Genomic DNA, 121896 nt, shown 5'->3' on the forward strand with positions numbered 1-121896 from the left:
GAGGAGCGACCTGCTTGGGCACTGATTCTCATTGCCCATAGCAACAGGAACCTTACCGTCTTTGCTAATGTACAAATCTATGCTCTAAAAGCAGAACTGCAGTATGGATTTGTATTTGGGATAGTCACAAGTTGGATGAAAACCTCTCCGGATTTTAGAAATGTACTTGGACCCTGAACTCCAAGGGGTCAGCTCATGGCGTGGGGAGGCCATAGAAGGAGCAGTCACTGAGAGGGAATTAGACATGCCCAAGGCCTGCTGGGGACAAAGCCCATGAAGGATGTAAGGGGCAAGAGAGCAGGAAAACGCAGGAAGAGCCTTCACGCTATGATGCAGGGGTGATACGCGCGAAAGGAGAAAAGAGGAGGGAGAAGTGGGTAGAAGGAATGTCCGACAGCAACGCAAATCTCACAAGACTCATCCAGGCCAGTGGGACCCTCCAGAGCGAAGACTGCTCGGCAGAGAAGTCTGTGTTGGACAGAAGAGCCCAGCACCAGGACTCCGCACGTCAGTCACTGGCCGGGGAGACTGTGGCACCAGCGTGAACACTGGCGAGCATCCAAAACACAGTGGCTGGCGGCTGCGCTACACTCCTTGCTCTGGTTCTCCTCCCAGGAGATCTGAGCAGCCCCCTTCCTGGTCACCATAGCCGCCTGCGCCTCACAGACCTGCCTCTCCATACAAGGTCCAAGAGCAGCTCCTCCAGGGTGTCCACAGTCCTCTCTGAGGAACAACTTACAAGAGGAGGCGAGCGGGACACGCCACCCTCCCGACTCTCAGAGCCACAAATGGCAGCCATCCTCTCCCACCTGCGCTGCCTGCTCAAAACCTCTCTCAGCCCGGCCGTCGCTTGGGCAGGTGTTCCCGCCTCTCCTGGTGGTCGAGTCCAAACTCTAAGGGATATCCCCATTCTTCCTGCACCAGGGCTGCTCTAGGAGACTGTTCACAGTTACAGCTGGGTAACAGGTTACCAAGAAGTTCTCCACGTGCTCCTGCCTGAGTTTTACATGGGTTCCTGCCGGAGTTTGACATGTGTTCCTGCAGGCTCCCATTGCGTAAAAGCAACCCATTCCTCCTGCTGATCAGGGTCAATTAGTCCTGATGTTAATGTTTGTCAGTTGGTCTCTGGATACACGGGTTCCGAAGCGTCTAGGTGGGAGCCGTATCTTGTAATTCACTGGGACGCCTTCCTCTGCTCCCTGGCAAGAGGGCCCTGCCTTTGAGGACCAGAACTTCTAATCCCGCAGAGCCCAGAATTACTGGGATGAGTCATTGGAAATAATGGTGAGACCCGCCTGCATCTACTCTTTGTATTCTTGGTAGAGGGGACACAGTCTCATAAAGAGGCCTCTAAAAGCAGCTGCGTCCTGAAGATGGCACCCCATCCTGTAGGGTATTGCCACTAAGCTGGCACTGCAGCTGTACCCTCACAGCTTATTCTACTGCTCTAATGGGCAGTTGCTACAGGCCATTGCCAGGAATCTAGTGTGGAAAGCATTTTCTAAGACGGTTCCTGGTACTTTCTGCCTACGGCACTTAGGCCCTTACGTGATCCCTTTCCCTTGAGTGTGGGCAGGGACCTGCTACTTACTTTAAACAAACAGAACACAGCACAGGTAATGGGATATCACTTCTAAGATGAGTATCACAAACACGCACTTCCACCCTTCTTGCCTTGTCTTATTCTTACACGCTCACTCGTGGAAGCCAGCTGCTTCGTTGTGAGTTATCCTACAGGGAGGCCCATGTGGCAAGGGACGGGGGGAGTCTTCTTTCTGGCCAGCAGGCGACCAGGACCCGAAGCCCTCCATCTAATGTCCTGTGAGACGTGGCGCCTGTGAACAGCCACGTGCGTGAGCCTGGTTGCAGATGCTCCCTTGCCGTGCCTGGAGAGACTCCAGCTTGGCTTGAATATCGGTTGCAGCCTTGTGAGAGACCCTCAGCCAGAGGATCCAGCCACAAGCCACACCCGATTTCTAACCCACAGAAACGGCAAGATGTGTGTTGTTTTAAGCTGCTAAGTTTCGAGGTCATTTGTAATGTAGCAAAAGATAAAAAAGTCCATTCAGATCTTGGGCCACTTTTCCTTTCTCACAAAGCAGATGTCCAGCTGTGCTGCTTCCAGCTCTGGCTCCTGGGAAGATCTTCTTTCTTCATCCTCTCCCAGCTCCATCCCTGAAGGTGGCTGTAATGCAGCTGCTGTGCGGTTTTGGCTTGTTCCCATAAGCAAAGCCAACCTATGCATAATTCAAACTCAAGCTTTCCCCCTCTGTTTAAACTAGTCACGCAGGGACCCTCTTAGGGCAGAGGTAGGTGCAAGTTGAGGAGGAGATGCTGGTACAACTGGTGGGTGACACTGGGCTCGGGACTACCTGCCTGCGAAGCTTCTTTGTACCCTCTGGTACTGCTTGGCCTCAGTCCTGGATGTACCAGCTCCTTCTTTAATGGACTACTGCTGGATCTGTCTGACTTTATGACTTGGTGGGTCCAAAATAACCCAACTCATGGGTAGTTCTGGTACTTGGTGTCCCAGGGCCAGGCAGTCTATGTATACCAGGGCTCAGCGACACATCAAGAACTATTTTTCAAAAGGTGCATGACGTTGAAGCTGCAGGTGGCATGACCATCTCCAGACCTCCAGGGGCTTGCATGGTGATTCTCCCACTGGGACTTACCAGAAACTCCATTTCCCACCACTAACAATTTGACCACCATACATCTGCTGGAACTTAGGGCCCAAAGCAGCCCAGCTGCTTGTATCAGGCCTGCTGCAAAGCTCTTTTCTGCTCCAGTCAAAGCTGGCAGTCTTCTGGGACACTGGTATATGGCCTGGCGTAGAAATGCTGTTTCCAGAACCCAAGAGCCTTATCAGGCACAGTGCTTCCTTCTTTGTAGTAGAGAATGTAAGTTGCAGTGATGCGTCTGTTACTTTGGAGGCATATTCCAGCACATTCTTGCCCACTGGACCCTGAAACCTTTATTGACGTGGCAGATCTCTGAATCTTCAGAGGGTTTATTTCCCATCCTGTGGAGTGCCCGTTATCTTACCAAGGTCTCCAGCATGATAACTACCTCTTGTTTTTTTGCCTGATCAGAATGATGTTATCAAGGTAATTATGTTTTGAGGGAAGCCCAGCTCTCTTTTTCAGACTATATTATGATAAGCAGGATAGTTAACAAAGCCCCGGAGCAAAACTGTACCACTGCCATTCATCTCCTTGACTTTCTCCATCTCCAGCCTCTATGTTTGTTGATTGCAATTATACACTCAAGGACAAAAGAAATGACCCCCTTTGTATTCATCTGTGGGGCCAATGGACCTGCTGTAAACTGGGTTTCAGCTGGGACTCTAATTACAAGCACCTAATTATTATTTATTCATTTGTTTATTTTATGTCTCTGCTGTTTATTCCAAAAGAATATAAGTTCTTTGAGAGCCATGACTTTGCAGGCTTACTTTCTGCTGTATCTCTGGCACCTTCAACAGTACCTATCACATAACAGGTGCTCAATAATTGAAAAAAACCTATTGCATTATAATTTTAATTTGCATTGTTTGTTTTTTTGTTGTCTTTTTAGAGCTATACCTGAAGCTTATGGAAGTTCCCAGGCCAGCGGTCAAATCGAAGGTGTAGCTGCCAGCCTATACCATGCCACAGAAATGCCAGATCCAAGCCACATCTTGGCAACACCAGATCCTTAATCCACTGAGTGAGGCCAGGGATTGAACCCATATCTTCATGGCCATTAGTCAGGTTCTTTTTTTTTTTTTGTCTTTTCTAGGACCGCACCCGTGGCATATGGAAATTCCCAGGCTAGGGGTCTAATTGGAGCTGTAGCTGCCGGCCTTTGCCCGAGCCACAGCAATGCCAGATCAGAGCTGTGTCTACGACCTACACCACAGCTCACAGCAATGCCAGATCCTTAACCCACTGAGCAAGGCCAGGGATTGAACCCTAAACCTCACGCTTCCTAGTCGGATTCGTTAACCATGGAGCCACAATGGGAACTCCTAGTCAGGTTCTTAACTAGCTGAGCCACAATGGGAACTCCGGCATTGTTTTAATTATGAGTAAGATTGGATTTCTTGTTCTATAAACTCCCTTGTCCTTATGATCATCATTATTATTAAAAATGTAACCAGGAGTTCCCGTCGTGGCGCAGTGGTTAACGAATCCGACTAGGAACCATGAGGTTGCGGGTTCGGTCCCTGCCCTTGCTCAGTGGGTTAAGGATCCGGCGTTGCCGTGAGCTGTGGTGTAGGTTGCAGACGCGGCTCGGATCCCGCGTTGCTGTGGCTCTGGCGTAGGCCGGTGGCTGCAGCTCCGATTCGACCCCTAGCCTGGGAACCTCCATATGCCGCGGGAGCGGCCCAAGAAATAGCAAAAAAAGACAAAAAAAAAGTAACCATACTAGTAATGGTAATAATAATAATAATAATTTTTGCTCCCTCTATTCCTGGCCATAAACAATTGCTGTTTCAGAGCAGACAAAAGGGCTGATCTAATTTTGAAAATCTAAGGCTTGACTAAAGGTGAACTTGGCAGGGGTCTGGATTACTTAAAGCTTGTCAATTTATACCAACTTCTTATATTCCTTTCTGTTGTCAGCTGTAAAGAGGCACTTACCCTGGATGACAGCTGTCATTTTACCTCTATATTACTTCTCTTACGTGATATTTCTTAACAGAATGAACTCTGTCCTTTCGTCATGATACCATCATACATGACCAGGACCTAGTACGACGCCTGACAAAGAGCGGGAAGTGAATCAGTTAATTAAATGAATGTTCATGAATAAGTGAATCGAGTCAGTTAGCCAGGGCTGTGCAGAAAGAGACAACCTTATTTTAGATAAAAACAGCTTCCTCCTGAGCTCCACTCTAAAATGATACTCCATCTTCAAGCACCAACATGGTAAACATGATTCAGTTGTCTAACTGGATCTGGGCCCAAACTAGACTTGACTCTGGGAGTTTTGAAAAGGAACTTTTTCTGGACTTTCACCCCGGGGCATTCATTGCTCTGTGGGATATGTGAAGAAATGGCTAGGGCTTTAGAAATAAACATTGCCTCAAAATAGAAAACAAAACAAAACAATAACACTCTGCTGACAGACTTAAAATTACGGCAACAAAAGTCATTTTTTATATATGTGTATATATGGGCATTTACATGTGTATTACACATGCATATGTATGTGTATATGTATACACATGCACACATTCATATGTTAATAACGTCTAGTTTGGTTGAGCAGGAAAATACAAAAGACAAGGAGAAGTTAGTGGCTCAGGGATTTGTCTATATTTTTACTATAGAGGATAAATCATTTGGCCATTTAAGTGGACCTATTTAATTAAATACGCCGGTGTATTTATGTAACATTCAGCTGATATTTACTGTATTTACTGAACATCTATTACATCCCAGGCACTATTCTAAGCACTTGGACTATATTAATGGGAGAAGAGAGAAAGGAGAAAAAAACAGAGACCTTTGTCTATGTGAAAACATACAATAAACATAGGAAAATTACATGGTATGTTAGATGCTGATAATTGCTATGGAAAACAAAATTGAGCAAGATGAGGTGGCTCTGAGGTGCCAGTGTGTGTGTTGGTGGTGTGACGGCAGGAGGGAGGGAAGGTGAAAGCTTGCAGGATTAAATGGGATGATTAGAGTAAGCCCCATTAATAGGGTGACATTTGACCAAAGCCTTAAAGAAGTGGAGGGAATTAGTAAAGTGGACATCTTCAACATTACATTTCAAATATTGCTTATAGGTATTGTCATTTAATACAAATATTTTAATAAGAGTTTCAATGGTTATATTCAAATTGAATATTTGAATTGACAGACATAATTTTTTAAAAAATCAAAGTATTAAACAGAACTATAATTAGTGAAGTTAACTTACCATTCTTCTCTATTTGTTGGAAGAAGCTTGTTAATTTTTATTTTTTGTTTATTTTGCTTTTTTTTTGGCTATACCCAGCATGCAGAAGTTCCCAGGCCAGGGACTGAAACTGTACTACAGCTGTCACCAGAGCCTCAGCAGTGACAATGCTGGATCCTTAGCCCACTGAACCTCAAGGGAACTCCTCAAGAAGCCTACATTTAATGAAGCTTATACAGTATAAAAATAATTAAGAGAGCTAGAAAAAGAGAGACAAGGTAACAGAATAATTATTAGCATAGCCAATATGCCAAAGGAATGCAGTTCTTTCATCTAGCAGCTTGAGTATTCTGATTTTGTAGTGAAGAAGGAGGTTGTTTAAAGAAAAGTAATAATAACAAGTCATTATTTGAGGGGCATGTGCTATTGGCCACACCTAGGGCTAAGCCCTTTTCATGGATTATTTTTATAATTACTTCAAATAATACTCATTTTATAAATGAGAAAATCAGCCTCTGGAGAGGTTATGTAATTGACCTAAAGTCGCGCAACTGGCAAGTGGCCAGGTTAGGACATGAGCCCAGATCTGTTTGACATCAGAACCCACCAGCTCACTCTTTACGCTGTACTGCCTCTTCAGCACAGTTCACTATGTAAAGGCAAGTTTACAGGGTAAAGTGACTATATTTATTGTGGGAGATAAGATGTAAAGGTGACAGAGCAGAAACGTACATAGGATTTGATAATCACATCGTACTCTGACCTGATCCCAAAATGTAAGAAAGGGTTACTCAAGAATATTTCTAGCCAAAATCCACATTCAAGCTCTGTGACACTATAGCCTTTGGAAAGCAAGGCTGCGGAATGGCATTTTAAGTGAGAACACACCAACGAATACTTTCCAGATCTGGGATTATTAACACACCTGTTCAGGATCTAAGATAGTCCCATGATGCCCCAGTTCCATACTTTAGCAGCCTGTATTATTCGAAGGCTCCATTGCAGAAAGCCAGAATGAAAATACTAAACAGGCAGTTCGCCTATTTCTAAGCTATGAAAGTAATTTCCACTCACAAAAAGTGTTGCAAAAGCCAAAGATGAACAAAGCTCTGAGGAAGGCATGATAGGCTCATGGAAAGATTCCTGGACTGAAGACAGAAGATCTGAGTTCCTGTTCCACTCACGTGACCTTGGGTAGGTCACGTCACCTCTATGAGTCTTGGCTTCCTCATACACTTCATGCTTGCCACTGCAAAGCCTGAAGAATACCACTGGGCATACTTCCTCCAAGAGTTGATGATTGCTTGTCACAAATAATTTATTTGTAAACATGTCTCTGGAACCAGAAAGTTTGATTCAAAAAGCTCAAGTGGGAAATTCTGGAGCAGTAGAGGCTAGGAATACTATGAGATAAGTTGTTACAAATTGACTAAGTACTGGCTAATAGATATGCTACTGATTCTGAAGAGTACTCTTTGGAACCAGAGTTATTTTATGGGAATGAGTTGGTTCTTTCAGCCTCTCTCTGACTTCTGCACCCAGAATCCCACCATAATGCTGATGAAAAGAAGCAAAGGCCACATCCCTGAGGGGCCCAGTCCATGAAGTAGGGAGGAGAGGCAAGCCAAGGGGAAAAGAGAAGAGAGGCAAGGAGATACTGTTGGCACCTAGGTGGGCACAGCAAGCACAATATTCAGGGAAAGTTAGCCTCTCTCTATCAGAAAAGGGAGAGAGGTTCAGAATCCTATTCAAAGCTCTGATAATTCCCAGATGTAGGTTGGAGGTAAGAGAATATGGACTTGGTTGAGAGTGGTTTCTGGTCTTGGTATAGACAGGAGAGAGCCCAGGAATAAGCGTGCTGCAGAAGGAGAGGAATGACAGGAGGAGTCCATTTAGTGCCTGGCATTTGAGCCTGGTTGATGTGCTGCCCTGGACATGCCGGTCAATTTGCCTGTCACCCCACTTCCCATCTCGTTTTGCTTTAGAAGGGCCAGCCCCTCCTTTCATGCCATTTGCCTGAACTCTGAGTAGGTTTCAGTTTCTTTTAATCAAAAGCAGCTTGACCCGAAAGAATACCGTTGTCCGCCTTGACTCAGAAAACAGGCCAGAAACAGGACCAGTGATTCTCCCCAGTCTCCCTGCATCCACATTCCTGGCTCTGTGTTGAGTCTGTAACAGCTGCCGGACTGGATAGAGAGGACTGCACTCTCCTCCTGGGTTTGGACTTTGGCTTCAGAAACCAAGACACACCTCACCCTCATCCCGTTACTTTGGTGAAATTGCCCTGGCTCTGCTGCACACACACAGTGGCTGCCCTTGAAGCAGGGGCATTCAGTCAGTCAGCAGCAGGTCTAAGGAAAAAGTCCCAGGACTTGGGGAGCAGGCAGCAAGAGCAAGGAGAGCAGGTCCCAAGTGCGTGGGCGAAGCTCTGGGGTGGCTCCCAGTAACTGATGCTATGGACTTGGCTAAGAATATCCCATAGTGGGGTGACTGGGGCATTCTAAGCAACCAGTGATGGTTTGTTTCTTATATTACTTCAGATCTGAGTGGCGGCCCCTATTTTCTCCATTCCTTCCCAAGGCACATCCCTGGAAAGAGTTTGCTGGAAAGGGAGGTCTGAGCCTGAGCTGCCCATGTTCAAGTATTAGGCCTTAGCGTCTCAGGAGAAAACTGAACTTTGAGGGGTTAAAATGTCCTATCCACACAGCTTCTGGAGCAGGGCCAGAGCCAGGGAGGAGGAAGGGCTCTCAAGAATGCCAGGTCAGACCTGCCAGGGTAGCTTATAGATACAGCTCACAGGGGAGCCGACCAGCCAGCAATGCCAAGGCTGGAGGAGAGGGCCAGGTAGGAAACCAGAATATCGTATGGTGGTCCAGGGGCCAGAGGGAAGCTCAGCCAAGATGCTCATGCCAGAGAGGGACCTTAAACACCTGGGAGGCAGGAAGGACCAAACGCAAGTGGAGCAGGGAGGGGATGAGTCTAGGGAGCGAAACAGGGTTTGTTAAGATGAAACCGGTAAATGCCCCGGCCCTTCAATACACACTTAGTACACCCACACCCTCTTAATGTCCCGAAGCAGGGCCTTGAAGTGTCAGTTTCTCACTGGACTTGCAGTGCAAGGGCCAGGGCATGCTGGAAACAAAGAAGAGGCCCAGAGCCAAAGTGAGAGGAACTTGCCAGAGTCTGGGGCGAACCTAGGGCAGAGGGGGCAGCCCAGAGGAGAAGCTGACATTAAGAGACCAAGAAGGTGTAGAAAATACGGCCCCATTTCACAGATGGCAAAGTCCAAGGGACAGCTAACATAGAGGAGCCGCTTAAGGGAGTGGTCTCAGTGGCCTCTGGCCGAGACTAGGAGTTGGGGTGGGATGGAGGGTTGGTGGGATGGAGGGTTGGTGGGATGGAGGCCCGTGAGATGGAAAGCTAAATTACTAGGGACATCATCCAATAGGAGGTGGAGAAGAAAGAGAGTGGCCCAGGCCCAGGAAATGGGGCAGGCAAGGGTGATGCAGAGGAAGCAGGTTTCAGCCTAATGGTGGGGCGAAGGGCAAGACTCCCTGAGTGAGCTTAAAAGCCCAAGTGAAGCAAGAGGAAGAGAGCCACAGAGGGGCAGGCAGGGGCATTCAGGGAGAATCGTTGCTCCAAGACCCTGAAGCCCCTGGGTCTTATGTTTCTGGTAAACCAAAGACCACTCCAGACCTCCACGGATTAGCATAGCAAGGGCTGTTGATGTTCTTCCCAAATAGAGCCTTCTCAATCTTGACATAAGGGAGTAGCTTTGGATGTCCAGGTACCAATGACAAACAGTGGAGATGAGATCAGGGTTAGTATAGACCCAACAATGAAAGACTCAGAGAGGGGCCAGCAAGAACTCCCAAAGCTCAGTGGGACTAAAGCTGACATATGGGAGAAAGAAATCAAGGGCTGCTGTAGTGAGATGCTAATTCCGATGTGCTACTACGAAGGTTTATGAATGGGTATATTCTTTTGGAGACCAGTGTGGCAATATGTAGAAAGATCCATAAAAGCATGTCCACCCTTTGACCAAAAACTCCACTTCTAGGGATCTAATCTAAGGAGACAAGGATTGAGGTGGACTTGGCTTTATGTACAAGGATGCTCGCCGCTGTGTTATTTGTACACAAGGAAAACTGGAAGCAACACAAAACATTCAAAGGTATTGGCAAAAGTAAAAAACTTCAAAAAATGAACTAGTAAGAGGCCACACTAAATCATGCTTTCGAAGAATCCGAAAAGGCATGGGAAAACGTTTACATTGTAAAAAGCTAAGTGGAAAGAAGCAAAACCCAACCAAACAAGCAAACAGAAGTACAAAGTGGCATATATTTAGAATAATTTCAATTTTGCGAAAATATTGAAATACATTGACACGGGAAAAGAAAAGCTGAAAGAAGAGATACTAAGGGATTCATAATCACTACCTTGAGCAGCGATATTATAGATTATTTAAAAATCCTCGCCAATTTTCCAAAATGAGCTTGTACTGTTATAAACAGAAAACACAAACATATTGTATAACACCCAAGGGGAATTAGGGGATGGGGTGAAATTCACTACATTGAGGGGTTCTGCCTCCCCTACATGACACTTCATAATTGCACCCCAAGAATATACGTGTCCAAGTCCGCTAACACAGATGTTAGATCTTTAGAGCACTCTTATTTTGGATTGCAGATAAACCAGACACACAACACCACAAACCTTCACCTTCCATTACTGCAATTTTACAGTCTATTGAGGTGGAGGTCTAGCTGACCCAGGTGCATAACCCTGCAAAGCCAAATGAGACCCGACCTTGTTGAAACACACACGAGTGGTTATCACCTCATTATTAATTGGGATCAGTGCTGTCATAACCCATGTGCCTTGATTTATAAGGCCTGTCAGAGCTTTTGCACCAAGAGAACTGGGAAAGGAGAAGCAGCAGAGCTGGGGGTAAGAAGGACCAGCTAAGCTAGAATAATGCGCGGTCCATGCATCCGTGTCTAACACGGGACTGGATGCTCAGGATCACCGGGCTGGCATCAAGAATTCTAACCTGGTGGAGTTAGGCAGCGGCCGTTGGGGGTTTTGTGGCTGGTTTTTTCCCATTTCAAGATTAGAGACCCATTTACCTCAACTAATGGTGGGGGAGGGGGTAAAAAGACGGCGTCATAAGGATGTAGGATGTAAGAAAGTCAGGGAACACGCTCAACAGCTGCACAGTTGTGCTCCAAAGACCGTCGTTTAAAAACTAGAAGCTGCTTTAGACGACATTGCAGCCTGGGTCATCCTGGGGTCCCCAGGCACCCATCAGCCTGACGCCGACGCTCTGCGGTTTTTACAACGATGAAGTAAAATTCTTTGCTTTTATTGTTTCTGCCACTTAACTTCCAGCTTGTGTTCTTCTTTCCATCTCTTGGCTTCTGCTCACTGATAGCACCTGCCCCCTCATGTCTGTTTTTCTGTGTGTCTTTCAACTTCTGGCCATTCCACCAACAGCAGGGGCTCTCCAAAGGCCTCCCGTTTAAACTCTCCATCATAGGAGGCCCCCTTGGTGCGGATGCGTGTCTCCTCCATCACTGAGCAGCTCTGCTGGCCAGACTGCTTCGCAGGCCTCTGACAGGCCTACGGATGGGCTGGCCTTGGATGAGGCATGCAAATTTGGCTGAATCAGCTGAGGTGAGGATGCAGGAGCCGTGACTGGCTTTCCTCAGAAAAGGCAATGGGTATTTCAGGAGTTGAGAGTATAAGAGATTTCCACCCGATGCAGAGAGTCCACTCAATCTGCGGCTGTCCCCAGCCCGAGGTGAGAGTAAGCCAGGGATTTGCCCTTGGAGAATTAGAAGCTGATGAAGAAGAGAAAGAGAGTCAGACACCTGTCAGATAAACAGGGTACATGTGGTGGAGAATGGGAAAAGATCTCATGTGTTCTCCGGTACCAATGACTCACCCCAGCCATATCAGATTCCCAGCTTAGGACAGTATGACTAGCGGTGGTGGACTGGTGGAGGGATTCCCTCTCATTCCTTCTCTGGGTCAGGATTAGCTCAGAATGGAGCCCTATTGAATCAGCATGCTGGATGTCTCTGTAGAAATTCCACAGATGCTTTTGCATTACATAGGGAGGGAACTTTTCCTCCCTGGAGTGTTTGTTCTTTAACTAATAGTGGGTTAGGAAATACCTCTTGAACTTTTGACTTGTGAACTCAGAATTTAAATATTCAACACAGATTCCTTTGTTGCATCCTAAAAGGGCATTACGGTACTTAATTTTTTTTCTTTATGTGAGTGTATTAGCTTCCTGTGGCTGCTATAACAAATTACTATATACTTGGATGGCTGAAAACAACAGAAATTTACTCTCTCACAGTTCTGGAGGCAAAAGTTTAAAATCAAGGCATTGGTGGGACTATGCTCCCTCTGAAGTCTCTAGAGGATAAGCCTTCTTAGCCTCCTCCAGTTTCTCATGATTTTTGCCTGAAGCCCTTGCTGGTCCTTGGCTTATAGCTGCTTTGCTCTGATTTCTACTTATCTTTATGTGGCCACCTTCCCTCTGCGTAGGTCTCCATGGTTCTTTCTCTTCTTGTGAGGATTCCAGTCAGCAGACTAGATCCTCATCCAAACTATTTAGTATGACCTCATCTAAACTATTTACACCTGCAAAGACCTTATTTCCAAATAAGGTCACATTCTCAAGTTCCAGGCAGAAATGAATTTGCTGGGGGGAGGGGGAGGGACATTATTCAACCCAATACAACATGTTAAACATTCCCCCAATCTTTGGTCAAGTTAATAATGGAAAAAAAATCCTATGCTTTTCTTTGACCCCGTTAGATGAGGTCTATTTGTTACTTGTATCTCTAGAATGGATATGGGTTATAGAGATGTCTGGGGTTATGAAACCTTTAATCTCTGACCAGCTACCTAGCATCACTATAGCTTTGCAAAGGCTCTGAGTAGACAAGACACCTGGTAAATGAACACTACTTATGACTAAGTGGGACTTTGGCTCTAAATTCCCATGGGGTTCCCATTCCTAAAGATTTAGACCGAACCACTGGACCTCTGGCCTAGAGTCCCAAATAAAGGCAAGAAAATGTCTTCTTGCAGACACAGGGTCAAGACTATAATTTTCCATAGTGACAAGAGATCCAAAAGCACTTAGGCAAGTGAAAAATGGGAAGAGAAAGTTGATCTCTCCACCTTGGGAAGCAGTAGATAGAGCATAAATGCATGGGCTTTGGAGTTAAGTATGTCATGATTTCAGATCCTGGTTTTTGCCACTGACTAGCTGGGTGATCTTGTTCAAACTTATTAGTCACTTAAGTCCTAGATTCCTCATCAGAACCATGGAGATAGAAATATCTTCCTCACAGAGCTGTTGTGGGCAGTAAATGAGATCAGCTAGGTAATGCATGTAGCACATGGGAAGCGAGCACTAGCTCTAAATATTACTAAGGGCTAGAAGAACTGGTTTAAGAAGCTCATATCATATCTCCTGCCCCACACTCATTTCTGCTGGAACTTCCTAGAGCAAGAAGGCCCTCTCATGTGAGAGGCACCCTCAGACCCTCTGTCATCAGCTACAAGAGAGAAAATTTCTCCAAAAAGACAAATCAAAGAGCACTCTCATATCAGCTGGAAGTTTTGACCTAAAGGTTGAAAACCAGCAGCACCTAGACCAGATCCTGCTCCCTATGAGTTTTTCTTGGCCTGGACAAAATTTTTAAAAATTTGGAATTTGCTGGCTACATTAAAAAAAAAATCCAAAGATGTCCTTTAACCCCCAAATTTCTGGCTTGAAAAATCAAAAGACCAGCACTATAATACCTAAATTTTCCAATGGCTAGGGTGCCCATATATTGCATCGTACAAATGGGCACACTTTGAGAGTGAGAAGAGACTCTATTAATAATTATGCCTGAACAGCAGGCATTAACAGAATCTGCCTGAGGCAAATCAGGGTACGCAGTTGGTCACCTGCCCATGACCTCACTGATCTATGCCAAGTAAGAATAAATGCCTCCCGCACAGGGTCTGACTCTCTCAGTTTGCCCCTACCTCTAGGGTTTTGAGATTTCAACTTCTCTTTTAACATTTTTGTATATTACACCTAGTAATTAGTCCTCCATCACCAGCATCGTACACCTCTGATCTGGGCTTCTATCATCTTCCTTCTCCAAGAGGGAACGAGTGTGGGGTGAGTGAGTCATGGATCAGTGCATACACTGGATTTCATTCAGGTGCTATCACAGATTCTGACAGAATTGCCAATAGCATAGTGACACCTATGTAATGTCAGTAACACTTGATCACCATTCGGTGTCTTGTTAATTCATCCTTCTCTGCATCTATAGAGCATTTATCATTGGGCTATGCCACATGTGTCACAATAATTATCTGTAGACATTGCAAGATTCTTGAAATGCATTCTGAATCATACAAGGATTGATTTGAGAGGAATATTAAACAAATTCTCTGAAGATTCTTAATTTTCAAGGAGTTCCCATCGCACGAATAGACTGTATTTTAAAAGTTTGCTGGAAAGTCTAGCATAAAGAATCCAAAGGCACATTCCATAGAAATAATGTTGTTGCCTCCCTACCTTACACACATAAATACCCCCCAATAAAACATATGTATTATAAAATAAGTACATTATAGAATAACTAAAGATGAGTACTGGATCCGAACCTACTATCCTGGGTGTTCGTAGTTGGAACTCTTTATTCATGTAAGGAAAAGTATCTTCTAAAAATTCTTTTTTAAAAAGTACTCATTCTTTAGGAATTCTGAAGCAAGGCCAGTGGTGGAAGAAGTAACTTACTGAGATTTTGAGGCCAGTTTCCTCTTCTGCCCATTTGCATTGGCAAAATGTTTATTCATACAGCATTTGTGGGAGAGGTATAACCTGTATAGTAAATATTGAAGTGTTTTACAGAAGCAGACTCATGGACATAGAGGAGAGACTTGTGGTTGCCAAGGGGGAGGGGGAGGGAGTGGGATGGATGAGGAGTTTGAGGTTAGTAGATACAAACTATTACATTTAGAATGGAAAAGCAATGAGATCCTACTGTGTAGCAGAAACTGGCACAACATCATAGATCAACTATACTTTGATTAAAAATTTTTTTGGAATAAATATTGAAGTCTTTTATTACCTAGAATACTTGATGAATACAGAAAATGCTGCTTGTTGATCAAAGTGGATTATTTGAAAATGAGTGTGGGATAGGACTATTTAGAGCTGGTGGGTGTATTGGAAAGAGTCCTACTTGAGACAGGTGACCTCGCTTGAGTTCAATCTCTGTTGAATTTTGGGTAAATAGCTTACTCTCATTAAGATACAGCTTTCTTATCAGAAATCTGAATAAGAATGATGACAATAATTCATTTTTCACAGGCATTTTTGAAGATAAATTGAGATAATGTTGTTTTGTATACTATGAAATGCTAAAGAACCAAAAATAATAGAAAAGTAAATGAATGCTTATCAAGCTCTTATGAAGAACCAAGCACAGTGATGGAATTACTATTATTAGCTAGCCACCAATACTACTGGCAACTAGACTGACTTACTATTTTAAGAAGCAGTATCCTTAAAATTGCCACTCTCAAGCCTTTCTCTACTGGATACAAATGAAGAGGCCAGGGCATCCTTCCACTCTGGGCAGAAACCAGTCGGCCTCCTCCCGCTGAAAATACTCACATAACACCAGGCTTGTAAACATCCTGCCTTCTGATTTTAATGATAATATTACAATGGATGTGATGCTGCATCCTGGCCTACACCCCAGAGTAGGAGTGACATTGACTCACTGTAACTCGTGAGTATTATAAAGAAGAAATGGCCCACTTAAATGGGTAATGGCAACTTTCAGCCACACTGGGACTTAATATTTCTATGGGGTAGGGGAAGGCAGTGGTCTCAGGTCCAACTAGAACCCATTAAGGGTTCTAATAATAATGAATCCATTATTATTTGATTCCTAGGACCTAAATGGTATTGTTTTATGGGCTAGGTTGTTCTACAGACTGGGGGGGCCTAATAGAAATGTATTTTCTCACAATTCTGGAAGCTAAAAGTCTGAGATCATGGTTGGTTTCTTCTTTTTTTGTTTTGCTTTTTTGTTTTTTTGTCTTTTGTCCTTTTTAGGGCTGCACCCGTAGCATACGGAGGTTCCTAGGCTAGGGGTCTAATCAGAGCTATAGCTGCCGGCCTATATCACAGCCACAGCAACACCAGATCCAAGCCACATCTGCGACGTACACCACAACTCATGGCAACGCGGGATCCTGGACCCACTGAGCAAGGCCAGGGATCAAACCCAAAACCTCATGGTTCCAAGTCAGATTTGTTTCCACCGCGCCATGACGGACACTCCGGTTGGTTTCTTCTTAGGCATCATGTAGACGGCTGTATTTTCTGTGACTTTGCATGGTCTAGACCTGGTCTCCCTGTCTTCACATGGTCTGAGAGTGTCTATGTCCTAATCTTCTCTTCTTACAAGGATTCCGGTCATACTGGATTAGAGCCTACACGAACGGCCTCATTTGAACTTAAATACCTCTCGAAAGACCCTCTCTCCAAATACAGTCACATTCTGAGGTACTGGAGGTTAGGACTTCAACATATAAATTTTGAGGGCACAAAATTCAGCCCCCAACACTTTGATAAGTCAGTGATCTGCTTTGTTCTCAAGGAAATTTCCCCATAATCTCTATTTCCTTTACCTTTTCCTCCTCCCCACAGTCCTGCCCCACCCCACTACCAAAGCCACCTATTTACCTGCAGAACTACGAAAAGCCCCTTCCATTTTCCTTGCACTTAAATCACTGCTTCATAAATACAACACCGCCACTGGCATTGGCAGCTCCCTTACCCTGACTCGTTGATGTCCTCTGTGAAACATGTCTCTGTGGAAATACCAGTCCTCCTAAAATCCCCTGTCCCTTGACCCATGTGCTATTTTTCTAATGTTTTACTCCCTAAGGAACTCCAAGGTTTATATCAAGACTTCTTGTCTACTAGTCCATTCATTTCCTTAGATTCTGCTTTCTTGTAAGCTTATTTTGTCTTTTTTTTTTTTTTTGTCTTTTTGCCATTTCTTGGGCCGCTCCCATGGCATATGGAGGTTCTCAGGCTGGGGTCGAATCGGAGCTGTAGCCAGCGGCCTACGCCAGAGCCACAGCAATATGGGATCCGAGCCACGTCTGCAACCTACACCACAGCTCATGGCAACGCCGGATCCTTAACTCACTGAGCAAGGCCAGGGATCGAACCCTCAACCTCATGGTTCCTAGTCGGATTCGTTAACCACTGAGCCATGACAGGAACGCCTATTTTGTTTTTTAATAACTTTTCCAGAATGGAGCTGTTTTTCTTGGTTCTTAGTTATTACCCAGAAGGAAGACACTAGCAGTCAGCTTGATATTGTTCATTCTAAGAGGATTTTCTTTATCTATTCACAGGACAAATCTAAAGTGTGTTTCACCTTGCAGCCCAGTTCAGGCTAATTCCTAAGCAAGGCAACTGACTGTCTTGATACCTGTTTGCCATTCCACCTGTTCTCCACCCTGCATATACTAAGCTGATGGTTTCGGGGATGTTACATAACAGGTATTTCATCAGTTTTTTGGCTAGTAGGATATATGCTACGCTTGTGACCTATTATAGTCTAATACTATGTAGCTCCCAGGAAAATTTAATTATACCAATGAACATCCTAAACTAAGTCTGTCATCAAGCAGCATAAGTATGTCAAATCCATCAGGGGCAAAGGATGTCAATCCATCAATGATAATCATTCACTCTTTTCAAGGTCTTTGACATAAAAGTTTACAGACATTTTGAAACACAAATATTATAGGATTATTAAGTCATACAGTACTATTTTTTCCGGTATTTTATTCCTTCTAATTTAAGTCCTACATTTTTTTAATTTTTTTTTTAATTTTTTTTTTTTGTCTTTTTGCTATTTCTTGGGCCGCTCCTGCAGCATATGGAGGTTCCCAGGCTAGGGGTCCAATCGGAGCTGTGGCCGCCAGCCTACGCCAGAGCCACAGCAACGCAGGATCCGAGCCGCGTCTGCAACCTACACCACAGCTCATGGCAACGCCGGATCGTTAACCCACTGAGCAAGGGCAGCAACCGAACCCGCAACCTCATGGTTCCTAGTCAGATTCGTTAACCACTGCGCCACGACGGGAACTCCTTTTTTTTTTTTTTCTACATTTTTGACTATGGAGATAGTTTCAAAATAACATCATTTAAATCCAGGTCTATAAATGATTGGGTAATAACAGTTCTTCTAATTGTAAGAAGAATATAATGTCCTCTTGAAAGAACTTAAAGGGAGACATTGCTGAAACCAAATATTTTTCAACTTTTACAGGCAGTCCCTTCTCAATTCTCTGGCAAGTGTGCCACAGGCAGCTACCCCTATATAAATATGAAGTTAGAAAGATAAACACTCATTAAAGTCCCTAGTGGTTGCATTGTTTCTCAGGGTTCAGCAATATTTGTTCAGTGAGTAGATAAAGAAAAGATTAGCAGTGTTTCCATTGGGCTTGACTCCATCCTAAAGCCAGCCAGCCTTCTCCCTGCACGGGTTCCAGAATGCCTCAGGACAACTTTTGACTTCAATAGCAAACCAAGCTCCCCACTGGTTCCATGCTAAGCCACCCATTTTGGTGGGGCCATCATTTTTTTACTAACTTAATAAGTCAGATCTCCAAAATAATAGTAAGTTTGTAGAACAAGTTTTATATTTAAACATGTTAATATAGTTTAAATACTTACACATTAAACTAAGAATGATTCAGGTAGGTGCTTCCAACTAATTTCATAGCCGTACGGACATTTTAAAACCTTAATTTACCAGTTAATGTAGAAAGAGCCCTGGTCTTGGTTCTAGTCTAATTAGGCCAATGACCAACCATGTGATCTTTGGGAAAGCTGAGCTGGGCTTTTTTGCTTTTTGGGTTTTTGTTTTTTTTTAAATAAAATAAAGGAGAATGGAGGTGAGGAGCTTTATCATCCCTCTGACTCTGAAAATTATGATATTCTTTTGAGAAAAGTAGATCTCATCTTCCCATCTCCTGAAGGTCTTGTGAGGATCAGGTGGCATGAAGTACTCCGAAGCACAGCCTGATCCACTGAATAAAATACGGAGGTGAAGGGTGGATGAATTTGTTTTCTTATCTAGTCAGCATTTGGTGGAAGAGAGGAGAGAAAAACAAGAGCAGAAAATGTTTACCCCTCCACTTGAAAGAAGGAAGGAAATAAGATTCTAGAGTTATTTATGGTTCTTTCAGGTAAAGACGGGGTGATGTAATCAAACTTGGCACGTGTTAGTATGCTGGTTACAGCAGCTAATATAAAATCCTTGCCAAACAAAGCAGCATGGCCCTCTTAACTGATTAAAACTTTCAAAATGTTAAACTAATCTTTTTGAAAGATGAATCTAGTATTGGGGCTGCACTGTTCCTTTCTTCAAGCTATTTTGTTTATTGATTCATTCCAAGTGTTTTTTCAGGCGCTGGGGTTACACTGGTGAACAAATCGGGTGGAGTCTCTTTCATCGTGGTGCTTTCCATTTCCAGACTAGTTAGAGGAAATGAAAATCATACAAAAAGCCAATAACTATACCAAGTCAGGACGGGGATGAGTGCTATGGCACTTTGTGGAATTTAAAGCCAGGTAAGGGAGACAGGGAGCATCAAAGAGGGGAACGCTCTTTCTCACGGAGCGGGCAGGGAACAGGTCAAGGATACAGAACATTGGAGGGGAGTCTGGAAGGGAGCAAAGGACCCGTCACTTATCCAGGGCAGGCAAGCCCGTTCCAGGCAGAGGGAACAGCAGGGGCAGGAGGGACCCTGGGGTATCCGGGAACAGCAAAAAAGACTAGAGAGACAAACGAAGAATAAGAGGAGTGATTGTTCACTATCTTTTTCTAAGAAAAGTATGATCAAATTTACATTCATCTTTTTTTTTCTTTTTTGTTTTTTGTCTTTTTAGGGCCATAGCCACGGCATATGGAGGTTCCCGGGCTAGGGGTTGAATCGGAGCTACAGCTACTGGTCTACACCACAGCCACAGCAATGCCAGAACAGAGCCGCATCTGTGACCTATACCACAGCTCATGGTAATGCTGGATCCTTAACCCAATGAGTGAGGCCAGGGATCAAACCCACAACGTCATGGTTCCTAGTTCGGATTCGTTTCCGCTGCACCACAATGGGAACTCCCATCTTTCTTTTTTTTTTTTTCTTCTTCTTTTTTTTTTCCTAAGACCACACCCGAGGCATATGATAGTTCCCAGGCTAGCAGTCGAATCAGAGCTACAGCTGCCAGCTTACACCACAGCCACACCAACACCAGATCAGAACCGCATCTGTGACCTACACCACAGCCCCAGCAACAAGGGATCCAAGCCGCATCTTCGACCTACACCACAGCCCACAACAACACCGGACCCCTGACTCACTGAGCGAAGGCAGGGATTGAACACTAGTCCTCACGGGTACTAGTCGGATTCGTTTCCACTGCACCATGATGGGAACTCCTGTACTCAACTTCTTTTGTTCTGTGCCTCAGTTTTTGATTTGTAAAATGGGGATGCTAATGGCACCTCATAGGATTGTTGTGAGGACTAAATGCCTAATTAAGTGTAAAGAATATTAAGAGAGTGTCTAGCATAGAGTAAACCAGGGAGCCTACTTATTATCACTATCATCATCATCTCTTTATTCACAACTGTATCCATAATTTGGTTGTTTAGGCCAATAATCCTGCACCAACTGTTAATTGTCTAGGGACTTTCCTTACACATATTAGAACATTAGGTAGGGTCATGGTACATAGTGATTCAAATACAGAGGTTTGTGTCATCAAGTGTCTTACAGAGAGCTTAAAATAACACAAACAAATTGGGGCTTAAAATTTAATCCCTTAATCTAGACAGAAAATGAGCATGATATCATATCTATGGACTCACTTGAGTTTTTCTTTATTTTTTTTCCAGCCAGTCTTACTCAGGTCCCTCTCCTCTTGAAAACACAGAATTCTTGGATGTTTGCAATGTCTTTCACATTCATTTCCAGCATGTGGTCTGAATTGATTCCTTGTTTCTCAATTACAACCATCATGGAATCAAGATTAATAACCTGCTTGGTGAGTTTTGTCCACCTCGGAATCTGGAGCCTTTGTACTCATTGTGGCCCGTCGGGCTCGCCATGGTTCTTTTTAAGCGCTCCAGCAGTGAGGGTCAAAGGCAGCCTCAGTGGCTGGGAACCTGGCTGCCTTTGGGCCACCCTGCCCACTTCCATGATCCCTCTCCCTCTCCCAGGCATTTAGCCATGGCTGGAGAGAGTCTGAGAGCAGACTGAAAGTTCATTGATATAACCCCTGTGCTTAGAACGATGCCTGGCACAATGGAGATACTCAATAAATATTTGCAGAAGGAATAAAAATAGGGTAGGTCTGGTGGATAAGGTTGTGTTCTCCTAAACAGGCCGTCTTTGAAGCGTGACTGACCAGGAGAGCACCTGTCCACTGCACTCCCCTTCAGGGCTGGGCGCCCACCACCAGCACTCACACGGAACATCCACCTTCATTATCAGCCTCTTCATCTCTGGGCACAGGGTATCTGGGACCATCTTTGCTCTAGGCATGTGGTTTTCATGCCCATTGTACTTAGTTTCACTAGTTATTATTCCTGGGCCTCCAGGAATAAAAAGTACATCCTGGATGTTTATTCCGTCAACATTCTTCCAGAAAATATTTAGTAGGGGCCCTGTCTGTACTGGACATGGACTTAGGTAACATAACGTTGTAGACCTCCACAATCTAATTCATATAAATAAACACTGGTATTTGTATAAAATAAAAGACAGCACGAGAATCATAAGTGCCACAAGAATAGGGTTCTATGTACCTTATAATGTTAAACAGGATGACTGATTTTCAGAGAGAAGAACAGGAAGGCTTTAGCGCAGAGGCTGTATTCTATCATGAAAAGAATGATGCTCATTTCAACAGGCAGAGTAGTTATGTATTATTAATAAATGCTGTAATTATAAAATAGCAATACTATACCATCTGTCATGTATGTTTCATTATCAATCCAGCATCCAATTATGCTTCTTATTTTTGTTTATCTCTAGTTCTTCATCCTCCAAATCTGTGACCATGAGCCACTTTAGGAAACATTTATACCCAAATGTCCATCGACAGACGATTGGATTAGGAAGATGTGGTATGTATACACAATGGAATACTACTCAGCCATAAAAAAGAATGACATAATGCCATTTGCAGCGACATGGATGGAACTAGAGACTCTCATACTGAGTGAAGTAAGTCAGAAAGACAAAGACAAATACCATATGATATCACTTATAACTGGAATCTAATATCCAGCACAAATGAACATTTCCACAGAAAAGAAAATCATGGACTTGGAGAATAGACTTGTGGCTGCCCGGGAGTGGGAGGGATCGGGAGCTTGGGGTTAACGGATGTTGCTCTTGGAATGGATTTACAATGAGATCCTGCTGTGTAGCATTGAGAACTATGTCTAGATGCTTACATCCCAACAGAACAATGGGAGGGAAAAAAATGTATACATGTATGTGTAACTTGATCCCCATGCTGTACAGGGGGAGAAAAAAAAGAAATATTTATAGATAAAAATCAAGTTGACTTAGAAGGGCAAGTGCTGGGACACTGCTACAGGATTTGGATTCCTTCTTTTCTTTACCAAATACTTGAGCCACCTGTCCCAGATAACAGATTTTTGATGTTTATTCTTTCTCAGTTAATACTTGTATTTATTTCATTACAAAAATGAGTCATTTTTTGTGAGAATGTTTTCAAATATATTTCCCCCAACTAATGAAGGGTAGTGGAGAATATGGCAGGTATTTAATATATTTTTTAAGAGATTTAAGAGGAGGAGGAAACTGAAGAACTTTTCCAGATTCCCTTCCCATAATTTTACTTACTTATTCAGCTAATATTCACAGAGAGCCTGGTATGTCTCAGCAAAGGTGACAGGAAGAGTAATCTTGGTAGCATTAATTGTTACTACTATATACTATTCAATGAAACACTGCAATTTTTCATCATGATGTGTGATCCAAATCTAGATCAATGTTTAAATTTTGGTTGTTCACTTTTCCTACAGTGCTGATGAGTCCTATTAGTAAAGGAGCATTTAGTGGTAAGAACCAAGTAGCAGCGTCAGGGGGAACATGCATTCGACTAGTATTTATTGAGCATCTCCCACGAGCCAGTATCTGTCCATAACAGATGTTTTGAGTACTTCAAATTTTCTGAAAATGACATTCGAAGACAGAAAAGAGAGTGGCAGTTTTAGAGTTACACAGAAAATGTATTTTTATTCCTAAAGGGAGAATTAAGGTGCGGGAAGGGGTAGGACTAAACAAGTTGAAGACCAAATTCCTGATTGGAAGGAATTCAAAGTGTCCACCTGAGAAATGTCCACTTAAACAACAAGGACCTGCCTCCCACTGGAGGGTGCAAAAGGTGACTTAGCGCTGAGGTTCGCTCCGCCTGTGCTGCCAAACGCCGCGCGGGGCGGAAACACCTCCGGCCGCGCTCCGGTCAGCCTGCGGGCTGGGGCTCAGCTGACAGCCCTCCGCCCGAGCGCGGGAGCCCGCAGCCGCCCCCACCTGCGGCCGCCGCCGAGCCCCGCCCCCTGGGCGCGCGGGCCAATGGGCTGGGCCGCGGGGGGCGGGCCGCGGCCCGGCGGGAGGCGCGAGGCCGGGGGCGGGGCGGCGGGGGCCGGCGGGGTCGTGGCGGTGGCGGCAGGGGCGGCGGCGGCGGCTGCGGCTCGGCCGGGCGTCCGCGGGCCGTGGGGGATGGGGGCGGCGAGCTCCAGCCGGCGGCGGCGGTGGCGGCGGCGGCGGCCGTGAGTGTCGGGCGGGCGTCGGCGCCCGGGACGCGGGATGGAGCGCCGCGGTGAGTGTGGGGCGGCGGCGCTCGGTCCGGCCGTGGCGGCCGGGGCCAGGGGCTGGGGTCACCCGCAGCGGCCACCGGCGAGTTGCCGTCGAGTGTCCGGGCGGCCAGACGGCGGCCCGGAGCGGAGGCGAGTGCGGGCTGCGCGGGGGACCGGCGGCGGCGGTCCGGGCTGATGTTCCTGGGTCGCCTGCTCCAACGCGGCAAGGCGCCCGCGGGACGCCGCAAGAACCGAGGAGCCGGGAGTGCAGGAGCGGGCGTTGCAGGGACCCGCGGACCCCTTTGGGCGCCCCTACGCCCGGGAGAGGCTCGCGGGGCGGACCTTCCTCCCTTTCCAGATCCCCCGAGCGTCCCGCAGCCCCTCTGTCTCTTTTCTAACCACACGCCCTCACCCGCCTGCAAGGGGACTTCAGGGGCTTCTTTCCTCCCCCCGCCCCCTCGGCGGGGTTTCTTTCACCGGGTATTTCTGTTCACCTTCCTTACTTGGGATCTCTTTGGAAGTTTGGTGCCTTTTCCCGAAGTTTCAGTCTGACAAATCCAAGGGCCGAGGTGAAATAACAGGTATCTCGCTTTCCCTATCGAGCTTTTCTTATCACAGTTCGCCTCGCCTAGGCCCGGCTATTAATTAATTAATTAATTTTTGGAGAGTACACACACACACTCCCGCCAGGTCCTAGGGCAAGCCCTGTGCTTTGCAGAATAGAAATTGGCAGGCGGGGGGTTGCAGCTACTACGCTGGTAGCATATCCCTGTGTTTGTTTCCCAGGCTGTCCCAGGTCCCCACGATCCAACCTCGGCTGGAGAGGTCCGGCCTTCCTTTGGCCAGAACAAGTAGCCAGGGGCTTTCCTTGTCTTTGAGGCCCGCTGACATGTCTGGGGTCTGTCTCACTGCTTTTTCGTCACCTCCCCTCTTTAGAGACGAGGGTCAGGTTTGTTTACCATCCCGCCCCCCCAACCCCCCCGGTTGGTTTGGTTGGTTTTGTTTTTGTTTTGTCTTTTTGGATCTTTGACATCCTCTATCCTTAGGAGGTGAAAGTTCCAAGACCGAGGTGGAGGCTACCAAAGAACTTTTTGTTCCACATTTACCTTTTTCTTTCCTCTTCTTTTTTTTGGGAATTAGCTTCGCCCCCTCCTCCTCCAGTTTGAGGGACAGTTTCCTGTTCAAAAAAAAAAGAATTCATAATTAAATATGGAAGTGAATATTTTAGACTGAGTAAAGAAATCACAACAAATTGTGAGTCTTGGAGATTTAAATCCCTTTGCTCAGAGATTTCTTAGGCAGTTTGCCAGGAATGCATACTTCGAAACGCTTCCTGATTGTAGGAACTGAGTGAGGGAACCCGCACGCTTAAGCTTCAGTAGCTTTACGGTACAACTAGCTTTTTTTTCTCTTGATTCTGAGAACAGCTTTAAGGGTGAATTTGAAAGGAGGTAAGATAGGCCTGGGTAGAAAATGTTTCAGTCCTCATATTTGGCAGGAAATAAAACTCTGGCTGCAATGAAGAAAGCACTGTTCAGCAAATCTATAGTAGCTGGTTATTCCTGCTCTGCCCACCTCCCTAAAATAGAACATCCACCTAAATTATCAGGCCTTCACTTCCCAGCTGTAAAAGCCCTTGACCTAGGAATGTGGATTTCTATGACCACTGCTGTTGGTTCCAGTGGTTAGTGTTATGTTAAACAAAGCTCATGTCCAGAAGGTACCCTGGAGAGATTTTCTTTCCTGTACCATTGGTGGTTCATTCAGCATTTGCTCAGAAAATTTAGTGTGATCCCACTCTATGTTGGACGAGGTTTTGTGGAACCTTTCAGTCTACTGGGTAGAAGTAGACCATTCTGAATAAGTAGTGCCCGAGGCGTAATATCTTGAGTTACTTAAGACATGTTGAATGTCCTAGGGAGGGTAAAGGAATCATTTATTTTAAATGGAGGGAATGTAAAAAAGGCTTCTTGGATGAAGTGATGTTTTGTGTGAAATTGAAGTTAATTAAGAGAACGATTAAATGATTAAATGATGAGAATGATTCTGCACAGAAGGCAGAAGGGTCCTAGGCAGAATTGCTGGTTATCTCTAATGCATAGAAGGATGTCACTGATCAGCTTCCATGATTCTGCTTTGAAGGCTATTTTGTTCTTAATTGTCCACCGTACCTCCATTCTGATGACCCACAAACAGAAAGACACATTCATGTGTAAGGCAAAGAAAGGTTAGAAACACATTTTGATATGATGAGGATTTTTGTGGAGGGTTTGCCCTTTGTCTTTATCATTACTCTAAGCAAAAAAAGCCACTTGATACTGCCTCCCTAGGATAAGATTTTTTCCTTTTCTTAGAAAATGCTTCAGTATTTGTCACTGAGAAAGTTTTCAAATACCATAGCCTTCCTTTCTGAAGAAGAAGATGGAAAATATTTCGAGAAGTATTAAAGGAGGAATAAAGTTGAATTTGAGAGTTTATTCAAATAGAACCTCCTACGGTTTTGCTTTTAATTTATTTAATAATTATTGAGCACTAAAATGATAACAGATTTTTATACACTATGAGTGGGTTTTGACAATTGTATACACTCATGTAATCACCATGATCAAGATGCAGAATGTCCTCACTGCTCCAAAAAGTTCTCTCATGCTCATTTGGACACCCCCCGCGCCCCCCCGCCTCCCACACTACAACCTGTTACTAAAGATTAGGTTCACCTTTTCTAGAATTTCATGTAAAAGGGACCATACAGCATATATTCTTTTGTGCCTGATTTGCATTTTGCGTAATGTTTTTGAGATTGACCCACGGTTTTTGCTATTTCATGGATATTTATTGTTAAGTAGTATTCCATTGTAAGGCTGTATCACAATTTGTTTATCCTTTTATCTGTTGGGTTGTCTCCAGTTTTTGACTGTCATGAAAAAAGTTGCTGTGTACATTTGTGTGCAAGTTTTGGATGAAGGTATTTTTCATTTGGGGGAGGTATATAAGAGAGTAGAATTGCTTGGTTGTGCAGTAAATGTATGTTCAGCTGTATAACAAATCACCAGGCTGTTTTTCAAAGTGGTTGTGTACCTTGTGTAGCAGCAACGTGTGACTTTTAGTTGCTCTACATTCTTCCTACTCCCAAACTTGCTATTTCAGTCCAGCCAAAATTGAGATTTCTAGTAGATATTTAGTGTTATCTCATTGTGGCTTAAATTTGTGTTTCCGTGATTCTGAGCACTATCTCATGTGCTTATTGCCCAGTTGTGTATCTTCTTTTTTGAACCGTCTGTTCGGATCTTTTACTTATTAATTTATTGTGTTTGTTTCATTATTGAGTTGTAAGAGTTCTTGATGAAATTTGAATACAAGTCCTTGTCAGATATTTTCTCCCAATTTGTTGGCTTAACAGTTTTCTTTCAAAGAGCAAAAGTTTTAAATTTTGGTGAAGTCCAGTTTACCATTTTTTTTTTAATGGTTCTTGCTTTTTATGTCTAAAAATTGTTTCCTAGATCTTTCCCTGTGTTTTCTTTCAGAATAGGAATCCTCAAACATATTCTTAAAGTACCATATCGTAAATATTTTAGGCTTACAGGCTGTAGCATTCCACCCTGCAGTTCTGTTGTTGTAGGACAGAAGCAGTTACTGACAATACGTAAACAATTGGGCATGGCTGTGTTCCCCCCAGATTTTCGTTTATGAAAACAAGCAGCTGCCTCCTCCACTTCAGAGTTGAAAAGACTGATCGTTTTAGGTAATATATTTAGATTTATGATATATGTTGAGTTAGTTTTAGGGTATGCTGTGAATTAAGGATCAAGGATCTCTTTTTTTTTTTTTCTCATATGGATATCAAGTTATTTCAGCACCATTTATTGAAAAGACTGCCTTTCCCCCTATTGAATTACTTTATCACCTCCTGAAAAATCAACTGATTATATATGTAGGTCTATTTCTCGACTCTGTTCTGTTCTGTTGATCTGTTTCTCTTTTTATACCACTGTCACACTATCTTGACAACTGTAGCTCTATGGTAAATCTTAAATTAGGCAGTGTGAATCTTCCAACTTTGTTCTTTTTCCAAACTTTCTAGCTGTTCAGACCTTTTACATATTTTTATACATTTAGATTCACCCTGTCAATTTCTATAGAAAAGCTTAGAGGGATTTTGTTTGGGATTGCTTAAAAATGTAGATCAGTTTGCAGTAAATTAAAATCTTAACAGTATCAAGTCTTCCAATCCATGAACATGGTATACTTATCAGTTTATTCAGTTCTTTTAATTTTTTTTGCACTAGTGTTTTATAGTTGTACATTTAGGATCTTGCACATATTTTGTTAAATTTATTTCTAAAAATATCCTTTTTGATGTTATTATAAATGGCATTAGTTTCTAAAATGCTACTGTCCAATTGTTTGTTGCTAGTATACAGAAATAACATTGACTATAGTATATTGACCTTGTATTCTGTGGCCTTGCTATATTCTTTTATTAGTTGTAGTAGCTTATTTATAGATACCTTAGGATTTTTGAGGTATACAAACATGTCATCATGGAATAAAGTGTTTCACTTCTTCCTTTTCAATCTGAATGTGTTTTATTTCTTTCTTTTGTTCTACTGTACTCGCTAAGTCTTCAGTAACAATATTGATCTTGCTTCTAAGGGGAAAAATTATCTATCATTTTTGACTATGATGTTAGCTGTAGATTTTTTTGTAGATGCCTTTTATCAGGCTGAAGAAATTCTTTTCTAGTCCTGCTTTGCTGACTGCTATAATCATGAAAGTTTGCAGAATTTTGTCAGATGCTTTTTCTTTATTTATTAAGATGATCACATGGTTTTTCTCTATTGAATATTAAACTAAGCTTGATTCTTGGGACAAAACCTTCCCCATCCTAACATATTATTCTTTCTATAAATTGTTGGGTTCAACTTGCTAATATTGTGTTAAGAAATATAGTCGGTAGTTGTCTTGTAATATCTTTGTCTGGTTTTGGTATCAGGATAATATTGACCTCATAAAATGAGTTGGGAAGTGTTCCTGCCACCTCTATTTTCTGAGAGTTTTTGTAGGACTATTTTATTTGGTTCAATAGATTTCATTAGTGAGGCCATCAGGGTCTGCAGTTTTCTTTGTGAAACATTTTAAACTATAAATCCAATTTCTTTAATACATATAAGGCTATTCATATTTTCTACTTCTTGCCTTAGATTTGGCTATTTGTGTCTTTCAAGAAAGTTTTCCATTTCATCTGAGTTGCTGAATTTTTTTTTTTTGTCTTTTTGCTATTTCTTGGGCCGCTCCTGCGGCATATGGAGGTTCCCAGGCTAGGGGTCTAATCGGAGCTGTGGCCGCCAGCCTACACCAGAGCCACAGCAACGCAGGATCCGAGCCACATCTGCAACCTACACCACAGCTCACGGCAACACCGGGTCGTTAACCCACTGAGCAAGGGCAGGGACCGAACCCGCAACCTCATGGTTCCTAGTCGGATTCGTTAACCACTGCGCCACGACGGGAACTCCTGAGTTGCTGAATTTTTTAGGCATGGTTGTTTATAATCTTCCCTTGCGTCCCTTTTAATGTCTGTAGGGTCTGTACTGATGTTCCTTCTATCATACATAATATTAGTAATTTGTGTTTTTTTCTCTTTACTTTTTGATCAAAATGCTACTGATCAGTAGCATTTTTGATCAGTTCAGTGAGATATTTATCTAGTTAATTGATCTTTTCAAAGAACCAACTTTTAGTTCACTTTTCCATTATCTGTTTTCTATATCACTGATTCTTTTTTTCACTTTTAAAGTTTTATTCAAGTATAGTTGACTTACAATATTGTGATAATTTCTGCTGTACAACAGTGATTCAGTTATGCATATACACACATCCATTCTTTTTTCAGATTCTTTTCCCATATAGATTATCACAAAATATTGGTTAGAATTGTCCCAAAATTCAACAGATACTATACTGCAGGTCTCTGTTGGCCAGTCATTTCGTATACCACAGTGTGCATATGCCAAAGCCAAACTCCCAGTCCATCTCTCCCCCCACCTGTCCCCTTTGGTAACCATAAGTTTGTTTTCATAGTTTGTGAGTCTGTTTCTGTATCACTGATTTCTATTCTCATCATCATTTCCTGCCTTTTACTTACTTTGTGTTTGGTTTGCTCTTTGCTTTCTAGCTTCTTAAAGTGACAGTTTAAATTATTGATTTTAGACCCTCCTTTTTCAGTAAATCATCTAAAACTGTATATTTCTCTTACTACTGCTTTTACTGTATAAGTTACACATTTTGAAATATTCTGTTTTCATTTTTATTTAGTTCAAAATATTTTCCAATTTGCCTTGTGAAAATTTGACCCATGGATTATTTAAAAGTATATTTTATAATTTCCAAATATTTGGGGATTTCCCAATTATCTGATATTTATGCCAAATTTAACTTTGTTTGGATCAGAGAACAGACACTGTATGATTTCACTTCTCTCAGATTTGTTGGGACTTGTTTTATGGTCCTGTATATGGTCTATCTTAGTAAATATTTTATGAATATTTAAAAAGAATGTATAGTGTGTCGTTGGGTAGAATTTTCTGTAATGTCTATCAGGTCAAGTTAGTCAATAGTATTGTTCAAATTTTCTACATCCTTACAGATTTTTGGGGGGTTTTGTTGTTTTGTTTTTTTTTTATGGCACACCTGTGGCATATGGAAGTTCCTGGGCCACAGTTTGAATTGAATCCTAGCCACAGTTGCAACCTATGCCACAGCTGTGGCAATGCTGTATCTTTAACCCACTGCACTGGGCTGGGGATTGAACCTGAACCTCTGCAACAACTCAAGCCGCTGCAGTCAGATTCTTTACCCACTGTGCCACAGCGGTGATGCCAAGATCTTTTGTTATTTATTCTATTGATTAATGAGAAAAAAAATATTGAAATCTTAACTATTTTGGGGATTTGTATATTTTTCCTTACATTTCTTTCAGGTTTACCTCATATATTCTGCAACTCTATTTTTAGGTGTATACACTTTTAAGATCATGTCTTTATGATGAATTGAGTCTTTTTTTTTTTGTCATGCCTGAGGCATGCAGAATTTCCCAGGCGAGGGATTGAACTCCCACCATAACAGCAACCCAAACTATTGCAGTGCCAAATGCCAGATCCTAAACCTGCTGCACCACAGGGAACCTGAACTGACTCTTTTATAGTTTTGAAATACTACTCTTTATTCTTGGTAAAACTCCTTATTTGATATAATAGAGCTACTTTTGCTTTCTTGTGATTAGTATTTGTATGGTATATCTCTTTCTGTTGTTTCACTTTCGGTCTGTGTCTCTATTTCAGGTCTGCTTCTTACAGGCAGTATGTAGTTGTCTTTTATATCCAGTTTAGGAACCCCCCCCTTTTTATAGGGGTATTTGGAGTATTTATATTTAATATAGTTATTGATATGATTAGTTTTAAATCTCCTCTTGCTGTTTGTCTTTAATTTTTCTCATCTGTTCTTTTCTTTTTCTCCTTGTCCTGCCTTCTTTTGGATTGATTAAATTTTTGAAATTCCATTTATGTCCACAATTGGCTTATTAACTGTACCTCTGAAGATTTTACCATACGTTTTAAACTTATCATAGTATACCTTCAAATAACATTATTCTATTTCACAGAACCTTACTTTAGTTTCCCTCCTCCCTTACTTTTTGCTGTTTTGATACATTTTACTTCCATATATGTTGTAAATGCCACACATGTTGTTACTGCTTCTGTTTTAAATATCAGGTTTTTAACAAAGAAATGTATCAAATGAGGCTTGTTTTGAAGCTTCAATGGGGTGAATCTAGAATACTATTTTATTAGGGCTGGGTTTGATGCACTACTAACACATGCCCTTCTGGGATCTCTCCTTGAGTGTTCAACAGGTCTCTTTACTCTGGCTGATGCAAACTCAGATACCTCCCAGCCCTGTGGGAGCTCTGGGAATTTTTCAGCTAAAGCTTCCTGGAAGTTCTTTGCCCATCCTTGTAGGGGTGCAGCTTATACATATACAGCTTTGTATTCAGCAAGAAAGTTAAGGAATTGCCTGTGCAGATTTCTGGAGATGGTCCTCTGCCTACCTTCTTCCTCTCTGGTACTCTCTCCTACAGAGTCCAGCTGTCTTCCTGCCAGCTGCCCCAGCCCCCCTGAAGTTTGATTCCATTTTTCTCAGCAAGAGTACCATGCTCTCTTTGGCTTTCCCTGTTGATGCCATGGTCTAGAGTGGTGCCAGGCAGACAGCAGGGGTGACTATAGGAATACCTCATTTATTTGTGATCCCATCTCTTCAGGATCATGGTCCTGTGCTGTTTGTACTCCAATGGTTGAAAACAATACAGTGGAAGGGCAAATCTGGTCTTGTTTATTTCTGCACTTGACTATATTTAAGGCTTTTTTTTTTTTAATCCAGAGATTTTCTTTCCATCATTTTCCCTGAAATTTATTGAAGAAACTGTTGTTTGCTCTTCAAAATGACCCACAGTCTAGATTTTGGTGAGTGAGTGCGTTCTGTGATGTAATTTAACATGTTCCTTTGTCTTCTGTTGCTTATACAGTGGTAATTGGATCTAGACAAGAGTTTCTCAGCCTGACACTGCTGACCCTTTGGGGCTGGGTTATTCTTGGTTAGGGGTGGAGGTTGGAGGGTTGGTGGTGCTCTCTTATGCGAGCGGGATGTTGAGCAGCATCCCTGGCCTCTACTTACTAGATGTCAGTGCAACTCTCTCCCCAGTTGTGACAACCAAAAATGCATTCAGACATTTAGAACCAGGTTCCATTATGAAACATAAGCTACCGAAACTACAGAATCAACTTCAGGAATATGAAGATACTTTCCTAGCAAAAATAGCAATAATGACTTATGTTAACACTGAAGAGAACACATGAAAAAGATTTTAACAATATGCAAGTTGAGGCTTCACAGAATGACAGAAGAGCAACATTTCAGAGGATGTGAATTTCTGTTTTAGGAGGGAAAAATACTAGAGACAATAATAATGTGAAATGGTAAAAACAAGTAGTTTCAATTATATTGATTCTACAGATATTTTTCATGCAATTTCTTGAATATTTTAAGATGTTGGACTTCTACAATAGATATAGAGATGGTTTTAATTTTTCTTTTTAAAAAATCCTTTACAATTCCATTTTAATTCAAGAATTTTGGACTTCCAAAAAGTTGCAATAGTGTACTTTTCATAGTTGAAACTTACTTGTGTGCTATAAAAGTTCTTTAAACAAAATCCAAATTGGGGGAAATTAATAAAATAACTCTTTTAATTTAAAAGTGAACGATCATTTTTGCTAATGTTTCCACATATCATGTGCCTCCTTACTAAGGAAAAAGAATGGAAAATATGACAAATAATATATGTTTTAGAAAGATTTAAGAGGAGTGGGATTGAGAGACTTCTCAAAATTTCCTTTAGTTAACTGTACTTGTAATGGTCTCATCTTCATTGAAGAACCACTTTTTTTTTTGTCTTTTTGCCTTTTCTAGAGCCGCTCCAGCGGCATATGGAGGTTCCCAGGCTAGGGGTCGAATTGGAGCTGTAGCTACCGGGCTACGCCAGAGCCACAGCAACATGGGATCTGAGCCGCGTCTGCGACCCACACCGCAGCTCACGGCAACGCCGGACCCTTTAACCCACTGAGCAAGGCCAGGGACCAAACCCGCAACCTCATGGTTCCTAGTCAGATTCGTTAACCACTGCGCCACTACAGGAACTCCTGAAGAACCACTCTTTGTTGCTTCTGTGCACAGTAGTTGGTTATTTTGAGATGGTTTAGAGGTAGGTTTGGTGGGAAGGATCTTGAAATTAACCTGGAGCAGATCCAAGTGGGCAGACTTTCCTCCCTTGGGCTCCTGGAGGGGTGCCCTGCCTCTACCTTCCATGACCTTCAGAATCCTCTCCTGTCTCCCCCTTGAGTTTAGTCATCAGTGGTTTCCATGGTGAGCGTCCATGTTGTACCATTCTCTTCCAGGAGGATTCGAAGAATGGAACGTTTGGTTGCTAGATGTCCCCAGCATTTCTAGTGCTTTTGATTTTGGCAAGTTATGTTCAAAGTTTAATGGGTGAGTTTTAAAAAATTAGCCTGCAAAATGATAGTAGAGCCCAGGTAATCAGGGAGCCTGGGGTTCCCATAGTTATCTTCTCCAGGTCACAACCTGAGGGCCTAATTGGGATCACTTGCCAGAATTGTTTGGGTGAGAGAGGCGTCCCTCTCCACTTTCTCCATCAGTGAGTATCCTTTCTCTTATCTTCCCTGTTCTGGCTCCATCTTAATTTCTTTTCTCGGCTTCCACCACGTCGCTGCATCTTCCTCGGCCTCCTCTCCCTCTTTCTTTCCTCTCCACAGTTGTTGCTCACCCTCTCACATTTCTCTTCCACAGCTTTTTCCTCTCTGCTCCCTTCTCTCTGTCACACCACCACTTCTGCTCCACGCACCCTTTCTCTCCATGTAAGACATTGTCAGTTCAACTCTAATAAGGAACACAATCTTCTTTATTAAGGAAATGGTGATAATGGAATAAGATAATAGAATATAATGAATATTTAATGTATTTTGGCCTTGCCTGTGGCATGTGGAAGTTCTCAGGCCAGGGCTGAACCTGCACCAGATCAGCCACGAGAGCCAGAGCAGTGACAACACCTAACCCTTTATCTGCTGAGCCATAAAGGAACTCCTACTTAATATATTTTAAAATAGATACAAGAGGGTTTTAAGATTGAGTGACTTCCTTATCTTTTCCCCCAAAACCAAACTTAAGATTTAATCAGGGTTGTGATGCTCCAGCCCCCTTTTGGCCCAGGACCCCTGACCTCTCCTTGGTCTGTTTCAGTTCAGGGCATCAGTTTTCAAGGTGAGAGTCCATGGTGCCTTGTTCTTTTTAAGTGTGGTTAGAAGAGTTTGGTTTTGAGATTTCCCGAGTATCTGTGGTGTGTCCTTGGTAGTGTTGTGTTTGGGGTTTGAAGGGGTCCGTTGGTATAAGTTGAATCTGAAAAATCCGGTATGGAGCTAAAGTAACCAAGAAACTGAGCACTTTCTTATTTATCTTTTCCAAGTAGCACCTGAAGGGCCCCATTTGCTTTATTTCCTTCACATTGTTTTTACTCTAAGAGTCAAAGCCACGAGCGATGCTTCTCTTCTCTTTGCTAAGGGGTATTTCCTCCCTCTCTCACCACCTCACTTACTGGCTCCATCGCGCTTGCTTTTGCTGCCTTTCTCAGTGGCAGGGGGTCGCGCCTTTCTCAGTTCCTCGTTCTGCCTGCACCTGTTTCTGCCTGCCTTGGGGTCGCCGCCCTCCCGGGTCTGCAGCCCAGTTCCCGGCGTCCTCACACTCGCCCGTCCTCTGCGGCTGCCTTCTCCCACGCGAGACCGGTTCTCTCTCCGCCTCCGCCCCGCCCCTCCCCCCACGCGCCCGCCTTTCCTCCATCGGTTCTTCCCGAACGTTCTGGCCCTGAGACCCTGACCCGGCTCGGCCGGTGAGCAGTGGCCCACGGCAGCCTCCGTGCCGGCGGCCCCTGCTGCTGTCTTCAATTATTCCACCTTTCTCAGACGCTTTTCTCATTCTGAGCGAGTTTACGGCGAGTGCAGGTGAACAGAGGTCTAAGTGTACCGAGGGCAGGGTAGTTGCCTGGTTTTGAGGTAAAGTTTGTACTTCGGAAAAGGAGCCAGGCGGGGGTTACACGTTGCCTCTACGGCTCTTGTTTTTGTGAAAGGAGTTGGGGGGGGGAGGAGCAAAGTGGTCAAAGAAGTACCTCGTGAGAAATGTAGATCGTTCCTCCAAGAAACTCCCAGGTGCCACTCTAGTCCTCAGGTGACTTAGCGCTGAGGTTCGCTCCGCCTGTGCTGCCAAACGCCGCGCGGGGCGGAAACACCTCCGGCCGCGCTCCGGTCAGCCTGCGGGCTGGGGCTCAGCTGACAGCCCTCCGCCCGAGCGCGGGAGCCCGCAGCCGCCCCCACCTGCGGCCGCCGCCGAGCCCCGCCCCCTGGGCGCGCGGGCCAATGGGCTGGGCCGCGGGGGGCGGGCCGCGGCCCGGCGGGAGGCGCGAGGCCGGGGGCGGGGCGGCGGGGGCCGGCGCGGTCGTGGCGGTGGCGGCAGGGGCGGCGGCGGCGGCGGCTGCTGCGGCTGCGGCTCGGCCGGGCGACCGCGGGCCGTGGGGGATGGGGGCGGCGAGCTCCAGCCGGCGGCGGCGGTGGCGGCGGCGGCGGCCGTGAGTGTCGGGCGGGCGTCGGCGCCCGGGACGCGGGATGGAGCGCCGCGGTGAGTGTGGGGCGGCGGCGCTCGGTCCGGCCGTGGCGGCCGGGGCCAGGGGCTGGGGTCACCCGCAGCGGCCACCGGCGAGTTGCCGTCGAGTGTCCGGGCGGCCAGACGGCGGCCCGGAGCGGAGGCGAGTGCGGGCTGCGCGGGGGACCGGCGGCGGCGGCGGTCCGGGCTGATGTCCCTGGGACTCCTGGTCCTCGGGAAGGGGTCGGACGGGGCGAGGGGCGCCCGGGTGCGGCAGGAGCGGAGGAGCCGGGCGGGCGCGAGTGGTGGCCTGAGCGGACGATGACGGTAATAAAAGCAAACACACTGCACGGCCCAGGTTCGGCGCGTTGTTTTCTAAGAGCGCAACAAGTTTTAATCTCACGACAGTTCCATGACTACTTAATTTTTCACACAGGGAAACTGAGGTTAAAAATCCTCCGGACTAGTAATTGGCAGAGTGCAATTTAAACCCAGAGAGTTTTGCTCCAGAATCTTCTCCCTCCCGGGAGCCTGACTTCTGGTCCGGTCCCGCCCATCTGCCCTGACAGCGGTCCGCACTTCAGCTGGGTCTCATTCCCCAGATATTTGGGGATTTCTGTGGTCATTGTTCTGTCTCTGGGGCTGAGGGAGGGGTGTTTTCGTTCCGAAGCCGCCTCCTTCTCAAAGCCTTTTCCCAATTCCGTGTGGACGGATTTAAGACTTGACTCTCCCCCCCTCCCCTTTTCGACGGGTGAGCTCAAGTCTGAAATGTTACAAGCTGGAGTCCTAGTGACCCACGAGGCGCGTGTCTCCTTGTACATCTTCTTTGACTCTCTTTCTCGAGGAAGAATCGGCCTCGCAGCTTTTCGGAGGGAAGGGGTGTTAGTTGCTCAAGGCGGGAGCTGAGCGCCCCCTCCGCTTTCTCCAGCTGTCTCCCTGACATCTCTCTTGTCCGCTGCCATCAGTGCCTGCTGCCCTCTCTGGTTGCTTCCTTCTCCCACTCTGTATTTAGATCTGGGATGGGGAACGTGCTTTTTGGCATTGGGTAGTTTTGGCTGGTCAAGGGAGAGCCCTGCCTGCCAGGAATGCTAGACATTCTGGAGGCGTGGGAGGTTGGGCAGCTTCATCTTTTTTAAACGTGCTGAGTTCTAACTGCACAGGAATGAAGTGTATGTGTGTTGCACGCCTTTCTTTAGAAATTAGTTATTTGCATATTGCTGATAATTTTTTTTAACATGCCCTTATTCTGGTTTTGTGAGAGTGCTTTATGATGAAAAACCTCCAGAATAAAATTTTCAGATTAAAAAAAAAATCTCCGAGTAAATCTTACCATTCAGAAATTGTGCTGAAAGAGAAGATTTCTGAAATGTATGGCAGTTTTTCCTGAGGTAGAAATAGTAGGATTGAGGACTATTAAATTCAGATTTGGGGTTGTTTTACCTTCAACTGAGGCAGCCCAGTGCCTAAAATGAAACTGCTTCTATAATGATACATTTGAGGTGAAAGGACATGGGGCAAGGGACATTTGATTAATTTAACAGGCTACCAAAGCCTTGGAAAAGCCACATTTCAGGGTGCCAGGAAGTTTTGTTTACATTTGTAATACACATATTAGAATTTAGAACAAACAGAGAAAGTAGTTTTGCACAGTAATTTTCCTTTTGGTTACAAAGTTCTTTGCAAAGTGGATAAAAATGTGTTTTGTTAAGCTGATGGTTTGAAATTGGAAGAGATGCAAGAGAACTCAGGAAGAGTTTCACAATTATTTTGTTCAACAATCTGTTTGCACAGTTCAAACTTCACTTGGAAGCCATTTAGTAGGCTTCCATGAAGTTAGTTAAGTTTCTGGAACTGTTTCCAGTCCTGTATTTCTTGCTCACAATTTACAGGTATGTTGTAGTGAAGTTATATTTTGTTTGTTACTTAAGTATGTTTAAAAAAAAAAACAAAACACACAAAACCCACAATCTCCCCCAGTAGAGCACTGCTAGTGATAATGGCTAACAGTTATTGAGTCTTTATGTTGAACCAAGCATTGTGTTAAGTGCTTTCCGAATTATTACCTTATTTAATTAAATTGCCAGTTGCAATCTGTTAGTAGCTACGTTTTATGTTACGAATCAGAGAATGTTCATTTTGGGACACAGGAAAGTGATGTGGATGATCTTGGAAAGTATATCCTCTAAACTTTCATAGTTCAGGTTTGTGAAAGCTTAGATTACTTTATGTTATTCACATTTTTTCAACTATAGTGTTTCCTTTTTTTTCAGTCTGCAGTCTGAAGAGTAGTAAAGTATATTTAACAAAAGTAGACATTACTCACCATATATTCTAGAGGTAGAATATAACCTCTTTTAGTTCCTCAATTCCCTGTCGTTTTTGTTTGTTTACAGGTATTTTTAGTCAACTAAGAATGTTCAAGCACTTTTGAAACATTTTTTTTCAACTTCGGGTTACTAATTTGACAGTTAATTATTTTTGCTGAGATAGGTGAATTGTTTTATTTCAAACTTATGATACACGCTTTAATTTTTATAACCATCTTTTAACCGATGACAGTGACCAATTTTCTAACTTACTAAACTAAAAGCCATCAAAGTTAATCAGAGTGACTTTATTAAGTAAGCTACAAAAGTGGTAACTTAGGCCAGTAGTCCTCTCAATTAATGATTTGTAAAAGAGCTGCCCAAACAAGGCGTATGTGTGCCTCGTTTGTTTTTGTTGCAGAGGAGACTTAGGTGTAATGATAGTGCCCCAAATTGTCCTGAGTTCATGTTGGAAGTTAACTTCACATTTAATGCTTAATGTTAGATGGGTTTGAAACTAGATTAAATGCAGAAATTACATTTCCAGAAATAATTTGAGATCAACACAAATATTAAGTAAAGGAATTTAAAAAGCTTTAGAGAAGTGTTCGGACACCTTATTTAATAATCAGAAGTAGAGAAACAATATAGAACTCCAGTGTTGATTTCAGTGTTGTGTACTCTTTTGGCACTTACTCAACTTCATATACTTGTTTTTTTGGGTTTTTTTGTTTGTTTGTTTTTTTGAAAGATACTATTTTAGAGACAGATCTTTAAAAACCGTTTATCTTTTCCATTCAAAACACTGCAGCAATCCAGAGTTAACCATTTTTACTTGTATAAAAATTAATTGAAACTTTATAAATGCATAAGCTCATTATTCATCCCGCCTGTGCCAAACTCTGTGTTGTACGCAGAGAACACGTGGTTAGCAAATGGACGTGGTTGTGATTCCCTTGAGATTACAATCTAGATAGGGAGACACAGATCATCTATGTGAATTTCTAGAAGTGCAGTGATGCAAAGCATAAGATGCTGTGAAGCATCTGAGAGGAGATTCTGTTTGGTTATGGGGGCAGGGGGGTCCAGGAATGTTTCCTTGAGGAAGTGATCTCTGAGCTGAGATCAGAATGAGTAAACAGGAAGGAGTAGTCCAGACAAATGGAACTACATGTAGACAAAAGTCACTGTTTTTGAGGTTCTAGGAACGGGACCCATTATAAGTCGGAGACCAATTTGGTGGGTTGTGTTTGGTACATAAAAAAATGAATGGGTTAGTACAGGAAACGTCTGAGTACATCACCTGACTGCTTAGCCAGAATGTGTTTTGTGTCTGTGCTCTCATACACACACCACACATAAACCAACATACTTAATGTATATATTGATTGGTAATGTGAAATTATTTCCCCCTGGAGTGTCACAGTAAACAATAATTATTGAAAAATGAGAAAGAGGGGTGTGTGGCAGGAGTGTTGAGTCCCTCCTCAATTCCAGGCGTCGTTGCAGAGGTAGGTAGGAGCCAGATCTCATGTTGAGCCTCATAGTGCATGAGAGCTTCTCACTTGTCCTTTGCAAGTGTTTTGAGCAGAGAAATGACCTGATGAGATTCATGTTTTGAAAATGTACTCAGTACTTTTGGAATGAGACAGAATGGATGTGGAGAAATCGATAGGAAATTAGTAACCATAACTCTGTCAAGAAATGAAGGTAATTCCTCTCCTGTGGAATTAGAGAATTGGACAGATTAAAGAGCGGTAGGTTAGGGGGAAAAGTCTGTAGAGTTGGGTGATGTATAGGAAAGAGTAAAGGATGCAATATTATATCTTACATGTAACCCAGAAATGAGTAATACATAAAACTTTCTATGGTAAATTTGGCCGAGGTCCTTAGTCATTCTCGCATTTTGAAAGTATCCAAGTATTGAAGACAAAACATTTGAGAACTTTTAATGATAATGCTTGAGCTAATTTAATTCCTCCAGTCATTTCCTTTTTGATTTCAAGAGATATACAAAACTAGGAATTTTAATTCTGAAAAGGCAAAATGTAAGCATGAAGCAGCAACAAATTAAGATTTTCTTGAGTTCCAACTCTGTGCCGGGCTTAGGTGCTTTAACATATGAAGTCTTTTAATTTTGTGTTTTCTGTTAATCTTCACACAGCCTGTAAGCAAATTGTACGAGTCACATGTTTAGAAAGTGTTCAGCCAGGATTCACATCTTAGTCTTTCTCATAACAAAGATTGTGCTTTTATTATACCATCCCCCAAAACTGAAAATATTGCTCCAATAATCATACATTTATTTGTTCACCTAATCCAGGTGTGTCAGATTAGTGGATATCCTTAGAACTTGTTTTCAACAGAGCAATTTGTTTTTTTTGTCTTTTTACCTTTTCCAGGGCTGCTTCCTTGGCATATGGAGGTTCCCAGGCTAGGGGTCGAATTGGAGCTGTAGCCACCGGCCTACACCAGAGCCACAGCAATGCGGGATCCGAGCCGCGTCTGCAACCTACACCACAGCTCATGGCAACGCCGGATCCTTAACCCACTGAGCAAGGGCAGGGACCGAACCGCAACCTCATGGTTCCTAGTCGGATTCGTTAACCACTGCGCTATGACTCAAACGCCAACAAAGCAATATTCTTGATGAAAGATGATAACCCAGAATGTGTGTGTGTATGAGTATGCATTATTATTGAGAACAGCACTTAATAGAGCTTTTTTAAATGTATTGAGCTTTTCTACACCATTGTCTCTTTGAATGCTTACAATCATCTCACGAGGTAGGTGTTGTCAGGCTGTTACTCCCATTTTATAAATGCATTTACCAAAGCGAAGAGATGATTGAGAGCTTGTCGGGTCATGCGTAGTAAGTGATGGAGGGGGATTTTGAAAACGGTCTTTCTTTTTTTTTTTCTAAGCTCTTATTTCACCTTTATTTTGAAAGCGATGCCATAGAGGGAGAATATGTCCTTCCACTAAGTGACACTTCAGAGCAGCTTTTACACTGTAAACAATTCTCTACCCTAGGAGTTAAGAGGAAGAATATTAAGAGCATGGATTTTGGTGACAAGGCAGATCTGGGTTTAAGTACAAGTTCATCATTCATCAGCTGAGAGCTTAGACACATTTAACCTCCAAACCCCAGTATCCTAATTTGTGAAATGAAGAGAATAGCAGCTTGTGTATCATAAATGGAAGTTGCTATATTAGAGTACAGGCTTTGTTTTTGTTGTTTAAATAGAATACTGAGGTGGGCTTGGGCTATTTGTGAAAACCTAGTATCATGTACCCTGGTTAATGAAGTATTTGTGTTTCTCTCCCCCCTCCCCCCAGGATTTCCCGTTTTTTGACTGTTACACGAAAGGATGATCGCTTACAAACAGAAAAAGACAAAGAAAAAACGCGTTTTGTCGTCAGGCCAGCTGACTACCGATGTTACAGCTTCTGAAATGGGGCTCAAGTCCATAAATTCCAGCTCCACTTTGGATCCTGACTACATCAAGGAGTTGGTGAATGACATCAGGAAGTTCTCCCATATGTTACTGTATTTGAAAGAAGCTATTCTTTCAGGTTTGTCATCTGTTTTCTCTTGGCATCCTTACTGGATCGTTTGTAAAATGTTAAATGGCAGTCTGGCTGCACATGAGTGTGTACACAGTGGTAGGGTAGGGTGTTCTGCTTTAGGTATTTTATGGGTTCATGTTTTGTTTTGTTTGCCAATTATTTGAGGTTTACAGTGTAAACTATTTTATAATCAGATATAGTGCAATACATAATAGAAACATTGGTCAATGAGGGAACAAGAATACAAAAGAGTGAGAATCAGTCTTTGGTTCTTGGAAGTTGGACCCGGGTGACACCGGAGATTTTTAGATAATTGGAGATTTAACCTTCTTGTTAATAGTAACAGTGCATTGATTGGTCTTGAATAAGCAGACGGATGTTTTTAATTTACATTGTTAATACTTCTGCCTGGGTTCAACTTTCTATATTGTTCCTAAAACAGTCTAAAATCACTGATTTTGGTGAATTTTTTTCTCAAAAGTCAAACTTACTTGTTTTGCTGTTCTCCCTATCATTTAAAAGATAATCATAGTTTATTCTGTCTAGTTAGAAATGGATGGTGGAACTTGAAACTTGATTCTCCTGAAGTAAAGAGCTATATGCATCTGTACTCCCTGCCTTTTTTTTTTTTTTCTTTCTCTTTTTAGGGCCTCTCCCGAGGTATATGGAGGTTCCCAGGCTAGGGGTCAAATTGGAGCTACAGCCACCAACCTACACCACAGCCACAGCAATGCAGGATCCTTAACCCACTAAGCAAGGCCAGGGATCAAACCCACATCCTCATGGTTCCTAGTCGGATTGTTTCCGATGCACCAGACGGGAACTCCTGTACTCCTTGATCTGACCTTAGTCTTGAAGTCTTTCAACTTCGCATACTTCTTTTGTATCTAAATGCGATGGCAGTGATAATTAGTAATCGTACTGCTCCTCATCTTTTATGCTAAGTGGCAGTGGAGTCTATGTTCATAAAGGTATGTCCGGAAGTAGAAAGTGGAGATTCCTAGTGTTACTTATATGAGACCTTCTGGGGCTTCCTAGACACTTACATGATTTCGGAAAATATTATATGTAGATATATGTTAAATACTCATTTTCTGATATGTGTTCTGAAAAACAGAAACTAAAACCACATCTTATATTTGTCCTAAATGCTGCTTTTAAGAGTTTGTTTCTAACCTAATTTTCAAGTTGAAACGTCCAAAATACCTGGACTTGAATTAAAACCTCAAAATTTTAGTATTTGACTTTCCCTTAAAGTGATAATCATGTAAATTATTCTTTCAAGAATATATATATGTTTTCAGAAAAGAATTTACCTACACTCTTGTTTATTTTAATGGCTTGGTTTTGAAGTCTAATTATGAAGTATCAAGTGGTTATAAAGTTTTGTTATTGTGGAAAAATACATTAAATATTATACTGGCAACAAATTCCTTACTAAAATGACATCTGCTATTTATTTAAAGAAACATACCTTTGTAATAAAGACTTGGTCCTAACTGGGTTGTTTTAAATTTTTTTTTTTTAATTTACATTCAGTAAAATGTATTCTTTTTGAATTTTTTTTTTTTTGAATTTGAAATTTAAATGATCTAATAGCTGACAGTTCATTTACTTCAATTTAGGGTAAAATCTGATTTTGTTTAATGTATCCATTAAAATAGGTTTTCATTACTGTAAGTAAGATTTTTAGTTAGGATTTCTTTCTCTTTTTTTAGTAGCCTCACTTGCAGCATATGGAAGTTTCTAGGCCAGGGACTGAATTGGAGCCACAGCTGTGACCTATGCTGCAGCTGCTGCAGCAACACTGGATCCTTAACCCACTGTAGCAGGCCAGGGATCCAATCCATGCCTCTGCAGTGACCCACAGTTTTTTTTTAATGCGAGTTTTAATTTGTGAGTAGTTGGGTCATAGGTCAAGAAGGAAGAGGATTGAAAGCTGATCCTAAGTGAGAAAAGAGAGCATTGATAATAATTATTCGATAGCAGAAGGAGACTACCTTTTTGAGATTAAAAAAGATATGTGTAGAAATATATATATTTTTTACGGTAATGTAATATTAAAATTCTGTAAGGATGTTATCCTTTTAATAACAAAAGCAGGTCTTCACAATTTGACTTGATTGTATTGCTAATAATAAAAAAGCTTGCCATTAATAGCTGGTAAATTAATTTAAAAATGTAAAAACCATCTTTTGGATAACTAATTCTCATTAGTAAGCAGTGGCCAGAGAATTTTCATTAATTTATCTTTGGACTGATTTCAGTGCTTGGTTCTTCAGTCAGAGTTAAAAGGATTTATGTATGCTATCTCAGAATAAATCTTGCATTTAACAAGAATTTATTTTCTCTATCTTTGCAGCATCATTGTAAAAATCTAGAAATATACTCTAAAGATTTTATTTGAATCGATAGAATCTTTTTTGTTTTCCTTAAGGGAGTATGTGTAAACATACATTAACTTCATTATAAATGATAAGAAATGCTACGTAATGATATACTTGTTTAATTTTGATCATGATTTTCAGCTTTTTAGAGTGTCATGCTATTCCTTGTTTAACAGAATTATTACAAAAACCACATGAGATATAATCTTCAGAAAAACCAGTAAAAGTTTAAATTCTCTAACTTAAGGTGGTATTATTATATATGTTTCTGGATGTAGACAGGCCATGCTTTTGTCTTCCGGACAATGAGAAATATTCCTGGATTTCCTGCTGTTCTTTAGTACGGGTACAGTTGTAAACAGTGGCCAGACATCAAAGAGCTATTTCACTGGTTTTCTTTTGGAGTGAGGGACCCTTGTCATGACTGTGTCCATGTCTTTTGCATCCTTCAGAAGATGGATGCTGAATTTTTGGTATTTATTACCTTTCAGTTATGTCACTTTGCTCTAAAAAAGCTAAAAAGTTAGCTTTCAAGAATATCGACCGTGGGTGTAGAAATCACCTTTTGGTGTATTCTGAATACCGTTTTCTGTATGTACTTTACCTGTCCTGAAGCAGTGATGTACAGAAGCGCTTGACTGTTGCTTCAGGTGTTCAGCCATATTGGGGAGGTTAGGCTTAGATTAATAGCTTTGTGATAGCAGTAGTTACAGAACCTTCCAGGCTTACATTGTAGAGATGATACATAATTGTGTGTAGTGCTTTACATTTTTCAGAGTACTTTTACATACGAACAGTATTTAATCACACAGCACCTCCCAGGCAGGGCCTTTCAGCCCTGTTTCACAGATGAGTTGTATGTATAATTTGGATTGTGTGATTTCATCAACCTGTTACTGCTAATAAGCAGTGGTTTCATTTGGAGCCCAGAGGTCACAAATGCAGAAGAGGGTGTTCTTCTCATGCTCCTTCAGCTGTTTCACACGGCAGGTACTCTTAAAAGCACTGCTCAGCTTTCATTATTTCATTAACCAATTCTGTTTTTCTTGGGGATGTTCTTAGCCTGCACGATCCAGTATAGTAGCCTCTAGACATATGGTTATTTACATTTAATTAAAATTTAAAACTCAGCACCTCACTTGCAGTAGCCACATTTCAGGTGTTTATTAGCCACCTCTGGTTGGTGGCTACCATTTTGGATGGTGAAGATGATAAAAATTTCCATCATAGAAATTTCTGAGGGATAGTGATGCTATAGACATTTGGTTTTCCTCAGCTTCAAGAATATTGAGATGAATTCTTAAGCTATAAATATCTTTCTTTTTCTTTCTTCCTTTTTTTTTTTTTTTTGATTTTTAGGGCCACACCTGCAGCATATGAAGGTTCCCAGGCTAGGGGTCAAATCAGAGCTACAGCTGCCGGCCTACACCACAGCCACAGCAATGTGGGATCCAGGCTGCATCTTCGACCTACACCACAGCTCACAACAATGCTGGATCCTTAATCCACTGAGCAAGGCCAGGGATCGAACCCGTGTCCTCATGGTTACTAGTTGGATTTGTTTCCACTGCACCACAGTGGGAACTCCAATAGCTTTGATTTCTATAGCATGCAATGCAAGCCTAGGAAAAGTTGTTATTGGAACAAATTTAAGAACATTTTACCTGGAAATAGGAACTCTTAGAGCCTTTTTGGAGTCCCTTGCCTTAAGTTGCCTTTGGAATGTGTAGCTTTCATGTCGTTTTCTTATTTGAACTGGGAGATCACAGTTCCAGACATGTTATACAAGCTGGTGAAATTGGTGATAAGGAAAGATGCAAAGAGCTCAGGAAAGAGAGTCGCACAGTCTAGTTCTAGGCCGGTTCTGCTGCTGACTCGTTTGAGATGTGGCTTACCTCATTTAATAACTTGTTAAGAAAAAGGTGCTTACAGCACATGCTGTTGATTTTAGAATTCTATGATGCAAAAATTGAAGTTGGAAATTCTCCACTGTTCAGTATATTGACAATTCAGAGCTGAAGAAGACAGCTGAGTTATTTGTTTTCAAACTATATAAGAGAACATCTGCCTTCTACTAGTCTGTAGGATTTTTTTATGTGAGTTCTATAACTATCTTAAGTGTGGTGTTTATGAAATTTTCCAAAGTGTTACTGTGAAACTCCTGTTGCAGTAGTTACTGAGGAACTGATTAAAGAAAATTAGTGTCTGCCGAAGAACCGTCTGCCCCCTAACTGTTAAGATATGTATGCACTTTGTCTCCGCAATTTTTATTTACAAGTAAATGGAGATCAGAGGACTATGAGCACACTTTCTTTGTAGGGTAAGTGGTAGAGTTTGTTGATTCTCTGTCCACTACTTATTTCCAGGAGGAGGTTACCCTGGAGTCTTACGTAGGCAGCAGATGCGGAATTTGATGTTTTAGATAACCTACCCAGTGTGATTCTGTGCATTAGGAATTATTACAGGAGCAAACTTTCCATCTTATATTAAAATGCTGAAGGCATGCAATTATGTGTATATCCCCTTGTTTAAATACAACACTGTGGATTCATGTATGTGCCGTCTGATTATCAGTCCAGGTTTATGGTTGCCCCCTTGAGACAGAATGTGTTCCAAATTCCAAAGAACACGTTCACAAATGGTTTTCTAGTTTATACAGCCATTTTAAACTCAGTGCCATACCTTCCCATTCTCAAGGGGAACACCATGCAAGGAAGTTCAAAATCTGGGAATTTGAAAAGCGCAAAGCTTTTAATTGGGCCAGAAAAAGTAGTGCAAATTGCTTAATTTGGTACTCAATGCTTGGAAGTGCCCATTGCCATTATATATTTGAAGAAAAGTTGGCAGTTAATCTAATACTTCTTGTAGTTTTTTAATTATGTAATACTTTTTAAAAATAAGTTTTCTGTCTGTCTGTCTGTCTTTTTAGGGCTGCACCTGTGGCATACGGAGGTTCCCAGGCTAGGGGCCATATTGGAGCTGTAGCCACTGGCCTACACCACAGCCACAGCAACACCAGATCCAAGCTGATTCTGCAGCCTACACCCCAGGTCAGGGCAACGCTGGATCCTTAACCCACTGAGTGAGGCCAGGGATCAAACCTGCGTCCTCATGTATACTAGTCAGATTCATTTCCGCTGAGCCATGACGGGAACTCCTAAGACTAGATTTTAATAGAACTTTACTGTTGTGGCAGTGCTGCTTTATCTGTTCCACTTATTAAATAGGTTAGAAAGGAAGTAAAACTTTTATCATCTGTTTCAGATAAACTACCTAAGTTCTCTAATTTAAAAATGATTTTTTTTCATTTTTAAAGTTTTATTGAAGTGTAGTTGATTTACAGTGTGCCATTTTCTGCTTGCGCAGCAAAGTGACTCAGTCATACACATACATGTGTATACATTCCCTTTCTTACATTTTCTTCCATCATTATCTTCCATCATGGTCTATCTCAAGAGATTGGATTAAAAAATGATTTCTAATTTAAGAATATATCACTTTGGAGTTCCCGTCGTGGCGCAGTGGTGAACGAATCCGACTAGGAACCATGAGGTTGCAGGTTCGGTCCCTGCCCTTGCTCAGTGGGTTAACGATCCAGCGTTGCCGTGAGCTGTGGTGTAGGTTGCAGACGCGGCTCGGATCCCGCGTTGCTATGGCTCTGGCATAGGCCGGTGGCTACAGCTCCGATTCAACCCCTAGCCTGGGAAACTCCATATGCCGCAGGAGCAGCCCAAGAAATAGCAAAAAGACAAAAAAAAAAAAAAGTAACTGATTTCATAAGTAATAGCTTTTTGATAAATTCTGGATTTTAAATTTGACAGAACTATAGTCAGAAGAGATATGTTAACTTCTTAAAGCAAATTTTATTGAACAGAAGAGATTAAGTAAAAATTAATGCCATTAAATATAATGTTCCTTTGTGAGAGGGAATTTTCAAGCTCTAAATTGCAATCCTGTCTTGTGGCTTTTCCCAGTTTTACAGAAGGATGTGTAAATTTATTTTAGACAAATTCCAATGAGTATTAATTTTACCATTTTTGACTATTACTTTCAGCCTCTATAGTATGCTAGAGAGTTTGTTGAATATTAGAAATATTTGGTTAACCAGTCTTAGGTGTGTCCTCCTTCTCTGTTCTTTTAGAAGTAAACCTTTCTAGAAGTGGTTTCTAATGATTATAATTTAGGAAAAGCTAATGTGAATGTGTATAGGTTATGGCTTAGTGCTTAGAAGCTACAAAATGAACCTATGAAGAATGAAGTATGAAGTACAGGTAGCTGATTTATTACACATGTGTCAGCTCTTAGGAGATTGCTTTCCTCTTCTGCATTTACCTAGAATGGTGTACATAATTTAACATCATTTATAGTAGTAACTGCCATATTCGATTGGAAGTTAAAGCCTGTTAAATCACAGATTGCGGAGTGTCTGTCATTGAGCTGTAACAAACTCCTTTAACCATGTTGATGTGTCATGGTGACTAAGAGGGTAGATGCCAGAGCCAGAACCCCAAGGTGGAATCCTCCTCATCCCACCACTGTTTGTAAGTAGCTCTGGGCTGGTTACTTACATTCTCTGCCTCAGTTTCGCATTTGCTAAAAGGAGATAATAGCACCTACATCATTGAGTTGTGAAAATTAAACAAGTTCATATATGCAAAGCTCTTCGAATAAGAGTTTTAAAATGTCAGCTATTACTATTTTTACAGTCCCCGAGTGACTGAATTAAAAAAAAAAAAAAAGCTGCTATTCACCTTCACTTTTATCCTGTAAATTCAGAAGTCAATACACAAAAAATTAGTGCGCTTCCTAAAAGTTCTGAAACTTTTTTCCCTCCTACTTGTTTTCATTGCTTTCCCAGAGAGGTTAAGCAGCTTTAACAAAACTGATTTTTAAAAATTATTGTCAGTTGTTTTTTAAATCAAGGAAAACACTGTGGTTTTTTCATTTATTTACATAAGCATTTCCATGAAGTGTTTGCAAGATAAACACTACGGTATTGTGTTAACGCATGAGAACCGAAAAGTGGAACTGGCTAATCTGTTCTCACTCGATAAGCTGAATGAAGCAGAAAATAAATGGCACAGATGAATGAAACAATAAATTAAAATTCAGGTTACCGTATTACAGGGATGGTAGATAAAAAAGCAAACATTGGGATGCAGGAGTTTTGCTTTGCTGTATAACTTGTGTTAAGACTGGTTGAACATTATGATATTTGCATATGTAATACCTTTGTGTAGTCTAAATTTTATTACATTTACAATGCGGTCACTATAAAATTTAAAAACTATATTGCAATTATATGACTATATTAAATACTGTAATTTAACTTGATAGGTACAGAAATATTTTTATAAAAAATATTTTTATTTTATTTCCGAGTAATTTACTAATTTAGATTTTACATTTAAAATGAAACTGAGATTGAAATTTGATGTCTTTTTTTTCATTAGCCAAAGTATTGTCGGGCCATGCTGTAAGTATATTTGTTACTGAGTGTGATTCTGTGTGAGAGAAATCTGTTTTCAAAGGTATGTAGTTTGAATGGTTACAGATTTAATAGTAATAATACTAGTTTTATTTACTAAGTCTATAAAGCAGTTTCATTTCTATTTATTTGATGTTCAGAAACAACCTTACAAGGTAGCTTGAACAGCAGGTGTTCTTATTCTGTCTTATACTGATGATGAATCTGAGGTCAGAGAAACTAAGAGTTTTGTATATAGTCATTTCAAGCAAGTCGCAGATCAGGCATTGGAACACAGGTCTCTTGACTTCAGTCCCTTGTTTTCTGCCACCCCAGTCAGCCACTTCCTTTCTTCTGTAGTGGGGAAGAGCAATTTCTGTCTCCTGTGCTTTGCTCATTCCTGCTATTGTTGGTGGGGCGGGGGTATTTAGTATTGGTGAAGGAGCTGCCTAAACTTAGAACTTTTTGAATAAAATTTTCAGTTCAAGGAGGCTTGCTTCATAAAAAATAACTTGAAATAGCTTTGCTCTGCTGTAAAGAAAAAGAACATTTGGTAAAAATGGAACATTTTTTTTAACCACTTACAAAACAGAATTAAGGGCTTGAGTAAAGTCCCAGCTGAAGTGTTATCAGAGTATACTGATAAGCCAGTAGTTCACTCATCTTCTCAAATATTTGGGAATGTTTGTGAATCTTTGTAATTAACACTTTCTAAGTTTGGCTTTCTGGTTCATTTCTGATTATAGGCTTCAGAGACATGTTCATCACAGAAAATTGGAATTAGTTATAATTTGTGGTACTTCTGAAGTTTCTTACTAAATAACTCAGTTACTATTTTTCATTATTTTGCTTTGAAACAACTTCAGTATTGATGTGTAAGAACTTCCTTGTAAGGAAAAAGGAATTTCAAATTGGTAAAACATTTATACTGACAGTTATTGGAATGTTCTGCAGTGATTTTTCAGAAAAATTATAGTAGGGATACTCAGGACCCTTACACTTTTAAAAGTTACTGAAGAGCCAAGTTTTTGTTTGTGTAGGCTGTATCTGTTATTATTTACTGTGTTAGAAATGAAAACTAAGAACATGAAAAATACAGTATGTTTTTAAAACATATAATAGTTTTAAAGTATGTTAATAAATGCATATGATGATTTTGAAATATATTTATTTCTGCAGGTAAGTTCCTTGAATCTGAGAAGACCAGAATTTATTACCTTGGTTTATTTAAACATTTAAAACAGTGGTATTTTGTAGTTCTTGCTTATTATCCAGTACTAATTTTGAATATTGATGGTTGTTGCTGACGTACAAAAATCAAGCTCTTTTGTTCTGAGACCTCAAAATGAGACAAGGTATTTTTACTAAGCATTCCCTAAGTATATTAATATCTCTAGATTTTATTGTGAAACATCAAAGTAGCGACTGGAAATGGCTTTCCTTTCTCCTCAAGACTAACATAGGTTAGGCTAAAGAAAGAGTACAGTACATCTCTTTATGATACCGGATAATCATTCAACCTTGGTTTTGATAAGTAGGCAGAAGTATTGTCATAAAATAGCTTTATTTAATTTTATATATAGCAAAGAATATACTTTGCAATGCAAAGCTGTGAAAAAATACAATTATGGTATTTCTTTCAGCTATCAATTATGTTATTATCCTAGAAGTTTTTTTTATTAAAAAAAGCTAATAGATTCCATTTCAGGCCTAGCCTATGTTATTAACCTATTTCTACTTCTATATAAACTAATAATAGCTGCAGACATTTATAGAGGGTTTACTATGTTGCAGCCACTCTTGCAAGTGATTTTATGTATTTTAACTCGTTTAGTCCAACAGCCCTATAAACTTGCTGCTAGTAACTTCTTTTTTATAGATGAGAAAAATTAGGCACAAAGAAAGAGGTTAAGCCACTTGCCCAAGGTTTATCAGCCATGGAGTTGGAATTCAAATTCAGGTTCTAGAAACTACGCTTTTCACTAACCACTAAGCTGTGTTGCCTCAGTTAAGTAAACCTACCAAAGTAATAGCCACAATTATAAAACAGACAAAACAGATAGTGGCCATAAAATTAAGATAATTCTTGGAGTTCCCTCGTGGCTCAGTGGTTACCAAATCCTACTAGGAACCATGAGGTTTCGAGTTCCATCCCTGGCCTTGCTCAGTGGGTTAAGGATCCGGTGTTGCTGTGAGCTGTGGTGTAGGTCGCAGATGCGGCTCGGATCTGGCATTGCTGTGGCTCTGGCATAGGCTGGCAGCTGTAGCTCCAATTAGACGCCTAGCCTGGGAACCTCCGCATGCCGCGGAAACGTCCCTGGAAAAGGCAAAACGACAGAAAAAAAAAAAAATTCTTGAAATTACATACTTACATTTCCCTTAGGAATTAAGAAAAAAAATTTTTTTTGTTATAAAAGCAATATATGTTTATGGGAAAAAGTACAATAGTAAATTAAATTTATAAAATCTTGCGCCGATTTGTATTGTACTTGCCCATTATCATTTTTAAATAGATTATTTTTAGAACAGTTTTAGATTTGCAGAAACATTGAGAAGATAGTAAACAGAGTTCCCATGTACTTCTATATCCAGTTTTCTCTTTTTATTAGCATCTTACGTTAGTATGGTACATCTCTTAGAGTTAGTGAACCAATATTCGATGATAATGATACTTTTATTATTAAAGCCCATCGTTTATACAGATTTCCATAAATTGTTCCTTATGTCCTATTCCTCTTCCAGAATCCTGTTGTATTACATTTAATTGTCATGTCTCCTTATGTTCTCCTTAGTTATGGCAGTTTCTCAGACTTTCCTCATTTTTGATGACCTTGGCCATTTTAAGGAGTACTGGTCAGGTATTTTGCAGGCATTTTGATTAGAATTTGCCCGATGTTTTTCTCATGATTAGACGGGGGTTGGGGATATTAAAAGGAAGATAACAGATGGAAAGTGCCGTTTTTATTGAGTCACATCAGGAATACTTCGTGTGAACATGGTTTATCCCTGTCGGTGGGGACCTTGAGGACCTGTCTTAAGGGGTAGTGGTCAAGTTTGTCAGGGTAGTCTTTCTGTCCCTTTACACATTGTTCTCTTTGAAAGGAAGTCACTCTGCTCATGCTTCGCTTTCTTGGGGACAAGATGTTTGCATTATTTGGAACTCTTTAAACAGAGTTGTCTCTTTTCCAAGTATTAATTTATTCAATCCTTTAATTTTATCACTGCCGACTTATATTACTTTATACTCTGAGTTATAAGCTCGTCCTGCTTTGTTGGTTGCTCACAGCTTCCCCGCTTTGGCCATTGGGAGCTCCCTGAGTTGTTTGCTGTGCCCCCTTGGCATACCCCCTCTTCAGTGTGAAGGCTTTGTTTGTAAGCTCTTACTTTCTGGCATAAAAAGATAGGCTCCTAACTCATCCTGTCTATTTCCTGACCCGGTCCTGGAATCAGCCATTTCTCTAAGGGACCCTGGTTCCTTTTATTGGAGACTGGTATTAGAAACCAGAATCATGGTGCCAGGTGTGCTTGTTGCTACTGGGATCATTTCTTTTAGGCCCTCTCAGGTGACGGAGCAAAGAAATCCGTGTCTGTGCACTAAGCTGTGGACACACGCACATCTGTAAATACTCCTGGCCACCCATGTCTATTAAGCTATCACGCGTTCTTACTGAAGTGACCAGCTCTAATTTACCCCCACACGGCCCATGGGTCATTATAGCTTCCTTTCCCTGCTTATTGGTAAATTTCCATTCCGTCAGTGAGATTCCTGGCTCCCACCATCCATTTACCCAGTTGTTCACTCCCAGTGTATGTGTACAGCAGTGCGAGCGTTGTTGACCTGAACCCTCCCTGAAAACTTCGCAACTAGAGCACAGAGCTTATGTGCGTTTCCTTTGCCTTTAATCTTACAGACTCCACTCATTTCCAGAGCTGCTTAAGCCTGCATGCACCTCATCGTCTGTGTTTCTTTTTCTACTGTTTTTTGGATGGATAAATTGAATTTTTTCCTGAAGGTACTCTGTTCTCTCTTCTTCCATCACTGCCTGAACTATTCTTTGTCTCTTCCTGGAATCCTCTTTGCCCTCATATAGCCAGCTCCCCCCAGCCCTCACTTTATCTGCTCCTCTTACGCTGCTTATCTCTCTTGATAAAAATGCTGCTAATGAATGGAATATTTGATAGATGATGATAGAATTTTTTGCTCTTGTTTTTTTTTTTAATCTTATGGATAGTTTTCCTTCAAGTGATTATCTTTCAACATTTCTGGAAAAAATTGCATACTTCTGTTTATTTATTCATTTGCTTTTTAGGGCCATACTCATGGCATATGGAAGTTCCCAGGCTAGGGGTCAAATCAGAGCTGCAGCTGCTGGCCTACAGGATCCTTTACCCACTGAGCAAGGCAGGGATCTAACCCACATTCTCACGGATACTAGTCAGGTTTGTAACCTGCTGAGCCACAGCAGGGTCTCCAAATTGCATAATTTTAGAATAACGCTCTTAAAAAATGTTTTTGTTTCTTAAGCTGTTTCAGTAGGTAGACAGTATAACATTAAGAGCTTAGCGTCTAGAATTATATTCCCTGGGTTCAAATTCTGACTGGGTGAACTTGGGTGTGCTTCATTTTTCTCATCTGTACCATGGAGATTTTTTTAATTATCTACCTAATAATAGAATTGATGTGGAAGTTAACTGTGATGATACGCTCTGCGCGCTTTCAGCAGTGCTAGCACACAGGAAGCACTTAGGAAATGTGCTGTTACTAAACAGGATGCTGCGTCGGGTTACAGAAAGGAGCACTGCATCAGAATAGCGTATCTAGGTGGTTGTCTTTTCAGACTTTCAAGGATCACTTCAGGGGTTTTAAAGGTTAGGGTGACTCTGCTTTCTGGATTTCCTGGGATGGTGATCCTGGAGGGTTGTGCTGGGGTGATTATGAGTGCCACCCCCTTTCACTTCCTGGAGTATTTTGGTTTGGAAAATAAAGTATATGGTCACTTTATTTCCAGGGGTTGTGAAGCTTTGCCCAGCGCTGCTGTGAATGGGTGGAGCAGCCTAGGGGCAGACAGGTGGGGAGTGGGAAAGGATACACACCTGAGAGTAGCGTGGTTCTCTTTCAGCTGCTTGTGGCCAAGGGGGCTGTGGGCCTGGTACAGCCAGGTTTTGATTTTTCCAAGATTAGACAAAATCTGGGGCTTTGGTAATGATCCCCCAATTTTTCATCATTGGCAATTAATTCAGTTTTTCTAAAAAGTACGAAATTTCATTGAACCATATAAAGATCTATGCATTTTATTGTGTGTAAATTATGTCACGTTTAAAAAGAGATCAAATGACAGTCTTTGTATATATGTCTGTGAGTTCCTGGTTTCCAGTATCTGATAATTAACTTAATAACTTAATGCAGAGTCAGCTCTTACATGGAAACTTAACATGGCAGTGCTATTTAGAACTAGTTACTATATCAGATATTGTAGAGCTTTACCTCTGTTATTGTATGTATTAAAAATATGTAAAAACTGTAAGACAGGAAAAACTTAGAAAGTTGCCTCCGTTTTAGGCTGAGGAAACTAAAAAAGATAGTGCTAAGTTGACCATATCTGTGAGTACCTTTGAAATCCTTAATAAATTAAAATGATTATGGACTTTTTGAAGGCTGAATAAATTGCATGTAATTACCATGGTAAAAGTGACCATATAGTAGGCGAAAATTGTGGAGCCACTGCTTCTACTTGAAATGTGCTTCAAAATGGCCTTTCATAGTTTGATTCCCGAGATGTAGTTTGCGAACAAGTTAAAGTAAGTTTGTTTGTTTGTTTTTTCCCTTAAGACTGTTTTAAAGAAGTCATTCATATACGTCTGGAAGAACTTCTTCGTATTTTAAAGTCTGTAATGAATAAACATCAGAACCTTAATTCTGTTGATCTTCAGAATGCTGCAGAAATGCTTACTGCAAAAGTGAAAGGTAAGAAAGAAAATACCAACAGTGAGTTGCTGCGGGCAGAAAGTATCCAAGTGATAAGGTTTGGTTCATAATGACCTCAGAGCCATTTCTCCTGGCATCTCTGTACTGTTTATCAGCAGGAGTTACATATGCTTTGATATTTAAATATTCACACTCAGCCACACCTAAAACCCTCTTTCTCTTTAAAATTAAAACTTTATTTGGCAGGAAACACTAAAAATATTAACTGAATTAAACTGAACAACTGACGTTTAAAATTTTTGAGTTTTTTGAAAGAATGTATGCTCTTTCGAAGTTAAGTTGTTCATGTACAAAAAGTCTTTGTTATCTGAGGACAATTGGTGCTGGAAAACGGCCATTTATAGTGACTCCACTTAAAGGTGGGAACCAGATGGAGAAAAACAAGACTGAATTGAGCCCGTATTTTAAAATGTAGAAAAATGAAACTAAAATTATAAAATAAGTTTATCATACATGTCTGTATGTGTGTATATGTAAAAATATGTATATGTGTGTATGTATACTACCTGTGCTAAAAGAACTAAGAATTGGGATATTGTCCTTCGATGAAATGACTTGCCACCCCACATTGTTGGAATCTTTCTTCTGTGCTGCATTATGTCAGGACTGAGGGCGAGGGAAGTATTTGAGAAGCACGAGAGTGGTGGCGAGGTCAGTTAGCAGAGCGTCGCAAGTAATGGCCTGTGTGAGGGCGACAGGCTGTGGGCGAGGCGGAGTGTGGGCGTTAGAGGAGAGGGGAGGGACGTTGACCTGGTGAAACTTAGGGCAGGTTGAAGGTCAGGGACTGAGTTGAAGTTTGGAGTTGAAGATGTGGACTTGAGTGTTGACGTCCGGGTGGCCATGGGAGAGGATGACACGGGCTCGAGAGGGCGCAGGGGAGGTAGGGGACCGAGTGTGCGCTCCCGGGCACAGAGCGAAGATGCGGGACCTGGAGAAACACCAAGACGCAGGGAGATGATCTGCAGAAAGATGTTACGGAATTTCACGTGTCAGGTCCTGAGAAGGGGTGGTCGGTGTGAAATGCCAATCCGATAGGTAGCATGAATTCCAGTCATTTAACTATAAAAAGTGGGTGCCCATGAGGTGAGGAAAGAAAAGGCTTCTTGGGGGAGAGGGGTTACCCGACTTGAGTCTCAAAGGTCAGCTGGGCGCGTGGGCTGGCGTGGGGGCTGGGGCTGTGCTCTGGGGAGCCTGGAGGAGAGCTTCCGGGTGCGAAGAGCACCCCGTGCGTAATGAGCACCCTCCGTGTAGACTGGAGGACACAGGGCGAGCACGCGTCAAGGGAGAGGCAGGAAGAGAGGATGCCCGCCTTGTCAATGCATGCAATGCATGCGGTCCGTACCCTTGAGAAGCGCCTGCCCTGCTCTTGGACGGAGATTTGCCGTGTTTGTGCCTTCTCCTTTTTCCTTTAATTCAAGCTCTGAGACAAGGGTGCATGGCTTCAAAGTGGGAAAAATGGAGAGCGTCTGTTGTGACTTTTAAACATGCTTAGTGACAAAATTCGTTTTTAAATAGCTGGTTTATATGTGTCTTTTCACTTAGATAGGGAAATTCGTGTCTGTAGGTAGTCGCAGTTCCATGCTTGGAACTAGCGCGCAGTCGATTGAGTTGTCGGTCGCTGCTGTGTGCAGTCCGGATGTCCTGGGGAAGGAGTGTTCTGTGTGTGGCTCATGTCCACACTCCAAAAACAGACTTGAGGAAAGTGGCCTCTGAGCTGCCTTAGACATCTTTTTTTCTTTAAGGTAAAGCAATCTTTTGAATATTATTTCCCGCTTTTTTATTTGCCTTTTCTCTTGGGACTGCCATTGCCATTTTACTTTTGTGTTGTATGAAATTTAAAATACTACTTGGTTGTTGGGGAACTTATTCTGTTTCATTGTCTTTAATTCTCTCATGTGATGGTTTTTTCCTTTGTTTCTTTTTTAAACTTTTTTATTATAGTTGATTTACCATGTTCTGGCAATGACTGCTTTACAGCACAGTGACCCGGTTATAGATGTATATACATCTTTTTTCCCATAAAACCTTCCTTCACGTTCCACCACAAATGATTGGATCTAGTTCCCTGGGCTACACAGCAGGATGTCATTGCTTATCCACTCCAAATGCATTAGTTTGCATCTACTAACGCCAAACTCCCAGTCCATCCCATTCCATGTAATGGTAGTTTAGTTTTTAAACCGTGGAAAGGCAGAGGGGAGGTTGAAACCGTGTTTTAATGTCTATTCTGCGATAATCTAAATGTTTTGCATGTGCTGTCTACTTCAGTGTTTTCACAAAACTTACAGAGGTACATCTTTATTTCTATATTAAAGAGGAAAATTTAAAACCTATTGTATGTTAGGATTAGGAATGTGGAGATTGTTTTGTCTTAACCATCCTAATTTCATTAAAAAAAACACTGATGACCTGACTTGCTTCGGAGATCTTAACTGTCAAATACATTTTGCAAATATACTAAACTATTAAAAAATCACATTTACAGAATAATGACTTCAGAATCAAAGAGATATAATCTTGTTTGTGCTACTACAGTTTTGACTGCATGAACTCCATCTACTTCCTATACATAATAATAAGTACATTGGAATAAAATTGGAATCTTTGACTCCTCTCATTTTATTTTTTAAATATCAAATTTACTTTGTAATAGCTTTAAGAATCCTTAGCCTTTCCCTATTCATTCTAATAGTGATTTGTATTTCCTGTGTCTCTTCTTATTTCCAAGCAGGAAGTTCAGTCTGACAAAATATTTGCAATATGGTTAAGAGAGATACAGCTTATTTGTGAAGTAGATAAAGACATCTTAGCACTCAGTAATTTATTGGATACTTTGTATTTTCATCACAAGCATTTTCATAAATCTTTTTTGTAACTTAAAAGGACCGTTTTTTAGCTTTTTCGTGATCTGTATTTTGCCCTGTATTTAAAATTTAGTAAACAAAAAAGAAAAAAAACTTTAATTATGCACCAAAAATTGTAGAACATGTTTTCTTTCTGTTTTGAAACTTAATTTTTTAATAGGCAGTTCATTCACATGGTTCGTAGTGCAAATGGCAAAAAAGAATTTTCACCAATAAAGAATTATTCTACCTCAGATCTTAGTCACCCATTCCTTTCCCTAGGTAAGCAACAACTATTACTGGTTTTGTGTGTGTGTGTGTGTGTGTATCTATTTTTCCACAGACACATTACACACACACACAAAAAAACAAATACGTCATGTTCTCTTTGCTCATTGTACTTAGTTATCTCTGTAGAAAAGATCTTCTTATTCTTTTGTGGCTATTTGTTTTGTTTATTCAAAGCTGCATAGTACTCCATTGTATTGGTGTACTATAATTAATTTTCTTTTGGTCTTTTTAGGGCCGCACCCATGGCATTTGGAGGTTCCCAGCCCAGGGGTCGAATCAGAGCTGTAGCCGCCGGCCTGCACCACAGCCACAGCAACGCCCGATCCAAGACACATCTGTGACCTACACCACAGCTCAGGGCAACACCTGATCCTTAACCCACTGAGCAAGGCCAGGGTTCAAGCCTGTGTCCTCAGAAATACTAGTCAGATTCGTTTCCACTGAGCCATGACCGGAGCTCCTATAATTAATTTAACCAGTGCATTACTAATAGATCTTTGGCTTCCATATTTTTTCTTTAACAACCAGCACTTCAGTATAGCTATGTAAATTCCTAGGGATGTAGTTACTGGAACAGAACACATGTGCATTTATATTTTTAAAATTGCTGAGCACTCTTGATTGGAGGTTCTGTTAGCAGATCTGAAAAACTGACTACGTGTGCCTTTGACAGCAGAGCTGGTTACCAAATTTTGTTCTCCAATCTGATAGTAAAAACTGGTATTTCAGTGTCGATTTGATTTGCATTTCCCTCATTTCGACTATAGTTGAGTATCTTTCCATATGTAGCAGAGTAATTTGTACATCCTTTTATGTAACTTAATTTTTTTTTTGGTCTTTTTTATAATATTGATTTGTAGAAGCTCTGTATAAGTGAAATTAGCCCTTAATCTTTGATGTAAGTTGCAGCTTTTCTTTAGTTGGTTTTTTATCTTTTGATTTGTTTATGGTATTTTGCTTTATTTTGCATTTATATTTTAATCTCTTATATGCTTTTTTGTGTGTATGCTTTTTACCTTCCCTGCTCTGAAATTATATTATCATTCTCCATTGTTTATTCTTCCAGTGTTTTTATAGTATTATTAAACTAGTCTTTGATACATTCTACAGTATCTCTGTTTCTAGCTAATTTATTGAATAATTTGTATTTTCCCCATTGATTTGAGATGCCCTCTTTATCATATATACTCTAAATTGTCACATATTTTTATGTCTATTTCTGGACCTTATTCTGTCTCCTTGATTTGTTTAGTCATGTGCCAATACCATACTGTCTTTATTGTGGTTTTGTAGTATGTTTTAGAATCTGGTAGGGTTAGCTCCCCTTTCAATTTCTCTTTCTGTTCAGGATTTTATTCTTCCATCAAGATTTTGGGGTTGCCCACCCAGGGGATATAGGATTTGAGTATATGGCAGGTGTGCCCCTCCTATTTTGTCTTTTTTTTTTTTTTTTTTGGTCTTTTGTCTTTTTCTAGGGCTGCACCCATGGCATATGAAGGTTCCCAGGCTAGGGGTCCAGGTGAAGCTACAGCTGCCAGCCTATGCCAGAGCCACAGCAATGCCAGATCCAAGCCGCATCTGCGACCTACACCACAGCTCACGGCAATGCTGAATCCTTAACCCATTGAGCAAGGCCAGGGATCAAACCTGCAACCTTGTGGTTCCTAGTCGAATTCGTTTCCACTGTGCCACAACAGAAACTCCCCTCCTCTTGTCTTGATGTGGTTTCCTCTTTATGTCTTTGGATGTAGATTTTTGGTAGGTTCCAGTCTTTTTTATTGATGGTCACTCAGCAGTTAGTTGTGATTGTGGTGTGCTTGTTAGAGGAGGTGAGCTCAGGGTCCTTCTACTCCATCATATTGTCCAGGAAGCCTGGGATAGGTAAGTTCTTGTGGCAAATTCATGGCTCTTTTCTCATCCTCAGAAAGCTCTCATCTATCAGCAGTTGAAGTCCAGAGACACCACAGTCCACTCTTGGATGCTTATGTCCCTTGTGTAAAAATGGCCTGTTCCATCAGGATGTTCGAAGTGGCTTGTCTCGTTCTGAAAAACATCTGTTGGTATTTGGAGGGCGATTTGAGTAAATTTATGAATTTATAAATTAATTTATAGGTAATTTATGATTAAATTTATAAGTTAAATTAAGGAGAATTTATATACTTAGCTTATCTATCTGAGAATATGATACACGTTTCATTTCTTCAGATTGTCTTTTTGTTTCTCAGAAGCAACTTGAAGTTTTGTTTTATAAATCTTTTACCTTTTGGGGGCTTTTTTCCCCATCAAACGGCAAAAATTGTTTTTCATTATATCTTTTAATTCAGCTGTTTTCAAATTTTGGCCTCTGATCTATGATATCAAGTTAGTGAATTGTAGGCAGCATTTTTAAAATATGAAAGAATAGAAAAGAAAAATCAGTGCAACACTCGTTGTATAAGACTTAACAATGTTTCAGAAACTTTATAGGTGTTATGTAACTGATAACTATACTTGTGTGTCGTATACTTGGTCACGATGTAGTAAGTATTTCTTGCTGAAGCTTGTGGTAAAAGTATTTGAAAGTTGCTATTCCAGTAGGTCATAGGCATGAAAGCTATTCATGTGTTTTCTTAAAGAGATACTATATGCGACTTAGTGTGCATTGCTGTGACTTAATAGGGAACCCAAGAGAGACAACTGTTTATACCTTGGGCAAAATTTTGATGAGATTTTTGAAGATTGACTAATAGAAGGGAAAGAGTGGAGGCAATTGGCAGGTTGTTAAATAGTCCAAACGAGAAGTAAAGTGTGGCCTTTTAACAAAATCAGTGTCAGAATGAAAGGGAAAAAAAATGTAGAGGCATTTTGAAAGCACAACTAGTGACCCAAGGAATGTATGCAAAGGAGTTGGCTTGAGGGGCAGAGTGGATGGGAAGATGCGAGTTGAGTTTGGGACATGTTGAGAGTGCAGTGCTGGTGGGCAAAGACGGGGAGGAGAGGGAGGAGGACTTCAGACAACCATCGGAAACGTTGGTCTGAAGCGCAGAGGGTAGCACTAGACAGGCCATCTAAGCATCCATTCCCTCGAAGGCATGAAAGTGGCTGAGGTCCTGTGGGGATCATGTGTAGAGAAGAAGGCCAGGATGAGAACTGCAGACGGAGCAGAAACGCCTGGATGAAGTACACGCTGTCTCCAGATAGAGAGAGGGCTGGAGGGTGCTCACGTTCATTCGGTCTCGAGCACTGTCGTCCAGGCGCTTTGCGTGTGTTTTCTCAGCTGTTCCTCTCCGTAAGACGCCACGTTACACTTGGAGAAATTGTGAGCTTGGTGATGTATCCACAGAGTCACAGAGGAGGTGGTCGGGGTCAGATTTAAACTCACACATGAAATTCGGAGTCCTTGCTTCCTCTAGCTACTGTAAGTTAGTGCTTCCAAGCAGAATGCCTAGGATAGAAGAACGTGGTTAATATTTGCAGTGATAGTAGCTGACATTATTGGCGATGTCTTTACTGTCTGCCAAACTCTCCGTGGGTTCCCCGTTCATCTTTATGGCAGATTATTATTATATCAGCTCCCATTTTACATATTGGCAGCTGGGACAGAGAAAGATTTGTCTAAGGTTGCATACGTGTCAAGTGGCAGAAGTACAAGTGCAGCGAGAACCGAGAAGGAAGGAGACCTCCAGGTTGAACTAGCACAGTTGGAGGTTATTGTTGACAATGCTTTTTGTGGTATTTGGCGAAAAGAACGAACAATTATGAGCATTTTCTGTGTAACAGGCTCTGTTATAAGTTCATTCAGTCTTCACCGTGGTTCTCCAAATACCTCTTCTCATCCTGATTGTATGAATAAGGAAACTGAGGAACCAGAGCAGTTGAGTTCCCTAACCTAGTAAGAGAGGGGTTGGGCTCTGGCCTCCTCGGCAGACTGGCTTTGGAACCCGCTCTTCTAAACAGGGGCGCACGAACTGCTACACGTGGGCCAAATCCGGCCTGCTGCCTGTTTTTGTAATTAGAGTTTTATTTGAAACAACTACTCTTAATCATTTATGTTTGGCTCCTTTTACCGTCTTGAATAGTTGCAACAGATCGTATGGCCTGAAAAGTCTAAAATACTTAGTATCTAGCCATTTACAGAAAAGTTTTGCCAACCCCTGCTAACCATTAAACTGGATGAAAGTCAGATCCTAGCGATGAATTCAGTCATTACCTGTCTATAGAGACGTGACGGTAGAGAAATGCTGAATTAGATTGGGTGGTAGCTTTAAGAAGAAATACGGTTAAATTACTTTTTCCCCCATAGGAGAGATTTGGGTATGTCGTTAGTAGCATAAGAAGAAATAGCAGTTGGTAGGAGACAGTGACGCTCTGAGGGAAGAGGAGTGGTGGTGCAGGGTTCTAGAGAGAGTGGGGGGCGAGTGGGACGACTTACTATTGGAAGGGAGCCAAAGACTCTTCTTTGAAACACTGGACAGGAGCAAAAAAGAGAGAGGATCTTAGAAATGCAGGGCTGTTTTGCACGGAGGCAGGGGCGGCAGTAGGCGTTTTCACCAGGTGACAGTCACTTCATTCACGGCGGTCGGGTTGAAGGGAAGGATCGAAGATAGGAGGTCTTTTCACTCCGTCCAGTTATTACCTTTTATTTATTTATTTTTGTCTTTTTGCTATTTCTTGGGCCACTCCCTCGGCATATGGAGATTCCCAGGCTAGGGGTTGAATCGGAGCTGTAGCCACCGGCCTACGCCAGAGCCACAGCAATGCCAGATCCGAGCTGCATCTGCGACCTATACCACAGCTCACGGCAACGCTGGATCGTTAACCCACTGCAAGGGAAGGGACTGAACCCGCAACCTCATGGTTCCTAGTCGGATTTGTTAACCACTGCACCACGACGGGAACTCCCAGTTATTACCTTTTAAATGTCCTAGTTATGTTTGGTGCTTTGGAAAAGTATATTTATAGGAAAGAGAATAATTATAGAATTTTGCAAAGTTTTATAAAGTATTTTTTTAATTTAAACCTATCAGGTTAAAGTTGGGAAATAGGAGCAGGCTTTACATTTTTGCTGATTAGGTTATACGTTACATTTAAAGTCTACTTTTCCAGTGCAGTGTTACAAGCAGCATTCCTGCAGTGTAGGTGACTTGGGGTGAAGTGCGCTTATTAAACGAAGGGTACAGTTTGATGGATCTTGACTTTCACGCCCTGGAGAAGCCATCGCAATCCGGGGAACGCGTGGCCCTTGGTGATCCCTCACTTCTGCACCACTCGCCCCCCACCATCACCAGTATCGATGTGTTGTGTGTTCATATTCACTGTGTTACAAAATACTTTGTAATTTCCTTTTGTCTTCTTTGATCCATGGGTTATTTTTTATAAATGTGTTAGTACCCTGATATTTGAGGGATTTTTCCACAGACCTCTTAATTTAATTTCACTCCAGCACAGAACATATTTTGCTTGACCTGAATCCTTTTACACCAGTTAAGACTTGTTTTATGGCCCACAATACAGTCCATCTTGGTGCATATTCAGTGTACGCTTGGAAAGACATGAGTTTTGCTCTTTGGGTAGAGTGTTCTTTAACTGGCCATCTCGTCAGGGTGACTAATGATGGCAGTGTTGAAGTCTTTCACGTCCTTTACTCATTTTCTGTTTACATGTTCTGTCAATTATTGAGAGAGGGTTTTTGAAATCTCTGACTATAAATATGCATTTGCCTGTTTCTCATTGCATTTCTATTAGGTTTTGCCTCATGCGTTTTTGCTTTGTTTTTGTCTTTTTAGGGCCGTGTCCATGGCATATGAAGTTCCCAGCCTAAGGGTCCAGTTGGAGCTGCAGCTACTGGCCTACATCACAGCCACAGCAATGCCAGATCCCAGCCTCATCTGCGACCTCCACCACAGCTCACAGCAACGCCAGATCCTTAACCCACTGAGCAAGGCCAGGGATCAAACCTGCATCCTCATGGATGCTAGTCAGGTTCGTTTCCACTTAGCCACGATGGGAACTCCCTGCCTCATGCATTTTGAAGTTTTTAATTAGGTGTATAAATGTATAATATTGTTATGTTCTCTTGATGAATTGACTCCATTCTTATAAAAGGAGCTTCTTTATCTCTGGTAGTTTCCTTTGCTCAGAAATCTTCGTGTGTTATCAGGCAGTAAGCTGAAGCAGTTAGAGAGTTTGACTCTTTCTTGTCTGTTAGGATTCTTGTTCTTTATTGCCTGGCAGTGTCATGAAAAACTGTTTCATTTATTTTGTACAGATTTTTTTTTCAGTAATTTTGGAAGTATAAGCCTGTTTTTCCATCTTGGCCAGAGCAGAAATCCAAAAATATTTTTTAAATTACTTAGGGATGAAAGGTGTGGGCCTTAGCCCCCTCATCCCTACACAGGCTTATACATGTAAAATCTTGGTTACAATTTCGTGAAGTTTCCATGCTTGAGGTTTAATTCATCCTGGCTTAGAAGTCCTTACTTTCCAGGATTCTCAACTCTACTTGCACCTTAGAATCACCCGTGAGAGCTTTCGAACAAATGTCTGTGTTTCACCAGACTTGTGAAATCTGGATCTTTGGTAGTGGAACCCAGACTTTGTCTTTACAGCTCCCTCAGTAATCCTCACATACAGCCAGGCTTAGGAACAGCTCTGTTTTACAACAAAGGGCAGCTTCTGCTCCACTTGGGTCTCCTTCCAGTTACTGGCAGGGCTCCTCAGAAGGGTGGGACATAGCCAGCCAGTTGCTCCTTACACTGGATCTGAGTAGAATGGGTTACCTTAAAAACTTATGGATTCGCCCTCAGATTTTGTCTTCACAAATTGTATCTGGGCTTTTAACAAAGGTGTGTACAGGTGAAGTTTTGATGAGAAAACTTTCAGTTACATTTCATATTTTTCTTTAACAAAATGCAACATGTTAGAATATCTCTATGATAAACAAAAGACAGCTATATGTTTATTAAAGTGGGCCTCAGAGCCCAGGAGCCTATAAGAAATATGGCTGTTGGAGTTCCTGTCATGGCTCAGTGGTTAACGAATCCAACTAAGAACCATGAGGTTGCGGGTTCAATTCCTGGCCTTGCTTAGTGGGTTAAGAATCCTCCAATTGGACCCCCTAGCCTGGGAACCTCCATATGCCTTGGGTGTAGTCCCAGAACAGATCAAAATAAATAAATAAATAAATAAAAAATAAAGAAATATGGCTGTAAATAATTAGGAATTGAAACATTTTAAAGCTTTGGGTGTTTTTAATGTGATGTAATTTGTATAGGTTTATGCTATGTCACATGTATGTATGACTTCAGGTATTGGTAATTCATGGTGGAAAATGTGCTTCATGTTCACTTAAGTGGGCCACAATTCATTCAGCTGTTTTTTTTTAAATGCAGTAAAGCAATAAGCAAGAAAATATAGAACAGAGCACTTGTCGTGAGCACTCGTCATAAGTAGGCTGGTGTAAGGTAGACTCTTTGCCTCCAAGATTGATTGATTTCACTTTGAGTCATTTTCTAGAAATGTCAGATTGTGTAGTGCATGGAGTAGTCAGTTGGGAATGGCAGCTACGTTTGTGCAAGATGATTCTTCTGTGTGATGTCTTTAATGAAAAACGTGAACAGCATATTTATTTTGTGTATTAGGCTTTTCAGTTTCTGAATCCTCTAATACTTCTAGACGTAATAGTGGATTTTTAAGGGATTCAATAACCTTATATAAATCTGGTTCACTTTCTCCCTCATTTATTGTAATCAACCTCTCCCTATAGCTGTGAACTTCACCGAAGTAAATGAAGAGAACAAAAATGATCTCTTCAGAGAAGTGTTTTCTTCTATTGAAACCTTGGCCTTTACCTTTGGAAATATGTAAGTAGAGGATTGTCATTTAAAGAAATTTGGGCCTCAGTATTTCAGTGAGAGTATGTCACAGTAATTCCATAGGTACATGCAAAGTAAAGTATTAACTAACACAAACTGTTATCACAACTTTGGAAAAACTACATTCTTGCTTTATTACTATATTTAGGGGTATTTATAGCTGCTTTAGAAGCAGCATCCATTTGCAAGTAACTGTGTAGTTTATGTGGATAAATTCCTAGGAGATTATTTCTAAGGTTCTTTTAAAAATCTAGATGACATGTTGATGGTAAAGCCTGTGACAGAGCAGTGTAATGACTGTTTTTTTATTTTTCTCTCTCTCTTTCTTTCTTTGTTTTTCCCTGGATAGCCTGACAAGCTTCCTCATGGGAGATGTAAGCAGTGATTCATTACTGCGACTGCCTGTTTCTCGGGAAAGTAAGGTAGGACGAGTTTGTATGACAGCAAAGACTTTAATAGTTTTAACTTAATATTTCAGTAATAGCCTAGTCTTCATCTCAGTATTACTATTTTATACTTGTTTAGTTTAGCAAGAAAAACAGATCAGTTCACTTTAAATATGATAATTTGTGGTCAGTTTCTGGACCAAAAATTTTACTGTACTTTTGGACTTTTTTCTTAGGGCTGCACCCGCGGCATATGGAGGGACCCAGGTCTAATTGGAGCTTTTACTGCCAGCCCACGCCACAGCCACAGCAGTGCTAGATCCAAGCCACGTCTTTGACCTACACCACAGCTCACGGCAATGCCAGATCCTTAACCCATTGAACGAGGCCAGGGATTGAACCCTCAACCTCACGGTTCCTAGTCAGATTTGTTTCCATTGCACCATGATGGGAACTCTTTTATTGTACTTTTTGAAATGGAACCATCATTTAAAAAAAAAAAATCTGATAATTTTATAGTGTCTTCTTAATGAATCTCTATATCATATGGTCCAAAATTTTAGTAAGTAATTCTTAGCCATTTTTCCTTCTGACATTGTCATGGATCTTAAAGACAAATGCAAACTTACAAAAATAATGCAAGAAGTAAAGAGGGTATTAAATCTTTTCACACATCCTACAGTTGGTTAGTTACCATGGAACACTTATAAATAGAACTGTAGGGCTTAATTCTCCCTAAGAACATCCTTTATATGTCAGGATCAGGGCGTAATTGGGAGAAAAATTGCTATGAAATAAAAGGGCATGAGGAATGTATGTAGAATATTGATTTAAAGACTTATAGTAGGAGTAATATTTTCATTTGACAGAAATTTTTTTCCACCAAATGCAAGATATTTAAACAAACTGCATTAGAGACATATGTTGATCATTTCCTGTTATGGATTTCAAAAAAGATTGGAATTCAAATCCAAAAGGATTGCAGCAAATATTTGGAAATGTGCCAAGTACTTGTTATTATATCAAAATAATATAAAAACTACATTTTTCTTTTTTTATATAATGTTTTTAATTTTTTTTTTCATTATAGCTGGTTTACAGTGTTCTGTCAATTTTCTACTGTACAGCATGGTGACCCAGTTACACATACATGTATAGATTCTTTTTTCTCTCATTATCATGCTCCATTATAAGTGACTAGATATAGTTGCCAGTGCTACACAGCAGGATCTCATTGCTTATCCATTCCAAAGGCAATAGTCTGCATCTATTAACCTCAAATTCCCAGTCCCTCCCACTCCTTCCCCCTCCCCCTTGGAAATCGAAAGTCTGTTCTCCAAGTCCATGATCTTCTTTTCTGTGGAAAGGTTCATTTGTGCCATATATTAGATTCCACATACATGGTATCATATGGTTTTTGTCTTTCTCTTTCTGACTGACTTCACTCAGTATGAGAGTCTCTAGTTCCATCCATGTTGCTGCAAATGCATTATATTGTTCTTTTTTATGGCTGAGTAGTATTCCATTGTGTATATATACCACATCTTCTTAATCCAATCCAGTGATCTGTTGGTGGACATTTAGGTTGTTTCCCTTGTCTTGGCTATTGTGAATAGTGCTGCAATGAACATGCAAGTGCATGTGTCTTTTTTAAGGAAAGTTTTGTCTGGATATATGCCCAGGAGTGGGATTGCTGGGTCATATGGTAGTTCTATGTATAGTTTTCTAAGGTACCGCCATGCTGTTTTCCATAGTGATTGTAGCAGCTTATATTACCACCAACAGTGCAGGAAGGTTCCCTTTTCTTCCTCCAGCATTTGTTGTTTGTGGACTTATTAATGGTGGCCATTCTTACTGGTGTGAGGTGTATCTCATTGTAGTTTTTTGTTTGTTTGTTTTTGTCTTTTTAGGGCTGCACCCACGGCACATGGAGGTTTTTAGGCTAGGGGTCGAATCGGAGCTGCAGCCACTGGCCTATGCCACAGCCATAGCAATGCCAGATCTGAGCCACGTCTTCAACCTACAGCACAACTCATGGTAATACCAGATCCTTAATCCACTGAGCCATGCCAGGGATCGAGCACACAACCTCATGATTCCTCGTCGGATTGGTTTCCACTGTGCCATGATGGGAACTCCTCATGGTAGTTTTGATTTGCATATCTCTAATAATCAGTGATATTGAGCATTTTTTTATGTTTATTGGCCATCTCTGTATCTTCTTTGGGGAAATGTCTATTCAGGTCTTTTGCCCATTTTTCAGTTGGGTTGTTGGCTTTTTTGTTGTTGAGTTGTATAGGTTTTTATATTTTAGAGATTAAGCCCTTGTCAGTTGCATCATTTGAACTTATTTTCTCCCATTCTGTAAGTTGTCTTATTGTTTTATTTTTGGTTTCATTTGCTGTGCAAAAGCTTGTCAGTTTGATTAGGTCCCACTGGTTTATTTTTGCTTTTATTTCTGTTGCTTTGGGAGACTGACCTGAGAAAACATTTGTAAGGTTGATGTCAGAGAGTGTTTGCCTATGTTCTCTTCCAGGATTTTGATGGTGTCTTGTCTTACATTTAAGTCTTGAAGCCATTGGGAGTTTATTTTGGTGCATGGTGTGAGGGTGTGTTCTATTTCATTGATTTGCATGTGGCTGTCCAATTTTCCCAGCAATACTTGCTGAAAAGACTGTCTTTTTCCCATTTTATATTCTTGCCTCCTTTGTCAGAGATTAATTGACCGTGGGTGTCTGGGTTTATTTCTGGGTTGTCTTTCTTAAATAATACAAGATATGAATGACTGTGTAAGGCACTTGCTACATGTACTATGGCATTGAGAAAAAAATTGTGACTGCTTCTGAAGTCATCCATTTGCTGACTTGAGAAGTGTTACGACTATAGAAACCATATCAGAATGAAGAAGAACTTTAAGATCCTTAAATATTTTTCAGTTATTTATGATTTTACTTCAGTTTTATCTTTTCAAGCTTGCTGCTAATTTAGAAGGTGTAATAATCCATTATGTCAGTGTGACGGGGTCTAAACAATTGAAATTTTAGGTTGCGAATTATATCTCCTATTCGTGTACTTCTGTATACCAGTTCTTAATAGGGTAATACTTTTTCTTTTTTTTCTTATTTTCTTTTTCGCAGTTTTTAATTTACTCTAGAGATTGAAATTAAAAAGTCCAGAGTGATATGCTACTACTAATAAAATTATTTTGATGAAGCGTTTTGAAAAATGTCTTTTAAAATAATAGTTGCCATTTATTTAATAGCATCTAATATATAACCTATATCATCTTAATCCTTCAAACAGCTTTATGAAGTAGTGTTCTTATCCCCGTTTTACAGAAGGGCACACCCAAGTCAAGTGAGTCTACATATGCAGCTCAGTGTTGTAGAGATACAAGTGATAGAGCTTGACCTCAAGCCAGGTTGCTTGATTCCTTTTGCACTGAATTCCTGCATATTGCCCACCTTAAATAAAAGTGCTCACAATTTTGGTGGATAACCTTTTCCTGCACTGTCCAGTAAAGTAGCCACGTGTCGTATGTAGCTTTTTAAATTAAAAGTTTGCTTCTCATTTACTTTAGCCGGTTTTCAAATGCTCATGTAGCTGCTGTGGTTGGGAGCTACCTTATTGGCAGTGCAGATGTCACTCATTGACAACGTCATAGAAAGTTCTGTACAGGCCGTCCAGTGGACGTTCAGAGAAATGCTTATCGTGCAATAAACTGGTAAAAAGACGGCTGAGACGAGTCTTTGTTTTCTATTTAGATAGTTCTATTTAGATAGTTCTATTTAGATTGCTTCCATAACTTCCTGACTAATATTTTTGAGATCTACAGAATTTAAAGTTTTGAATGGATTCATTTATGTAAACTGATGCTATTACTAAACAGTGAGGTTATTCATGCTTGCACCGTGAGTACTGCTGTTGTAAAAAGCTCTATAATTCCTATTAAATGTTCTGGCATTTAAACAGATTTTTCAGGCCCTTTGAGTTCTAAATGCTTGAAATTCTTTCGTAGGAATTATGTCAGAGTAACAAATTAGAGTGAAAAGTTTCTGAAGCAGAGATCTGTTTCTACTGCACTAACCTTAATTTTGTTTTCTTCCATATTTTAAGTCTTTTGAAAATGTTTCTGTGGAATCAGTGGACTCAGCCAATGAAAAAGGTAATGCTTGAGGTTAACTTTAATCAAATGTTTTGTCGTTACTCTTTTTTTTTTTTTTTTTTTTTTTTTGCTTTTTAGGGCTACATGTGCAGCATTTGGAGGCTTCCAGGCTAGGGGTCGAATCCAAGCTACAGCTGCTGGCTTATACCACAGCCACAGCAACGCCTGATCCTGATCCGAGCTACATCTGTGACCTACACCACAGCTCACAGCAATACCAGATCCTTAACCTACTGAGTGAGGCCAGGGATCAAACCCACAACCTCATGGTTCCTAGTCGGATTCGTTTCCGCTGTGCCACGATGGGAACTCCTGCCATTACTTTTGATAAGTGTAAGATCTTACTTAATCTTTTCTTGCTTAGTAACCTAAAGTATTTATTTTTAGCATAAACTATGTGACGTTTTACATATAAAACTTAAGGAAAAGAACCTGCTAGAGTAGACAGACAATGTGATAATAGAGACTGATCTAGAATTATATAGGGCTTGCAATTTGATGAATAATAGAAGTACATATTAAGGTTAAAAAATATAATTTGAAACCATTTTTAGTTTAAACTGTGACCCTTTAATTCTGAATTTGTCAGTTATGTCTTATTAACCAGTTTTCATTGAAGAACAACTTAGGATTTGAATGCTTCTTTGTTTAGGGTCATGAGCTCATATTTAATATATCTTACCTTGATATTTTTATTTTCAGGAAGTTTTTCTCCTATGGAATTAGACAGCATGCTGTTAAAGAATGCTGATTCTGTAGAATTGGCTCTGTCGTATGCCAAGACATGGTCCAAATATACCAAGAACATAGTTTCATGGGTTGAAAAGAAGCTAAACTTGGGTGAGTTGCCCTTTGGCGCATCTGATTAATTTTGGTAACAAGAACTGAATTGTTTGGGATTCATTTTCTACAGACTATAAATAATATGATACCATATGAGTAGCTCTTTCGTTGTAGTGAATAAAATCACTGTTCGTTTTCTTTTCTTGAAATAGGAAAGACTCTTCTTTACAGTAAACACACTTATTGACATTACTGTGGACCAACCACTAGATCTAGGACACAAAGACAGTATAGTTTTTGCCTTTAAAGAGGTTACACTGGAGTGGGTGAAAAGAAATTCAATCAGATAATATGGTTAAAGAGATAAGAGCAATGCTAGATGTCCGAGCAGAAGGCAATGGAAAAATATAAGAAACCTCTTAACAGCTAGTATTTTCCCAGTGTTTTATGGTTGACAAAATGCTTTCACATCCTTTAGCCCATGTGATCCTTACCAAACCCCTAGGGAAGTGGGCAAGACAAGGTTATTAACCCCATTTTACGGTGGAGACACATAAGACAGGAGATTTGCCCAAGGTCAGATAGTAGAGTTGCCTAAGATCATAGAGCAGTAACTGGAAGAATATAGAATTTACTCAAAGCCTGTGCTCTTTCTACTGCATTATTTGCTTTTAATAGGGACTGTCCATCAGTATCACCTGAATGGCCGTAGAAAAGGGTAATACTCAGGTCTAGGTCCCATTCTCCCAGGGAGGTGAGATCTGAGCAAGTGTATTTTGAAAGTTTCCCGGTTGATGTTGATGAGTACTTCTGATTCAGTTCTTCTGATTCAGTTCTTCCCATTAAGACTGATAGCTTCATAGCATGGTGCATACTAGTATTTGTGATCACTTTTTAATCAGGGAATTACAAATAATTTTAGGGTATGGAGGGGAAAAAATAAGTTGAATTTACCTTCTGATGCTTCTTTGACCTTTTCAGAGTTGGAGTCCACTAGAAATATTGTCAAGTTGGCAGAGGCAACTAGAACTAACATCGGACTACAGGTGTGTGGTCAGTGAACTACGAGGGTTCAGTGCCAAGAATTTACTCACATAAGCTCCTGATAATGCCTTGCACTATCAGAAAATTTTGTAGTTAATATAGGAAAGAACTTAAATGCTAAATAACCTTTGAATTGACAAATTAAAATCCTTTTATTTTTATTTTTATTTTTTTGGCCATACCCATGGCATATGGAAGTTCCTGGGCCAAGGACTGAATCTGAGCCACAGCTGCAGCCAGTGTCACAGCCAGATGCTTAACCCACTGAGCCATAGCGGGAACTCCAAAGTAAAATCTTTTTAAATTTACTTGGATAGCCATTATGAAGCAACTAGGAAATTCACAGTTTTATGTGAATGTTGATTATCTTATAGTTATAAATTTTGCTAACTAGTTTTAAAATTACTTATAATTTTCTTGAGTATTTTTCTTATCATATTTATAAGTAGTCATTTTTCTGAAAAAAAAAAAATCTAAACTTAAATTTCTCTTTTTGGGAGTTCCCATCATGGCATAGCGGAAGTGAATCCGACTAGGAACCATGAGGTTGGAGGTTCGATTCCTGGCCTTACTCAGCTGGGTTAAGGATCTGGTGTTGCTGTGAGCTGTGGTGTAGGTCATAGACGCGTGGCTGTGGCTGTAGCGTAGGCCGGCGGCTGTAGCTCCGATTAGACCTCTAGCCTGGGAACCTGCATATGCCACAAGTGTGGCCCTAAAAAGCAAAAAAAAAAAAACCCCAAAATTTCTCTTTTTGAAGGATAGTTGGAATGGGGGCTAGAATTCTACTGCTATTTATATTGGAAATTTTTCTTTTCAATTTTAAATTTCAGGAGTTTATGCCACTACAGTCTTTATTTACCAATGCTCTTCTGAATGATATAGAGAGTAGTCAACTTTTACAACAAACAATTGCAGCTCTCCAAGCCAACAAATTTGTGCAGGTAAAAAAATTTATATAAAAAATACACTCTGTTTTTAAAAAGCAGCATACCTTTAGAAAACAGCTTTTTCTCTCTCTCTTTTTTAAAAATACCTTTGGCAGCCTCTCCTTGGGAGGAAAAATGAAATGGAAAAACAGAGGAAAGAAATAAAAGAACTTTGGAAACAGGAACAAAATAAAATGGTTAGTATTATAAGAGTTTCATCTATTTGTGAACATCTAAAATCATCTGCAGTCTGTAAACACCTACCCTAGGAAGGTGCATACCTTACCTTACAGTTTTTCTAAAATGCAGCCTTAACTCTCTTGCCAAATATGCTAAGGAAAGACTTGTACACTAGTATTTCTTTCTTGTTCTGTATTTAATACTTTTTTTCTGTGTAGCTTGAAACAGAGACTGCTCTTAAAAAGGCAAAATTGTTATGCATGCAACGTCAAGATGAGTATGAGAAAGCAAAATCTTCCATGTTTCGTGCAGAAGAGGAGCATCTTAGCTCAAGTGGTGGATTAGTAAAAAATCTCAACAAGCAGCTAGAAAAAAAGCGAAGGCTGGAAGAGGAGGCTCTTCAGAAAGTAATCATCTTTTTTGTTATTTGCAAGTTGAATTAGCAATCATCTGCTGAGGCTGGTTCTCAGACTGGAAAGCGGATCAGGACCACCTGGAAGGCTTGTTGCAGGAGGCCACTGGGCGCCATTCTCCCAGGTCCTGATTCAGTAGCTCTAGGGCTGGACCCAGGCAGCCTGCTTCTAACAAGTGCCCAGGTGCTACTGCTGCTGCTGCTGTTGCTGCTGGGGGTCCACACTTTGAGAGCCACTATGCCAGGAGATTTCTGCCTATCCTTTGAATTTTGGGGTTTGTGAATGAAGTATCTTGGAGAAGGTAGTAGTTTAATTTTTCACCTGATTGTTCAGAAAGTTGGCCATTTAGGCAGCTGTGTATGTGTGTATTCTTTCCAGTACCTCATAGCAAGCCTGGGCTGAGGCTCTGTGTTATTTCTACAGTATGATATGACAAATTCTATAAGAAGGTTATATGGAAAGTGGTAAATAGAAAAGGTTCTTAAGTAGCAGTGGATATTTATTTTATGGTAGTTGTAAATCATACTTGACTATCTGTAAAAGTCAAGTGCTCTTGAATCACTGACTGAAACAGAGTATTATGTTTTAAAAACACAATATTTCAGAACTTTGGTGCATAAGCCTTTTCATTTATTTAAACCGAGCTGTGCTAGAATAAGTATTTGTTTTAAAAGATAGATTCAGTGAGCCAGTGTTACTTTTTTTCTTTGATATTCCTGAAGGTAGAAGAAGCAAATGAACTCTACAAAGTTTGTGTGACAAATGTTGAAGAAAGACGGAACGATCTAGAAAATACCAAAAGGGAAATTTTAACACAGCTCCGGAAACTTGTTTTCCAGTGTGATCTTACCCTTAAAGCTGTAAGTAATTTCCTCAGTATTTTAAAGAGGAAAAAAAGAGTGTATCTGGCAGAAGGGAGAGGAATGCTCAATGAGTCATGATTCTTAGGGGATTTAACTTTGAGATTAATGGAAAGTTTAGAGTTCGAAAGGCGACTTTCAGTTTTTAATAGTGGTATGGGGTTTGAGTTACATTTTTTATCTGGTTCTGCACTCCACGGATTAATGACTTTGTTCAATTAAAATGGAAGTCTGAGAGTTCGAAAAGGCCTCTATACCACTGTCTTTCTTCGCTTGGTGGACAAAATGGACTTAACCCCCGACACTTCCATCAGCAGTGTGAGATTTGTTCTTCAAAACTGAGTAAACAAAGTACTGAAATTGAACCCAGGTTTATTTGAAGACAAAGCTTCCTGTTCTCAAAGGTTTTCACTTGCCCCTTTGAAATGGTTTTCATAAAACATTTATGTGCAAAATACAGTCAGCCTTCTCTGTCCTTGGGGTCTGCATCAATTGATTCACTCAACCATGGATTGAGAGTATTTAGGGGAAACTTCTTCCAGAAGTTTGCCGAGAGCAGACTCTGAATTTGCCCTCCGCGGGTAATTATTTGCACAGCACTTAACCTCACATTAGGTATTATAAATAATCTAGCATCACATTAGGTATATGAATAATCTAGCATCACATTAGGGATATAAATAATCTAGAGAGGGTGTGAACTGCACAGGAGGTTGTGCACAGTTTCTGTGCAGACACTACCATTTATATAAGGACTTGAGCACCTGTGGATTTTAGTATCCATTCGTGGCCTGGAAAGAGTTCCCCTCAGGCACCGAGGGCTAACTTTTTTGGTGTACAATTCATGAATTTTAACACATATATAAAATCGTGTAATCACTACTGTCACAATCAGGATTCAGAACAGTTCCATTACTCCAGAAAAAAATTTTCTCATGCTGCCTCTCCGTTCACCCCTTAGACCTGCAAGGGTTCTCCATCTCCTTCTGTTCTTCAGGCTTCTCCACGGCATCATGTCGGTAGAATCAGAGTATATATCTTTTGGATACTGGCTGCTTTTACTCAGCATAATGCTTTTGAGATTCATCAGTGCTGTGCATGTGTCAGTAGTTCCTTTGTTTTATTGTCAAGTAGTATCATCCACGATTTGTATGTACCTCAGTGTATATACCCTTTCACTAGTTGGACGTTTACATTGGTCCCAGGATGGGGTGATTAGGAATAGAGCTACTGTGAATATTTATTTACAGACTTGTGTGTGAATATAAGTTTTCACATTTCTGGGGTAAATTCCTAGGGGTGAAATTACTGGGTGGTGTGGCCATTGTCTGTTTATAAGAAATTGCCAAACTTTTCCAGAGTGCCCATAACATTTTTCGTTCTAACTAGCAACGTGTGAAAGTTACGGTTGTTCTGCATCCCTGATGACACTTGTCTGTTGTTGTTTTTATACATTGGCTGTTCTTAAGTGTGTAGTGGTAGTTAGTGGTAGTGGTTTTAATTTGTGTTTTCGGAATGACCCCATCAAACATCTTTTCAAGGGCTTACTTGCAGTCTGTATTTTGCCTGGTCTTTTTAATTGAATTGTTTTCTTGTTATTGAGCTTGCGTCTGTTGGCTTCCAGTCAGAAGCCTCTCTTTGTTCTTTTAGTGGTGTGTAGTATCTTTCAGGGAGCAAAAAGTTTATTTTGATGGAATCTAACTTAACAATTTCATCTTTTATGGGTCGTGCTTTTGGTACTTTATCTAGGGTGCTTCATTTAACCCAAGGTCTCAACGGTTTTTTTCTGCTGAAGGTTTTATAGTTCGACATTCAGAAATGATCCATTTTGAGTTAATTTTTATAAGATGTGAAGTATAGGTTGAGGTTCATTTTTTGCATATGAATGTTGTATTAAAATTATACCACTGGGACTTTAATTTATAGCGGTGACTGATATGGAGAGATCAGTGTCATTGAAAAATGAATTAGATTTCCTGAGAGAAGGGGGCACGCTGGGCCGCACAGGGCCATACAAGTACCAGGTTTGGTAAAGCAGAAGCTGAAGTGAGCAAAGCCTTTATTGGTGTTTGTGAGGGAAAGGCAAGGTAGGAGAGGATAAGCAACATTGGACTGGCTAGTCTGAATAATTCCAGTGGGCTTTGGGGTGTAGTGATGGCCTCCAGTTGCTCCGTCCCTGGCCCTGGGATGATTTAGGACAGGGGAGAATATTGGCTTGATGTGTGATAGATAGAAATGGTTGGAGGATTGCATGTGACAGACGTGCATTCTCCATGGCTGAGAATTGGCTGGCCTTAGGAGGATCAGTCTGTCCTCAGCCAGCAGGCTTTTTAAGATGTCAGACCATCATTGAAATACAGAAAACAAAAAACATGGTTAATACAAGTCTCCACTTGTTCCAGTACCATTTGTTGAAAACATGGTGCCATTACCATTGAATTGCTTTTGCATCTTCGTCAAATTCAATCGACCATATTTTTGTAGTTCTATTTCTAGAGTCTCTGTTTTGTTCCTTGGAGATAGATGTATATATGTGTCTATCCTTTGGGCAGAACCCTACTAGGTTGACTACTGTCGTATAGCGGGTCTTAAAATCAGGTACTGTGAGTCTTCCAACTTTATTCTTTTTCAAAATTGTTTTGAGTATTTATGATTCTTTGACTTTGATAAAAATGTTATAATCAGCTTCTCTGTATTTACAAATAATCCTGCCAACATTTTGTTCGGAATTGTGTTAAATCTTAATCGGATTAGGGAGAATTGACTGTATTTGCAGCATCTTAATTATATATAAAGTTGTCCTGTCTGTGAACACAGTATGTCTTTTCATTTATTTGGCTATGTGATATTTTTTTAATCAGTATTTTGTGGTTTTTAACTAAGTCTCTCCCATATTTTGTTAGATTTAAACCCATGTGTATATATGTTTATTGGGGAATCTATTGTGACTTGGTATAAATAAATACATACATTATGTATATGTGTGTATGTATCTATCATAAATGCACACATTTAATTTCTGATTCAGTTGTTCATTGTTAGTGTTGAGAAATCCAAATTTTTTTGTTGTTGATCTTCTATCTTGCAACCTTGCTAAACTCACTTATTCTAGGAACTTTTTTTTGTGTGTGAAATCATTGGGGTTTTCTACATAAAAAATCATGTTATCTGCAAATAGAGACAGTTTTCTTTCTTCCCAAACTATATTTCATTTTTCCTTTTCCTTATGTCATTGTCTAGGACTTTCAGTTCATCATTGAGTAGGAGTGGTGAGAAAAGGTATCTTTGCCTTGTTCTTGATTTTTAGAAGAAAGCACTTAGTCTCTCACCATTAAATTTGAAAGCTATAGGTTTTTTTTAAAAGATATCTTTTATCACATTAAAGAATTTCCCCTTTTTCTGGTTTGCTGAGAGTTTCAATTATGAAGATGTTGGATTTTATCAAATGGGGTTTTTTTGCATCATTTAATTGATGTGATAATGTAGTTTTCCTTCAGTCTGTTAATATGGTGGATTACATTTGATATTTGAGTTTTGATCTAGCCATGCATTCTTAGGATAAGCCAATATTGATTATGATGCATTATTCTTTTACATATTACTGGATTCAGTTTGCTAGTATTTTGTTGAGTATTTTCCTTTGTTAATGAAAGATAACAGTATTATGTTTTTGTTTTGTTTTGTTTTTTCTTATACTGAGTTTGTCTGGTTTTGGTATCAGAATTCTGGCCTCATAAAATTAGTTGGGAAGTGTTCCTTCCTATTCTGTTTTCTGGAAGAGATTGTGTAGAATTGGTGTTATTTCTCGATGTGGGTGGTGGCATTCCCTGGTGAAAGCGTCTGGGCTTGGAGTTCGCATTTTAGAATATCTTTCTCTGTATATTCATTTTCCTTTGATATAGGCCTGTTTGAGTTAAATTTTTTTAGGTGAATTTTAGTAGTTTGTGGAATTGGTCCCTCCCTTTCATCTGAGTTGGTGTATTTACATGCGTGAATGTTTATAACTTTTATCCTTTCATTGTCTCTGTGAGCTACAGCGATAGCCTCTCTTTCATTCCTGATACTGGTGATTTGTGCCTTCTCTCGTCCTCTCTCTCTGGTTAATCTAGCTAGAGGTTTATAAATTTTACTGATCTTCTCCAAGAAAAACAGCGTTAGAGTTCACTGGGTTTTACCTATTTTTCTTTTTAAAATTTTATTTCTGCCTTTTATTCTTTCTGCTAGCTTTGGTTTTATTTTGCTTTTCTTGTTAGCTTCTTAAAGGTGAAAGCTTAGATTGTTCATCAAGACCTCTACTTTTTTAATACAAATATTGAATGATTTAAATTTCCTTCTCACCACTGCTTATCTACATTCCACAAATTTCGAATATGTATTTTTATTTTTAAACAGTTAAGAATGTTTTCTAATTTCCCCTCCCTGGATCTTCATCTTTTACTGGCAGATATTTAGAAGTTTGTTGTTTAATTTCTAATTATTTGAGAATTTTTTAGCTGTCTTCTGATACTGATTTCTATAGTGAAAGAAATACTTTGTATGATTTTAATTGTCTTAAATTTGTTATGATTTGCTTTATATGGTTTGTTCCGTGTATGCACCTGAAAAAAATATGTATTTTTTTTGTTGGCTGGAGTAGTCTGTAAGTGTCAATTAGTTCCTCTTGATTTATGGTGTTATTCATTTCTTCTATGTCTTTGATGATTTATTTTTCATTTTCAGTTACTGAGAAGGGAGTTTTGAAGTTTTCAACATATTGTATATTTTTAGGTCTATCAGTTTTTGCTTTATGTATTTTGAATCTCTCAGTTTCTTAAACATTAATGATTGTAACATATTCTTGGTGAATTGATCCTTTTATCTTAATGAAATGTCTTTTTTTATCCTAGTAATTTCCTTACATTTTACTCTACATTAATACTGATGGAACTGTTTCAGTTTTCTTTTGATTATTTTTAGCATGGTGTATCTTTTTCCATTCTTTTGCTGTTAATTTAATATATATATTTATATATTTTTATGACCACTTAATACATATATGTATATATATATATATATTTTAATGACCACACTTGTGGCATATGGAAGTTAGCAGACCAACAGTTAAATCTGAGCCATAGCTGTAGGTCTGTGCTGCAACATTGGATCCTTTAAGCCACATCATCAGGCCGGGGATCAGACCCACACCTCCACACTCACTCAAGCTGCTGTTGTCAGATTCTTAACCCATTGTGCCACAGCAGGAAATCCTTAATCATTATATATTTTTTCCATTTTTAAAAAAGGTTTCTTGAGGTGTAGTTGATTTGCAATGTAGTGCTAATTTCTGCTGTACAGCAAAGTGATCCAGTTACACATGTACACACATTCATTCTTCAGTATATTTTCTTTTTCCTTTTTCTTTTGGCTGCCTGGTGGTGTATGGAGCTCCCAGGCCAGGGGTCCAGTCTGAGCCGCAGTGGTGGCCTGCGGCAGATCCTTTAACGCGCTGGGGTTTGAATCTGCTTCTTCGCACTGCAGAGACGCCAGTGATCCTGTTGTGCCACAGCAGGAACTCTCATTCTTCGTCATATTTTAGGTGGAGTTCTTATATAGCGTATTGTTCAGTGTTGATTTTTTTAAATCTCTTTTAAGTGAAATGTTTAGACCATTTGTATTTAATGTAAATATATGCTCAGATTTAGACCTACTCTTTTTTATTTGTTTTCTGTTTGCACTTTATGTTTCCCTTCATGTCTTTTCCCTTTTGTTTGCCTCATTTTGGATAAATTGATGACTTTTTAGAATTACATTTCAATTGATCTGTTTAATTTAGCCATTAAAGATTGAATTTAATCCATTTTAATTTATATAGTACAGTTTTATCTAAAATGGTTATCTCCATTTTATCTATCATCTACATTTTAATTTATCTATTGTGTTTTATATGTTTCTATAGTGTTCCTCCTTTAAATAGTTGCACTAGGGGTATTTACTTATGTGTGTGTATGTAAACTTTTCATTCTACTTAGAACTATTTTACCAATATTTTACCAAGTGCCAGAAGAATGTGGAAACTATACTACCATGTAAGTTCCTTTACCCACTTTGAGTTGTAGTTGGTATGTGTGTGTTACATCTAGATACATTGAAAACCTCACCAGACACACTTACAATTTTTTTTTAAAGGTCTCATATTTTAGAGAAGAGAAGCACAGTGGTTTTTAAATTTACCCAGATAGTTATCATTTCTGTTCTTATTCTCGCTGAGGTTCTGCCTTCTTTCTGGCATCATTTCTCTTTTGTCTAAAGAACTTCCTTTACCATTTCTTTAATAGTTGGTCTGCTGGCAGTGGATTACCTTAGTTGTCTTTCATCTGAGAATGTCTTTGTTTTGTCTTCATTTCTTTTTTTTTTTTGTCTTTTTTTTTGCTATTTCTTTGGGCCGCTCCCGCGGCATATGGAGGTTCCCAGGCTAGGAGTCCAATCGGAGCTGTAGCCACCGGCCTACGCCAGAGCCACAGCAATGCCAGATCCGAGCCGCGTCTGCAACCTACACCACAGCTCATGGCAACACCGGATCGTCAACCCACTGAGCAGGGGCAGGGACCGAACCCGCAACCTCATGGTTCCTAGTCGGATTCATTAACCACTGCGCCACGACGGGAACTCCGTTGTCTTCATTTCTGAAGGATGTTTTCAGTGGATATAGAATTCAGTTATTTTCTCACAATACTTTGAAAATGTAATTGCACTGCCTTCTGGTGTCCATAGTTTCTAATAAGAAATCCATAGTCACTTGAATCATTGTTGTTCTGTGTGGAATGTGTTGGTTTTCTTTGGCTGCTTGCAAAATTTTTTCTTTGGGTTTCAGCAGTTTGATTACAGTGCATTTGGATGTGGATCTCGTTGAGTTTCTCCTGTTTGGGGTCCCCTAAAATTCTTAAATCTGCAAGTTTGAGTCTTGGAATATTTGGAAAGTTTTTGGCTGTCGTTTCTTCAAATTTTTTTTGTAACACTCCTCTTCCTATAAGTTTTTAGATCTTTCGTTACTATCCCACAGGAATGTAGGACCTTTTTTCCCCAAACTTTTTTTTTCTCATGATTATTTATTTTATTCTACTGATCTAGCTTCAAGTTCACAGACTCTTTCCTTTGTTATCTCTGTTTTTCTATACCATCAATTCAGTAAATTTTTTGTTGTGGATATTGTGTTTTCAGTAGTAACATTTCCTTTTGTTTGTTTTATATCTTCCAATTCCCTGCTGAGACTTCAGTCTTTCCATGTTTCAAGATGGTTGGCCCTTCTTGAAACTTATGTCTGCTTTAAGTCTTCATAGGATAATTCAAATAGCTGGGCCCTCTCAACGTTGGCATCTGTGTATTGTCTTTTCTCTTGTGAGTCATTGAGATTTTCCTGGTTCTTTGTGTGACAAGTAATTTTGGATGATATCCTAGACATTTTTAATATTACCTTATGTAACCTTAGGTTTTCTTTATAACCTGTATTGAATGTTGATTTTTCTAAAAATTAGCAGACATTTGATCCAGCTAGGTTCACACTGTAGCTCCTAAGGTTTCCCTTCTAGGTCCTCAGGCTGGAAAACTGCACTCAGCTAGTCTGCTGCTTGGAGAACCGAGTAGGGGGAAGAGAAAGAGAATGAAACAACAGGAGTGTCCGACCCCTCACTCTCCAGATCAGCGTTTTAGATGGCTCTTGTGCTGCCACCCATCACTCTCACAGCCCCAAGACTTCATCTTGGGCTCAGGGCAGGAGAGAAAACAAACATGCCAAAGAATCCAAGTAGTTCCCCCACACCTTCAGCCACATGTGTTGGAGAAGGATCTGGTACTGGCTGGGAAACACAGTAGCAGAAAAGAACAAGGGGAATTGTATCACCCGATTGGTCACCCCTTGGTTTGTAGTTTTTCCACACTTTGCTGCTACGCGAGCCCTCCCATAGCTAGTCCATGTGTTCTGTCGAGAGTTTTTAGGTGAATTCAGTGAGAGGTGGAAAGGAATGAGCCTGTTCCATCTGAATCAGAAACCCTTCTTAAAGTTTTTTCTCAGTGTTTAAAATTGTATCTCATTTATTTGCCAAATTCTGATTAATTAATTCGTGGTTAACTTACAGAGTCAATTTTGGTAAAATTATTTAAAAGAATTACAAAATCCCAGGATTTGAGGGTACCATGTAAATCCCTTAAGCCAACCTTTTACCTTTCCCAAATCCTTTTCACCTCAGACAGTAGCTGATGACAGCCAGGATGGACCATGTGCTTGTTGGGGTGTGAGGCCCTTTGCCTATATTAACTCTTTTAATTATCACACAGCCCTGTTACAAAAATATGATTGTTTTTAGCTCTATTTCTCTGATGAGGAAACTAAAGTTTAGAAAGCTTTTTTTCTCAAAATGTGCTCCTTGGACCAGTCATATTCTTATTTCTTTGGGAGCCTGTGAAAAATGCAGAATCTTGGGTTTCAGGCTAGACTTGTGATATCAAAATCTGCATATTTGAGCAAGATCTCCCGCATGATTTATATGTATGTTAACTTTTTTGGAAACACCTGGGCAGAGGAATTATAAATGATTTGATGAGGGTCAGCCGGAGTGTACGTTGTAAAGCTGGGACAGAACCCGGCTGAATGACTTCGGAGCCTGTGCTCCTAAATACTGACCTGTCTTGTGGAATATGATTGGGCTTGAACAACTCCAAAATTAACATAATTTTTATGCTGAGCTTTAAAAAAGTCTGTTTTCTTGTGGACCTTTCAAGTCATACTGTACTGATATAATCCCTCTTCCACAAGATAGCACTTTAAATATTTAAGGGTTATTGTTACCTTCCCTCCCTGGACGTTTTTGCCCCAGACTGGCCACCTCCAGATCTGATTACTTTTCTTCATATTATATGGCTTTTCATTTTCTCATGGGCTGCGATCTTGTTTGTGTACCTCCCTCTTAAAAAGTGATGCTATTTGGGAGTTCCGTCGTGACTCAGTGGTTAGTGAACCCAACTACCATGAGAACGCAGGTTCGATCCCTGGCCTCACTCAGTGGGTTAAGGACCTGGTGTTGCTGCGAGCTGTGGTGTAAGTTGCAGACACAGCTCAGATCTGGCATTGCTGTGGATGTGGCGTAGGCCAGCGGCTACAGCTCCAGTTGGACCCCTAGCCTGGGAACTTCCATGTGCCTTAGGTGTGGGCCTAAAAAAAAAGACAGAAAAAACAAAACAAACAAAAAAAGCGATTCTATTTGGTGATCCAACAATTTTGATTTCCTTTCATTCAGAGTGATATAAACAAGAAGTTACCTAATTTTATATGTAACAACTGTATGTAGTGATGAACACTATTCATATAAAAGCAATGTAAGACAGATACTGTTCTCAAGGAGTTTAGCATTTATTTAGGGAGAGAGAATTAATATTTCTGAAAAATTGGAGAGCAGTGCATGTCAATGTATGAAGCACACTCTGAGGTTAAAATTCCCAAAGTTGAACAAATCCCCAAACTCCTGAAAATCACAACAGTATGTAGTGTATAAAGACAGTTTATAGAAAGGTTTTATTCATATATATATGTTTAATCAGTCAGTTTTACTTATTCTGTATGGCGTTATTCACATGCAGACCCAACCACATACCAAAGTCAACATTCAGTTCTTGAACATAGGTGTTTTTTTCCTGGGAAAGAACTGTGATTTTCTCAGATTTCTTTGTTTTCTTCTCCATTGAAAGCAGGAAGATTGGGGGATTTTGGTGACTTATTTTGCAACATCATCTCTCAAGTTGGTTTTTAAAAAATTTTGTTTTTTTTTTCTCTTTAGAATATACTGTTGCATATATAATTGTAGAGAAAATAAAATCATTTGAGATATAAAGATGCTAGACACTGAGGTTCACTCACTGTCTTAAGGAAGATGGACGAATCAGATTCATGTCCCAGCAGAATTGTGAGTTGTATCATGAGCATCAGGAACTACTCCCGAATATTTAAGCTGTGGTGTGGGCTTGATCCCTGGCCCAGGATCTTCTGCGTGCTGCTAGTGTGGCCAAAGAAGAAAAAGAAAAAAGAATTTCTCCTGAATATTCAAAATTGTCTTGATAAGTTATGAAGTTTTGAAGGGTATGGACTGTGGATCATAATTATGTTGCTAAGTGAGAGGAAGGAGAAATGCTGAGGCCAGTCACTAGGGACTTACGTCATTGGGCTTTGAAGAATGGGAAAGTTAGTCCAAGCGTTTTCCTTTTGTTTTAGAGAGCATTCAGGAAAAAATTTGTCTGAAAAAAATACGGAATAGAAAATTATACTGAACAAGAATTAATTTTTAGATTATTGCAAATCTAGATGGGAGAAACTTTTCCCATTGACTTGAAATTATGCAGTTATTTAGTAATTACGAAATTATTTCAACAGGTGCCAGAAAAATTTGTGTTACTCCATGTACCCATGGAGTAACTAAAAATTGGATGTAGATGATGAAAGCTGGGCTTGCTTGGAGTTGCAAGTCCTGTGTGCTTGGGTGAGCAGCACCCGAAAACGTGCAGAATTTCCCTATGACTTTGGTAACACTTTCTACTACTATTCACTTGCCAGAACATTTCCCTTCTATGAAATGCTTAGGACACCGTGCTTCATGTTGGGGACCTAGAATAAAAGGACCAAGTCCCTGACTCAGGGAGCAGAGTAGGAGACAAAAAGAGGCGTGGTAATTTTTGTGACCCACCCTAGTTAAGATGCCCAGCACGTCCTGCAGGTTCTGCTCCATGGGGGCCTGACCAGCATTTCTGTTACGTGAGGGAGAAGGCTTGAGTGATTGAGGGAAAAGAGGTTTTGAGGGAGGGTTAGTTTGTAAAATTTTTTTCTGGGTGTTCTCATTGTGGCTCAGTGGGTAAAGAACACAGCTAGTATTCATGAGGATGCGGGTTCCATCTCTGGCCTCACTTAGTGGGGTAAGGATCCAGGGCATACGTCACGGATGCGGCTTGGATCTGGCATTGATTGCTGTGGTTGTGGCGTAGGCCGATGGCTACGGCTCCAATTTGACTCCTAGCCTGGGAACTTCCATATGCTGGGGGTGCGGCCCTTTAAAAAAAGAATTTTTTTTTCTTTCTATTGAAGTATAGTTGATTTACAGTGTTATGTTAGTTTCTGGTGTACAGCAAAGTGATTCAGTTTATATATATATATATATAAATGTTCTTTTTCATTACAGGATATTGAATATAGTTCCCTGTGCTATACAGTAGGACCCCGTTATTTATCCGTTCTATATGTAATAGTTTTCACCTGCTAGTCCAGAACTCCCAAACCTTCTCTCCTTCCCTCTCTGCCCCCTTGGCAACCAAACGTATGTTCTCTCTGTCTGTGAGTCTCACTCTCTTTCATAGGTAAGTTCATTTGTGTCATACTTTAGATTCCATGTATAAGTGATAACAGAGGGTTTGTCTTTCGAATTCTGACTCTGCTTAGTGTAATGTTCTCTAGGTCCATCCATGTGGCTGTAGACGGCTTTATTTCATTCTTTTTTATGGCTGAGTAACATTCCATTGTATGTATGTATGTACCACATCTTTATCCATTCATCCGTCAGTGGATATTCAGATTGTTTCCATGTCTTGGCCGTTGTGAATAGTGCTGTAATGAACATAGGGGTGCATGTGTCTTTTTGAATTGTAGTTTTATCTGGATAGATGCCCAGAAGTGGGATTGCTGGATCATATGCTAACTCGGAGGAACTTTCACACTCTTCTCCATGGTAGCCGTACCAACTTATATTCCCACCAGCAGTGTAGGAGTGTTCCCTTTTCTCTGCACCCTTTCCAGCATTTGTTATCTGTAGACTTTTAATGATGGCCATTCTGACTGGTGTGAGGTGGTACCTCATTGTAGTTTTGATTTGCATTTCTCTAATAATTAGTGATATCAAACATGTTTTCATGTGCCTTTCGGCCGCCTGTATGTATTCTTTGGAAAATGTCTCTTGAGATCTGGGTTTTTATTATTGAAGTATATGAGCTGTTTGTGTATTTTGGAGATTAAGCCCTTGTTGGCGGCATCATTAGCAAGTATTTCTTCCCAGTCCATAGGTTGTCTTTTCATCTTGTTTATGGTTTCTTTTGCTGTGCAAAAGCATGTAAGTTTAATTAGGTCCCATTTGTTTATTTTTGGTTTTATTTCTGTTGCCTTGGTAGACTGACTTAAGAAAACGTTGGTATGATTTATGTCAGAGAATGTTTTACCTGTGTTCTCTTCTGGGAGTTTTATGTGTCATGTCTTCTATTTCAATCTTTAAGCCATTTGGAGTTTACTTTTGTTTATGGTGTGAGGGTGTGTTCTGACTTCATTGATTTACATGTAGCTGTCTCCCTAGGGAAAAGAGATTTTAAGATTGGGCTTCCTATGTATATTATTCCTTAAGGCTTTATTATTAATAAGTACCCAGAGACAAACATTTAGCAGATTGAGTCGTTTATGCCAGTATGTTCATTTGGCTTTTTAAGATTGGTGTTTTTAATTAGATTCATAAAGTTTCGTAAAAATTATTTTTTAAAAACATGTAGTTACTTTTAGAATCCAGAGAGTAAGTTCACTTTACCGTTAACTGGAGAGCTCCCTGATAAGTACTGGCTACTGGAATTAAACTTTACCATCCGCAGTTTTTATTTCCTATATTCCCTGAAAGAATTAGGGCACACACAGGCTGTTCTGTTACGTGCAGTTTGCAAATACTATTTATGCTGACTCTTAGTTATCCTTGGAGAATGGCTGTCTCTCCTGGAAGGGACTTAGAAGCTAGGCCTAAGTTCAGCATGTCGTCAGGTATAATCAAGAGAGATGAAGAAATAACGTTCAGCCTGTTGAAACTTGGCATTCATTCACATTCCCCGCACAGGAGCTGGGGTGGCATTAAAAAAAAAATCAGACCACATTGTAGCTCTTAACACCCTTTAAAGCCTTGCACTGGCTTCCTGCTGTACTGAAATCCAGACGCCTTACCTTGGTTGAGATGACTTCTGCCCTTCCTGGCCTCATTTCAAGCTCAGGCTCCACATTGACCTTTCATCTGTTTCTTGAGCACGACGAGCTCTTTCTTTCTCAGTGTTTCCCTCACTTTGCACTCCGTCTCCCTTGTGCCTGGTTCGGTCTTCTCCGTGAAACGTTGTACTGTGTCACACCTCAGTTTGGATGTTACCTCCTGAGAGAGCCTTCGCCAGACTGCCCCATGTTTGACCCTTTTGCAAACACATACCTGGTCATACTCCATAACCCAACAATCTTCTATTCATAGCAGTTTTAGTACCAGAAATTATTTATTTAATTTGTCCTCTTTTTCCAGCACCAGTCTCAGGAAAATGCAAATTCTTATGAGGACTGGGATCTGATCTATTTATTTGCCATAACATGCCCAAAGCCTGGGTTTTTGTGAACGATGGAGAGGCTGACTCATGTACAGCTCTGAGAACAGAGCTGCCATATTGTCAGCATCCTCCGGTTGGTGGAATTGTTATTGTTACCATAAGTGGCAGTGGTATATTTAGGCAGCTACACAAACTCATGGACTAGGGTATTTTGAATAGATTCAATATAGTACCTAATTATAAAAACCAAGTGCTGTAGGATACATTATAAACATAAAACATTTCTACTTTTATAGGATTGAAAAAGTAAAAGTCAAAATGATAATACTCTGGAATTCTTGTCCCCATGTTTTTCAGTTTTAACAATGTTGGTCAGACGACAGAGTACAGAGCTGGGAATTCTCAAAAGCACATCTGTCTCCTAAAGTCGTGAACCATTAGGGGCATAGGGTTGTATTTTTATTTTTATTAATTATTTTTTAATAGTTATTTCCCCAATACAGTTTTTTTTCCTACTGTATAATATGGGTGACCCAGTTACACATACATGTACACATTCTATTTCGCACATTATCATGCTCCATCATAAGTGACTAGACATAGTTCCCAGTGCTACACAGCAGGATCTCATTGCTAATCCATTCCAAAGGCAGTAGTCTGCGTCTATTAACTCCAAGCTCCCCAACCACCCCACTCCCTCCCCCTCCCCCTTAGCGACCACAAGCCTCTTCTGCAAGTCCATGATTTTCTTTTCTGTGGAAAGGTTCATTTGTGCTGTATATTAGATTCCAGATATGAGTGATATCATATGGTATTTGTCTTTCTCTTTCTGACTCACTTCACTCAGGATGAAAGTCTCTAGTTCCATCCATGTTGCTGCAAATGGCATTATTTCTATTTTTTTATTTTTTTGTCTTTTTGTCTCTTCTAGGGCCGCACCCACAGCATATGGAGGTTCCCAGGCTAGGGGTCTAGTCAGAGCTGTAGCTGCCGGCCTACGCCACAGCCACAGCAATGCCAGATCCGAGCCGAATCTGTGACCTACACCACAGTTCATGGCAACGCTGGATCCTTAACCCACTGAGCGAGGCCGGGATTGAACCCACAACCTCATGATTCCTAGTCAGACTTGTTAACCACTGAGCCACGATGGGAACTCCGTAGTGTTGTATTTTTAAACTTTTCAGATTAAAGTCAGTTTTGCTGGCGATGATTGCTCCTAGATATTAGATTAAAACTTTTTTTTTTTTTCTCATTTAGACCTTTTACAAAGTCAGGCCACTGTATCAGGGTACTCACAATGATATTCACTATTGAATTCTTCACTGTATGGCCTTTTTCTTGGTGCTGTCATGTAAAATAAATGTATATTTACATGGCATCCTGTATAGCATGAGTGATTTTGCCTTTTGTTTTTGTCCGTGATCGTAGGTAACAGTTAACCTCTTCCAGATGCAGCACCTGCAGGTGGCCTCCCTGGCGGACAGCTTGCAGTCTCTCTGTGATGGTGCCAAACTCTATGACCCGGGCCAAGAGTACAGTGAGTTTGTCAGGGCCACGAATCCAACTGAAGAAGAAAAAGTTGATCGGTGAGAACTAATGTATGGGTGAAATTATTTCAAGAGATAAAAATCTTTACTGCTGAGTTTCCTATCTGTTGTCAGGTGTTGTCTTTTCTAACACTGGCAGAATTGACTTTAAAACATCTGAAATACTATTTAAGCTGTAACTCGCTTAAGAGTAAAGCTCTCCATTTTGACACAGAGTTCAGCTTTGAGGTTTTAGAAATCGTTTGAGAATTGCAAATCATGGTTATATCGATTTTGAATGTCCACAAATTTAGCCTACGTTTTCCGCGCAGGTTGTACTAGAAAAGCGTAACCATGACATGAACAATTGACTTTTGATTCTCTTTTCCATGTTTCAGCTGTAATAAATACACGAGTCATATAAGCTTTATTCATATCTCTTTTAAGAAGTTCAACTGTATAATATGGTTTGTTTTTAATATTTAACTACTCTGTTCCTTAAATTAACAGGATAAAATAGGCTGATTATTAGTCATTCTTCTGAATAATGAGTTTTATTGGGGTTTTTCTTAGGAATGTAAATAAGCAGTTAACAAATAGTTCTCACACTTCTGGATATGGACCTTCTGACTCTTCAGAGGACGCCGTGCGCCTTCCTGACAGTGCCGGCAAGATGGACGAGGACAGGTGCTCCAACAGTGCCGATGTGACAGGTGGTTTTACATACTAAAGGGAGCACCCATTTATTAAAGATAAAACTGCTTAAATGTGATTATTAAGTTGCAGATTTGGTTTAAAAGTTGGGCTTTTTTTTGGCTTTTTAGGGCTGCACCTGCAGCCTACAGAAGTTCCCAGGCTAGGGGTCAAATAATTGGAGCTACAGCTGCCAGCCTACACCACAGCCATAGCAACATGGGATCTGGGCTGTATCTGTGATCTACACAGTATAGTTAACACCATTTCTCAGGCCTATGATAACACAGCAAATTGGATCCTTAACCCACTAAGCAAGACCAGGATCTAACCTGCATCTTCATGGATACTAGTCAGATTCATTTCTCCTGAGCTACAATGGGAACTCCTAAAAGTCTGGCTTTGAATTGTAACCTTATGAGGCTTTACTCACAGTTGTGAGCCCTACACCTATCCTAAAGTCAGTTCTTTAACACTGGTAAAGAAGTTTTGACTCATTTTAAATAACCTTGGTATTTTACCTTATGAAATCCATTTGTGGCCAAGTTTGACTTTAAATATTCTTTTCTTAAAGGTCCGTCTTTTATAAGGTCATGGACATTTGGGATGTTTAGTGACTCTGAAAGCACTGGAGGAAGCAGTGAATCCAGATCTCTGGATTCTGAATCTATAAGTCCAGGTATGTAAGTATTTAAATCTAGAGTGAAAACTCAATGAAAGAACAAGTATTCTTTAACTCTCTGATTTATATAATGAACTGTCTCATAGAGAGGAGAATATAAACATATACATATGGAGAGAGAGAGGGAGAGAGACTTCTGCATCTGTATCTATATATGTATGTATGATTAAATACTTAAAATAGAACAGGCCCCCATATATTCATCACCTCGCCTAAGAAATAAAACCTCATCGGTATGTCAGGGACCCCTGCGTACACCTCCTTGATGAGCTGCCCTGTCACCCGCCAGAATGGACCGTCGTCCTGAATTTTGTTAATCACTCCCTAGCTGTGTTAAATGTTTCGTACTCGTGTCTAGTTGAGCTTTGCCCTCTTCATAATACTATTCAGATAGAATCATACTTTCTTTTGTGACTTCTTTCATTAATCTTTTTTTTTTTTTTGAGAATTCATATTGATGTGAGAAGCTGTCTTTATTTTCTACTATATGCTCGTAGAATTCTGTTCTGCGAACATAAGTCATTATCTCTCTTTTGGATTGTTTTTGAGTTAATTGCTATCATGAACCATATAGTTAACACCAATTCTCGTGCCTGTGGTAACTTACTCATTTTTGTATGTGCCTTAAGGTACTTTGATAGGTAGTCTCATGCTCCTTAGAGAAGCTGCGTAGCTGCTGCTGTTGTTTTTTTTTGTTGTTGTTGTTGTTTTTGGTTTTTTTGTCTTTTTGCTATTTCTTGGGCCGCTCCCGCGGCATATGGAGGTTCCCAGGCCAGGGGTCCAATCGGAGCTGTAGCCACCGGCCTACGCCAGAGCCACAGCAATGCAGGATCCGAGCCGTGTCTGCAACCTACACCACAGCTCACGGCAATGCCGGATCGTTAACCCACTGAGCAAGGGCAGGGACTGAACCTACAACCTCATGGTTCCTAGTCAGATTCGTTAACCACTGCGCCACGACGGGAACTCCTGCATAGCTGTTTTGAATGAACTCTCCCTTAGCGGCTTCAAAGGGAACGACGTGCCAGAGGTAATAGAGCTACCAGGAGAAGAGGGTGTTACTTGAACCCTTGAAATTATTCCTTCAAACTATGAGAGTATTACTTTTGATGTTCTTTCTCCTGCACTTTTTAACCACAAGCTGCCCCAGTTCTGTTTTTCCTGGCTATGTTTCTGACTCCTAGGATCTTGGCATTGTGGGAGAGAGGTTGTAGGATTTAACCTACCTTAAAGTCCAAGGCCTTTTTTTTTTGGTGTTCTACATATTGCAGATTCATATAAATAAATCTGTTGAATTCAAAATTAGAAATAACTTCCATGCAGCACTAGGGTTCATAGGCAAATTATCAAGCAACTACTTTTTTTTCCTTTTTCCTCCCTTCTATTTTTTTAGGGCCCCACCCATGGCAATGGAAGTTCCCAGGCTAGGGGTCCAGTTGGACCTGCAGCTGCCAGCCTACACCATAGCCACAGCCACAGAGGATCTGAGCCGCATCTGCGACCTATACCACAGCTCATAGCAACACCGGATCCTTAATCCACTGAGCAAGGCCAGGGATCGAACCCACATCCTCATAGATACTAGTCAGGTTCCTAACCCACTGAGCCACAGTGGGAGCTCCTTAAGCCACTACTTTTGAGTCCTACTTTAAAATTAATGCCTTTAAGGGACACTTTGGAGATGTGAGCCTAAATATGTAACTGAATATTTGTAATTAGCTTTGTAAAAACAAGGTTCTAGCTATCCTCAGAATTAAGCTGAGCCAGCTCCAGTTTACCCATTAATTTGGGATCGTGTAAGACTTCATGTGATAAAGACAAAAATGTGGAAACTGGGTCTATGACCATAACACCCTGAACGTTCCTGATCTCATCTGGAAACTGGTCACGTGACAAGTGGCTGGCGATCCGGGGACGCGCAGCCTGGAAAGAGGAGACCTGGGGGTGACGGCTGTCCTCAGACACTGGACGCCTAAAGGGCTGAGGGTCAGTGGGCTCCTTTGCTCTTTTAGGGAGACATGGGCCCACGCGCTGGGCTTTCTAGCTGCGGGTTTCTGCTCAGCGATAGAAAGAGGTCGCTTTCCAGTTGGGATGGTTCTAACGTGGACGTGTGGCCTCGTGACTTCTTAGGCACTGGGGGACACATTCAAAACAAAATCGAGTGACCACCTTTTAAGCATGGCTTGAAGGGGAATCTTTGGGGAGAGGGGGTGTGGTGTAGATCTTTCGTAAAGCCCTTTCTAACTCCGAACCTGAGGCCATGAAGGCCTTGAGTGGAGTGAAGTCTTCCACCTGCCCATCGCCCTGCTGGCGATGTCGGCGGGGAGCGAATAAACCTCACTACCTGGTGGGGGCTGCTTCGGAACCTGCTTTGAGACCCAGGGCAGAGTCCTCGGCCGTCGGCTTGTGTCCTGTGCTCTCAGCTCCCCGCCAGGACCGTCGCTCCTGGGTCCCAGTCTCCTGGCTCACTGGCAACATATGTGTGATGGCACTAGTGTGTTGCTGTATTCATGGAGTTTTGTTTATCTTAGAAAGCTTTAGGCGACCTTATGTGTGTTGCTTTATCACTTAACAAGCATCTAATGGCAACTATACCATTGTGCCAGCTCTTCTGTCCGACATTAGTTATAAGATTTGAGTAGAAAATACACCCTGTCTTTATAGAGTTTAGAGTTTATAATCTCTTAATACTTACTATCAGAAGTTGACAGTAAAGTTTCATTGAAATGTGTCATGCTCAGTTTTAAATTTATTTGAAAAAGTCAGATTTCTATTTTCTTTTGTTCCCAGGAATATAAGGATCTCGTTTTCAAAGTCTGTTTATGGAAGCAGATGTTTACATTGTAACTGATAAAATAGGATAACTTGTGTTATTGAAAAAATGTTGTCATTACCCATTTCTGAAATTCTACAACGAATTTTCCTTTAGGAGACTTTCATCGAAAGCTTCCACGAACTCCGTCCAGTGGAACCATGTCTTCTGCGGATGATCTAGACGAAAGAGAGCCGCCTTCCCCTTCAGAAGCTGGTACTACACTCTCCTGAATGCAGTTTCCACTACTGAACTGGTGGAATCAGTAGTATTACATGCTATTAGGGAAAAAACAGTATGATTTAATGAATTACTCTGCATTAAACAAGAGGCATTATGGTGACTTAAGTATATATCCCAACAAATTATGGACAAGTATGGGTTGATGATGTATTAATCAGATGCTACAAATAAAAATATAAGAATAAGCAGCAAAACTACTGGAACCAAAATATACAAGCATGTTGCTGAAATAGGCTAGATATTTTGCTCTCTCATAAACCTAACATGATGACTTAACAGTTGAAAGTGTTGCAATTTATTATTTCTATTCATGAGAGTTTTTGCAAAAGAAAACCCTCTTTAAAAGAAACAGTGTGAGAATCTAGGTGAGACGTAAACAAGTTTCCTTCTCGAGGGCATGGGAAGTTGTGGGTGTTAAAGGATATAAAAGAAAGAAAAGGGCTCATTTGCGACCTCCAGGTACCTGTTTGGGCATCACTTTTGAAAATAATATAGAACACCTGACCTCTGGTAGGATATTGCTAGATAACTAGTTAATGTTATCTATACTTTTATAACGAATTAAGAATAGTTTTGTCTTTGGTACAAATAATGCTGACCTACTAACTTCATGTGGCTAGTTTCCTTCAATGCTTTTATAGGGTCCTTTTTAAAGAATGTCATGCCACATGTGCAGTGAAGGGCATGTTCATAACAGTGTAGACTTGCTGATTCTGGAAACCTGATTCCACACTGTTTCAGACGTGGCTTAGTGCTTTGATGGTGGTTCTCATAGCTGAAATGTTTGATAGATGTGTGCCTTGTAAGAGATATATAAATTGGATGCTTGTTTTGATGTTACAGACTCAATAGATTTTTGTGATCTTATTTAAAAACTTTTTAAAGTGTATTGTGTGGTGGTATTTTTCTGTTGTCTGACAGTTATTATGTACTAATCTGCTTCCCTTGCAAGGACCCAATAAGAAGACGCTGATGTCAAAGGCAGCGCTCACGCACAAGCTGCGCAAACTGAGATCCCCCACAAAGTGCAGGGATTGCGAAGGCATTGTCGTGTTCCAGGGTGTCGAGTGTGAAGAGGTAAGGTCTTTCTGGACTTGCAGTAGCCCTTTTAGGCTTTTTTCTTTCTGCTTTTTTGTTTTTAATTTTATTGATTAGGGTCTTTCACAAATGTATTTTTAGCGAATTGAACCACAGCATACCTTCTATAATTTTATATTTCATTTTGCTTTCAAATGTATTTGAGGAGTTCCCGTCGTGGCGCAGTGGTTAACGAATCCGACTAGGAACCATGAGGTTGCGGGTTCGGTCCCTGCCCCTGCTCAGTGGGTTAACGATCCGGCATTGCCGTGAGCTGTGGTGTAGGTTGCAGACACGGCTCGGATCCTGCGTTGCTGTGGCTCTGGCGTAGGCCGGCTGCTACAGCTCCGATTAGACCCCTAGCCTGGGAACCTCCATATGCCTCGGGAGCGGCCCAAAGAAATAGCAAAAAGACAAAAAAATAAGTAAATTTTTTAAAAAAATGTATTTGAGACACCACGAGTAATGCCTTTTAAGCTCGTTTTTGTTATGATACCACTCTTCCTGTAATTTGTCCAGTCGTGAATAGTTTTAAGGTGAGTTAACCATTTAAAACTATCATTTTCTTATAGTGTCTCCTTGTTTGTCACCGCAAGTGTTTGGAAAATTTAGTCATCATTTGTGGTCATCAGAAACTTCCGGGGAAAATACACTTATTTGGAGCAGAATTCACCCAAGTTGCAAAAAAGGAACCAGATGGCATTCCTTTTGTACTTAAAATATGTGCTTCAGAGATTGAAAATAGAGCCTTGTGTCTACAGGTACATTATAAATTAAATTTTTATTTTATTTGCCCATTTTTATTTTATTTTATTTTTTTATTCTTTTGTTGTTGTTGTTGTTATTTCCCCAATACAATTTTTTTTTCTACTGTACAGCATGGTGACATACAGCAGTTACACATACATGTACACATTCTGTTTTCACACATTATCATGCTCCATCATAAGTGACTGGACATAGTTCCCAGTGCTACACAGCAGGATCTCATTGCTAATTCATTCCAAAGGCAATAGTTTGCATCTGTTAACCCCAAGTTCCCCATCCACCTCACTCCCTCCTCCTCTCCCCCTCCCCCTCGGCAACCACAAGCCTGTTCTCCAAGTCCATGATTTTCTTTTCTGTGGAAAGGTTCATTTGTGCTGTATATTAGATTCCAGATATGAGTGATATCATATGGTATTTGTCTTTCTCTTTCTGACTTATTTCACTCAGGATGAAAGTCTCTAGTTCCATCCATGTTGCTGCAAATGGCATTATTTCATTCTTTTTTATGGCTGAGTAGTGTTCCATTGTGTATATATATACCACATCTTCTTAATCCAGTCATCTCTCGATGGACATCTGGGTTGTTTCCATGTCTTGGCTATTGTGAATGGTGCTTCAGGGAACATGCGGGTGCTTATGTCTTTTTTAAGGAAAGTTTTGTCCGGAGATATGCCCAAGAGTGGGATTGCGGGGTCATATGGTAGTTCTGTGTATAGATTTCTAAGGTATCTCCAAACTGTTCTCCATAGTAGTTGTACCAGCAGTGCAGGAGGGTTCCCTTTTCTCCACAACCCCTCCAGCATTTGTTATTCATGGACTTATTAATGATGGCCATTCTTACTGGTGTGAGGTGGTATCTCGTGGTAGTTTTGATTCGCATTTCTCTAATAAACAGGGATGTTGAGCATTCTTTCATGTGCTTGTTGGCCTTCTGTACATCTTCCTTGGAAAAATGTCTATTCATGTCTTTCACCCATTTTTCAATTGGGTTGTTGGCTTTTTTGCTGTTGAGTTGTATAAGTTGCTTGTATATTCTAGATATTAAGCCCTTGTCAGTTGCATCACTTGAAACAAAGTTTTAAATAATTTTATTTTTTAAAATTAATTTTTATACATAAGATGTGATTGGTTCTAATGATAAGGAGACTTTAAAGGAGGACAGTGCTCTCGATTTTTACTAAATAATGGAATTTTTTAAAAACTGAATTGATTTAGATTTATTTGGAAAATACTACCCAATTTGGTCCTAGTTGTTTTTTTTTTTTTTAATTTTAGTAAAAATTGAAGTAGACGTTAAATATTTAACACTTGAAGTGAAGCAAAGTTTTGCAAAATTCTTCTCTTTTCTTCTCAAGGGAATTTATCGTGTGTGTGGAAACAAAGTGAAGACTGAGAAGCTGTGTCAAGCTCTGGAGAACGGAATGCACCTGGTGGACATTTCAGAATTCAGTTCACATGACATCTGTGATGTCTTAAAATTATACCTTCGACAGGTAAAGTTTTTACTCTTGAAACTTAATAGTAGATAGAGCAAAAATACAGTTTGCAGTTTGCTAACATTTGCTGCACCTATTTTTTCAGTGACAGACTGTATCCTTATCTTTCCAGTTACTAATGTACAGGTCAAAGAGAATATGAAATAATGCTCAGTTTAAAGACCCATAATAGTACTACGCTCACTCACTTTCCATCACCCGGCCTAAGGCAACGGAATATTACCGTACCCAAGAGAAGGCCTGTGTGCCCTCCCCAGGTCGTCGCCCCCAGCTCTACCCAAAGGTCTTCCCTAACATGTTAGCAGCTCCCTCTCTTTTCTTTATAGTTCTAACACGTGTTGTGCATTCCTGAACAACGTATCATAAGTTCTAGAAAACTGAGTAGAAAGCATAAATCTATCTGTTTGAGAGAAGTCCACGAGTTCCCATTGTGGCTTGTGGGTTAAGAACCCGACATGGTGTCCTTGAGGATGCGGGTTTGATCTCTGGCCTTGCGCAGTGAGTTAAGGATCTGGCATTGCCGAAAGCTATGGCTTAGGTCACAGAATCAGCTTGGATCTGGTGTGGCTGTGGCTGTGGTGTAGGCCTGCTGCTGCAGCTCTGATTCGACCCCTAGCCCAGAAACTTCTGTATGTCACAGGTGTAGCTGTAAAAAAGGAAGAAAGAAAGTTAAGTCCACTATTCACACTATTATATGATGGATCCAGTAAGTAGAACAGTGTCTGGGTCATAGTTCAGCTTGACCTTCATTAATATTTAAGGAGCTGGTGTGGGAGGATGGTGGCCAGGGCGTCAGTGCACTCAGGGAGCATGGATCTCACCATTCCTGGGGCGGCAGGCAGGGCTGTCCTGTGAGCTGGGCATTGGAAGTTCGGCAGGAATGTGGTCGGGGGTGGACTGCTCTCTCTTTTCTCTTTCTGTCCTCACTGTTGTACCTGCATGTTTCAGGAATAGATCCAAAGAGAAGGCTTCTGTGGGGTGAGGTAAGAGGCCCTCGTGGCTCAGGCAGCAGCTCACAGAAGGGTTGCCCGAGCCGTCAGCACGTTGTCAGGATAAGCCACGTACAGAAGATCTGGCCCAGGCCCAGCTGCATTCTGTCCTCAGGTGAAAGCGAAGAGGGTGTTACAGGGAGCGTAGTGACAGTGGCCCTCGCTGTGTCCAGCTCTGGAGTTCTTGTCTCCATCAGGGTCCTTTTCAATATGGTGAGGAGCCGTCATCCTCTTGTGTGTCATGTCTTCCTGTTTTCTGTTTATTCTCCTGTTTGGGTCGTACAAGCAAGATGGATTACGAGTAAATATTTGAGGGGAGTTCCCATTGTGGCATGGCGAAAATGAATCCGACTAGGATCCGTGAGGTTGCAGGTTCGATCCCTGGCCTCGCCCATTGGGTTGAGGATCCGGTGTTGCTGTGAGCTGTGGTGTAGGTTGCAGACGTGCCTCGGATCTGGCATTGCTACAGCTGTGGCGTAGACTGGCAGCTGTAGCTCCAATTAGACCCCTAGCCTGGGAACTTCCATGTGCCTTAAAAAAAAAGAAAAAAAAAAGTAAATATTTGAAACTATTTTATCTGTAAATGTCTTTATTTTACTTTCTTGAATGGGAGTGAAAAAGTGGATAGGGCGGAAAGTTATAATATTCTAGGCTGGAAATTATTTTTCTTCAGAAATTTGAAGGCATTTATGTCAAAAATTTTGCAGCCTGAATTCCTTCTCATTCCTGATTCTTTATGTGTGGCCTAATGTTCTTTCTGAAAACTTGTGGAATCTTCTTTTTCTCCCCATTATCCTAAAATTTCAGTGTGTGCCTCAATGTGGGCGTACTTTGACCCAGTGTCTCAGGCACTCCACAAGCTCTGTCATTCTCCTTACTTCCTTAGTGCCTGGAACTTTATTTTTCTTGCTCATTTCTTTCCCTCTGTTTCTCTAAATTTTCTTTCTGGAACTTGTGTTTGGATACTTAACAACTTGTACTGGTTCTCTAGCTTCCTTCCCTTTTTCCTATTATTTCTCTTTTGTTTGTTTTTGTTTTCTTTTAATGCTTTCTAAGGAATTTCCTCAGCTTTATCTTCCATTTAAACCATTTCTGAAATCATGTTTTACATTTCTGAGATTGTTTTAATTTCCAAGAATTCTGATTTTCTATTCCTTTTACGGCATTCTTTCTCTTTTATTGAATGCAGTATTTCTTCTACCTGAAATATTCATAGCTTTCTAAAAAGTGATTCTTTTCTTAACCTCTGTCCCTGTCTAATAGAAATAGAATGTGAGCCCTATATATATATATTAAATTTTCTAGCAGCCACATTAAAAAACAGGTCCAGTTGATTTTAGTATTTAACATAGTGAAAATATTATCTGAACATCTAATCAGTATTTTAAAATTATTAGTAAAATATTCTACTTTTTTCGGTACTGAGTCCTTGAAGTCCAGTGTGTGTTTTTCATTTAGCACACATGTCAGTTTGGAAGAGCTGTATCTCCACAGCTCAGTAGCTGTATGTGGCTTGTGGCCGCAAGATTGACAGCACAGTAGTAGATCACCGAGTAGGTTTTTTCCCTACTTCTTTTGATTTCTATCTTCCGTAGTTGTTTTCATATAAAAGCTTTGGGAATTAAAATCTCTCCAGAAGCTCTTGAACGTATGAAGGCTTTGAAGATTTTTACTCTAGTGTTATCTAGGAGAGCTGTTTGGGAAACACCTGATGTCTGTACCTTGACGGCTCTGCTCTTGGGCTGGTCTGACACCCAGTGAAGAGTTTTCCCCTGCCTGAAGTACGGCTCCAGAACTCCGGGAACCAAGCTAGGGAAGAAGACTCCAGGATCTCTGCATTCGGCAGGCGTACAGTCCCTCAATTCTTATTCTGACGTGGCGATGCACCTGTTCCTTGTGCTCGGCATTGCCCGTCTGCACACCCTCTGTTTTGCACAACCTGGAGAAGAAATCCTCAGCCTTCTGAGGCTACTCAGGAGCATGGCATAGAGACATGATCTAGAAATCTAATGCTTCTTAGATAGCTCACCCTTGCCCCCATCAGAGGACCTAGCCTGACAGTCCCTGAGTCTCCGCAGGATCCGGTATGTCCTTTGCCGGTTGCCGGTCTGGAACTTGAGCTTTCTTGGGAGTGCGCGTCAGCACTCGCTCATCTCCTCTTCCGCTTGTGAGATGTCGCTTTTGGCTCCGTTCCTTTTCTCCCAGTCCTGTGGGCTTAGCTGTACTTCAGTGGCGTCAGAGGAGAGAAATAAGGTACAGACGTGTGCCATGCTAGCCAAGGAAACTGCCGCTAGCTCTTCAGTCACATCTTACAGGATCCTCAAGGGAGAACGGGAGACTTCTACTCTTCCTTGATTTCTGCTGGCCAGTCGGCGAGATGAAATAAATGGGGCCCGGTACAGCATTAGTGTGGGGGAACCATGCTCAGTTCTTACCGCCTTATTAGAGAGGAGCCTTTGTTTTCCTCATTACCATGTGGGAAATCAAAGCTCCAAGATGAGCAAGGTAGAAATTGATCTCACACACCCCCACCACCCCGGAACCAGCAGAGAGAACTGGAGCAGTGGGTGCTGCCTCGGCACGGATGGTGCAGGACAGCGGCCCGCCCGAGAGATGCTGTGTTTTCCATCCCCGGAACCAGTTATGCCAGCAGACGGGTCAACCGGGTTGGCTCGTCCATAGTTTGAGAGAGGAGCTTTCTCTTTTGACCTGCTTAGGGCAGTTCTAGTGGTATTTTAAAATTAGATAATGAAATGTTGACAGTTTATTTCTCGTAAGCCATATTGTCTTCGGCCCATTTTCAATCTGACCCAAGTAAAACACAAGGGCCTTAGAGCATTTTGTTCTCTGTCTCCCCCACACCAACAGAAAATAAGCTTTTTCTAATTAATTTGACTTAGTCTTGTACGTCATCCTGGATTTGCTTCAATGAAATAGTTGAAGATGGTGCCAACTTTGGGGCAGTCCTGAATGTAATTGGCATAGACTGTGTATCAGAGTTTTAAAATGACATGGCACAGCTTTAGGTTTAGATTTCGCTGATTACCACTGGACTCATTTTTAATCTAGATGTAATATATGTTGATGTTGGGTTCATTTTATAGATCACATCTGGCAAACATAGACTTTTATTGTTGTGGAGTGTAATTTTTTGGCAATATTGAGATATAATTGGCAACGACACTGTGTGAGTTTAAGGTTCCGACATAATGACGTGACTCACATACCTTGTGAAGCGATTATCACGTTAAGTTTAGGGAACATCCATCATCTCATGTGGAGTCCAAACTAAAGAAATAGAAAGTAGTGTTTGTCCTTGTGATGCGATGTGTGTGCATGTCTAAGTGTGGATTGACCGTAAGTCCTGTTACTCTAGAAGGGACGTACTAAACCGCCATTCAATAGATTATCAGCAGGCAAAACACGGACAGCATGATGTTCCTAATGTAATTTTATCTCTTTAGCTTCCAGAACCATTTATTTTATTTCGACTGTACAAGGAATTTGTAGACCTTGCAATAGAGATCCAGCATGTAAATGAAGAACAAGAGACCAAAAAAGATAACCCCGAGGACAAAAAATGGCCGAGTACATGTATAGAAATAAATCGAATTCTTCTAAAAAGCAAGGACCTTCTAAGACAACTACCCGCAGCAAATTTTAACAGCCTTCATTACCTCATAGTTCATCTTAAGCGGTAAGAACTTTGAATAAGATCAGTTTTTTGGTTTTGCTTTTAGGGTTTTTTGAAAATTATAGTAAAAGGCACAGACCATACGTTTTTTAAGAGTGCGGTTCAGTGGCATTAAGTCCATTCACATTGTTGTGTTTTTACACCGAATGTCTCATTTCTCATGCATGGAGACCGGAGTATCCATTCATGCAGCCACCCTCTTTCCCTCAGGCGCCTCCTCTGTGCCAGGCTCTGGCTGGGGCAGTGAGGATGAAATGTAAGGCCTCTGTCCTCTGTTGTGCTCCTGAGCTTGAGGGCAGGCCTGCACCCAGCGCAGTGCAGCCTCTTTCTGGTTGCCGCGGAGTTTGCCCAGCCCGCAGAGGAGGATGAAGGACGGGGTCGCGGTCAGAGAGGGTGGCCCCGAGCCGGACTCGGAGAACCGAGTGGTGGTGTGGGGACCGAGAATGTGCACAAGAGCGTCCCAGGCGGAGGGCGGTCGACGCAGAGACGCACGGGAGGTTGTTTTACCTCGGGGCCGTACACGTCGAACGCGTAGGCCGGGCTGGAGAGGCAGTGGGCAGCATCCAGCGCGCGAGCGGGAGCCCTGACGGGAGTTACACGTGCCAGGCCCGACTCCTTTCCATACTCGCTGAAGACTTTTGAGCCAGGAATTTAACAGGCTTGGGTTCGCCTGCTAGATCTTTCTGGCAGCAGCATGGAAAATGGGCTAGAGGGAGGGCGTTTACTTCAGACCATCTCCTTGATAGCCGCGAAGCGAAAGGTGGTGAGAGTTTGAAGTAAGGCCAGAGCAGCGGGAGCGGCACGAGAGCAGAGAGATCTTAGGACCAGCAAGGCTTGAAGCCTAGCTGTGGGCGACGGTAGAAGATTTCCAGCCTAGGGACCTGGGAGGGTTGTTGTGTCTTTACTACGACAGGAGCAGCTTTTCAGGGCATTTTTTAATTTCTTTTGGTAAAAACTGTACTGGCTCCTTCTGCTTATTGAAATTTAATCCTAATGCTATGAAACCAGTTTGGGGTGTGGTCAGTAGCTAATTGAATCAATATATCCTTTTCCTGGACTTCCGCAGCCCCTTCTTCCTCCACCCATCCCCGCCCTAGTAAACTGCCATCAAGGAAACCTAACACAGCGCTGTGTGTCTGCTTCGCAGAGTCGTGGATCACGCAGAAGAAAACAAGATGAACTCCAGAAACCTGGGGGTGATATTCGGCCCGAGTCTCATTAGGCCAAGGCCCACGGCTGCTCCTGTCACCATCTCCTCCCTCGCCGACTATTCCAATCAAGCGCGGCTGGTGGAGTTTCTCATTACCTACTCACAGAAGATCTTCGACGGGTCCCTGCAGCCACAGGATGTGGCTGTGTGGAGTACAGGTGTTGCACCCCAGGTTGACCAAGGCGGTCTTCCAAAGCCTCTGTTATCACCAGAAGAAAGAGATCCAGAACATTCTATGAAGTCACTGTTTTTCTCTTCAAAGGAAGTGAGTTTTGCCGTTTTTGTGTTGGAACTTGTAATGCTTATGTCATTAATAAGTTAAAAATCTTGGAACCGTTTATTTTGAGGTGTGTCTTGCTTCTTCATGTTTAAAAGTTTTCTTCCATCAACAGGATATCTGTACTGCAGAGAGTGAAAACAAAATTTTTGAAACTGCTGCATCATTTGAGGAATCAGAACGAAAGCAGAGTGCATTAGAAAAATGTGACGCATGTCTTATTGGTGAGTGGCCATGTAAAATGCATGTTCGATTACTTAAAACTGGCCAAATAAAGCATGATTAAAAGTCAAGGCGAGTGGAGTTGAGGGAAGTCAGAGACAGAAGCTTCATTAGTAAATGGATCTTTGCCAACCATTAAGAAAGTTGCCTTTTGGGAACTCCCTGGTGGCCCAGTGGTTAAGGATCCAGCATTGTCACTCTTGGGGCTCAGATCCCTGCTGTGGTATGGGTTCAGCTGCTGGCCTGGAAATTTCTGCATGCCACCATTGAGGCCAAAACAAGAAAGTAGCTTTGGTATTTGTATGAGTGTCATTCTTTACTATATTCCTTCTTATAAAAAGACATCTTGGAGTTTATAGGTGTGTTTCGTTGTCTTTCTGAAAATTTTTGCCGTTTTCATTTTTGCCATCAGTTAAGTCAAGGCAGAGATGTGTTGAGCGGCATCATCGTTGTGGCTCTTACTGTGGATCGTTGTTGATCTAACTAACTGCTCAGAGTCAACTGAACTCCTAAAATTCAAACCGTTTAGGCTCCAAAAATTCCTAATTTTTTTTCAAATGCCTTTTCCTATCACCTGCCTTTACACATTAAGCACACATCTATGTATGTCTTTTTTATTTCCTTGACTGTAGTTATCTTATCCGCCGAATGATAATTTTAGTTGTAGTGATTGGTAGCTTTTGCTTTGTAGAAAGGCCTCCATTTGTCACTATAAATCTATACCTCTCTAGAGCTAACTGCTGAGCTTTTAAGGTGCAGCCATATATATTCAATTTGCTGTATGATGAAATGTTAGTGATCACAGCCTGACAAGGTCTAAAAAGTAAGGGAGCTAATATCAAGTGCCTGCCTGCTCTCTGCTAGGCACTGTGCTTATTGTTTGATTCGTTTATCTGATTTGATCTTCAGAAAAGTTCTGTGCTATAACATAGGTCGTATTCGCCCTATTCAGCCCTCAGCCTAGCAGTCTGAGAGAGCGTAGATCCTGCCAGAGCTCGTGTCTCTGATGCATTGTTCGGTAGTTGAACCTGTTTGTGATTATTTCACTATTCATGATACAGGGCTCCCAGTTAGGAATAGTAATAAAAAGAAATGACATTTTTTGAGGGCTTACCGTTTGCCAGATATTTCTAAGCACTTTTCATGATTAGATGAAGAGGCTGCACATCATCATAGAGACAAAGACGCTTCCTCTTTGACAGATGAAGACACTGAGGGAGGTGACACTGCCCGGCCCGGAGCCAAGGGCTGGAGCTGGGCTGAGCCTGGCACCTGGGCTTCGGCGTCTGCAGCCTGATGGCCGTGTGGCAGGTCCCTTAGGGTGTTGGGTACATGCCCGGGAAGGACCTGGAAACCCAGGGAAGAGAGGTCCCCAGTCTCCGGGGTAGGGGACGGTTGGAGGAGGAGACGCTGCCCAGTCATCCTGCTGGGCTCCTGTCTGCACACCGCTGCCTGGAAGAGCCTGAGCTGAGGGCCGGGATTTACCAGAAATGGGAATTTTTTTAGGGGAGATGCAGCAAAAAGGGACAGGGTTTAAAGGAACTCAGGGTCCCATTTTGAGAAAACATGGGTCATGGATCCAGGCTTGATAGTAAAGAAAGTACATCTGGGAGGAAATAGCAAACGTGGAGAATGACAGTTTTTACTTAAAATAAGACTGTTCAACCTTCATCAGACAGAATGACTGTTCCGGTGCATTTTACGAGTTGATCAGACCAGGGCATGGAAGGCATGGAATGTGATAGGCTGTCCCTGTGAGTTGCGTACAACTGAAAAGCACCTCGCGTTGGCAGAAACTTTGGAATTCAGGACCTACTTATATTTGGTTGGCCTGTGAATTGGTGTCACTTCTCTGAGGGTGACACCAATATCTGCCTGTTGAAATCGTGATAACTCTTTCACCCAGTAAATACTTGTTCATATGCAGTACGTGAAAGAAGTTTGTTTCCTAACCTGTAGTAAATTTTGTATCTGTTTATTACAGTGATTTAAATAAATATGGAATTCTAACGTTTTAATTCAAAGTGTGCCTTTATTATTTTATATTTAATTGTTATTTAACAGAATAAGTTGGAAAACAAAAACTTTGGTTTTTAGAGGGTGTTCATCTGTAACTCCTTCAGACTTGCTTGTTAACTACGTGCCATCAAGTTTGATTTTTTAAATGAATCTTTTCCTTTTTCAGACAACAAAGGGCTTTTGCTCATAGACCAAGAGCTTCAGCCAGCATCACGAAAGATGGAAGATGTGTGTAAAACCTCTAAGCTGTCTGCCCTGAAATCCGAGAGGGAGATGAACGGTGTTGAGAGGCATACCGCAAGGGCCAAGCTTAGACCTGTGAGTTTGCCCGTAGGTAGGCCACTCCTTCTTGCGAGCCCTCCTGACGAGAGAAATGGCAGAGATATGGGAAATGTAAATTCAGACAAGTTTGGCAAGAAGCCTTCCTTTGACGGCAGTAATAGAAAAGACACCCCAACTTTTGTTTGTCCTAAATTTGATGGCTTTGGTCAGCAGCCTCTACAGAAAACTCGGGAGAAGCAGGGTGAACAAAATGAGCTGGCTGCAAAGACTCCAGTGGTGGTGCCCCACGTGTTCCAGGACAGAGGAGTGACAACGAGCATCAGGAGTGGTGGGGACCACCCGGGCAGCACCACCCAGCCCAGCAAGCCATACGCAGAACCCAGCAGGGCAGCCAGACAGGTGTCAGAGAGACGGTCCTCTGACTCGTGCCCTCCTGCCCCTGTCAGAGCGCCCAGGACACTGCAGCCCCAGCACTGGACAACGTTTTATAAGCCACATGCTCCTGCTGCTGGTGGCAGGGGGGAGGAGGAGAGACCTGTGACATCCCCTGCAGCCGTGCCCCCTGCCACCCCGGAGCAGGCACCGAAATCGCCTCCAGGCCCAGAAACCTTGTCACCTGGGCCCGGGCAGCCGGCTGGTAAGCCGAAGGAGAGGGCCGAGGAGCGTGACCTGCCCGGCCTGCATCCCGTGTGTCAGAGGCCGAGGCTGAAACGCATGCAGCAGTTTGAGGACCTTGAAGACGAAATCCCGCAGTTTGTGTAGGGGTGTCAGAATGCGAATGCGGTTTTTCTTTTGTCGTTGTTTTGTGGTATTTGTTTTTTGAGAGAAGTTTTGGACAGGGCCCTGTTGTGTAGGTTTGCCACATCCTACACGTTGCTTTTTGTCATTGTGTTGTGTTATCCTGTGGTTATATTGAATGGTAGACTGTTGTGATAGGGCCCCATCTGTGCCTCACTGGAATTATATGTATTTTTGAAGTTGTGAATAAATAGACTCATGTTTTTTAAAGTTCATTTGATTTCCCGTAAAGCGGTCCATTTAATATGTGCATCCATAATATATGACAAAGCTCTCAACTAATAGGTGCAATTGAGGGAAATCAGCTTTATGTTTTGAAGTGAAACTACATGCTTATTTATAAAAGGAATGTTTCTGAATGCACGTGCCTGAAAGATCTTTGTTTGGTATGATTGTTTCTTCACACAAGTTTATAGTATGTCCTTGACCGTTTGCGCTTTTATGGTATATATGTAACATTTTATTTTTCAGTTGGCAGTTCACTTAACCTTTTCATATTTGCATAATGGCCAAAAGGCTTGCAGATCTGTATTCAGTTGCATTTTAATTAATGATTAGATTTTACATTTGGTAGTCAGTTGAATTGTACAAAGAAAATGCACTTAAACAAGTCTCTAAATTATATAATTCAGTCATGTCTCATTTGGTTTTAGATGTTACACACTTAATAATTTTTCACCTCTTTGTTCTGCATCAACTTTTGTTGTTCAACAGTTCTGAACATTTTGGCATTTTATATAATAGTTCAAAACAATGTTTTAAAATTCAGTGCACTTCCTCTTAATGTCATCTGGGCTTTGTGGTTTTTTTGTTTTTGTTTTTGTTTTTTTACCATTCCTTTTGTATGAAATGTTTCCACTTATAAATAATTGTATGTACTTTTTCTACCAGGATGTATAACCATTGACAATGTATGTTTCATCTGAATCATGCAAAGATTTATTTAAGTCATTTCTAAGAGTATAGTTCAATAAGTCTCGTCTGAAATTTGAGAGAAGGTGTAGATGATTGGCTATATTTCATTTATAAAATTCCCAGTTTTTAGAACTAGTGCAGTTCTGTTATTTTCTTGGTTTTATCATTTTGCCTGAAATAGGATATAAAAGGGACAAAAAAAGTAAAATAGCCTCTTTTTGTATGTGTGAATTATATTTGTAACAAATGCTTTTATATGACCATGTTATACTTGATAAAATATATATACATATATATATTAACCAGTTAAATTATTTCAAGTTCTTGTGGCTTCTCTGAAATTGCTGCCTCTTAGGGTGTGAGACGTGAAGGTTTCTTGACTGTTGGCTTTAGCCGTCAGCAAGTGGCACCCCTGTGACCCTTGACTCCAACATGGAATGCATTTTCTGGGAAGTTTTCATGCTTCTGCATGACATGAAGGACTCGGGAGAAAGAACAACCCACCCTTTTGCACTGGAGCCTTGTTTTTAGTCCTCATTGTAAAAAATATAAAAGAATTGTATTAGTACTCAATGCCACTCAACTATACACTTAAAACTTGGTAAAATGGTAAATTCTGTTACACATATTTTGCCACAATTAAAAATTTTACAGGATGCATTTTCTATTGTTAAACACTACCTAATATTCCTTAGTGATTACACAGGGCTGTCAGATTCTGATGTAAGTGTACTCTTAAGGCTGTGTAATCACTAAGGAATATTAGGTAGTGTTTAACAATAGAAAATGCATCCTGTAAAATTTTTAATTGTGGCAAAATATGTGTAACAGAATTTACCATTTTACCAAGTTTTAAGTGTATAGTTGAGTGGCATTGAGTACATTCACATTGTTCTGTAACCGTGACCACCATCCATGTCCAAAACTTGCTCACCATTTCATACTGAACCTTAGAAAATGTACTTTTAAAGCATTCTTAGTTTTCCTTTCATCTGTTGAGATAAGCCAAAGAATACAATCAAGTAGGCTCTCGGTTTCCCCTTTTTTTTTTGTTTTTTTGTTTTGTTTCTTTTTATGGCTACACCTGCCGTGTATGGACATTCCTGGGCCAGCAGTTGAATCGGAGCCATAGCCACGGCAGTGCCAGATCCTTAACCCCCTGAGCTAGGCCAGGGATCGAACTTGTATCTGCTGAGAGACGGTGTCAGGCCCTTAACCCACTGAGCCACAACAGGAGCTCCATCCCCTCACTTTTGAACCTCACGAGAAAGAGTTCGACTTTGGGTTCCTTCCTGCCTTTAGGGCTCTTAGCATCTTGTCCTGCGGAAGCTGTTCCGGTCTGCAGATGCTCTCTGGTTTCCTGGGCCCTTACGTCTCCCTCGAGGCGGTGTTGCTGTTGCCAGAGCGCCCACACGTGCCTTGTGCCTTGCTACCCAGCAATGCAGTAGCGATCCTTCAGCAGGAAGTTGTCTGACGTCACACAGAAGGAATGTGGGCCAAGGGAAGGGGCAGTAGGGGGGGGGCCTTTCCGAGCTGCCAGAGCACCGGGAGGTTGTGTGGAAAGCATGGTGTTCAAGTTCCCAAGAAGCCGTTTGTGAAGGGTTGATCATACCTTCCCTGGATAGGCTTGTTTTTCATGCTGAGGACTTAAGCAGAATTTATGAGTATTTAAAATTACTTTAAGTGCCACTTGGACAAGGTATTTCTTTTGATACAGAGATGAAGATAGCCCATAAGGGACTTGTTGCCTAGAGATCTCAGAAGCAAATGGAATCCTACCTACTTCCTGAGCTGATTTACTTTAAAGATAGTACTATGGCCACACTGTTCCCAAGTGACATCATGTCACAGTATTTGTACAACTATAAAAATCTTTGAGGTGGCAACCATTGTGTATTTTTGACAATATAGTCACCATATGTAAATCTCTGAGTTTTTCTTTCCTAGAGGCTGGAAATTGTTTCTGTGTTGCTATGATTACATATGAGGACCATTCAGTAACATCTAAAGTTCAGCAAAGCTGCTGCCTTCACAATCAGTACGCAAAAGTCCGCTGTACTCATGTGTGTATGGCAGCAACTAATAGAAAAGGAATGTATTTAGAAAGATCTCTCGGGAGTTTCTGTCGTGGCGCAGTGGTTAACGAATCCGACTAGGAACCATGAGGTTGCAGGTTCCATCCCTGGCCTCGCTCAGTGGGTTAAGGATCTGGTGTTGGCGTGAGCTGTGTTGTATGTCACAGACGTGGCTCCGATCCCTTTTTGCTGTGGCTGTGGTGTAGGCCTGCGGCTACAGCTCTGATTAGATCCCTAGCCTGGGAACCTCCATATGCCGCAGGAAGCAGCCCTAGAAAAGGCAAAAAAAAAAAAAAGATCTCTTAATAGCATGAAAAAATTTGAAGTACCTAAGAATAAGCCTAACAAAACATACACAAGATCTTCATGGAGAAAACTTCAGACAGTAGCAGGAGGCATTTAAGGAGACTGTAAATAAATGCAGTGCTCTGTGTTAGGCATGGGTTGGAAGCCACAACTTGGAAAGATAGTCATAATTTTATAGGTATTATTAAAGCTTACAGCTTTAATGTGACCACATCCAATAGAATTTTTGAATCATTTGCAAGTTGCAGACATGAAGCCTCATTAACCCTCCTCTAGTGATACTCCCTTAAACAAGAGTACTCCTGCGCTGCTGGAGCATGACCATCAAAGTCAGACGGACGTTGACGGATGATGTCTGGTCCGCAGACCACAGTCATGTTTTGCTGATTGCCCCGTAAAGTCCCTCTGCTCCAGATCCCAGCTCCGGATCACATAGTACATTTAGTTGTCCTTTATCTTTTCTTCTTCAATCTGGAAAAGTTTTGGGTTTGAGGGTTGGTTGGTTGGTTTTCTGTCTTTTTAGGGCTGCGCCTGTGGCATGTGGAAGTTCCTGGGCTAGGGAACAGTGGAGCTGCAGCCGTAGTCCTCCGCCACAACCACGTGGGATCCAAGCTTCATCTGCGACCTACGCCACAGCTCACTGGCAACGCCAGATCCTTAAGCCCCTGAGCAAGGCCAGGGATTGAACCCATCATCTTACAGACACTATGTCTGGTTCTTAACCTGCTGAGCTGCAACGGAAATTTCCAGAGCAGTTTTAAGTCTTTTTTTCATGGCCTTAGACTTTTTTGAGGGGCCATACCCAGAGCATGCAGTAGTTCCCAGACCAGGGATCAAACCTGCAGCACAGCAGTAGCAACACCGGGTCCTTAACCACTAGGCAACCAGGGAGCCCCAGACCTTAACCCTTGTGAGGGTACAGGCAAGTATTTTGTAGCATGTCTTAGACTCAGGACTTTTTTTTTTTTTTTTCCCCACAGAAACACCGCAGAAGTGATAGGTGTTGTGCTTTTCCCTGTATCCGATCAGGAAGGACACCGGGTGAAGTCCTATTCCTGATGACAGTGACTTTGGTCCCTTGGTCAGGACAGCATCTATCCGATTTCTCCACTGAAAGTGAAAGGCACTTTGCGGGACGTGAATGTTGTTTCTCATCGATCGTCACCAATTAGTTTGAGTCGTTAACGCCTTTTGTCTGAGTCCGTGATTACCGTTTTGGTTGTCAAATGGTGAATTCATCCTTTCCGATGCTGACTGACCTTCTGCTTGCTGTAAGGAAGTCGTCAGTTCATTTGTTTAGTCATTCCTCTTAGCAGGGACTTGTAGGTTTCTGCTATATTCAATAAGTTATAATATATTACTGCCACTTACTTCCTTTGGTACAGAACTTTTCCCAGACTTTGTCCATGGGAGTCTCTTCAAGCTCGCTTCTATATCCTTTTGATTTTTTCTTTTGTCTTTTTAGGGCTGCAGGTGCAGCATATGTAAGTTCCCAGGCTAGGGGTGGAATCAGTTTCAGCTGCTGACCTACACCACAGCTACATCAGTGCAGGATCTGAGCCACTTCTGCCACCTACACCACAGCTCAGGGCAACACTGGATCCTCAACCTGCTGAGCAGGGCCAGGGATCGAACCGGCTTCCACATGGCTCCTAGTTGGATTCGTTACCACTGAGCCACAGTGGGAACTCCTCCTCTTGACTTTTTGAGCTTTTATGTTTTGGCACATCAAGGTATCCGAAGCTTATACCTCCTCCTGCCCCAGTCATGTGTCCCGGGAGCCTGGTTCCTTTAAATGGAAGGCAGGGAATACTTCTCAAGAGCTAAGTTCTCACTGCTACTTGGCAAGTCACTGGTGTTAAGCCTTTTGATGGACAGATTAAAGACCCCCTCTGTATTTCTACATATACGTAGAAATTGAAACCCTCAGGTTCACATTGATCCTTCCTTTCTAATCCACTCGAGTCTTTTCCTTCCCCGTGTGTAAGTCCTTTCGCTCACAGGGAGAAACCTGGCTCCTAGGATCCTGAAGATATTATTTGCTTACTCTCCCCTTATGTTTCAACCTCCTGACACTGCCAGCTGCTGCATCAGCCCACTTGCCCCAAATACGTCAAGTCCGCCTCAGCCGCTGCTGCGCTGGTCCTGATCACGCCGCTCCCCCGACATGCCACTCAAAGCCTTGGCCTCAGCTGTGAGGAAGACCAGGCCGGCTGAGTCCTAGACCTGATCAGGCCACTCTAATCCTCCTAAGTTCTGCTCATCTGGCTGAACCGACCCCAGGCGGAAGGGAGGGAAGGGGCAAATTCATGATGTTTTGATCAAAAGCAGCTGTTAAGTACTCGTCGAATGGATTAGGACAAATGTAAAGATGAGTTGTTATCACTCAAATGTCTAAACATGGATATATTTATGAAACAAATTTTTATTTTTATTTATTTATTTTTGTCTTTTTGCCATTTCTAGGGCCACTCCCACAGCATAAGGAAATTCCCAGGCTAGGGGTCGAATCGGAGCTGTAGCCGCCAGCCTACGCCACAGCCACAGCAACGCAGGATCAGAGCGAGTCTGCAACCTACACCACAGCTCACGGCAACACCAGATCCTTAACCCACTGAGCAAGGCCAAGGATCGAACCCTCAGCCTCATGGTTCCTAGTCGGATTCAGTAACCACTGCGCCACGACGGGACCTCCTGAAACAAATTTTTAAATTACGATTTTGTGATCCTTTTTTTGTCTCAGCTCTGACACTTGTAAATAATTTTAAAATGTTTTCTGTAATAATTAAACCATCTTACATATTATGCAGTTTTTCATGTCTGTACAAGCCACCAGTTTCATTACTCTGCATACATTTAAGTCAGCATACTTTTCAGAAGATAGGTTAAAAGACACTAATTGTCCATGTTTCTTACAGGTTTTATTTGGGTTGTTAGCTTTTTTCTTTTTCTTTTTTTTTTCTTTTTTTTTTTTTTTTGTCTTTTTAGGGCCACACCTGCGGCATATGAAGGTTCCCAGGCTAGGGGTCGAATCGGAGCTTCACCTGCTGGCCACAGCCACAGCCACAGCAGCACAGGATCCAAGCTAGGTCTGCGACCTACACCACAGCTCATGGCAGTGCTGGATCCTTAACCCACTGAGCGAGGCCAGGGATCGAACCTGCATCCTCATGGATCCTCATCAGATTTGTTTCCGAGCCACGACGGGAACTCCTGGATTATCAGCTTTTAAGTAAACAACAAATAAATGGTAGCCCTGCATCACATGGAAACTTGCCTTCATGGTCCTGCCCCCTCTTTGGAGGATATCATGTCTTCATCATGGTGTTGAGAGAATTTGAAAGGAGATGGTGTAACAAACACTGAACAGACCAGTGAGCATTTCATTGTCTAGGGAGTACTGATGAGTAAGAGGACGTGGCCCTCAAATTTAAAAATTAGGACAGAGACCAAGTGTGATAAGATCTTATAAGGATCCGGCGTTGCCACAAGCTGTAGCGTAGGTTGCAGATGTGACTTGCATTGGCATGGCTGTGTCTATGGCGTAGGCCAGTCGCTGTAGCTCTGATTCCATCCCTAGCCTGGGAACTTCCAAATGCTGCAGGTGTGGCCCTAAAACGGCACACACGCACAAAGATCTGACTTAACATTTTAGGCACAGAGCCTGGTGTGTAATAGCTGCTGTCTGCCTAATTGTCTCTCATTTCATTTTACATCAGAAATTTGCTTTTTGAGATCTGCTTTCAATGCAATCAACACTTTTTTATATCCAGCTATTTTCTTCAAAGTTGTGAGGGTTCATCTGGGCAATCGCTTGTCACATCAGAATATGTTGTGAATCAACAGAGGAAGAAGCAGTGGCTCTATAACTTCTCCATCTGCAAGTATAGATACACACTTAATAGTTCAGATTCCATGAGGGGTTTAAATGACTTTTGTTTTAATTGACTCATAAATGCAAAAGTGTGTATGTGAATGTGTGTAGCATGTAAAGAATAATTATAAAATGAACTCCCATTAGCCCTCATTCCTCCTAGTATAATGTTAAGAAGCCAGCAAAGTGTCCCTCCCTGATCATGTGACTGTCTTGCCCCCCCCCTCCCCTCCCAGGTGCAACTGCTACCTTGAATTCTATGCTAATCATTCCCTGGCTTTTAAAAATATCTGCTATCTGTGTATTATTTAACTTTAATTTGATTCTTTTGTGGCTAGCTTGCTTATTCAACATGTTTTGGGGATTAATACATGTAGATGTTTGTAGCTACAAACATAATTTTCTTTTTTAAAACTACTGTAAAGTACCCCTGTGGTAAAGATACTACAATTTAGTATTCATCTCACTGTTGATAGACATTGAGGTTGCTTCTAATTTTTTATCACTATGAACAACTTAAATCCTAAGTATTGAAACCTTAAATCTTTATTTTTTTCTTTCACTTAAAAAAAAAATCTGTTTTATGGCTGTTGATCATTTAATCATTACCAAGGCTGGCATTCTTAACTGCCTTCTTCATACTAACAGACTTGAAAGAGGTTAAATAACTTAGTATAGTTTCTATAGCTGATAAGAAAGGATAATAGGACTTGAACCCAGGTGTCTTTATCATAAATTCTGTCATTTCTAAATTATTTCACTTCATTTTTTTTCTGCCAGAGCTTGTGATAAATTGTGTAATTTAAAGCTTTATATATATATTTTTTCTAGTTACTAGGATACTAAGTTTAGGTTTATCACATCCCAACTCCAAGGTCATTTGTAGTGTGTGTGTGTGTGTTGGAGTTTGTTCATTTACTTAAAACCATTGCATCTAAAATTGCTAAAGTTTTCCTGGGTTATAGTGAGTTTTGTAGGCTAAACTTTACTGGTGAGAGAACAGAGCAGATGACTCTACCCTCCTCACTCTGTCTCAAAAGAAGAGTTTTGAAAACCATGCCGTAATGGAGGGCTGTTGGAGATTTTATGCGCAGGGAGAACAGGATTTGCATGAGATCTCTTAGCATCAGCTTGTAATCAGGGAGAGAGGCAGAAAATCCAGGTGAGAAATAGCTCCTAAATTAAGCCACTGCTGTGGGGATGATGACCTGAATGCCGATTTATTTTTAATGTAACGGACAGGGCTGAGGGACTATCCTGACTGCGGAGTTGGTGAAGGCTGAGGGTGGACTTGGGCAGGGTGGAGAAAGGTGCGATTAACCTGGGAGCCCGGACGTAACAGCTCCGCTCAGTATCATAAGTGAAAACAGATAATTAAAGATCTTACCTGCTCCTTTAGGAGAATGAACTTCCCTGACTGGGAGTGGAACGGAGGCAGATCTTGTTTCAGGACACTTTAAGGGAGCCTTTTATGATTAGAACTGGGGTTTTGTTTGTTTGTTTGTTTGCTTGCTTGCTCTTTAGGGCCACACATGGCGGCTCCCAGTCTAGGGGTTGAGTCGGAGCTACAGCTGCTGAGTGAGGCCAGGGATCAAACGAGCAACCTCATGGTTCCTAGTTGGATTCATTTCCACTGCACCAAGACGGGAACTCCTAGAACTTTTTAAATGGGATGTATTGTGGTTTGGTAAATTCCCCCAAATCGGAGAAAGATTCAAGGCAAAAACTAACCCCCTACTTCCTCCCTCTGTTAATAAGGAGGAAATGGGGATAGATGATCTGAAGTCTTTTCAAGCTCTCATCATGATTCTATGACCTTGAATTTCAAGTGAAGGAGATGTGCCTTGGTTCTACAAATACTGAACTCATGCCATTAGGCAATTTCAGTATTTTCATTATTCCATTGTTTTTAATGTCAGCAAGGAATCATTTAAACCTCATTTCTAAAGCACATCTTTAAAGTGCTAGGGGGGGAATATTAATCCAAAATTCTAATTAGAGTTAAAAGTATCTTTCAGAAATGAAGGTGAAATATACATGTTTTTGATCAAAAGAATTTGTCACCAGCAGGCCTGTGTTAATTGAAATTCTATAGAGAGATCTCTAGGCAGAAGGAAAATGATCCCAGATGGAAAGGAAATACAGGAAAGAAGGAAGACCTCTAGAAAGGGTGCACAGGAAACAGACTCACAGACCTTGGAAACAGGTTTATGGTTATCAAAAGGAAAGAGTTGGGGGGGTGGATTCAGGGTTTGGAGCTGGCATAAGCACACTATTGCCTGTGGAATGGAGGGTCAACAGGAAGCTGCTGTACAGCACTGGGAACTCTGCTCAATATTCTGTGACAACCCATACGGGAGAAGAATCTTTGAAAAAGAATGGGTACGCATATATGTGTGTAACCGCATCACTGCACAGCAGAAATTAACACAACATTGCAAATCAACTATACTTCAATAAAATGTTTTTAAAATGGAAAAAAGGGGAATAAAAATGAATATTGATCGACACTTTTAAAAATACTAGTAGTGTGGAGTATAAAATTTAGAGTTAAAATTGACAATAATGAAAAAGTCAAAAAATGGAAGTATAAAATTCTAGCATTATCAAGGAAGCGGTAAAAATAATTATTAATAAATTTAATTTAGGACTTCCCGTCATGGCGCAGTGGTTAACTAATCTGACTAGGAACCATGAGGTTGTGGGTTCGGTCCCTGCCCTTGCTCAGTGGGTTAAAGATCTGGCGTTGCCGTGAGCTGTGGTGTAGGTCGAAGACACAGCTCGGATCCCGCATTGCTGTGGCTCTGGCATAGACTGGTGGCTACAGCTCTGATTAGACCCCTAGCCTGGGAACCTCCATATGCCGCAGGAGTGGCCCAAAGAAATAGCAAAAAAAAAGACAAATAAATAAATAAATAAATTTAATCCGTATTTGTTGCAATATCAAAAAGAATGATAAAATAAATGGACAGGGAACATGAAACACTTGAATAATCCAAAAGAAGACAAGAGAGAAGAAAAAAAGTACATGAAAGTGGGTCAAATAGAAAACAGGTGGCAAATATAAACGCACCTAAACCAGTGAGGACATTAAATGAAAGTGGACTAAGCACTCCAAATAATAAACTAATGTCGTCAGACTAGGGAAGAAAATAAAACCTATGTACATCCTGCTCGCAAGAGACATAGCTGAGGGTTTTCAAAGATGGAAAAAGATAAACCATGCAACTACTAATGAAAAAACTAATTTAACTACATTACTCTCAGATAAAACCAATTTAAGTCAAGAAGCATTACTGGAGGAGTTCCTGGTGGCTCAGCAAGTTAAGGACTCAGCATTGTCACTGCTGTGGCTCTGGTTACTGCTGTGGCACGGGTTCCATCTGTAGCCTGGGAACCTCTGTATGCTGTAGACAGACACAGCCAAAAAAAAGAAAAAAAGAAAAAAAAAAGCGTTACTGGAGATACAAAGGGATGTTCTGTAATGATAATGATAAAAATCTCAATCTAGAATTTCCCATTGTGATGCAGTGGAAACGAATCCATCTAGCATCCATGAGGACTTGGGTTCGATTCCTGGTCTCAATCAGTGGGTTAAGGATCCATGAGCTGTGGGGTAGGTTGCAGACATGGCTCGGATCCCGCATTGCTGTGGCTGTGGCAGTTTCAACCCCTAGCCTGGGAACTTCCATATGCCTTGGGTGCAGCCCTAAAAAGAAAATAAAAAATTCAATCTACCAGGAGGATTTTACAATTTTTAATAATAGTTGCAAATGTAAAAGGCAAAAATAGACAACTAAAAGGAAAAGAGAAATTCATAACATAGGGTGACTTATGCCTCTGAACATACAAAAAAGTAGTGAAAAGATAGATCTGAAGAACACAGCTAGCAAACTTGACTTAATTGTCGGGTAGGAAACACTATCAACAATGACAGAATTCATGTTGAAATTAAACCCATATTCAAAATTTACTCAAACTGATAATAAGGCCATAAAGAAAGCCCCAAAATATTTCAAAGGGTTGAAATAATTCAAAATAGGCTCTCTGACCTCAGGGAAATTATGCTAGAAAATCAGTAACAAAAGCTAACTAGAAAATCTTCAAGTATCTAGAAATTAAACCGAACAAACTTCTAAACCTATGAATCAAAGAAGAAATAACAGACATTAGAAAATCTTTTAAGCTGAATGATAACGAAGATGTATCATATTAAAAATTGTGGGCTGCAACTAAAGCAATGCTTAGAAATTCAGAGCCTCATCTGCATTTACCGTAAAAGTTAAAAGGTTAAAATCAATTAAACTTCATGTCAAGAGACAAGAATAGCAGATCAAACTTAATGTAGAAGGAAGGAAATAATGAAAATTAGAAGTAAGTGAAATAGAAAACAAAGCTAAAGAAAAATAATAAAATGGGTTAAGAGCCCAACGTAGTGTCCGTGAGAATGTGGCTTTGATGCCTGGCCTTGCTCAGTGGGTTAAGCCTCCAGCATTGTTGCCAGCTGCATTGTACGTTGCAGATGCAGCTTGGACCTGGCGTGGCTGTGGCTGTGGCCGGCAGCTCTAGCTCCAGTTAGATCCCTAGCCTGAAAACTTCATATGCTGCAGAAGTAGCTGTAAAAAAAAAAAAAAAAAAAAGGGGAACTATAGGAATGAAAAGAAGAATATCTTTAAGGACACTACAGATATTGAAAGGGTGAAATGGGCATAATGAACAACTGAACATCAATCTGAAAATTCAAACAAGGATAAGTTCTTCCAAAAATTAAACTGACAAAAGAGAAAATCTGGAGTTTCCTCCATTAATGGAAATTGAAACAGTTATTGAAAGCTTTTCTATAAAACCTTAATGGTGAAGTCTTTCAAATATTTAAGGAAGAAATTGCCCTAATTTTTTTTTTTGTCTTTTTGCCTTTTCTAGGGCTGCACCTGCGGCATATGGAGGTTCCCAGGCTAGGGGTCCAATCGGAGCTGTAGCCACCTACATCAGAGCCATAGCAACGCGGGATCCCAGCCGCACCTGCAACCTACACCACAGCTCATGGCAATGCTGGATCCTTAACCCACTGAGCAAGGGCAGGGACCGAATCCGCAACCTCATGGTTCCTAGTCAGATTCATTAACCACTGTGCCATGACGGGAACTCTAGTTTTATTTTATACAAATGCTTCCAGTAAATAGAAAAAGGGGACACTTCCAAACTTTCGTCTGTCTAACCATAACACCGCAACATGACTTGGACATCGAAATATATAAAAAAGGAATGTGCCATATATAAGAAGGATAATGTGGAGTTCCCGTCGTGGTGCAGTGGTTAACGAATCCCACTAGGAACCATGAGGTTGCGGGTTCGATCCCTGCCCTTGCTCAGTGGGTTAAGGATCTGGCATTGCCGAGAGCTGTGGTGTGGGTTGTAGGCGCGGCTCGGATCCCACGTTGCTGTGGCTCCGGTATAGGCCGTTGGCTACAGCTCCGATTGGACCCCTAGCCTGGGAACCTCCATAAGTCACAGGAGCGGCCCAAGAAATGGCAAAAAGACCAAAAAAAAAAAAAAAGAAGAAGAAGAAGAAGAAGAAGAAGGATAATGTATTACTACCAAATGAAGTTGATGCTCCATGTAGGCAAATGTGGCGTTTTGGTTTGTTTTTTGTATTTTTAGGCCCACACTCTCTGCCTATGGAGGTTCCCAGGCTAGGGGTCGAATCAGAGCTGTAGCTGGGGGCCTACACCACAGTCATAGCAACGCCAGATCCAAGCCACATCTGCAACCTACACCACAGCTCACGGCAATGCTGGATCCTTAACCCACTGAGCAAGGCCTTAACCCACATCCTTATGGATATTAGTTGGGTTCATTACCGCTGAGCCATGACAGGAACTCCCACAAATGTGGTTTAACATTTGAAAAGTCAACATAATGAAATAGTTATCGCAGATGCAAACTGAAAAAAGGACATGATGAATTTCAATGGTCGTTTGTGATTAAAAATTCATAGAAAACTATGAATAGAAATTCCTTCACCTGCTATAAATACAGTCTATAGCAGATACATTTAGCAGTAAACTACTGAAAGTTTTGCCCCAAGGTAAGATACCCGCAATCACTACTTCTATTCAACATCATTCTAGAGATTCTAGCCATACACTCATCGGGGAAAAGCTAAATGAAAGGCATAAGGATTGAAAAGGAAGAAATAAGATAGCCATTTGTTTCTGGATGATATATAATTATATACATAGAAAACCCAAATGACTTTACCAACTACTAGAACTGGTAGGTGATTTTAACAACCCCCATATCAGCCCAGTACTCAAAAGTCATGACTCATTATATATCAACACCAAATAGAAGATGGAATCTAAAATGATATCAAAACATCAGTGAGCTAGGAAATTGGAGGAGGGCTATGTAGAGCTGTCTATACACTGAAATACACAAAATTCTTCTATATAAGTTCAAGAAGAACTAAACAAGTAGAGGGCTGTGGCCTTTCTGTGGATTGGAAGACTCCCTATTATGAGGATAAGTGTTCTCACCAAAGTGGCCTGGACATTCATCCCAGTCTTCTTCATTCTTGTTAATTTTTTACAAATATGCTTTAAGGGACTTTGATAGTCTTGTGATCCTCAGAGAGGTAGAGTATGTGTCTTGAACTTGCCCTTAGCGGCTTCGAAGAGGATAACTTGCCACAGGGTATAGAGCTAGCAGAAGACAGCGGGGCCTGAACCCATGAGTTTCCTACGTGGACGTCCTTTCTCCTCCGCTCTTCCAGTGCACACTGCTCTGGTCTTGTTCTTCTCCTGGGATTTTGGCTGCCAGAAATACATTGTAGGATATAACTGACCCCAAAGTCTAAGGTCTTTTCTTGGGGCTGGGGGTTCTATATATTACAGAAATTTTATTCATGTAAATAAAGCCCTCGAATTTAAAGTTAGAAATAATTTCCATGCAGCACTGGGGTTTATGGGCAGATTATCAGCAACTGCTTTGTGTCCTACGTTAAAGTTAGTGC

At 41.1% G+C, this 121896-nt stretch overlaps 1 protein-coding gene across 2 annotated transcripts; it reads left to right on the forward strand.

Annotated features, from left to right (window-relative positions):
* Window positions 1–36084: 36084 nt before the first annotated feature.
* Window positions 36085–107926, forward strand: ARHGAP29 (Rho GTPase activating protein 29). 2 transcript variants are annotated; one of them, XM_047785260.1, is made up of 23 exons: window positions 36085–36155; window positions 41765–42001; window positions 55680–55814; window positions 66714–66810; window positions 67172–67244; window positions 71325–71373; window positions 72076–72213; window positions 73138–73202; window positions 74031–74141; window positions 74243–74323; window positions 74525–74713; window positions 75442–75579; window positions 90352–90509; window positions 91023–91162; window positions 91717–91821; window positions 94754–94852; window positions 95832–95956; window positions 96529–96717; window positions 98080–98217; window positions 102674–102906; window positions 104051–104378; window positions 104506–104614; window positions 106798–107926. In XM_047785260.1, the coding sequence occupies exons 2-23, from the start codon at window positions 41797–41799 to the stop codon at window positions 107673–107675; spliced, it is 3783 nt and encodes a 1260-aa protein (XP_047641216.1). In that variant the 5' UTR covers window positions 36085–36155; window positions 41765–41796; the 3' UTR covers window positions 107676–107926. The 2 variants fall into 2 exon arrangements, with proteins under 2 accessions (XP_047641216.1, XP_047641217.1); XM_047785261.1 differs by lacking the exons at window positions 36085–36155; window positions 41765–42001 and adding an exon at window positions 51180–51204.
* The last annotated feature ends 13970 nt before the right edge of the window (window positions 107927–121896 follow it).

This window comes from Phacochoerus africanus, chromosome 6 (assembly GCF_016906955.1).
Source record: "Phacochoerus africanus isolate WHEZ1 chromosome 6, ROS_Pafr_v1, whole genome shotgun sequence".
NCBI classification, from domain to species: domain Eukaryota; kingdom Metazoa; phylum Chordata; class Mammalia; order Artiodactyla; family Suidae; genus Phacochoerus; species Phacochoerus africanus.

Excerpts from the sequence above, each read along its gene's own strand:
- ARHGAP29 (XM_047785260.1), top strand. The coding sequence starts at position 41,797 with ATGATCGCTTACAAACAGAAAAAGACAAAGAAAAAACGCGTTTTGTCG. Across the intron at positions 102,907-104,050 it reads CTCATAGTTCATCTTAAGCG|AGTCGTGGATCACGCAGAAG; the intron begins GTAAGAACTTTG and ends TCTGCTTCGCAG. Across the intron at positions 104,615-106,797 it reads ATGTGACGCATGTCTTATTG|ACAACAAAGGGCTTTTGCTC; the intron begins GTGAGTGGCCAT and ends TTCCTTTTTCAG.